Source organism: Vidua chalybeata, chromosome Z (genome assembly GCF_026979565.1).
Source record: "Vidua chalybeata isolate OUT-0048 chromosome Z, bVidCha1 merged haplotype, whole genome shotgun sequence".
NCBI classification, from domain to species: Eukaryota; Metazoa; Chordata; class Aves; order Passeriformes; family Viduidae; genus Vidua; species Vidua chalybeata.
This window is the reverse complement of record NC_071570.1, coordinates 9,467,912-9,612,090: the sequence shown is the minus strand read 5'-3', so window position 1 is coordinate 9,612,090 and position 144,179 is coordinate 9,467,912. Positions and strand designations below refer to the sequence as shown.

The 144,179-nt window shown below is 39.1% G+C and overlaps 2 protein-coding genes and 1 long non-coding RNA gene across 6 annotated transcripts; 1 reads left to right on the top strand and 2 right to left on the bottom strand.

The window, feature by feature from the left end:
- Positions 1-59,751: 59,751 nt before the first annotated feature.
- On the top strand, positions 59,752-69,467 carry S1PR3 (sphingosine-1-phosphate receptor 3). 3 transcript variants are annotated; one of them, XM_053932800.1, is made up of 2 exons: positions 59,752-59,842; positions 65,095-69,467. In XM_053932800.1, the coding sequence occupies exon 2, from the start codon at positions 65,278-65,280 to the stop codon at positions 66,421-66,423; it is 1,146 nt and encodes a 381-aa protein (XP_053788775.1). In that variant the 5' UTR covers positions 59,752-59,842; positions 65,095-65,277; the 3' UTR covers positions 66,424-69,467. The 3 variants fall into 3 exon arrangements, with proteins under 3 accessions (XP_053788775.1, XP_053788774.1, XP_053788776.1); XM_053932799.1 differs by lacking the exon at positions 59,752-59,842 and adding an exon at positions 60,005-60,065; XM_053932801.1 differs by lacking the exon at positions 59,752-59,842 and adding an exon at positions 64,935-65,018.
- Positions 69,468-78,846: 9,379 nt separating this feature from the next.
- On the bottom strand, positions 78,847-129,930 carry SHC3 (SHC adaptor protein 3). 2 transcript variants are annotated; one of them, XM_053932723.1, is made up of 13 exons: positions 129,391-129,930; positions 114,350-114,420; positions 101,995-102,058; positions 99,250-99,369; positions 96,042-96,095; positions 91,781-91,832; positions 87,699-87,825; positions 86,495-86,652; positions 85,862-85,876; positions 85,415-85,492; positions 84,351-84,545; positions 82,001-82,296; positions 78,847-79,074 (listed from the first exon to the last, which is right to left on the bottom strand). In XM_053932723.1, the coding sequence occupies exons 1-13, from the start codon at positions 129,928-129,930 to the stop codon at positions 78,946-78,948; spliced, it is 1,899 nt and encodes a 632-aa protein (XP_053788698.1). In that variant the 3' UTR covers positions 78,847-78,945. The 2 variants fall into 2 exon arrangements, with proteins under 2 accessions (XP_053788698.1, XP_053788697.1); XM_053932722.1 differs by lacking the exon at positions 85,862-85,876 and having other exon boundaries at positions 85,415-85,511; positions 86,499-86,652.
- Positions 107,098-111,115, bottom strand: LOC128782393 (uncharacterized). The gene is made up of 3 exons (XR_008428761.1): positions 110,245-111,115; positions 109,522-109,672; positions 107,098-107,613 (listed from the first exon to the last, which is right to left on the bottom strand). It is a non-coding gene; the product is annotated as an uncharacterized LOC128782393 (long non-coding RNA).
- Positions 129,931-144,179: the final 14,249 nt, after the last annotated feature.

Sequence of the window (144,179 nt, the reverse complement as noted above, 5' to 3'; positions counted from 1 at the left end):
AAAATGACTGTCCCTCGACTTTGGTGTCCATTGTAAGACAGATCATCTGTCTAACCACTCCTCAGCTTCATGTACTCATCTGTGTCTGCACTCCCAGCTCCTGTGGGAGAACACAGGGAAAGGATCTGCAATACCAGCTGTTCCCACCACTCCACCCACAAGGCCCTTGCAGATGAGAAAATAGCCACATGCTTTTGTAGTGAGGCTCTACCCCACAAGGTGTCTGCTTGCCCACAGACACCTCTGAGGGAATGTTTGATCACCTCATGGCAATCTGTACTTACCCACCATGTCAAGCCCTCACTCAAGTACACAACCTGAGCAAGCACTGGTGAATATCTACTGTGTACTTTGAGATTTCAGTAGTTTGGTATCCAGTTCTTTGTCAAAGACATGGATCTCCCATCTTCACTTTGAGTACTTCACTCTGCAAGTACATAAGTTTATCCACACGGAAGGTGGGAATGCAAGCATCGGAACTGTGCAAAAGAAAAAAAATATGTAAAAAAAAAAGATTGGTGACAGACATCACGGCTTCACTGAGGGAAAATCATGTCTGGCAAATTTGGTGGCCTTTCACAATAGGATTACAGCCCTGGTGGATGCGAGAAGGCCAACTGACATAATCTATCTGGATTTATGCAAATCATTTGGCACTGTCCCGCACAACATCCTGATCTTTCAACTTGGGTTTGATGGACATTTGGCGGATAAGAAATTGTCTCTATGAACGCATTCAAAGAGCTGAACTCAGCAGCTCGATGTTGAAGTGGAGACCAGTGGTGTTTCTTGGGGGCAGTCCTGGAACCAGTGCTCTTTAACATCTGTGTTGGTGATGGGAAACTTTTTACACAGGCATGGAGTGATAGGGGAAGGTGTAATGGCCTCAAAATGAAAGACAGTGGGTTAAATTACATAACAGGAAGAAGTTCTTTATTGTGCAGCTGGTGAGGCACTAGAGCAGTTTTCTTGGAGCAGTTGTGAATGCCTCATCCTTGGAAGTGTTAAAGGCCAGGTTGGATGGGGTTTTGAGCAACCTGATCTGGTGGAAGGTGTCCCCAACCAAGGTGGGAGGTGTGGATTATTTTTCTTCCAGCTTTAACCAGTCTGTGATATGATTCTATGATGAAAAGTACTGCATATTGATGGATAAATATCTTATGCCATCTAGAAATCCAATCTGGGTCACCTAGTTAGGCTCCATACTTAAAACTGTAAGTGTCCCAAGGACCTGAGATTACAAAATTAAGCCATTACTTTTGAAATATCATACCTCTAAGCACAGTGAGGCCAAGCTGAGAAAGATGTTGTTGGAATCAATTTCACATGGTAATCTCGTACCATATAATTGGACTAAAAGTCAAAATCAATTTTCAGAAGTGTGTACAGGGACATCTGTAGCTAGCCAAACATCTGGTTATCTACATTTTAAATTAAAAATCCTAGTTTATTATTTAGAAAACTACATAATTTCCATTTTTTGGTGTCATTATGAGCAATAACCTTATGGAATTATGTCAATCAAATAGCAGTTGATCATACTCAGATGAGTGATATACTAGCTGAAGGTGATCATGTTCATGCATTCCATCATCTCCAAACATTTTTTTTATCCAAAGCATATTTTTGATGCCATTTCTTGAGCCAAAGCACATGAAATTGCATGTGTTTTGCCCTGAATAACAGAATTATTGACAACTAAGGTGTCACTGATTGCTCTGATTTGCATGATGATAGATGTGTTATCCGAAGAAGCCAACATCATGCCAGAGTGGTGTGTGAGGGTGGCTGAAGAAGAGAGAGACATGTTCTTCTCTAAACCCAGCCACCTTCAGATAACCTTTCTTTGACAAGAGGTTATGCATTTTGTGTTGCTGCTACTCCTATCAGTTAAGTCCCCAAATAGATCTTGTCTAAACCTCTACATCCTTTGTTTAGTAAGATTATTTTCTGGTGCCGCTTTACACGCACACAAAAAAAAGTACTCTCTGAAAAGGCATAGCATCAGTATTTTCAAAGGAGAGTAAGAGAGAACCAAGACATATTCGGAGATTTAAAAATGTCTCTTTTTAATAAAAATCAAGTTCCCAAAGAAAGGAAACCCATTGCATTTATTTGGAAGATTGTGCAGTATAGTTATATTTCCAAACTAAATAGATTACATTTACAGCATGATAAAATACACTTAGGAAAAAAACATGTCAAGTACCACATAGCTCTCATCTCAGAGGGTTTCCCAGCAGGAGCTCTCAGCCACATTGAATTAATGCCAAATTGCTGCATTACTCTTCTGCTTCCATCCGACAGGGAGAGATCAGGCTTTTTGTCCTAGACCTCAGCTTCCTGCAGCCACCCTCTACCCCTCCCATCCCTGTCTTCTGTCAGCACTTTCATAGACAGCCCAACAAATCCCTGTAATGTTTCAGGACCAGCAATCAAAAAAGCACAAGTTCCAGTAGGCGATGGATGGCATTTAAGAGGAAGACCTTTTAGAAATACAATGGGAAAAAGTGGAGGAGCAGCAAAATGCCTTCTTTTTCCAATAAAATTGTAAACAGTTTCTTTGTTTGGAAAATTTTGGAGACTGGCTGATTGGTGCAACTCTCTTCTACAGCAAATTTGGAACGTCTTGTTCTCCAAATACACTCCAAGGGTCAAATCCACTATTGGTGGCTCTAGTCTAGTGGTTAGGATTCCCAGTTTTCACCCAGGCAGCCTGGCTAGCTTAGTTGGTAAAGCATGAGACTCAATCTCAGGGTTGTGGGTTTGAGCCCCACATTGGGCACCAACATATTGGTCTGGCTCCATTGTAGAGAGCAGGACGTGCCCTGGCTTGTCTGGCCCCTGCTGCTGGACCAAATGGTGGCAACTGTGGTGTTTCACCCCAGAGACACCTTTGGCTAGCTGGATGTCACAGCTGGGCGCATGGAGACAAGTCCAGGCAAGCCGGAGCTCAGGTGGCGGCGGGATGGAGCTTCCTCTCGCAGAGGGTCTGCTCCTCAGGTTTCCCTGTAAGGCTATGGTGAAGGAAAGGAGTCGGTTCTGATGGAGGGTTTAATCCAGAGTTTTACTCTGGCCTGCAGGCCTCTGAATGTAGCAACAGCTCCAAACAGAACTCCGAATTCAGTCACTGCTCCATCAGAACTGTCCAGACTGTGCGGTTCCCCTCTCTTTAATCTCGGGGAGGAGAGGGGGGAAGGGATAGGGACCCCATCAACCAGGTACAGGGGAGGAGGTCTCAAGAGACAAAGGACATCTGGATGGCCCAATGCCCTCCCGGGGGTGGAGGGCATGTTTTGAATCTGCCCAATCACTCCATGCACTTCTGGAATTCCAGGAGGGACAGACAGCGCTCAGCAGGGGTCAGGGTGGGGAAAGGAGGAGTGATTGACACACCTGGGAGGACACCTTCAGGGGAGAAAACCGGGCTTCTGGGGAAACCATGAATTCACACTGCAACAATCCACAGAAGGCAATTATAAAACACTCACTTGTTTCAACAGTAACCAACTATTTTACAGAACAAAATAGAAATTGTAAGAACAGCTTAAACTTTTAAAATGCGAAACAGAGGAGTTACTTTCCCACTGAGTGTGCACAGAGCTTCTCTTCTGGGCAGAGAGATGGGGCTGGAATCTTGTCTCTCTGTAAGTGTTGGGAAAAAAATCTGCCTGTTTCTTGACTCTTGCATCCAGAATTCTAAACAGTAATGCTTCAGTAGTACTGAAGGTAGATATTACAGAAAATGCTTTAGAGTTCTCATGTAGAGTCCAGAAGAACTGTAATAACTGTAACTGTATAACTGTAACAACTGTAATAACTGTAGAACTGTAATGACTGAGAATGATAACCTCAGTCATTTCACAGCCTCATATGCGCAGATGCAACTTTATTAAAAAAACCCAAAACAACTTCAAAAAGGCCCATGAAACAAGTTTTATGGGTTTTAAAAATTTTTGTCTGAAGGTGGCTAAAGAAGGCAGTGAAATGTATGTTTGAGAGAGTAAAACTTAGATTTATGTCCTACCTGAATTTGAAAGCATACACTTCTGATCTAATGGAGTAGCAGAATACTTCATTTTAAATACTTACAATTTGTTTCCGATATTACACAAATGAGGTTCTTATTTTTGCATTTTTTCTTCTAACATTTTGTACATTCATTATTTATTTTTCTCCCCCGTTCATCCCTTCCCATACTTTTTTTTCTCATAAATCATTTTTTCACCCCTCTCTTGCAGCTATAGCTTTCTCTCAACACTTTTCTCTATATTATGTAGTCATATGTAGTCAGAAGTCATACATTTTTTTCAGTTTTACTACTTTTATTATGGTTTTGCTTCTTGTTTTTCACCTTTGTTAGCCACAATTTCTTTTGTTTTTTTTTTCTTCCCTCTCCGTAGCCTCATTGTCTCCCCTCTTTATTTTCCTGTAATCAGAAGGTGAAAGATAAGCATTACAGGCTGCCATTTAGGACCATAGGTCATGGCACTTCAGATCAAACTTTTATTTTACATTCCTAAACTTCTACCACAGTCATTGCCAAAAGACTTGAGTTGTGAAAGATTGCTGTAATTAGTACAATAATTTTAATGGATGCAACCAGTTTAATTGGTGTTACAATATTTGCCAGAACTTTTTGAAAGTCTGAAATACTGGTCTGGAAGTTTTTTTTTTTTTTGTTGTTCCTTGTCTTGCCTCCACATTGGAGGAAGATGAGGAGAAATAATGCTGCTTTTTCTCACAGAGAATTTTGGAAAATGTTTGCTTTCAATGTCTGTCTTGGTCATAGATCAATATTATTGTCCTTGTATATGTGGGGCTATTGTGTCTGATCAGACACCTATTGTGTTTGATGGCAGGTTGCCTTGCTTCAGTCCTGTCCAGCTTCATTCCCTGCTTATCAAATAAATGCAGCTCATCTCTTCCTTGCTTTCTCCAAGTCCTCAGGCAGAGGCACACACATATGTGCCTGAGCTTAGAAGATGGACATCCTTCCTACCAGAGACCTAGGAGGCAGGCAGAAAAGTCAGATCAGAGGAAGGTGATCAGAGAGGGGTTTTGGTGTGCACACAGGACAGGTGCTTAAACATATGTGTCAATAGATATTTAGTAGACAGTAGATGGTGCTCCAGTATTAACTGCCACTGTTACTACATTTTTTAGTGGCAGCTTTTGCTGGACTACTACCTTTTCTTATCTCTCAGTCCAGGCCTTATACAAGTCTATGAAAAAATAAAAGGTGCAATCAAACCATCCCTTCAGAGGCCATGGGCTGGAAGAGGATGGAAGTTTAGGTTTGGCTTGGAGACATAGCCACAGATACCAGAGTCAAGATCGCTGGGAACCTTTTTCTCTGGTCATTGCCCTTGCACATGGGAGAGACAATAGATGCCCTGTACTCCTTTCCCCAGCAAAAGATTCTTAGGTTTCCTTAGTCCTAGATGCCTCAGTTCAGCAGATGATTATAAGGCTGGAGCTCAGGACATCTCTGTGTACTGTGAGAGTAATTAGTGTTTCTGTAATTTACTTTATTGTGATGTATTAGCGAGTTAGCAGATTCATTTTTTCCTGGTTGTGCTCTGTGTACTAATACCAGTATGGTGACATGTCAGGGAGGACGTTTCATCATGATGTAATTAGTGCACATACTAGCTCTTCAGACCAGCAGCCAGCTGTGGCTCATTAGGATCTTGGCTGAAGACTGCATTTCATTTATGACCAACCCTTCATATCTGATCAGCTCATCTTTGTGAAAATAAACCCCAGTGGCATGTTCAGGTAGGACATATGGGATTCCTGGGCCAGCCAGTAACAACAGCTAAATGTCCTGGTATGGGTGCACAGTCCCTGATATCTGTGATGTGAGTTATGCCCTGAAACAGAAGTTTTCCACCGATGCTCCTGTGAGGGTCACTGGGTTGTGTCTCCCACAGTTGTTTTCTTGTGAGGAGGAGAGCACTGACCCTTTTGTACTGATATTTTTTCTGTGCCAGTGCCTATTCTGGTGGAGCTGGAAAAACCTATGTCCCACACTTTGCTCTCTGCCGAGTCTGACCTCCATGTAGGCAGCTACAGAGAGAAAAAGTGAAGTTTACAATGATCCCCTGCAGCCATCAAGACCCCTGAGAAGGCCAAGGCAAGGGCAAACCTGGCTTTCTTAGTGCCTGCTTACTCTGTGAGAGGCTGTGTGACCTTAAACCCTGCCCTAAATTCTCTGATAATCAGCCACAGGCACAATCACTGGCAACCCTCAGAGCTGGGGCAATGGCATCCCTAGGCAAAGGTATGCAAAAAAGTTCATAATTCCAAAACCACTCCAACTGCTGGGTGCCAGGTGTTTTCAGTGGGATCTGCCTGCAAGGGGATTTCCTGCACAGTTGTGAGTCTGTAACTGCTCTCTTAGGGTTTAAAGAGGATTTGATTTTTTGCTGGAATTTCTCCAGCTGAGTTCAGTAATTGAGATATTCCTTTGACTGCAGTGGGGCGCACTATAGAGTATCATTAGGTTTATCCTTGAGTTGGAAATCTAGGAAATTGAGCTGTTTAGGCAAACAGCCAGTGTAAACAAATACCAGCATATGCAGCAGATAAAGCCAGACAATCTAATTACTACCTTCCAGGGAATAGAAGAAATATATAGGAAACTACTCCTATCCCTTTAATGGACTTCTAAAAATTATTCCCTCAAGCTGCATATGGACAACTTTGAATCCATTGTTAACCTCTTTAGAGTGTGTTTGGTTTCCTGGTACAGGAAGTAATAACCATAAAGCAAACAAATGCCTTAATTAAACCAGCGCATGAGAAGAGGCAAGGATGATGTCATAATATTGCATTCAATAGCACTAGAAATATTAATGAAGCAATAGTCACTAACAAGTAATTTTAAGATGTGGCAACAACGCACATGTAATCAGCCACTGTTTCTACTAAAAAAAACACATTAAAAGATAACACTGCAAAGTTCCCCAGGGTAAACTGGGTGCCAGATGTCAGTTGAATAGTGTTGTGGTAAAGGGACAAGGACATAAAAGGGACATGAAAGAAATTCCTGCTCTGCATGAGAAAGTGTAAAAGAAAAGGCATGAGGTATTTCCAGAGAAGTGAATTCCTGACTGCTGCACATAGCTGTGCTGTGCTACTCCCTGTCCATAGTAGCATGAACAGGGAGACCAGAGGATAACATATTTATTTGGGAATGTTATACTGTATGTCATACCTTAATGCATAATTCATGTATGGTTTGAGACATACAGATCCTCTGAACTTGGCCCAAGGTAAGTGAGAAATATGTCCTTGTGACTCAACAAATCCCCAGTTGTAGGCCACCCATCAGTTTATGGCCACAGCTAAGAAACTTTTTGGAAAAAAAATCAAGAAGAATTAGAAGAAAAACAGGGTTATGGAAGGAAGAGTCTGCCATGTCCCTGCCATGACATTTTCTCGGGCTATGACCTTTGGCAGAGCATCTGGGTCCTGTGCTGGTCATGTTTCACAGGCTGACTCTGCTATGGACCTGTTTCTATGAATGAATCAAACAACTTTAAACCACATTTCTTTTCCTGACACTGTGTAGAGATAAGGTATTTACTATGGTTTTTTCATAGCTAATTTTGAGGTGGTTAGGAAAATAGTGATTTGTTAGAACATAAGCTGGAAATACCTCAGCAGCATTCGATCTTGGCAAGAGGCATGTCCTGTGACTGGCATGTCCTCTCTCTCTCTTCATATGTGAGGGGACATGAAGCATCACTTCCATGGGCAGCGACAGCTGTGGCTCCCTTACAGCCACCCTTCACTTCCCCTACTGGGTCTCAAAGGTTTCAAATCTGGATTAGACTGAAAACATCACAGGTAAAACCTGAAGTTTTTATTGGCCATGGTGCTTGCTTCATTGTTCAAGTGCAGCAGAAGTGTTTCAGTGAATTCAAACTCTTCCTTTGTTATGAAGTAAAGTAGAAAGTAGTGTAAAAAAGAGTATCTTTTTAATGGTGTGATGAATCTCTCTGTGGTTTTTGAATCAATGAGAAGTGTAACAAAACTGTTGAAGGAAAAGCAAGAGCTCACTCTATTTCTACATCTTTTGGATACTGTTTTCTATGGCAACTAAGCTTCATATGTCAAAATGAAAGAATATTTATTCTTACAGGTTTTTCCTTTAGTGGAAACTGGGCCTGGAGAACCATGTCAGTAAATCAAAAGTGTATCACTCTATATTTATACATACACTCTGTGTTTCTCCTACTGTAATCTGAAAAGTTCACAATTTTTTTTTTTTTGTTGTTGTTGTCCATGCCTGTTGGAATATCAAAAAGATCTGATAAAATGCATATGCAATCAATTTATTTTCAATTCATACCACATGAGCCACTTGCAGACAGCAGATAACTATTTGGAAAATGTATGATTTGTAAGCAGCTTTAGAGACAACATATACCAGACTGGAGTATATGACTGGCCATTTTCTTCTTGCTAAATAATACAGTTCTCATCCTCTCCACCTAAACTGGGAATTACAGTGTGTACTTGAACTGTCTCACTGGCTGATATAGTGTTGGAGGAAAAAGACCAGATCATTTGAGTTACCCATTTAATTCTCTGTTTTCAAGAGAAGTTTGCTATAACTTTTTGTTGTGTTGGTTGATTTACTTAAAAATAGTTTAGTTTCTACATAATATATTCGTTCTAAAAAGATAGTTGCAAATACTGAAGGCAAAAAAAATCAGATTATACAGGAAATCTTATTTCAAAAGATGAAATAAAAGCTTCAGGATTTTTACACACTCAGATGGAAGTGTTGCTATCACAGAAGTATCATCATCAAGAAAATCACGATTCTGAGAAATCCCATGGCTGTTGCCACTTTCATTTTCTTCCTAATAAAAGATCAGTCAGTGTTTTGATAACATTACTTTTTTATCTTGAAAGAAAATTTAGGTCAAAATTTCAGAAGCAGCATAGAGATTTTCTAGCCCGCATGTAGGCCAGACGTACCATCACAGGAATTTACTCCCTGCATATGTGTGACCTTGTGCACATGTGAATTGCTGGGAGATGCGTTCTTTGGCTTATCTTTGGCTTCAGGGCTGTAATGCAAGGCTTTAATTTCTTTTGTGCTGAATAAATTGACTATCAAGCAGTGCTCCAAATGGACTAAATTGGCGCCAGTTACTGCTCCAAAGCAATGCTAGATCACTTCAAGCAGAGAAAACACTGCAGGGTATCTTTTGTGTTTCTGCATGCAGATGATACAGAAATGCAAAAAGAATAATAACTGTTAGAATATAATTTGGGGGGAAAAAAAGCTGGAAAACAAATATCATGTCACAAGTAAGTGCTAGGAGTTTTACTTTGTTCAGTAGCCCAAGAAATTCCCAGAGATGTCATATGACAGAAAAGAAAACTGAAAGGGGAAATTCCTGATCACATTTATACCAACTCAGACTTACTTTGACATCCATTAAAAAAAAAAAAAAAAAAAGTGTGTTTCTTTGTAGATATGCAAGGCAAAATATACCTGTTACAGCACTTGCTAGAGTGTAAGGATTTTTATGTCATTGTAGAGGAAGAAATCTAAGCTCTTAAATATGAAGGTGGCAGTGGCTACACATTCTCACCTCAAAATGTAATTAGAGATAATTTAAAGTAATTTTCAGAAAAGAAGAAGCTGCAAAATGGCTAAAGGTTACCATACTGTGATGTGACAAACCAGGTAACCACTTAGGACACTGGGTATTAAGGTTGTTCTTCAGCTTATTTCTCTGTGTGTCTACCCCACATGATGTAGAAACCTTTAGCTTGTGTGATATGTCTTTACAACACAGTACAAGGTCTCATAGGAATGCACACACAGCATCACAGGAAGTAAGAAAGATGTAGGTATCTGCTGATATGCCACAATCATTTGGACAGCTGGCATCAGAGGAATCAGAAAACAAACTCTTGTGAAGAGCACAGCAAAACTGAGACTGTTGGACTGACTGGTATAACGGATGAGGACCTGCTCTGCATCATTTCTGTCCCCAAACCAAGACTGTTAGTCTTCTTCCTGGGAATATTGTGTCACTACCCAGCCTTTATCTATGTGCTCAAACCCAAAACCTATGCCTAAAGATTTGCACTGAAATTTCTATACTACAAAGGTCTTGCAAAACCTTCTGTTCTGAGGGGAGGCATGAAATGTGTGCTTGGGGTGCAACATCAGGCATTGTCATTACTTCACAAGAAGCTTTGCTTTAATTTTTACTGACAGCAAGGTTTGCCATAGAACAAATGAGTTCCAGCACAGCAGTGCTGCATGTGTTGGCTGGTGGGAAGCGTTGAGGAGCAGGGCAAGTTGAGCTTTCTCACAGGGCTGGTGTGTGTCATCCCCCACAGCACCCCCTCCACCTCAGATCACCCTTTCAGGAAGGCTGTGTGAACTCCATGAACACAGGATGGGGCTGCCAATAAAAAAAAAAAAAAAGCCATGAACTTCTCACTTTGGGACAGTAACAGCATCTGTTGAGTATTTTCTTGATTCTGAACACTGCAAGGTCTGCAGTTTTTCAGCAACTGTTTTAGTAAAGGAGGGAAAATGTCTTCAAATCTTTTGGGAAATCTCCGGACAACAATTTTCATTAATATTTTTTGAGGAAGTCTTGAACTCCTCATTGACTAGGATAACATTCCCATAGTGTGTTCCAACTTCTGCAAAAGCTGTTAACATAGACTTCTTTGAGCAGTACAGCTCTATCTGCTAGAATAACACATTTGCCATGCAGAGTATCTAATTGGCTCCACATAAATTGAATGTGTCACAGAAGAGTTGGAAGGGCACAGAAGTCTTTTACCATATTTCACTTTACCTTTAAATATGAGATAAATGTGGGATTTGCTTAAGTATAAAATGCTGGGGTTTTATCTCACCTTTCAGCAAGTTCTTCAGATGTTGTCTTTGATGAAATGCTGTACAACTTTGAGCAAGCAAAACTAAAACTCAGGAGAATGTGTTGCATGTTCTGTATTCCCTACAGCAAAATAGCAAAAGGACAATAGGTAATTGAAGCTTTGTCACAGGGCAGTAGGTGAGATTTCAAGTATTGCAGCCAGGTATTCCAGAATGAGCTGTAATTTGGTGGTGAAGATTCTTAAAGTATCACAGATATCTATGAAAAATGATGTAGGCACTGAGGTATCAAAATGAAGGGATACTTTTGGAAAATCTGAATGTCTTTATTTTTTGTTATAAAAGTTTCTGAAGTGAAAAATTAAAGGGATGACAGAGACTCTCTGATCACCTTCACACTGTCACACATTAGTAAGACTGAAAAGACAGTAGAATTATATGAAAGGGAGCTTTGGCCAACTGCTGTCACTGATGAGGCCTGACAGAGGGAAGTAAATAAAAAATATACTTATCTCTATTAATAGACATGCTATGGATGTTTCATTTGTTAATAACTTTCCCTTCTGATGACAAACCACTGCCTTTGTAAATATTTTGTGTTACCTTCAGTAATATCAGTTATAAAATTTCAGAATAAATCAGTTTTTTCCTGAAATTTAGTACAGATTTATTGTATTCCTCAAAGCCTCTAACAAGAAGCAAGACTCATATCAACCCACCAAGGAGTATTACAAAACTCTGTGCTCTGAAGCTTGTTCATGGCAGTGTCCTTCACCTATGATTCACTGTAGAGAGCCTAGTGCTGCAATACACATTTTCAAGGTTCACAGTGGCAGTTCACCAAAAGACATCAATTAACTGACCCCACTAGAACCTACTCATTATCCCTTAGCTATTGAATCTGTTATAGAGAGGCAGCATATCCTTCAGTTTCCAGATGATGGAGATTGCTCACTACCTATTTATGGAGATACAGTACCTCATAAGTACTTTTTAGTGCTCTTAACACTGTTCTCACATGTGTTTTTAAACTCAGCAAACTGGTGCTGAATGTGCTGCAGTATGCATGCAGCCTACCTATGTTACTTCATTCCTTTTGCTTGTGTATGTTCTACTTAAATCAGTTTGATGAATCTCATTAAAAATAAATCAGTCTTCTAGCTTGCTTACTGTTATAATCCAGACATAATAAGAGACAAATTCAAGCTTTAAAAGAGGATTACAGGCAAGATTTAATACCAAAAGAAAATAAAAATATAAACAATAATGGCGTAAATAGCATTAATTTTACTTGTTTCTTAATTATAAGATCTGATCCAATATGGGTTTCACATGTTTAAATCCAGAGAAGTTTTATCGAAGTCAAAATACCAGAAGTTTTTTAAAGTTCTTTTCTCAAAAGTTACACTTTGGAGTTGAGCTGTTTTGTTTATGTACAAGGCAACTTTCACATTAGCAGTAAGCACTTTAGTAAAGGAATTAGGATAATGTCTAGAGGGTCTCTTGAAGGCCAAACTCCTCTCTTAGAGAAATTAGTTTGTTGATGTGAGTGTGTTGAAATCCATGAAACAATGAACTGTATATTCTATATTCTCTAGCAGCCTGCAAATAGATGCATTCCCACTAAGGTATTGTGTGTGGCAAGCAAAGCTTTCACAAGTTATACTTTCAGAAGAAGTAATTTTTAATTTCAGAGTAATGTAATATGGGATCAGCACAGTATTCTCTTCAGACAGCCTGGTTGTTTTCTATTGCCTGTCTCTGGTTAGTTTCAGGACAGGACTGCTGACAGAGTAATGACACATGCCCCCCTACGTTACCATTATGCTCGTGAAATCTCTTCTCTCTGGGGACAGGGAGGTGCAAGCAGCAAACCATGAAATCTTCCAACACTGTTTCATGGAACATTCCTTTGAAAGGTTGTAAATCCAGAAAACTGCCAGTCTCTGTGAATAATATGGGTCTGTTCAAGTACAGTCTGATTAGTCAGTCACAATTTTAATTAAATCCTTCTGTCTCTTCTTTGAACTGTTCCTTTCATAGGTGATTTTTAAACTTCTACAAATGAGCTTTGTTGATCTTGCCACACACACCAGTGGTAAAATAAGACCAGTGGGCACAAGTGAATGTAAGACCATCTGAGTGTATGACCAGCTGGCAAAGAAGGAAACAGGTAGGAGGTGAAACTGTGGCTCTGTTCCCCCAAGAATACAGTAAAGAACAGAGATTTGGTCTGTGAGCCACCAATAATGAGTTCTAAGGAACGTTTTGTGAACTGTTCACACTGCTGTTGTTCCTGCCCTTTCTTTCTTTTCCTATTTTAAGAAGGGCAAAATACAGGATTTCAACACCTAAGTCCCCATTGACTCTTGGACCGACCTCTCTCTACATTCTAGGCTCTGATATAAAGGAAGGCATAGGCAGGAAAAAATACCCATAATGTTTGCTGCAAAGATAATTTTGTTGCTGCACTTACACAGGAAACAAATTTAGAGTAAGAGATGAAAGAATATGGGATGATAGAGCTCTGGTTAGACTTACAGATCCACTGTCTAAAAGGCAAGATCAGATCTTTAAAAATAAATATGGACAACAACAGTTTAGATGAGTGCTCAGGGAGATACAATGACCCACATGTCCAGCAGTATGAATATTACCTTAATATCAAATCTCAGAATCCACGCAAGGAAGCAAAACCTCAGGAAAATATCAGTTTTATCCAAGCCATGTGAAATACAATCTGATATTTGTGCATCGTGTCAGACAGAGACACCAAATGCAGGAGGGCTATGGATATATCAAGGGCTATGAATTAAGGAAGAAGCAAGTACTTGGGAATCACTTGTGATTGATACTCACTGGTAAATTATAAAAGTGGTCCAACCAGTTCAAAGAAAGAAGGAAAGTTTTCACTTTCCATGGATGTTAATGGGGAAAATATAGAAGGGCAGCCTAGAACACAGAAGCAGGGATCCCTTATATAATTTACAGCAGAACTGAGAAGAACCAGAAGTTGTGTGCTTTGAGTGAAAACCGTGTTGAAAGTTCTCTCATCACACTAGTCAGATTATATTATAATTTCTACAAAAACCCCACAAATCTTCCTGCCTCATTTCTCTTATGCTTTTCCCCCCAAAATAATGCATGTTTTGTTTACTGTTACCCTTATAGTGTTTGGCAGAAGTAGATATTTTCAACATAATGGCTGTTAGCTGAAAACTCTCAGTATTTGTTTTTATCTATTTAAAAATTCTTTTCGATGGAGTGGGGGCAGACCTATCAATATGGATGAGTATTTTAAGTCCCAGGTCTTGCATACCAGTCTCATTAGCAGAGAAACACCAAACTGAATTATATTAGTGAATTTTAAAAATTGATCTGGTATGAGGAATATAAAACAATAAAACCCTATTGTCTTAGCTTCTTCTTAGTTTCTTGGTGTGAGGTTTTCAGAGATAAATGATACACTTATGTTGCTGGTGGGTCTCTGTCTGCTCCTAACATAGATCTGTGTCTCAAAGAGAATCATTCAAAGCCTGCGGAAATCAAGATGAGTCTTTTTGCTCAAATTCTGACCTTGTTTTCACTAATAGAAATGCAGCATCTGGAAAGCATATGTAAACAGTGGTAAATTGTCAAGATTTGCAAGCTAACTCAGAAATTATACTTTAGCCAGGGAATTTATACTTTACATTTAAATACCCTGTGCTGATTGGTAAACACAAATCAATCAAAGCTGCATACATGCCATTGCTTACCAGGGAAACAATTAAAAACAGGTTCTAGCATTTGCTGGACTCTGTTACCAAAGAGTTTTGCTTCAGTTCTCAGCATGTCCTGTGTTCATGGGAAGAAGTTATTCATAACAGGAAAGTATTCTTTCTCACTTAATTATGGTGACAGTGAACTGCATTTATTTAGTTTCCTTCTGAAAGTTGTTCTACATACTTTAATATCAGTGTTCTAAATATTGCCATTTCTTTCAGTCTTTCATAAGGTGTTAGTAAAGCATGCATTCCTAAATCACAAGTCATGTATATCAGCTGATACGTAAATCTTGACAAGTTAGTTTTCAGCTCAAGCAATACAAGAAACAGTATGTTCCAGTTCTCACCAAATCAGAAATAAGCTGTGTGGTTATTAGAGGACAAAAAGTCCTTTGCCTCTTAGGCAATTCTCTTCATCATAATGGTCAGCGCTCCAATGTGTTGCCTTCTGGGAAAATTGTTATTTCTCACACTATATATATATATCTTGTACTTACAGTGACATCTGACTAAAAATTAAATATTGCCTCAATGGATCTGCAGGACTTCAAACACTGTGCTTTTGTTATGTTCATCTTTGTTTCAGTGGTGATGCATTTCCCGTAGAAAATTAAGTCCTTTATTGGATCTTAATGGCCTTGGATGCACTCAGTCTCTGGAAAATCAAGGTAATGAGAAGTGAGCAGCCTTCATAATCTACATCATAACCTATATGCACAATACCAACCAGCGTTGGGTGGGTCCTAGTGGTTTGCACTGGATGTGTACTTTTATGCTGAAATACCCCTGCAATAGTTGGAAGACCTGCTGTCCTGAGAAGCTCTTACCAAGCAGTGTCATTGTAGAGGCTGTTGTCAGCCTTTCTTCACCTCAACTTAGCTGAAATATGTCTGAAACATCTGTGAATTGACTGGTCCTTACCCCAACTCTTCCTGGTCCTTAACCCAACTGTCCTCTGATATTCTCCAGACTTCCAGATGCTTTCTCTAAGTCTTCCTTAAGCCACCAGATCAACTTAGTCCTCATTCTTTTTCCTGGGCCTTTACACTGAAAACCTCTTCACATAGGCCTTCCCTGCCAAGCCCCTTCCTTCCTTTCATTATCTAAAGCACTTCAGAATGCCTTCAGGTTCTGGCACCTGTAAGGATAATTTGGCAGAAAACAGAATTCCCATTTCATTTTAAGTTCATTCCTCCAAAAGAATTAGTAAAGCAAAGTATAAAAATGAGTTAGATGTTGATTTTTTTTGACTAACAGACTCACAATGGTGAGATACTGAATGATCAGAGCTGTAAAAGTAAATTTGAATCTTAAATTGTAGGATATTAATAATTTCCAAAATATTTAGACAAGGTGCTTTCAGTCCTTTTGAGAGCTGGCAACTGATGACTAAAAAAAAAAGTAAATATTTTTATGGGAAAATTTGACACTGAGACTCTTTATCTCTAAATGTTATATAATTATATCTCACCTAAAATACAATTATATCTTATAATGAGCTTGTTTAAAACAAAATAACCACCATTTCATGAAATAGAAGACAGGAACCCAAGCCCATGGTTTTCCTTTTTCAGGGTCTTGTACTTACGCTGATTATCTGAGACCTGGGAGTTATCTGTTCAAATGTTTTGAATAAGGTGCACAGTTTACACACACGTTGCAGAAGATCAAGGCCAGTTGTCAGATTTCAATGCTCCCAATTAATAACTATGCTAGCTTTGTTCTAAACACTTAAAAATATGTTTCCAGTGATTGCAAAAATCTTTCAAGAATAAGGTCAATTTTTTTGACTTCTAGGATCAGTCAGAATTTATATTTAAGTTTATATAATGTAACACAAATGTGTATTTATGTAGGGGATCTGATAAATAATTAGCAACAGTTCTTGAATATTATACTACATTTATATGTTTGAGTCTCGTATATCTTCTTAACAGCTAGCATTACAGAATCCACTGTTCAAAATGCAATCTACTAATCACTAAATGTCAAATATCCTTTCTGACAGCTTACAGTGTCTTTCAAATTCTGCTTGACATCAGAGTTACTCATTAGCTTCAGCTTTAAATCTTGCAAAGATGCCCTAAAGAGTCTGATTCTGTCCTCAATGAAGGTAGCAAAAATGCCACAAACACAAAAATATCCAGAAGCAGCAGCTGGCCTTGTATTAAAAGACTGCTTACCTAGGAGGGATGCCATCTTGCATCAAAATGTTTGAGGCATAGCTATGTTATTTATTTAGAAAAAATTCAACTGGAAAAAATAGGGAGGTAAGTCCTATGACAGGGCAGATTGCCATCCCAATTCCTGTCAAGTTCAAAAATTATTTCGTAGTTGTCCATTCATCCACCTTTACTGTTTTTGAAAACACAAAATTATATTGCAAATTATTATTCATTGCATTTTCCTTAACTTTCAGAAAAATGTGAAAATCCTTCTAGCCATTCTAATTAATAGGTGATGTGTGGGGCTTGTGATACAAGTATGCTTTTCTACAAAGCCCCAAGGTGTGGTGTGAGCATGAGGCATAGGCAGTTACTTAGAATGATAAAAATCCTCCCTATACCCATAAATATGCCAGAAGGCTCTGGAGTCACTTCTCTGGCTGATAAGCTTTGGGGGAAAAACCTCTCCTGACACTGCACCTCAGTATTTGTGAATGGTGCCTTGCAATGCAGAGATATTCTGGCTGCCTTGGCTGTCTCTGGTCGCCCTGGCTCTGTGAAGGGAGTCTGGTGAACAGCAGTTTTGGCAGTGCTGAGGCTGCTCTCCTGTAGCCACCAGCCAGGGTAAATCACCTTAGTTAATAGTCACCCTGGTAAAGCTGCCAGCTTCTTGGGATAGGGAAACACTGCACCAAACTTCTCCCATCATCAGAAACCCCTACAGGAAGAAGGAAAATCAGCTCTTCTGTAAGAAAAACTAAACTGTTGCTCAAGTGCTCTGGATAGGCAATCTCTCCCTCAGGGGACTCAGTAGCCATGGTCTTGCAGTTCTTCTCACACATACACATGACCAGTTTTCTAAAGAATCAACAGCAATTGTGACAGTAAGTTCTCAGTGCTTCAGAATTCTTTGTGCCAGTGTTTCATCCCAAAATCTCTCATTGCGGGCTGCACTGCTTTTCTGCTTATACTTATGCTGTTTTCCTGGAGTTTTCTCTCCATCTTGGGAAACAGGAACTATTTTTACCAAATACCTCACACACAGTTTCCAGCTTCTGTCCTGATTTGAAAATCTGTAAATCTCTTCTTTCTCAGACCAAAAAAAAAAAAAAAAAAAAAAAAGAAAAAAAAGAAAAAAGAGAGAGAGAAAAGAGTAAGGGGTGGTTGCTGCAAACAAAAGCTGTTAATTTTCCAAAGCTATATTAAACACTGTGTTTGAAATTTCAATTATATATATTTTTGTTGTATATTATATACAAGCAAAGAAAAAAATGCAGTCAACTAGGCTTCTGGAAAGAACATTTTATTTTGGTTGATGCAATCAGATGTTTTTTAAAGTTAGGCTGTGATTAGAGGTTATGCATGGACAAGTAAAGAAAGAATCCCAGCTGCCCAGAGCAGCACAAGCTACTCAGATTGTGGATCTACATGAATGTAAGTAGTCAGGTCGAACCATTGGCTTCATTCCTGCTTCTTGCATAGATGCATAGAGAGCAAACAGGGAACAAGAGCTATCTTTTTCTAAAGCTTTACAGGTTTCAAGAAGAAAAAGTGGAAAATGTTCTTTTTAGACACTACTCCTGCAATTGAAGCATGCCTTCAGTGCACTCTCCAAGAGGTCTGCAAGTATGCATACAATGTGGAAAATGATACTCTGACGAAGAAAAAAAAAATATTTTCCCTATCTTTTCTGTAGTTTTTCTTAGAGAAGTCATGTTTCTTTAAGGTGAAAAAGAAATTTATTTCACCTTTTTCACAAGAGGAATATTTCCAGTTCTAAAGAGAAATCAGAGAGAAGATACAGAAACACATTTTAAAGATTGCAAAGACAGACTTTTAAAAAGAGAAGTTAAAATTGTGTCAGAATCAATTTTGTTGCATAATTTTTACAAACCTTATGGAGATGAATGTTTTTCTGAAGATTTTGTGACAGTCATCATAGTAAGTTATACAATTTAAGGACGACTACCAGCTGTCAAGAACAGCTGTTACAAAGATTGGCTAAATTCAGTGCTCATTTGCACATTTATCAACATGATGTTATGTATCTATAAATCCTTGTAAATTTTTGTTCTGAAATTATGGTCACATAGTGTACTTCACAATAGGTGCCTGAATCTGAGATCTTGTAATTCATTTGTGAGACACATTTGTGTTAGAGATACAAATTCAATAGCATGGAAATGATTGAATAGTTTCACCTTTACCAGGTGGGAAAAAAGCCTTAGGAAACTGGGCTCTTTTAGTAAATTTTAGTAGCTCATCTCACCACTGTCCTACCAGTCAGCAATCATTGGTTGCCGTTATGATGGTAACCATATGTCCCTTGCTTTAAACCAGCACTTAAGGAAAGCTTCAGGAATCTTTATTGAAGAAACTGTCTCTTTAGGCAGATGAATTTTTTTTTTTCTAAATGACATGATAAGACTGATAAAAACCTCACTGTAAGAAGTTGTAGAGCTTTTAAATAGCAGATGGTCCAACATGATTTGTTATTGACTAAGTGCACCCATGAATTCTAAAATACATATAAAAGCACATCGCCGTTTGGTAAAAGTACAAATACAACCCATGAACTTATCTCACTGCTCAAGCAGCATTTAATGTCTGCTAAACAACAGATGTTGAAACATATGGAGACATGGCTAAAGGCCATAAAAATATAAATAATCCTCAAACTTTTCTGTTATTCTTTAACTATATTGGTTCCATCTGACACCCTGAAAATGTCTGCTTGAGCATCATAGGGAAACTTGACTCTCTATTAAGTGTCAGCTGCGTGAAGAGATCACAGTACAAGTTGTCAACGCCAGGAAGAAGTAAAGCAAGGACTTAGGAAAGAAAAGAGAATATTAATCACTTACTTGGAAAGAAAAGACATGGTCTGGGTCTTGAGAGCAATGAATAAGAAACAGACTGAATGGAAAAAGTGATGTAAAAAGGATCAGTGAGAATATAGATTTAAAGACTGAGCACTGTCCTTTGAGCACCACTTGCAAGGAGAAATCTAGAGCAAAGCATCTGTTCTGTGTGTCTCTTCTTCCAGCTAAATTTGTTTATTTGCTGCTGTTGCTGGGAAGTGGAAAAGGGAATAGGGCTTTGCTACTGCAGGCATTTAAGTTTAACTTGGTTCAATTTCACTTATTTTTTAGTTTGGAGCCCTCTCTTTCTAGATGTCCTTTCTCTTTTGCCAGTGAGCAGGAGAGAGCTTGTTTCTTGAGTATCACACTTCTCCTCATTCCCTTTTGCTGGCTGTGCTCTATTCCTTACAAAGACAGAAACTATTATTTAGCCCAGGCCTGCCCATGTGAGTGACTACTCTGTAAATGCTGCACCATGACAGTTAGTGGTTGCCTTCAGGGAACTGGGTTCCTCAAAATATTTGGCTGCTTTTGATTCCCTGAAGGAAGACTAAGATGTGAGGTAGGATCCCACCACTATCTGCATATGTGAAATGACCTCATTTACATTAAATAGCAGGAGCTGAGACAAGCCCAGAAAGGTCTGGGCACCATTTGACTGCCGCTTTTGATGTTTCAGCCTTGCCCATACAAGTTCTTGCTGGTTAATGTTTCTCACAGCACGTGTATTCTTTAAGGGTCACAGACACAAAAATTAAAAGCTAACTTTTTTCTTGCATTGAATTTTGGTGCCATATGCTGCACTAGTCCACAGAGTGAGCTTATTCAGAGCAGTGACAGCTAAAAACAAGACTGTATTTGGACTGGTGAACAGCACTTAAGAAAAAACTCTAAAATTAGACCACCAAAAAATTACCCATGCTCAATTAAAAAAAAATAGGGCCTCATTTTAAAATAAAGTGAAGAACTACTCATAATTCAGGAAAGTTTTACAGAAACTAATAAATGCTTTTCTCCCCTTTGCAGCTGCACACAGAAAGGTGGGAAAGTGATGTGCAGCACATGGGTTGCCCTTCTGTCTGTCTGCGTATCTAAAGCATATTCAGAGCCTTGATCCATTAAAATCAACAGCATGGCTATGCAGAACACAAGACCAAAATAACATTAAAAAAAAATTGTTTTGAAAAAATCCACGGCTGGATTTTTTCCAGGGATTTTGTAGTTAGTATTTGTTCTTAGAAGGGTTTTTTTAGGAGGGATAATCCAACAGCGTCTATTTTTACAGATCTCCATAGTTTTCTGCTCCATCTGAGTACTATGAATACCCACATAAATTTTTCATTCACAGAAACAGTGTGAAACTGCTTCCCGCTTCTCATTATCCCATCCCTGTGTCTTCATTACCACTAGTCTTAAATGTGTGTAGTCTTAACTTAAAAGTTAATGTGTATTCATTAACTAAGAACTAGAAAAATCACAGATGCACAGGGAGTAGAAGTTTCTCACAGAAATCTAATGGTTGAAATGTAAATCTGTCTACTGCTGAGATGTAAATTCAAACCCAAATGCAGCTAGTTCCCTGGAAGGCATTTGGAGTCAAAGTCATGGCTGCTAATCTTATTTTTCCTCCCCTTTGCTGGGCTGGCAGTGTCAGCACTGCAACTCTGTCAAGCACTGGAAGGAATAACTGAGTTTTTCAGTATGTCTTCATGTTCAAAGTTTGGTACGAACATGGATTCAGGAGGAAAGACCATAGATATGTATATCTCAAATCTATTATGGGACTCAATATAGATAAAGACGCAATGTTTATGGTATGAGAGTAAAAGAAGATAACTGAATTAGAGGCTATGGTGTGAACAACAGGAGACACTATTTAGCTTGAGTTATTGAATCATTATAGAATGTATTAAATATTGAAGGCAAGCTGGAGAAAGTCCAGTCAAAACAGTGGAAGTAATAAGAAATGAAGAAAGATGTCCTCCACAGAAATGTTGAGGAGAAAAAACCATTTATTTCATGTAGAAGACACAGGGATAAGATAACAGTTTCTGGTACATAAAGGTTTGTTGTTGAGAATCTGGTGACCTACTGTTCTTTTATGATCATAGGGGAAGGCAAGAAGTAAGTTTGAATAGTTACAGCAGAGACTTATAATAGATGTTACATTTCTTTTTGGTGTCAAGAAAATGGAATGAGCTAACTGGTTCAGCAGAGAAACGCAGGGATATCTGGAGCATAATTCATGTAATATGGGTTTGGATAACTTCTTTAAAATAAGGCAAATCACACCCTTGGAAGTACCCATTTCTCCCAGTGGACTCTGCAGCAAGCCTGGGGTGACTAACTCTGATGTAGTCATCCTCATTCCATCAGATGAATCCCCACACCAGATGTCCAGCTTGGCTTGATAGTCCCAGAGCACAGGGGCCATCTTGGCACTGTGACAAAAAATAAGGATGTTATTTTTTTCCTGAAGTTTTGTCAGGATACCAGATTTTCCCTGTCTCTTCCTGTCAAGCTGCTACCCTGAGAACAAATTCATTCCCAGCACCATAGCAAAAGAGATGTCAGGACCTCTCCCGTCCTTGTTCTTGACCCTGTCACACAGGCCAGCACAGGATGGGGGTGTTCCCATCTACCTTACACCCCTTAAAAAAAAAAAACAAAACAAAAAAAAAAAACCAGCACTGAGTATTTTTCAGAGATTATCAGAGAAGCATTACTTGGTATGATTTATCCTACTTCTGTGCTGTGACTACAACTAAGCTCATCAACTAAGATCCCACTTTTTCTGCTGTCATAGTTAGTAAGATGAATTTAATGAAAAAGAGAACAGAATACTGAGTTCCAAAATCACAAAAAGGTTACCAATAGTAAGATCTGGTCAGACTGGAGTAGCAAATGATCCCATGGATCATGGATCAAATTATCCTATGGATAACATAAAATAATATCAATAAAATTAATTGAGATCATCATGGAACAAAAACTGTGAGTAATAATCTCAGGAGGACCTTGACAGCCTGGACCAGAAATAATCTTTCTGATGGCTAGCATCAAAAAGTTTTAGATTATATTGACATAAAATATATTTTCCTCACAGATCATTAAATGAAAAAACACCCCCTTTAAAACAATAGTTTTCAGCTGAGTAAAATTCCTGCTCATAAGACAGTGTTACTGTCTATTTGGTAGTTAATATGACAAATTCTCATTGTCTGACTTGCTGTAATGTTACAGAATGCTATGATCCACCTCAGATGGAGTCCCCAGAGGTACAAGCTTTTTACTTAAAGCAGTTTTCCTCAGCATTTTAAAAGCTGTTTTCCAAAACACACCTTTATTTCTGCTAATTTTTCAGAGCTCCAGGTAAAAACAGAAGTGCTTTTGTTCTACAGCCTTCCGGAATATGGCCAAGCACTTGAAGACTAAATAATTGCAAGTCAAGGTGGGCTCTGGTCATCTTCCTGGGTTTCCACTCTTCCTTCTGCCTCATTTGCTGCCCAATCTCCGGAGACTGTTGCTTACATGGAAATGCTTAGGTGCAGCTGCTTCCCAAACTAATTTTGATAAATGGTCCTTGTCAGCACAGGTGCTCTAGGAACAAACAGAGCCATGAGTGGTTACAGGGGCATTGAAGACGGCAGCTTTTTGATGCTGCTCAGGCAAATCCAGGACATCATTAATTCAGCATAAAAAAAAAGCATGTTTGTTAACCAAGCACGGAGGAGATGGGACTGAGCAGAAACATACGGAGTATGACAGTATCCTTTCCCTCCTTACGGCAGAGTCCTTGCTACACCTACCAAGAGCTTGCTCCTGAGCTTCCCACTCCATGTGGAGAAAGCTGCCCTCAGACCCATAGCAGTTTTGCTTGAATGAGTGTTTTGGAATGAGGTACACTACAGACAGTGATGCTTGTTGATAGGGTTTTTCTCTGAGGCAAAGCCCAGTGCAGCTGGCTCAAGGAGCAGTGATTGTCCTTTCTGGAAACCGTGGTTTTGAGTGTAGGGTGTATTTGGGACCATTTACACTGACACCAACAGCTTCCACTCAGAAATGAGCATTTAATTCCTCCCCATTCCTATCTGTTTGGGATGCTGGGCTGCCCTGGAACAGCTCCCTAAAATCCTGCTGGCTCCAGCAGGAGGTAGTGAGATAAGTTCTTCAGTACTGAATATTGAAGTAACAAGATGGAATATTACTTTTAATTGTTTTTCCAGAACTGGTCCTGTGTTCTTCTCTTGAGGGCTTCAGGACTGGTGGCTCCAATGAGCAAGCAATGCTCCCTTGTTATTCAGAAATCTCAGTGGAAAGATTCACGTCCCAAGATGAGCATGAGCTTAAGTGGTTTAGTGGATGAAAGCCAGGTTGCTCAGCAGCATCCCTGTTGGATAAGGTGCCTACAAAATAGACAGAGAAGGTAGATTAAAAATCCATCCATCACATACAGCACATTTTACCTATCCAGGATCCTGCTCAGATGCATTAAGGATATATTTTAATTTCTAAGATGCAAAGTCATTCTGCTCTTAGTAATTTCAAACTCACAGAGGAAGATATGCTTTCAGGGAAACTCTTAGTGAACATAAGATAACTATTGGTGCTCATAGAGGTATACATTAGGAAGAGATATAGATATATTAAGCACATTGGGCTTTGAGTCAGAACTCACAGAAGGGGTTATAAAGAGGCATAAAGCTTTGGTCCTGACTCACAGAAATGAATGCTAGATGAGAACTGCAATGTTTGTATTTGGAATAAAAACACTTCAATAAAGAGGCAGATAATGCAGTCATGACAAGAAGAAAAGGCCACAAAGGAAATAGTAGCAGCACTTTGTATTAAGATGGATATACTCCTACTCCTGGGTTAAACTTTGCATTTGTTTTCCTTTGTGTTGACCTTGGATTTTTAATCACTTTTCTGCAACCTTTCTTAGATGTCCTAATTACTGTTGTGTTCACATACGGGGTTTTTTGCAAAGAGGCATTCATTACCAGGATTTTCATAGCATTTCCATGCAAGAGGAAAAGCATAGGTCTTATTGAAAAAATATTTCATTGGATTTCTGCTTCCATAGTCTTATCTTTATTTCAGTAGTCACTTGAGTAACTTCATTAAAAATTCAACCTTTCAATATGTGATGCTTCTACCAAGTCTGTTATCCAGAGAATTTTGGAAATATTTCACAAATATTCATGAAGTAAGAGTCATGTAAGTTATGTGAAAGTTATGTAAGTTAGATAAACATAGCCATGGTGCTTTTGGAGCAGGTTTTTTGCAACAGGAGAAGTGGAAGTAAAAATGTGCGCAATACAGAAACAAAACATTTCGGGAGCAAATTAAATAACACCAATTGCATAACACCAAACTGAACCAAGGTGAATTTCTTTCATTTAAGAAAGACAACTGAACTGAAAACCTGGGAAACTGCATCCCATTCTTTAACCACTAAATAAAATCCTCAACATAATTTTTAACTGGGATATTTTTTTTAAAGCTAGTCTATAGAAACTATAGACCCCACATGGAAATGGGAATTGCTAGTCTCTGAAAATTTGTCAAAATGAGGGAAAAAACCTGAAAAAGTAGTAGCATCTAAAAAAAAAAAAAAAAAAAGCATCTAAAGCTGGGGGGGGGGGGACCAACAGAACAAGATGAAAATAATTAGATTTTTAATTTCAGCTTAATAGTGGGCAATAAAAAGATTAAGTGGACAGGGGACTAGTCAAGAGGCACTTTTTCCCATCTACATAGTAGTTGACCTGTGAAAAAGGCAGAGCAGGGGGCTGTGATCTCCCTAATACACAAGTCACACAGGAGAAATAATTTGATGAGACACTTGATATAAGAGCATGCAGAAACAGCAGTATATTATTCCCTTGTCCTCTTTCTCATGTATCACTTTGAGCAGGAGGAAGTACTGGGATGGATAAGTAACAGAAAGCAAAATGTCATAAAACAGAGTGTTTCCATGGATGGATAGGAATATCTGGGGATTTTCCCTTGCCTTAAAAGGGATATTAATTTTTGTGTTCTATTAACTTTCTTTTATAAATGAAGCAATCAATCCTGAACCCATGAAAACTGGATCCCAGACTTTTGCAGCATCTACATTTTAAAAAACAGCTGCACAATCAGAGACCAGACAAAAAGGACAGTGTAGTTATAACAGTTTACAGCCTCCTTACATCAGGTGATCATTCTTGATGTCAGCTACAGACTTAATCTTCTTAAGCAATCTGAACTGTAGCAATTCCAGATTTCTAGGAATCTCTTCCAAAATTTCCTAGGACTGCCAAATATGAACTGTGAACTTGCATCAGATCACCACCCCTTTAAGCTAGTCCCAGATCCTGTGGGACTGTTTTTCTGCTGTTTTTCTCTGAGAGAAGGGCTGGCCTTGGAATACCTATGCACATAGGGATTTTTGTCCCAACTTTGTAAAAATAGAACAGGAAACCATTTTCCTTACTTCTTCTGGAGAAGCATGAACAGTGATATTGGATGGTAAAGATTAAATACCAACCTTCACTATGTGAATATTTCACAGCCTATAAGTGGGCTCTTATCAAGAAATTAATGTTGCTATACATCTCCCTTTTCAGCCTTGTAGCAACAGTGACGCTCATGGGAAACATAATTTATAGAGACTACAAGCTTCAGTGTCTGCACTTTGAAGTGCTAACTTATACATGCTGTAAAAACAGTTACTGCTCTTTTACAGAATGATAAGATTCAGAACCCCCTGAGTCCAACAAAGAATAGTCTCATAAAGCTAAATGATGAAAGGAGAACAGAAGAAACCTAAGTTTTCTCATTAACAGCCAGAGATTTTTTTATCAGCTACAAGAAGACAAAAAATCCTTGCAAAAGCAGCTGTGACCAGTTACAGCCACTTGGGACGTAGAGTGGCTCTGGCCATGCAATGGCCAGTGAGGGAAGGGAATACCTCCTCCAGCTACATTTGCATCTGATGAGCTGCAAGCCTCAGCCCTCGGTTAGTCTTCACAAAGATGGAAGCCACATAGGAGCCATTTGGACCAGTCACATATTTTGCATTATGTCAAGATTTTAAAACATGGGACAGAAAATAGAGAGATGCTGGAATTGACGGGAGAGAAGAGTATTGGACTGAAGTACACCAGGTGATAAAGGTGTGGGATCAATGCTTCTTGGAAGGAAACAGTAGAACACAAGTATACAGAATGAAGAATATCATCCACATCTACCCATAAAGGAGCCCAAAGAATACCTCTCTGCAGGAGATCAGAGCAAAGCTTGTCTTGTTAGCAGCTAAAATCATTATGTATTTGTTGACTGAGACAAAGGCACTGTATTTTCAGCCACTGGAGAATTGCATCAAAGCATTGTGTCCACAGCTGTCTCCAAATTGACTAGATCAGGAGAAGCAAAGAACTGCATCCCCACTATTCAGAGTAAGAGTAACACAAAGAAAAAAAAATCAGAAGTGGAATTAACTTTCCTCATGTATTAAGGAAGAATGATAGAAATACTTTCATCATCTCAGTAGAGGTGTCAGTTACAAGTATGCCAGTCCCACAGAAGGAGATAGAGGCCTTCAAGTAGATAAATAAAGTCTTTGAAAAAAAGGAGAATAAGATGGTAAGAAAAAGGAGAATCTGCCAAAATTAATAGTAAGATTAAATTTAATGAGATATTGGGAGTCATCATCCCTCATTAGCCACAAAGACAGTGATGAATATTAAATTATACAGAACATTTCACACATCTCAAAATAATGCTCCCACTCTATGTATTTTCCAGCCTGTGGATGCTTGTGTCTCCATTACTGAACAAAATATTGAAGAATGCCCTTTTCCTTTTAATTTTGAAAAGTCTGTTTGTGTTTATCACCTGACCAAGTAATTTTGTGAAGAATTTACTTATGGGTTTTATAGAAATTTTCTGAGCATTAGCTGGTTAAAAAAATTACAATAACTAGTTTAGATCAAGTACTTACCTGTAGTGTTTGCTTCTTTAAATGGCATTGATGATTCCAAAGGTTTTATTTGCATCTGAACTTTCAAGTCTTGGATAAAATTGACTTTTAAATGGGTAAAATTACCATTTTATATTGGAAGTTCATTTCATATAACTTTTTCAGTGTTAAAAATATGAGCTTTTCTCACATTCAGCAAGTAAATGAAATTAAACTCAGCTTCATCACAGAGTACTTTTTTTTGCTTCAGATCCCCATGCATATAAACCAGAGGAAAAGTATAAAGTCCAGAAAACATGATTGTGAAGATTGTCTCTGCCTCCTGGACTGAGGAAATATATTCATTTATCCTTCAGAGGTTTTCACTTTCTGGTAATACACTGGGATGCAAAAATGCCTTTAGATATTCATGTTGCAACAAAGATCAGAGTGGGTTTTAATCTCTGTCAGACTGGGAGACTTTGACAGCTTCACATGACCATGTCTCAGTTTGAGACTCTATTACTGCTCTACAACCTGAATTAGCCTAGCCATGAAATCAGCCAAGAAACTGCAGCTTGTATGCAATACAAAAACCTGGTAGATTTTTTTTTTTAAATGGCATTCATCAATCTATTGTGGGCTAGCTCTCTTATAAGAGCAACAGAACAGTTGCAGATATGGCTTGATGTTTATCTGAAGAGCAGAATCCATTCTGGATGCTTTGGGAATCCCCAAAGGTGAATAACAACTTGGATCTGATATTACTTGCAGATTTAATGCAATAGAGATCCTTTAACTGTGATGTTAAAATATTGATTTACATTATGGACTGCAGCTGCTTCAGAAACATACTCCCTGAGGACAATTAGACCAACTGATCCAAACATCAGCAATAAACCAGACCTTTATTGTTTGGCAAAGTATTACCCAGTTTTCTTTTTCTTGTTCCTCTGTCAGCTTTCAGAAAGTGGTCTTATACTTAGCACTACAGCTTTCTGGGTTTTCCAGAGCAACCTGCTAATAGGATGAAATTTCCTGCAAGGAGACACTCAGTCCCTGGTTCAAGAGCAATCATTTTCCTAAACCCTGCAAAAATTTCTTAGGCCACAGTAATTTGTCAGAGAGAAGATAGAGCTAGCAGAAGTTTTTCTTAAAATTCCACTAAATGCTCATCATCAAAGAGCTGCAATGTGACAGGAACACAGACAGACAAAGTCTGTGATATGGTGGCTGCAGCTCCTCATCTCACAGCATATCCAAGGCATCAATCTTGGGGAAATCCTGGGACAGCCATACTCTGCCCTTCTTCATATAGGATTTATTAAGAAAGTCTGAGAAACAAAATTCTGTAGCCCAGCAGATAGGGTGCTTTCTTTGAAAAGAGAGGTCCCGGCTTTTTGTTAATTAATACAATTACTGACTATAAAATTATTTGGTTTTAAAACTCGCTCAGGTCTTCTGCCTCTTATACACAAAAGAAACATTACTTGCTAAGAGTGACAATAGGCAGGTATTCTAGCAGCTCCCTGAAGCACAAGCTCTCATCTTAGGGGAGAGAAATGAAGAGATAGGTGTGTCAAAGAAAAAACCAGGAGGTTTCTAAGGCTCTTGGCCACTCCTCTTCCACTGTTGTGATGCTGCTTATCATATGTGGCACAGCTGAGAAGCCTTGTGACTAAGGCTGATTTAATCTTGCAACTACTTGGTGTAGTTAGCAGCAACCATATTACAAGTGGATGCTATCAGAAGTATGTGTGCAATAGCAGCAGTGCCCATGTGTGTGTTACATAGACATGTGAAACAAATAGTGGAAAAAACCAACCAACCCAACCAACAATAATTTCTGTTTACATTCCTCTCTTCACATGAACAGTAGACAACAGCATTTTCCTCAACTGTTTAGCAGTGGTTTTCCACTTGAAGAGTCACGCATAGGGCTGTTCTCAGGTGTCAGGGAACCTACAACAGCCATAGCAGAGAATCCGGTGTTTAATTGCTCTGTTTCTGACACAGAGCATATTGCAATATTGCCACCTCCCTTCTGCCTTGAGACAAGGCAGGGGCACAGTTAGCACCTACATGGTGGCAAAAGGCATGACAAAAGCTGCCTTCTAATAAGTCAAGCCCAGTAAAAGCCAGATTCAAGTACCTAGGAGAGGCACAAATTTATACCTTGGAGTATGTTTTATGAAGCTCTGGCCTACTGAATTTAGTCTTACTTAGAAGCAGCATCTTATTTATATGACAGGAATCCAGTTCAAGACTTTTTTTTTTTTGTTTACTATTATCACTACAAGGCTAAGTGTTTACTATTAGTCAATCATTTTTATCTGGCTGGCTCGCTCCTGAGCAGGGAAATAAGCACCCCAAAAACTCTAAACCAGATCATCAGAGCAAAGCAGGTGCTCAACATTTGGGAATCTAATGCAAAACTCTGTTTTATGGGGTATTGATGTAAACCTCTTTGATCCCTTACTTCCACAGCACGTGAGCTGCAATGGACTAAGCAGACAGCAGATGTACTTGCTAATTACTACTAATTGCTGCTGTCTAGACACCATGTGAAGACTAAACTACCAGCCTTGTTTACAAACCAGCAAATACCTGCATACTCCTCTCTTATTATTCTGGATCACTGCATGCTAAGTCCAACAGTGCTGAGCTTGCATACATCAATGCCAGTAAGAACAACGGTACATCATTTTTACATCAGTCTGGACAATTGCATAAAGTGAAGGGAAGAGGACAGTCGAGCCCTCTGCTGCTAACATTCATTTTCCTTTGTAAAATCCTTACTGTGTTTTTATTAGTGTGTAGGAGGAAGCAATTTTCTGCATTAAACTCTCAGTCAAAGATACAAGAATGAGAAATTTTCACAAAGGCTTCCAGCAGGCAAAAACCTCTCACAGATCTTGTGGCACAAAACATTCAACATCTTTAAAAAGTGGATCAAGTACTTTTGTTTGGTTTCTTTTAAACCAATACCAGTTTAAGTAGTAAATATCAGTACCTTCATCATCATCATCATCCTGTTGCAAAAACACCTCCTTCTGAAGGCTTTCACAAAAAATACAATGTAGTGCAGACTCCCACAAGCTGGCATTTTTTGCTATGCCTTTCTGTAAATGCCTTGTAATTGTTTTAAAGTCATGAGACTGTATTTATTCCATCTTTCCTCATCCTTCCTACAGAGACCTATACATAGGCTCAAGCACTAAGGATCAGCAATATCAAACACTTTATCTTTGCCATGAGTTAGTGCATTTACCATTGTTTTTTCCCTTCTTAGCTGTCATGAAAACTAAATGCAGCATTTCATGTCTCAGATGGACAACATTTTAAAATACACATTAATGGAACCTGCACAATAATCTTCTACCTGCATCACACCAGTCTTGCACAAGAAAACCTCCCAAATGAGACTGCAGAGAGAGTTAAAGTGAGTAAAGGAAACAGCAAATGAAATAGAATAACATGGAACTATGTGGATATGAAGGAAGTAGAATAGACTTTTAGGGCAAAAAATGTATCCAGAGGAGCCAAGTTAATGCATTTCTCTTTACGTGGAACTAGAGACTTAGAAAATTTCATTTGCCTAAATAAGAGAAGAGCTGCCATCAAGAAATGGTAGCAGATGCTAAAGTGAATCTGATTTTAAAATGGAATTATTAAAACCAAGGTCTTACTTAAAGTGTTAGGCTGTTGAGGCCAACAGGGATATATTAAGGTCTGGAAAAAGGTATGTAACATTACTGTCTGAACATGGTTATGAACTGATTTCCCTGACTCAAGGCTGGAATCATCCAAGTCAGCAATGATTGAAGCAAACCATTGCCAGCAGCCAGCCAGGCACGCACGGATAAACCCTGCCTTGGGAAACGGTGCAATTTGAGCAGTAAGGTAAGCAAGGAAATTTGGTTTTCAAATTTCCCAGGAGAACAGGGAGAAGTAGCAAACTGGTGTAACCAGTGACTACGTTCTCTGTCAGTACCCCTCAGCCAAAATATCTTCATTGCACAGCATGTCAGTCTTAAACTTGCTTTGTCACAGCAAAACTGGCAGCCTGGGCTCAGGCCATGTTTGGAGGCAGGATCTGCACCCCACATTGGCACAGGGCATCTGCATCCAAATATGCAGAGAGGGAGAGGAGGTGTCCAAGGCATCACTTACCTACACATGGTTTTTCCCCCTACTGTTATACATTCAATAACACTTGGGGTTTTTCCCCTCTTACCTGCAGTATGAAAACTGTGAAACATCAATGTTACTTTTCTTGACTTTCCTGACTTGCTCAGCATTTGGGAGTTTGGCCCTTATTTGAATTAAAAAGAATAATTGGTGAAAGGACTCAGGATTTTTCAGGCACTAAAAAATCCCTCTATTTACATGAATAAAAAGAGTCATGTTTTCCAGGACACCCAGGGGACCCAACATCCAGGAACAGCTTTCCAGTGGATGGCTTTCTGCCTCCTTCGGGGAAATAGGACCCAAAAGTCCTTTGTTATTTAATGCCAAACTTGTGTTTTTCCAGAAGCCTTAAAAAATTTTCCCTGTCTTTGAAACTTTGTACATTTTTCACTCCTTCTCTCTTCTTCAAAATGTTTTGTCCAATCCTTTCTGCATAGACCGTCTGAATTTGTGAACAGCTTTGTATTCAACTTTTGTTTTGCTTGAAATTGCATATTTTGTTCTTTCTTATAGTTCCCTGAAATACAGTAAACAAAAAGAAACATAGCACTTCATCATATATTCAACCTATTCAGTTGTTCTCAAGATCCTTCTACTTCAGAATAAAGGGCAAATTTTGTTGTATTTTGAAGCCTCAGCCCACATTTCCTCAAAACCAACTGCAGAAAAAAAAAATAAAATAAGAACGTGGGTTGATGTTCAAGTTCACACAGTCTCTCTGTCCGCAACTGGCCTCTCTCCAGCTCTCACAAGTCCCTAGACACATATTTTATTCCTGATGTTTCCACTGATGCCAGGTGGCTGATCTTCTGTGTGTCTTCTTGGGACAACTGGGCTCTGCAATACACAATTATGTGCCTCTAAAGCAAAAACTTTCTTTATCAGGAGTCATAAGGAACATTAGAGGAAAAAAAAACCCCACCAAGTAATAATCTGTACGCAGGGTCAGAAATTAAAGAGTAATTCTTTATGAAGGACAGAAAAATGAATGCTGAGGGACTTGTAGAAGGTAAATGAAACACACTTTGTTAATACCTGTGTTAGACAATAATCTCCTTGGAGCAGAAAATACTGGGTGCTGAAGACAATGGGGCTCTGCCACCAACTGTTTTGTTACCCCACCCAGGGGCTGCTCTTGTAGGCATGAGGGAACCCCCTCTCTCCTCACTCACCCTAGATCCAAAGAGTAAAAGCTCTTCATATCTCTTCTTGATCTCAATACATACTGTAGGTCTTCAGAGCTCTCTGCCTCTTTCCATTGCCTGTCTCGTGAAATTACACTTTTATTTCAGGAACCCACACCAAAGTAACCCCAAAGCACATGACTATCTGTTAAGGTACTCAATCGTCAAGAGAAACTGTTTTCTTTCATAATTAGCTAGAGCTGAACCTAGCCTTTCAATACTTTATTGACACACCTACATTGTAGCTTGACTCCCTCTGAAAAAACATAGTTTGCAGTCCTAAGCTATTTTCTTCTCCAGTCCCAGAAAACCAGACATTTTGCCTTGCTGTGGCTCTATACATGAGTCTGATGTCATCCAAAGATCCAGAAGATACTTCTGCTTTTATCATTTTTACACAGCCCCAGGCCATGCCCACTGCATGTGTTCACAGCCAGCATGAGCAGCAGAGGCAGGCACAGAGGCAGGCACAGAGGCAGGCACAGAGGCTCTGTGAAATATGGCACAGAGCATGCTGCTTTATTTTTGCCTCGCTTCCTCTTGGAACATCAGGCATTTCAATGGAAGACCCCATCTTCAGCGCAGTGTGGAACAGCATGGTGTGCTCCTCACACCCAGCTGCTGGGGGACACTTATCCATCTGCTCTTGGGCCTGTGGGCAGTATTTGCTCTTAGGATGGACCTGACTCCTGGGATCAGCAGATGCTAGTATTTATAAAGGAACTTCTTCTGTTTTCCAGAAACAAGCTTCCAGGAGACTATAGATATTGTTTAAATAGTGACATTTTACCCAGGGAAAACTGAAGTACTTTGCAGTCTACATAAGAGAAGAATAGACTAGCACCACAACAATGCACAGGCAGGATGAAGTTAGTGCCTGATTCCCATCTTCCACTGCCTTCCTGGTGCAGCTGCCCTTGAAAGGGCGACTGCATTTTTACAGACATGCTGGCTACCAAATGTCAGCCAAGTTTACCTACCACATGAACTACTGTGGCAGGGAGGAGAAAGCTACCAGAGAGACAGAGCCCTTACCCCAGGGAAGATACTGAGCCTGGGTCAGCACAGAGCAGGGGAGAATATTGACAGGCAAGGAAATGAGTGTCTCCCTGATGCCATGGAGATTTTGAAAAAATGGCTTCTGGGCTGCACAAGTGCAACCAGGTACACACAAATCCATTCTATCCCAGATGCTCACAGCAAGACAATGCATTAATGGGAAATATCATAGTTCTTATTTTTATTTGGGCCCTTGTGAGGTTCTCTGGATGTCCATGCAAAATGCTGAGCTCATAAAGTCTAGGGAGCACACTGAGGAGCACAGCACAGACCAACAAAATTATATAGTCGTGGGTGCTCTTCCCACCATGATGTTAGCCAGATGGCCCAGATGTATCCCAGTGTAGATACACAGATTAGAGAAAGCAGTAAATAAAGATGAGCTATAGCTAACCAGACATACAGTAATCATGAGTCATGCCCAGAATAACTGTGGGGTTTGAAAAGCATTTGAAAAACATTTGTGATGTTGTACTGCTTTTATTTTCCTGCCATTTGTTAACATTTCACATGGACTTTGATTGAATTCTAAGTAACCATATGAGTTAAAACTGTGACTTTTGAAAAAAAAGTTAGATCTGTAAAAGCCCTATAATAACGTTAGTGATTGGGTTAAGACTTTAACTGAAACAAAGCAGTATTAGCAGGGGAAATTTCAGGCTGGTAGCATTAAAATGCCCCCAAGCTCACATTTAATGGAGACAACAACAGTAACAGCCTCACTGACTTGAAGTCAGAGTAAATACCCATGGAGAAGTCACTATGTTACTGTTATCTCCCTGCAGCACAGCATCATCTAACATGTCAACAACTTGAAAAGAACCTTTCTCCTCCAGGCAGCCTTTACCCCTTTATCTTAAAATAGGGCTGGATGTTCCTGTGTTCCTGGCTTTTTAAGAAACACCAGCCTAGACTTTTTAACCTCCCTCTCCCAGTACTCTTGATAGTTTCAGTGACATAAATAAATCACATGCTTTTAACGCATGACTTCACTGCTTGGGTCTGTGGGGTTTTTTTGTGTGTCAGTTCTATAGCTAAGCTATTCCTAAGAAAGTTGAAACTTAAGTAAATATCTATATAGTCACTATATTCCCCATTGCCGCTCCATTGATGAAATCTGAATACAAGGAAAAGTTGGATAGCCCTTGAACTGTTGTGGCACCACTACACTTAGCATAGATACAGCGAAATTAGATACAGCAACTGATTTGCCTCAGGCAGCCATAAAATAACTGGCATCCCAGCCATTTGTAGTCTGGCATAATGGGGCTTCAGGTTTAGCTACTCCAACAAAAGAAATCTCTTTTTTAAAATTCACAGGTTTTTAAACAAAGTCCAACTCTCCCAGGCTCTGTTAAAAGTAGCAATCCCAGAGGTCTTCATTTTCTGTTTTCTTTTAAAAGTTGGGACATATCCCTGTATTTCCACCCTACCACCTCTGCTTTCCTTGCACTTACTTTGCAGTGCTGCCTTGTCAGTTGGTCCCAGGGAAACTTCCTCTGCTAATGCTCCCGGGAACAAGAGAGATTTGTAGCCAAACTGGTAGTAAGGCTGCGGTTGCATGCATGTTTGCAAAGTTTGTTTTGTAAAGATTTAATCTGAGCCAAAGCAACTGGATGGAAGTTTCTGCTACTCTGGGCTGTGCACAGATGCTTTGTCTGAAGTCTCCTTATCTGTGCCTGAAAATCCCGGCTCATATGACTTTGCATTCTGAACTAACATGATGTACATATGTTGCATAATCAAAAGAAGAGGAAATGTTCAAAAATTTGCACTTTTAAAATATTTCAGACTCTGTAAATCTCTGCAAATATGCAGCCAAAAAAAGACCTATGTGGGGCTAAAAGAGAAAAGAGCTCATTCTCTCATGCCCTCCTCCTCTCCCCACCAGCTCGCACTGTAGAAGAGGACCTTTGTCCACATCTGGCAGAAAGACAGCTGAAAGGAACCAAAAGCCAGACCCAAAGCTTGTTTATTTTTCAGAAGTTGCTGAGCTGGATCAGGATGCACTTCTAAGAAAGGAAAAGCATGGAGGTACATCAGGAGCAGTGGGAAGCTTACAGCAGCCACGGTTAGAAACCTGGTCCACCAGCGGATGTGCTCGTGTCCCGCATTATTGGTTCCCTGCCTGGGGAAAAGCTCCTTGCCTTGAGGCCTGAAAAGAAAAAGAAAACCAACCAAATAAAAATAAAATACATTTATAAGTCTTCAGAGGACTTAATAGAGAAAGGGATTTGGTGCTATAGGGAGTTTTCAGAAAGAAATTCTATAGTTGGAGAAAAAAGACACTGCTAAAGTAACTGAATGGGGCCTTTGCAAATGGGGAAGATTAATTACCTATGCAGCAAGTAGTTTAGCTTAACTTTCTTAAACTTCTGGATGAGAGTTTGAGTTAATCTTTTATTAGTGTTACCTCAAATTTGATCCTTACATTTTCAAATCTGGCATCTGAGTTACAACACAGGATTATTATACCTGTGAAGGTGCAGCTAGTGTGCATGAACTTCAAATAGAGTTTCCAGCTGAGCACTGCTTTGTTCCTTAGCATGTTGTTCTCTCTTTTTATACATTTTGATAGGTAATGATGCAACACTCCAATCTTTCAATAAACATTGGATTAGCTTTTTTTTTTAAACACTCAAATCTCTTCCTTGCCTATTTAAGTAAGTCTTCTACTGTCAGCTTGTAATATCTATTAAAGGGAGTCCTGCATCTTTCCAATATGCTGCAAGACAAAGGAAGCTATCAACTTCATGTTTAGGTCAGGGTCTGCTCAGAAAACCACTTCCTCTCATCTTTGATGCATTATAATGGTGCTTTCCACTGCTGCAACTGCAAAGCTGTTTTAACCTCTCATGCAGCAGCACTGGTTATGTGAAAAAATCCATTTGTATGCTTCTCCAGATCTGAGATGGCATGGCATATCATCAGTTAAAGAGAGACTAAGATCATGGTGAATTTCAGACACATAGCTCATCTTTCTCTTTCTCATTTCCATAGCACTCCATTTCCAGATATTTCTTCCTTGCCTGTGAACCACATCCTGCTGTTTTGCAACAGCATAATTACTTTGACCTCAGCCTTATTGTAAAATAGAGTCCAATTTCATATTTCATAGTTTTCATGGAAAAGAGCCTAAACAATAACATGTATTTAAATATCTCTCTTGTTTTATCTCTCCTCCTATGTATGTGCTCATTACATATTTATTACAATGTCTGCACGTCTATATTGGCAGTGGATCTTTAGGAAGTTCTAGTTATACTTGTGTTCTGGCCTTCCTTGACTGTCCCACAGCTGAGGCACAATGCACCTTTGTCTAGAAATAATCCGCCCTGCTGCATTTGTCACCTGAACTCCCCAAACCTCTTTTTTATAAGATGGAAAAAAGCAAACAAAAACTGGCTCACCAATCTTTCAGGCCAAAGGTTGGGTCCTTGTTTTTTCCTATTGCAGTGCCATCCTCAGTTTGCATGGAGGATATTACTGCAACATAAACATTAAGTGATGATAAGGACACAACGAGAGAATAGACAACCAATCACACATACTAGGTTTGTCCCTCCACAACAAATATTCTTGAAACACCGTGAGAAAGACATTTACCCACTGAAAGATTCCACAGGAAATAAGAAAAATCATCAGCAGTTTGATGTGATGGTCTAACTGAACTCTTTTCTTTTTGTCTGGGAGTTCAATGAGTATTTAAACAATTTGGTTTGTTAGTCTGCAATAGATGACACCAAGGACCTTTGTGACCAGCCCTCAGAGCAAATACTTGCAAATATTAAGGCAGCACAAATGGTGTTACTTAAAGAAAGGCACTCTAAATAATCTCTTAAACCACTCAACTTTCCAAACCCACAGTCTACGGATTACCTTGAATTCATTACACATGTTTTTCTTTTCTTCTTTGTAGATTTCTGTGAATATTAAGGCGTCTCACATCCATTCCCACTAACTCCACACTCTGATTGGCCCAGTGTGCCTTGGCAATCAGACAATATTGCAGATTTGCTCAGTCCATGAAAGTTCAGGAGAGCAAACAGAGAAAGTAGGATTTTATTTGCAGAACTGTGGAACCCTTAGGCTTTGGCCACACTGCCCAGTGTCCTGTTGTAGTCATGATACTTCCAGATAACAGTAGTTACCCTAAAATGCTTGCAGCACAGGCATCTGTCCATTGACAGCTTCTGCGCAGCTAACGAAGGAATGCTGTAGTTGGTTTTAGGGGCAAATAAAAAAAAATATAGGAGCACTGGAAAGCAGACAGGTAGCCCTGTCACTTAGAAACCAGCATTACAATAGATGAAGTGAAAAATACACACTCAAAATATAGACAACAGTTACAAAAGTGTTAAAGAGTGGTAAGAAGCAATAAAAGCATAATTATATGTATCTATAATTCATATCAGCTTCAGGAGACTTCAACTCTCTGCCTATGAAGCACTTACCTGAATTTAGAAAATTTTTTTGCACACTCTTATTCTCTGTGCCTTAAAGACACTAATCAGATACAGGGGACATTTAACTGTTACAGAAAGTGGTGCTGGATTACTTAAATCTGTCCTTCCTATAAGTGAGTGATCCATATTTCAGTAAAGGTATTAATTTTAACCTTTTTAACTCAAGGCAAGATGTTGATAGAAATAGCTTTAGTTAAAGGTAGAGGATGTCTTTAGCAAAGTTATTTATCATTATTTATCATTTATTGCTTTGTCAATAAGATTTTATTAACATAACAAACCTTCAGCAATGACTGAAGACAAAAGCCAGCTCATATCCAAGCACCACAGCCAAATATGCCACCAGCAGTACAGTTACAAGCTCCTACATATGTATCATAATTTATGGCTATGTACAAAATACTTAGCAAGAAAAGTGTTATATTGAAAGCAAAGAGATGGATAGGTGTAAGGAAAGATGATAGTGTGGAGCAAGCAGTTAGGTAGGCTGTTCCCTGATCCTTCGTATGCAGCAGAATACTCACACTTACACAAAAATGGTATAAGTAGCATTGGCTTGGCTTGGATGTACACAGATTTTTGTGGCTGACTTAATTCACTGTCACTCAGTTACAACTTCAGTAAAGCATTAAAGACAATGAACTGTATTTTGAAAATAAGCATAAACAGTGTCACAAACTAAAACCTCAGAAAACATTGCCAGAAAGGATGTGGTAAACATCTGTCAGCCTGCATCCTTTTAAAAAAATACCCAGGGGAAGTACATTTCATTTCTGACTATGCATAATTACCGCAAGCTTAACCTTTTCATTGAATAATTGAGTATTCTTCATATTCTGAACCAGATGAATGGTTTGTGAGTGCTGTTAAGGAGATTAGACTGCTTGTAAATAATCCTGACATCCATCTATTCTGTTCTCCTCTCTAGAAAAAAGAACTCCATCAACGAAGGAAGATCACTCCAGAGGGACCAGTTTCAGAGCAGTGTTTATGTAGTCACAGTTGTTCTGGGGATGTTGAATCACTCAAGAAAAAAAATTGTTGCTAATGACTGAGAGTTATGCCTTATATTTATTCCAGAATATTTTGGAGCAACCTTGCCTTTTCTCTCTTCCACTATATGACTCATTGCACTTAAAAAAAAAAAAAGCCATTAAAATCAGTAACTAAGCATTATTTTATGGACAATATTAAGTATGCATACAAGAAAGGATTAAAGTTGTTTGGATTTCTATTAAACTTTATATAAGCTGAAAACTTCCTGTCCATACAAAGCATTATTATTTGAACTGCAACATTCCCATAATATACTTTACCTGAAATTACACACATATATTCTCTCCATCTTGAAAAAAATTTAACTTTGTCTTTGAAAACTGAATGAGGCTATATGCCAAGAGGACAGAGGTACATATATGTTTGCAAATCTCAGAAGGGTAGCTGTGTCCTGGCAACCCGTATTTGCTTTGCAACTGTTCCTAAAAATCTCCTGCTCTACTGCCAGATAAAGGGGTCTTCAGTGAGAAGCAGGAGATGAAGTCATTGCCCAGCATCTCAACTAGAGTTTGTATTTTGTGTAATTTAGGTTAGGATTTTCAATACCTCAGACAAATACATTTCACAGTTTTTAGACCAAGGGAAAAAAGAAGTGGTATTATGACCCAGCTAATGTTTTACAGTTCACTGAGGTACCTAAGGGAGATGCATCTTCAGCTGAGACTGTCCTGCCATGATTGATAGAGAGAGAAGCCCTACAGGGAGGCTTGTTGACCAGGTCTTGGGACAGGAGTGTGTGCATACATGTGTCTGTGTGCATGTGTCCCTCCAAAACGCTGCCCTCCCAGAACACCTCAGCTAAGTGCCTACTGTGGCGGGGCACAAACTCAGCAGTGAGTTATTAGGGTCCTTTCTGATACAACAGGGCTAAGAATTATGTGAAGAGAAGTACTGGATTTATATTTATGTACTTGGCAGTTCCTAAGAATCTGCAGAAGGATGCAGACATAGTTTACAGATCTATATTTATTCCTCTACAAGATGAAAATGCTGGGATTTCTTTTCATAACAGATGACCCTTCACAGCCCTGACATATGGTTGCAAATTGCATGAGCTTGAAGAGTCTTGAGACAAAAATTTGCCCAAACAACTGGATGTGTATTGCAGGCAGCCAAAATCTTTTACTTCAGCCTTGCTCTTAGAAAGAGCAGCGAGCATGTCAAAAGATGAGCCTTGAGCCTTCTCTAGTCAGATATTCTGGCGTAACCTATTTGGAATGTCTGTGAAATCATGGCCAGAAGTACAAGATTTGATTCTTCACAAAATCAGCAATCAAAATCTAATCATTAGTTTGCATCTGTCTGTGCTATTCCCCATTTGACTAACATATGATTGCTCAAGGAGAATTAGAAGTTGCTGGATGCTGTGCCAAATCAGTTAGACAAAATACTACAACTAGAAGTAGGAACTAGATTAGATATGGTAAAAAACTCCTATGGTTTTGTTTTTGCAAGATACTGCTAGAATGTGCTAGATAACTCCACTTTATCAAGTGATATACTACCTCCATGTCAAGTGACCATGAATAGTTATGCAACAGGAAAATTGCTGTTTTATTACCTATTCATTACATTTTCATAAAACCTCCTTGTACTTTCTACAAAATAAGTAGGAGGATAACAGATGTCCCCCATAACCATTTAATTATGGTGTTTGGGGGTTTTGTTTGATTGTTTGGTTTGGTTTGGTTTGGTTTGGTTTCTGTTCTGCAAGACCAATATGCCTCAATCTTTCTAAGTCTCATAAGCTTCCCTTCTTTTTGGAAAACTGTCCACTGGAGACCAGAGCAGAAAGTTTCCTGGTTAAAAACCCATCTGTTTTTCCCTGCACCTGTGCACCTAGGATCAAGGAAGGTTGTCCATCCCACTTCCTCATATCCTCCCTGTGGTCCCAAAGGTAAAGACACAGGGTACCTTGTCGTGTTCCTTCTGTAGTCTCTCCCTTGCACAAAAAGACACCTGCTGTCAGTTGTTGAAATATCGTCCTGTACAGGTGGGGAGCAGGACGTATTCTCTCTGAATTGCTGGAATTCATGAGTCAGTTTATCTATCAGTTTCCTCACAGCCATAATGATGGAGAAAGAAATACTCTCTTCATATTCCCAGAATTGCCAGATCACGTCACTGACTGGTGGTGGTGCATCACCTTTCCAAAAAATTGTTGCCAAGGGGTCAGCATGTACTGTTGGGGATTTGTCTGCACGAATTTCCTCCACAAAGTTCATTGTCATCTGGACCTGTGAGGAGCTGCACATTTTCTAGGTCAAAATTTCATTTCTTTCTCATATTTCATTTCCCTCAGTTATTGAATACATTTCTTTATTGTAATCCATTTGCCTGAGTTACATGAAACATCATCTATATAGGAATACCTGTCCCTCACACTTATGAGAGTTTCCTTCAGCAACTAAGGGCTTGTGTCTTTTTTCCCTTTTTTTTTTTTGTCAATGCCTGTTTCCTCAGCAAGTGATCCCAGCTGCGTGGCTTCCTTACCCTCTAACTCAACACTATTGTCTCCATTGTCCCAGCAGTGGAGTAGCCAGGCAGTAAAATGATCATATGGATGACGGCTGAAATCTTTTCTTGAATCCTGTAGCTCACTCAGAGATAGGGATTGAGATGTGGTTGTCTCTTCTGTCTTCTCTTCCAGTTCCAGTGATAGCCTTGTTGATGGCCCTGAAAATCACCTTGTGATGGTTCTGCTTCTTCCTCCTCTTTGCTCTCCCTGTCCTCCTTGACTGTTTTTGCTAAAGCTTTTTTACCAGGTGACTTTCATGTATTTTTTTGTTTCTCTGCAGGGCCTGCTGCCAGCGGCACCTGTTGATTTTGTTTCTGTGGTTTCGGTGGCAGTGCCCGTCGCTGGCGTTGGAGCAGCTGCAGTGTCTGTCACAGTGGTGGGAGCAGCTGCAGGCCCTGCTGTCATCTCACTGTCAGGTTCAGAGACCCTCCTGAGGCCACCAAGCAGTGTTGAACATGGTTCAATAAGAACCATGGCCAGACCCCAACACTTTGCGGTGATTTGGATCCTCTCTGGAGTGCCAGCACTCTTTTTAAAGAAACACTTTACTAGTTTTTCTGGATTCTGAATTTGTTCAAGGGTAAGGTACAAACACATTGGAAGTGTCCACTGCCCCAAGTATTTGCTTAAACAATCCCACCCTCCTTGCCACTTCAAACTATCCAACCTTTGTGCAGATCTCTGGGTAATATTCTGAATTACTAACTTTAAACAAGACCTGAACCATATGCAATAACATGCTGGCTCCTAACAAAAGGACCAGGTTGGTTTCAAGGGTAATCAAAGGATATTCAAAATCTTTCAAATTCTCAACTACTGTAATCAGCCTGGAGAACATGGAAAGAAAAAAAAAAAAAAAAAAGAGGGGAAAAAAATAGGAAGGTATCTATGTATCGGTTTGTTCCTCTGAGAAGAAAAAAACAAAGATGTGATTATTAATCACCCCCAGCAGATGACTCCCAAAATATAGAGCTGTCTGCAGTACTGAATACAGACACCAGACTGGTGTCATGAGGAGAGATATTGTCACAGAATAAGCCCATCCTGTGAAATACCACAGAGAACACAAACTGCAAGTAAGGTATTGCCAGTATAAGAGATGCTAAACAAATATGAGAGAAAATATGTCTGCATTGTAACTAACAACTGCTAAACCAATACAATGAATGTTTGTAACAATTTTCTTTTTACATGCTCTGGTCAGATATGTTATTACCTCAACCCTTTGTGTTCAATATTGGGCATCCAAAAGGATGGTTGTGATTTAATCCCAAATGGAAAAGAAAGTGCCATGCAGTCACTCACTCAAACCCCCTCTCTACTCACCCCCTGATGTGGTGGAAGGGAAGGAGAATCAAAGTAAAACTTATAGGTTAAGATAAGAACAGTTTAATGATGAAAAATAAAGTAAAATACAATACCAATGGTAAATGATGATATTAGTTAAAATAAAAAGGAAACAAGTGATGCAAAATGCAATTGATCACCACCAGCTGACCAATGCCAATCCCTTCCCCACCCTGAACTCAGACAGACCCTCCCCTTCCCCATAAGTCTCCCCAGTTTATATATTGGCATGACGTTCTGTGATGTGGAACATCCTTTTAGTCAGTTCAGGTCACCTGTCCCAGCTGTGCTCTCTCAAAGGCTTTTTACATCCCACCTCACTGGCAGAGCATGAGAGAAGAAAAAAGTCCTTGACTCAGGATAAACACAACTTGGCAAAACCCAAAACATCAGAGTGTTATCAACACTGTTCCTGTTCTGAATACAAAACACAGCAGTGTAACAGCTGCTGAGCAGAAATTGGCTCTATCCTAGCTGAAAACAGGACAATGAGATAGGAGTGGCTTTGGAATGGCATGGCCTCGTGCTAGTGCAAACATATCCTAGAGATGTGCCCAGACATCACAGCTCCATTGCACTCCCAGGGCTGAAAGGCTTCAGTTGCAGGTGTAGATGCTTTAGATCACATTAATTGCAATTTTTCCCAGTGGAAATCCCAAAACAGAAGAAAGGAAGCCTCCTGGGGGCTTCATTTATGTGTGAGCCAGGCCAGCTTACAAGAATATGAAAGGAAGTTCTTCTTGCCATGACTCCATGAACAGAACTATTGGAGTTTTCTGTTAAATATTTACTTGCTAGCCATGAAGCACACTCCATACAGTATTTATGGAACATTAGGAATTTGTACTCCTTCTCAATACTCCTTCCACTATCTCCTGTGACTTGAAGACCTTTTGAGAGCTACTCCAAGCTATCTGTATCAGGAGTTGACTACAGGACAATGGGTGAGCCTGTAACAACTGTGGCTCATGCTGAAATCAAATTCCTTAAATACTCATTTCAGGCAGCTTACCAGGAATAAAGAGACTCAGTTTTAATTGTGTTATGCCTGAAATTTATTATCAGCTGGGACCTCAGATTGTCTTTTTAAAGTCTTACTCCAAAGTAATCATACTCTGCACACCCACTGCAAAAGCAAAATTTATTTCTCAAAAATATAACAAAGGTATTTCACAATCTGAAAATTTGCATGTTAAAGAAACTGACAAAATATGTTGCACTTTCTATCAGAGCCTCATGACTGCTGATTTTTATCTCCTTTTATGTTTTAAGCTATTTAAAATTGGCAATCAAACAGCTCCCAATAAAGAAAAATGAGCATAAATTCTTTTTCAGACAAGACTTCTTCCTGTGCCGAGGATCCCAGCAATGAGCAACATGGTACTATTTCATGTCCACACAGGCTTCTCTCGCAGGCTGCCTCTGTGCCAGATGTAGGCAGAATTAAAGAGATATAAGTACAAAGCATGGAACCTGAAAAGTGAGCGTTAACACAGATTTGCTTGGCTGATTGCTTTTTGCCTATCACACCCTTTACATGGGGTTATGCTGTCAGATTTGATACGTGTTGGACTGTGTCTGAAGATGCCTCTGGCTCTCCCAGCACAATGAGGCATGGAGGGCTGGGCTGGCAGCCCCTTCAGAGCCAGTCCTGACTATATGCTCTCAAGGTGGCCAAGAAAGGTGCCCCAGTAACATTGCTGCTATTCCACCCCAAAAATCTCAGGGTTACCCTTTAGCACTTCCTCTCCACAATCCCAACAGGATGCAATGAAACCAAGAAGCAAAAATCTTCCCTCTCCCACAGCAGTGTGCAGTGCTCCCTGCAAGGGCACTGTGCCAGGCCACCAATTGTGCTGCTCTTAATCCTAGTTATTTTTACAGCATTTCTTGTAATTGTCAAAGATGCATTAGATGTTTAACCTTGATTGTGGTAGTTTGATGTTGTTTGTTCAAAAGCTGCACTATGAGAGCTGAGGTAAATCAATTTTTTGTATCACGTTGTAATGAAAACTTCTGCCATACCACCTCAGCCACCTTGCATACTAACACACTGACAATTTTTTAAGTAAAACTGAAAAGGCTCAGTGGAACTGCCTGTGCTTTTATTTTCGACACAATAGGAAACTAACCTTCATGTAGGAAATCACAAAGAGAAAATAAAATATGTCACAAATACAAACATCTTGGCACCTTTCTACTGTTCAACACAATTTACAAAATACTTTGAGCGAATAAAGCATTAGTTTGTAAAACATCAGCTAATTTTGTTCTCAGATTAACAATTAAACAGGAACCACCTCTGATTCACAGTAGACAAGCAGCAATTTAAACAAACTTTATAGTCAAGGTTTATTTAGACTTTGTTGCCTGGTCAGTCTGAGGTGCTCTGCATAAAAATGTGTTTTGCAAATAATGGCAAGCAGCAGACTCAGTAGGCAGGTATTTCTGAACAGCACAGAGACAAGCAGGGACACCTGTCCATCTTCCAAAATCTCATTTATTTCTGCATTACTCAGGTGGGAATTACTAGCTCCTTTCCCTCACCTGAGTGCTCAGTAAAATGACTTATAATCTGCAGAAATAAAATACAAGTCCACTGCCCTAGAAGGAATGAAAGAATTTCAATGCCATAGATGCTTCTGAGCATAAGTCTTCCACTTGCAACTAAAAAAGCAGCTCACCCTTTCAAAGTTCCTGGTGTCATAGACCATTTAGGATGTCCTAACACTAGGACATAAACATAACATGACCATAACCATAACATACATATTAGGGCATTTTTCAAAGCAATCAAACAAACACTCTTGTAAATAGGAAGAGGTAATAATCTTTTTGGTATATAAAGAAATGTTTCCCAGCAAAGAGTACCCATATGTTTTGTATCAATATGCTGGGATACACTACTCAGTAATTCCCACTGTAAAAATCTCTTAAGGCTCTGGACTGAAAGAATAGAACCCTTACACAGAAAAGGAGAAATACATACCCCGAGCTGCACAGAACCATGGTGCTGACTACTCACACCGAACCAGTTCATAACTAATTTTAAGCAGAGATGGTGCATTTCCAAACAATGACTGCACTTTACTTCACAGGCAGCTGGGCTCCAGTGAAGGTGTCTGTTGTGGCAACGCTGAAAGAAGTCTTGCATATCACCAGTAACATGGCCTTTGATGCCCAGAAATCGACCTGTTCCTGCTCACTGTGACAGGTCTTTCTGCCTCTTTCTCCTTCATTCTGCCACAGATGCTATTTCTTTTCAATCAAACACAGAAGTATTTCTTCAGAATGTGCAACGACTCTGGGAAAAGCCTGGGAGAACTTTCTCTTTGGTTTCAAGCTCCTGTATTAGGCCACTCAGACTATACTGAAGGAGCCTAAAGAATCCATTTGCCTTTGACCTGGTACTTTCTTAATGAAAGACAGAAAATATTAATTAGTGACTGTGATAAAGAAGATACTCCACAGATAGTGGAAAAGGTAAGCAACACAAAAGTCAAGAAAAAGCAGAACACAAGAAATAAGAATATATGCTATAGAAAGGGAGCAAAACCCCCAACACCCTTCAAGAGACATTTTCTACCAATAAGTCCTTCTGAGCTTATCTCTGAAACAATATGCTCATGAAAACTCCTGTTGCTTTGTCACACACACATCCCTCTCCTGCAATTCTCCACAGTTCATCCATTAAAATAGCCACTCTCACTCAAGTCATCCACCCCTGTATATTTATAGCACTTCTGCTATTAATTCACTCCTTTTGTGGGTGATCTCTTGAGATATGCTTCCCCTTGCATCCTGTGATTATTCATGACAGCTAAAAATAGTCAGCTGAGTGGGTCGGCACATCCTTTCTCCCTCTGTGAAGCAGATCTAATCTACACAAATACTCTGGTCCTCATTTGCTGAGTGGGGACGTCTTCACTGCTGTAAGAAGACACTTGAAGAGGATATTGCTGAGACTACAGTATTTGATGAAATAAAATTAGTGAGGTACTTCTCTAGCTCTCCTGGGGAAGAGAAAGAGAAGGAATAGAGTCTTGTATAAAGTACAGGCAAATGTTTTACCTTTGCAGCCTCATGTGACCCAGAGCATAGCATTTGTGAGAAAAGCTTCTCAACTCTCTTATCTCTAACTAGAGGCCACATAGCTATACCTGGAATCATGTCATATTCCACAACAACTATTAAGACACTGTGCCATTCTTTTCTTTCTGTGCTAGGGAATCATGCCCAATTCTCCAATCTTGTAACAGGAAGAATTCATATCAAACAAACTATTTTAAGCCACACTATTTTAAGCTGGCCATATATTAGAGAGCCTTAACTGATAGGACAATAACCAAGGTTCAATAGAAAACTCACCAAACAAGCCTGGAAAAATATCAGCCACTGTCAGCATGACCATTAGTTATTGCAGGACAGCAAATTCTCCAAAATTAAATCATGGGTGTCTTCAGAGCTTATAGTGGTAGGTAGCTGTCTCACCTCATGCACCTCTGGTACCTGTTATTACAGTCTACATTCTTATCTTATGCATATCTCTTGAGGACTGCAAAAATATGTTCAAAATCTTCTTAAAGCAAGAGACACAAGGTTCATCAGATTCAATTCAAAAACAAGCAACATATTTTTTCATTTCTTCTGTTTAAACAGCTGAGGAAAAACATATCAGAAAAAAACCCTGACATATATAATGAACAAATTTATACAAAGATCTAGTTCTGTTCAGAACCCTAAAAGAAGATTTAAAAATTGCTCACATAGAAAACTTCTGCTTATGGAGACCTTATGAAACTACTCTAAGGGGAAACATGAACTACTTTCTAGTGACACAACAGCTGGTCACTGTTGGCAATCCACTGACTAAACACAGTGGAAGGAAACCAAGAGAGGAATGCAAAAGGTATGAGATATACACACAGAAATTCACTAACATAGCTATTTTCACTGAGGCTACAAAATCAACACTTGTAAGCACATAAATATAAAGCAGATTTTGAAATCACCAAACAGTCCTCAAAATAATCCAAATTTTGTTTCCAAACCTCATCTGTATATTGCTGTATACATACATTATGGATGAGATTTCTTAGGACAAAATGCCCTTTCAATGGTATTTCTACTTGCACAGAGTTCTTGGAAATCTGGTATGCGTCGAAGGAAGGTATCACAAAAGTGTCAGGCCTTTTTCAGTCTTTCCTACATCTTATGCTGCACCTCAAAATCCTGATTCATAGGACATCCAGGTAATGCCACTAACAAAATATAATTTCTGCATAAGTAGGTTTCAAAGTGTTAGGTGCTGAAGCCAGATAGTGTGGGCCCCAGTGAACAGGAAAATGTCTATCAGTTTCAGTGTCTTCCAGCTGAAATTTTGACCAGCAGTTAAGAGCTGGAATGCATCCTTTCTGGACCATAATCAAATTAATAGTTGAGAATCAGAACATTTCATTTGCTGTTTCATAAAGTGACTGTGGAAATTAAGTGAAAATTGTACATTAATTTAAAAGTGCAAATCGCCCAGAATTAATTATTATACAAATCTCCAAAGTCTGAAAATAAACAGGAATGCTGCAAATTATTTTGCTCCACAGCCATTATCCTGTGTTACTTCTTTTTCTTCCAGCACAAAGACAGCTCTGTCTGGAGGCAGCATGAGACAACGACCTATAAGAAACTAAATGGATAAAAATCAGCATTTACAAATAAAAGGCGATTGATACGGACACAAGGATTAGCCACAGAGCCACTGTCCACCAGGTGCAATGCAAGTGAGCATGGGCACCTATAGTTTCCATCAGTGATTAATAGTGGTATGGTGCTTTAAATGAGAACACAATACACTCATTCATTTACTGATCTCTCTCTTTGTGTTTGTGACACAGAGTCTGTGTTTGTGTAGACCAAAAACCATGTTGCCATTAGATAAAATATCATGTTGTAGATCTCCTGATAAATGATAACTCTGTGTGTTGACATCCACACCTAGACACACTGGTCTTTGACTACAAATTTGTGCTGGTCCTTGTCCCACAGACCTTGGGAGTACTGTAACATCAAACCCCTCAATTTTTTTTGTAATGACAGCTTATTCACTAGGTATTGAAAATGAATACTTAAATATAAAGATACACATAAATTTGATATAGTAGTAGTAATTTATGCAGAAACTGATTTTTGTCAATTAAATAGTAAAATAAGAAATTCTTACAAGTGTATATCTGTACTTAAAAAAATAAATATCACAAACATAAAAAATAAATACCACAAACATCAAACAGTGCTCAGAATGAGATATAAACAGCTTCTTACATCTTTATCTCATTATGTAAAATTTTTCCTATATACAACTTACTCAATTTTCTTTAGAAGACTATTCTTTGTATGAAGTGAAAGCATCATAAGATTTACAGGCCTTTACACAATTCCAAGAAAAACAGAAAGAGCATTGAAGAAAATACAGAGAAATATGACAGATTTTGAATTTAATTTCATGTTGAACTATGGATTCTGCTTTCTGGTCTTCCCTGCCTAACTTGAGCTCCTGAGGCTTTCAGCTGCTTGGGGCTGAGGTAAAAACGTGCAAGCAGTCCTCTACCTTGGGTTCATTCTGTTTCCTGTGCTGTTCTGCTTCCTATGGTGCCTATCCCAGCAGCGTGGACAGAGAAGGTGTCTAAACAAGGCAGAGGTCTGAAATTGCATGCAGCCAAAAGCCATGGATGCTGAGACATATACTTGCCTCTTTTGCACTTGAAACGTATTACAGCAACTTACAGCAATGATGGTCCTGCTGCAGGGAGGGTATTTAGCTGCCCTTTTCATTGCCCTCCCCAGTGCATGCACAGTTACCCAGTAACAGCTGGAAGGATGCCACTGGTAACTATTCTGTGTCCATACATGCTACATGACCATCAGTACAGATGCAAATGAAGGATTTGTGTTCCAGAACCAGAAAGCTCTGTATTTAAGCTAAATAAGGCTTTGATTATGCCTTTTCTTCCCAGGCTTGCCAATGGGTGGGGCATAAATAACACTATTCCAAAAACATCCCAGAAAATAACACACCCTGGAGACACACATTCCTATTCTTCTCTGGAGGTGGGAAAAATTATTATCAGCAATGTTCCTCCTCAGGCGAAAGATCCACCACCTCAGATATCAGGTGCCCCATGAACTGCATCTAATTCCATGTCTATTTACTTTCAGCTCTGCCCAAAGACTCCTGAGACAAGGTTTGATAGACACCCTTACACTTAAGAAAGTTGTTCTTGCTTCAGCAGACACTGAGGAGCATATGAGCTGTAGCACTAAACCAACAAGAAGCTAATTTTTGGTACCACTGATGTTTTAAATATTGCTGTCCCTTAGAAGACTTTTTATAAAAGAGTAGCAATAAACAGAAAAGACATATGAAAAAAAGCAGGCAGAAGGCATGGAGAGTTTGAATACTGGCAAAATATTTAAAGCTTTGAAGTCTAAGAGAAGAAATTAGAGTTATAGAAATATGTAGAAATATAAAAAAACTTAGTATGGGAAATTAAATAGTAAAAAAAGATTCAGTAGCTGAAAAACCTGACATTCTGAAAAAGGTAAAGCATATAAAAAGGTAAAGTGTAAGACAGAACATAAATGAGAAGATAAAGATGAGAAGAAAAAGAGGAGCCTTAAGAAATAGGAGGACCTTTAATATCAGTGGGGATCTTTGCATTGTGTTGACATAAAAAGAAGGTAATAAAATAAGTAACTTAAGTGTATAGCATGCAGTAAGGACATGAGCCTTAGTTACAGCCCTGAGAACCCCACAGACAGTACTAAGTAGTTGGTATGGTACTAGTACTAAGTTCTACAGAGGTAGTAGGGTGTCACCAAGAATGTCACCAAGAATGTCACCAAGAATATGCATTACTTGGCAGAGCCAGTGACAGAGCAGTGTCCCATGCCAGAGAAGCAATAAGGCTGCCAGTGTCTGGGTGACAGTGTGGGTGGGTGCTACCACACAGCACTGCCTCACATCACAGACGCTCTCAAGAGGAACAGTGAAAAACACATTCCGATCTTTAAAACAACTTGCCACTATTTTATGTACAGGTATGGATGGCATCATGTGAATATGTGTGAAAGCATCTGGCAGGCTCACTCATTTCAGGTCTTCTTCTACCAGCAATCCTCCTGTTCCATTCAGCAGCACAATCCTCAGTCTCGCCTGCAGGTCATATTGCCATCTGGGCGTTATTTACACAGACCCTTACTGTGACACTTCAGACATCATGTTTCATGAAACAGCAACAAACACTCCATCCATTAGCTCCTAAAAAGCTCTTAAAGACTGATTGACAGCAGTGGCACGCAGTACTTCTGGGGAACTTCTTGTTTCAGCAAGTAATAACACTTCTTAAGGAATGCTAAGTGGTATGGGAGGAATTTATCTCCTGTGTAAAGGGAAACAGATGTCGAAGAGAGCAGGACATAAGAACATTAAGGGGCTGCTGTGACTGGTCTAGGGTTCTTTTCTGAACAGTGCTTGTTTTCTACTTTTCTACTAATGTTGTGTCATTATTGTAAAGTCAATACATATACCAGATTTTTAACATTTCTGAGCACTCTCAGCCTCTCTTAGCTCTGGTAATTTCTCAGAATTTCTCAATGGCTTTCAAAATTAAGTCTATTATCTCTTTTAAAATGTTAATTATTTTCCTACCCACCTCCACTTTCTTTCCAGCATATACATTCGTCATGGCAGAGACAGCTAGAATTCCAGTGCCTAGAATGAAATGCCTTTACAGTCAGAGTAGATACAGATTTTAGCCTAGTATGCTACTAATACAAATAGTGTCTTCTGCTTGTAGTGCTTTCCCTCTGTGGCTGTGTCACATGGCCACTGCGGAACAGATAAAATGGCTTATGAGGGAACATATGTTTCCTAGGAGTTTCTGATCTTCCCAAGTAAGTTTTGGGGGTGGTATAAGTAGCCTTAACCCAGGCTGTCTGCAGACAGATATGCTACAATGCTCGGCAGACACAGAGACACTTAAAGGCCTTTTTCTTTCCATCACTCTTCTACCTGGATAACTTAGGTCTAGTTTAGGTATCTATTTATTTCTGCTGCTAAGGGAATACGTGTGAGGTTTCCACAGCTTACTTCTATATGTCCCACTATGAATCTCCTCCTTGGCTCCTGTTGTGTCTTGTCAGCAGTGACTTGTCCAAGCTGGTGGTAGTCAAGATGTAATTGGCCATACAGTCGCTGCACACCACTAGTGAGCCTCAAACGCAACTTGAATTGCATTTTCCAGAATAGGCTTTGAGGGAATTTGGAGACATTGAAAGGGAAGGTAACTCATTAACTGAATAAACTTGATATGGGCACAGCCACACAATTTTAAAGCACGGCATACCTCAGAATTCTAATTTACAATCCCTCATAGGTTCAGGAGAGATTATTCATTGTCAGGGGGCATAATATGCCCCCTGACAATGAATGGGGGCAGTACTCATTGGAGAGAAATATCTCCAGCTCCATCTCCTGCTGTTTCCCTGTCTGTACCAAGGGGGCCATGACCCCATAACCAGCCCCTGCATTGCCCCTTTCTCACACCCAGAGGTGAGGACTGGGCCATGTGAGGTAGCCCCTCTCCAGAGTTCCAGACACAAAAGATCTTATAATCACAGCCTACCATACCTGTCTGAGGTATGGCATGGCATGCCTTTTAATGGAAACAGCTAGGCTGATGTTAAACCCACTTGAACCCACAGCACTTTGCAGACCAGAGTACAACACGGTGGCCTGTGGTTTAAAGAAACAAGACCGAGCTATAGACTGTCTCTCTTACAGACAGCAATAAGTTTCAACTTATCTCAGCAGGGCAAGAAAATCATGCCTCACTATTACAAAAGTTAAATACAGCACATCAAGCATCACAGTGAAACGAAGTACAATCTTCCAGCATTACAAAAGCATTGTGTCAGTACAAACTCAGGGGAAAACCTTCCTGCTTTTGCTTTTTTGCTGTCTCAAAAGAGGTCCATTTTCAGCAAGATGACCCAAGAATGCAGCTGTTTTCTATTATTTTTTTCCTGTCTTTATTTTTTTTTGCCTGTCCCAGGCCTTTAAGACTCCAAAACAGTTGCATCCTTCCAAGAAGGACTTAAGTGTATAGGTGAAAAAAGAAGCTCAATATTCCTCAGCACTGCATGCCTGCAGCCCAGAAAGCCAGTTGTATCCTGGGCTGCATCCAAAGCAGTGTGGGCAGCAGAGCAAGGGAGGGGATTCTGCCCCTCTGCTCTGCTCTGGTGAGAGCCCACCTGGAACCCTGCATCCAGCTCTGGGGTCCCAGCACAGGAAGGATGTGGAGCTGTTGGAAAGAATCCAGAGGAGGACCACGAAGATGATCTGAGGCCTGGATCAGGCCCTCTCCTACAAGGACAGGCTGCAGGACTTCGGATTTTTCAGCCTGGAGAAGAGAATACTTCAGGGTGACCTAATTGCAGCCTTCCATTACGTGATTACATTACATCAACAAGAAAGCTGGAGAGGGACTTTTTACAAGGGCATGAATAGATAGGACAAGGGGAAATGACTTTAAACTGAAAGAATGTAGATTTACAGTGCATATTAGAAAGAAATTCTTTACTTGGAGATGAGGGACTGGCAAAAGTTGCCCAGAGAACTTGTGGATGCCCCATCTCCAGAAGTGTTCAAGGCCAGGCTGGATGCAGCTTTGAGTAACCTGTCTCCTGGAAGATGTGCCTACCTATGGCAGTGGAGGTGGAACTAGGTGGTGTTTAAGGTCCCTTCCAACCCAAACTATCACATGATTCTATCTGCATCTTCCTTTAATAACATATGTTTAGCTGCTGCTTGCTTAACATTTCTATTAACTAAAATTTGGTTCTTTGCTGTAAATTCTATTCAAAACCCTCAAATTTATTTTGATTTTTAGTCATACTGTAGTCCTTGGCTAGTTTAGAATTAGTTCAGTGAGATGATCTACAGTTCATTAATTTTCTCTTCACGTTTTTTGCCACTTTTGCTGAGAGTTGAGTTTTTCTATTCTTTCAGTCCATCCTTTTGGTTTCACTAAAAGATGAAAAAAAAAAAGGGGTAAGTGTGCTCCAAAGGATATGCACACATTCCCACCATGTGATGCTGTGTTAGGGAGGTGTAGCACTCCTCCAGGGACAGCTGGAGTGTACAGCTGCGCCCATGGATTTGGCAGTGGGCACCACGCCTCAGCCACGCACTGCTTACCCTTCACACGGGGGCAGGAATGCCCATAACCAGGACTGGATCTCACGGAGGCAGCCTAGGCAGCCGGAGCTCTGCAGGATCTGTGTGTGATGAGTGATGCTGCAGCAGTGGCATTCACATGAGCTGGCCCAGGTCGCCCTGGACGTCTCCCTCTGGTACCCTGAGGCTCACTGTACAGGAGGAGACAACAACAACAGGGGAAGGATGGGAATAATGTGCAGAAAAGGAAGGAGGGACAAGCCTTCAGATAGTGATGTAGGCATCTTCATGTCTTCATGTCTGGAGTGTTGAGCTGTAGAATGCAGATGGGGAAACCCAAGGAGCTGCTTAACTGAACTAATTTCTCCTTTTTTTTCTGTATTTCACTTTTTACATCATGTCTGGCTGGAAGTGCTATGATAACAGCTATCTTTCCTTTAACATGTGCTGTCTGCACAGTGATGTATGTTGAGCTGAGTCAGTTTAACATTGACAATACCAATAAATATCTGGCCATGCTCTGAGCATCTGCCCCACTATCCCTAGACGAAGGCGTCAGTTGCAGAGGCAGACAGAGTTCATCTTAGCTAAGCACATGATCCCTGTAGTTAATATAAACCTTGCAACTGAAATATGTCCTGTAAGCATATATTTACTTATGTATATGCCATGTTAGTGCAGGAGGAGGTGAGAAAGGTCATAGTTTTTGAAGTTTCCAAAATATCCTCTACTTATATTTTATAATTATTGACAGATTTCTTCTTTGATGTAGTGTCCAAATATATTTCAATCACTGCAGATTATGCTTTAAAAGCACTCCAAATAAATGTTCTCCCATTTTGGTTTTATTTTTTATATTGAATTGAAATATTAATTAATCGTACTTGTCTTTCAATGATTTCTAATTTAAACAGTCCTACATTTAACAGTGGCTTAACACTGAATTAGAGTCATAGAAATAAGAAGAAAAATGTTGTTACAAAAAAAATATGTTGCACTATTTCATCTTCTAGTTGGAATAATGCACAATACATCTGTTAATACAAAGATGATAGTTTAGCAGCAATAGAAAAGTAGAGAGCTAAAATATGCTATCGCAGAATCAGATGAATATCATACTGCTTTGATTTGTAATTTTAAAATTGCCTTGCTGCTGTTTAGCTTTCATACCAAAACATTCAAAATAAGTTATTGATTTTCCAAATGATGAAGCATTACTTCAAGGACTCCAGGCAAGTAAATCAATGACAGACCTGTAAAGCATTGGATGAAAGTCAGTATGAAGAAATTATAGCTAACATATTAATAAAACTCTGCATGATCTTGACAGACAGATATTACAAAGATTTTATCATGCCCAAAACAGTTAACAGAAAAAAGAGATTCTTCAAGGACTTAATTGTAACTACTACGTGAGAAGGTCAATATTAATCTTGATACTTTATCTGTTTTGTCTCTAGAGAAACCACAATATCTTTAATCTGAGAGTAACTTCAGATTTTATTGCATGTTTATGTATTTTATCTATCTGTAAGTAGAAGTGACTTTAACCGCTTTTCTGACTTTAAAGCATGTATTGAAAAGCCATCCATATCAATGGCACTCATCATGCACTACATTAATTGGACCAAATAATGCATTTGGGAAAAAGTACCTTTTCTTTAATCAGTTATTCTCCATGTAAAACCCAAGACAGAAAAGCAAATCCACTGGCTGTCACAGGGTGCTGAGAGGCCCAGAACCACTCAGATAACTTCACTAGGACATTACTGAGCCCATGGTACTCGTTGAGTCTTCTCTCTCTGAGTGCCTCTGCTGACTTTCTCTGCTGTGCTACAGAAACAACTCCTTTACTTAATACCCACTGAAGTGGGCAACAGACATACTTTTAAATGTGCAGTGGCTTGCCCCTTAGTCAAGACCACACTTAATTGCAACACAGAAGAAAAAAGCACAGACAGGATTTGGCCCATGGCAATTTTGGACCTAGAATTGTTCAGGGCAAATACTGTCCCTGCTTGTGACTCCCAGCCATTGTGTCCTGCATTGCCTTCTCATTGTACTTAACAACTATTGGCAGCCCTTTACTCCAAGTGGTCTTATCAGTTTGTTTAATCACTTTTTCTCTCATGTTCATTGGTTTCCACGACTCAACAGTACGTTGTTAGAAATTTGTGTCCTTGTGTTTTAAAGTATCCCAACTTGTGTTTTTCCATATTTTTTTTGGACCATTGATTAGCCAGAGCCAACCTGAATTTTCCCTGCACAGGTAGCTTTTCTAAATATTCCATTGCCTTTTTTGCCTTTTTGTGTTTTATAAAACAGGAGATGAAGTAACCATAGACACTCATGGTACTCAAGGTGTCAAGCTCACAGAAGAGCTCAGCCATGTTTTCCAATTAGTTCTTCTTTCCTTACTCATTCCTAAAATTCAGTTTCCCTTTGACAGTTAATGAATGTCAGTTGCTTTTTAAGCACCATCCATAAAGACTTCTCTTTTGAACATAAACACTCCACATAAATTTGTACATCTATTACTAGAGTTGGTTTTCTATGTTTCACTTAGCATCATGGAAATGAATACTGCATTTTATCAGCAGGTCACTCAGGACCTACAAGTCTTGGAAATATCTTGTTCTCAGTTTTAGTTTCACTGTCAAATACTCCCAATAACATCAGTAAATAGTACTTCTTCATTATTCATCCTGTTTGCCCAATCACTCAGGAATTTCCAGGGCAGAAAGGACTCTTCATCCTCAGAAAACTTAGCTGTTAACCTTCTGTTGCTGTGAAAATTCATCACTGCTCCTGGCCTTCTCTTTCTATGTCTTAGTCATTAATCTCTCTACTGCACAAAAAAGTAATTTCTTTTAAGGTTGAGATCGTTGTGGAAAGCTCTCCATGGGTGCCTCACTGGCTGTTGCATGACATTTGGAATTGAACCAGGGAGTTATATCAGCTATTGCCAAAGAGGCTGAGCTCTCAGAAGGTTTTTGCCAACATTTACTTTGGCCTGAGATGCCACACCAGGCAAATCCCCTGCAACCTCTGAACAGGGACTCTCTACTGCCCTTCGTTCCTGGGTGGCTTCTCCAGCCTGCCCTTCAGAATCCTGCCACCTACCTCCTTCAATGACATCAGCAGCCACTGCAACCACAGGGGCCAAGAGGCATCTGCGAGAAACCACGGCCTGCTGATGAACCAGATGCCCCTTCACACACAGCTGTGTGTGAAGTCAGTTTCCCATGATGGATAAGAAAGCTGGGGCATGAGATTGCTGTGCTTACTTGGTGGGACTGTGTTGCTCATAGTGCTTTGCTGCCAAGGTGGCTTCAGACACCACCACGTCAGACATCATAAGAAGTCTCAGTCAGAAATAACATCTGATCCTCATCATACACCACTTCCCTTGTACTGTAGTAGAGCCTTGTTGCTAGCTGCTTCTGTGGGTTGCTGGTGGTGGTAAGCCCAACTGAAGACAATTTAAAAACATTACGGGCAGCAGAACACAGTTTGCCACCTCCTGGAACTATTGACAAAAAATCTTTGTGGTGGCAGTATCTTGTCCCCTCATCCACAACAGTTTTGTAAGAGTGACTACATCTGGCTCCCCTCTCTAAGTAACCAAAAGGTGGTAAAGGAAAAACAAAGAGAGAGAGGAAAATAACAAGGAATAACAGCAGAACAGAGAGCCAGGATAGGGGCTACTTACATCCACTATACATGAACAGGGTCTTGCTGCTGAGTAGCAAGTGGCTGCCAAGAGGACTACAAAGCTTCCTGGGGTGGTGTCTAGGGAATCTGTAGAACAAGGCTTTTCTGAGCAATGGAGAGTAGTAGTTCACAGGTCTGAGCTCCCCTTTGACAAAAAGTGGTGTGTACCTTTTATGGGACGTGGAAGGAATTTTCCACTCCTGTTCTGCAGAAGAGAACAGCTTTCAAACAGCACACAAAGCAGGAGGAGAGGAGGTAAGGCTAGGACCACTACAGATTGCAGTACAGTCCTATCCATAGCTAAGTGGGGCCTTAACCATTGGGTCCATCAGCTTGGAAGCAATTTTACCACCATTTCACTCAGTGACGTCCTTATTTTCTACCAAAGTCCTAAACCAGAAAAATTCTATTACTCCTTTTCAGGAGACAAAAAGCAGTCACAGAAACAACAATTTGCTCTGCTATATCAGTTTAAACTTCTGGCTATAAAAAGCCTAGTTTTGCTTTCCTCCAGGATTTTTCTCCCTGCAGAACAGCAGTGCAGGCAACCTGACAGCTGGGCCCATGCCATGACTCCAAGGGTGATGATGCTCAGGTCCAGACAGGAGACTCCCAAGAAAAACACTGATTGCTGTGAGATGATAGGCAACCCTACATGTCTGCCTCTGCTTAGCAAGGTTGCTGTAGTGCTTCTGTTTGCCAACTTATCATACGCACTCTCACAGAAAGATTCGCTGTACCCACAAGCACATTACAAGTACATTTAAATAAGACACTTGTGGGATCCAGGTTCCAACTTCTTTTTCAAAGTGCTGCTCCCGTCACTGGCACAATCCACGTGCCTATCCCTGTCCTTGGGTTGCTATTATTCACTCCATAACTCTTTCAAGAGGTACCTTTCCAGGAGTGCACTGTAATCGACAGTTCTGGGTCCAGAAGAAGTACTTCTACGGAGAATTTCTGAATGTTTTACCCTGTACCTCTCGACTCAAGCTCTCTGAAGGTCGCCTTACTGGACACAGTGAAACAGAGGAGCAGAGACAGAATACGTATAACCTCACTTGAGCATTCTAGTCGCCCGACCCGAGTAACCCTCCACCTCGCATTCTTCTGGACGTTGTAAATACTCGGCGGTGGGCTCTGCCGCCTCACATCTTCGCGCCGGCTGCCCAAAACGCCGGCATTAAGCTTTAAATGCGCCGTGCCGTGCCCTGCCGGCAGCATCCAGCCTTGGGGCGCTGCTCCCCCGGGCACGGGGCACGGTGAGCGGCCAAGGGGCGGAGTGAGGCGTGGTGGGACGGGACGGGGGCAGGCGGGGGCCGCCGGAGCGGGGAGCGGAGCCTGTCCGGCGGCGACGGCGGCGCGGGAGCAGCGTGCCGGAGGCAGGAGCCGAGGGCAAGCGGACGCAGGGACCGAGAAGAGACCGGAGGGGCGCTCGGGAGGTCGGTCGGGGGTATCCGGGCGAGGAGGCTGCGGGCAGCGGCGGGGAGCGCGGAATCGCGGGGATTGGCGGCGGCGATGGGGCAGGGCCGGGGCGATCCCAGCCCCGCCCGGCCCGACCCGCTCCTGCCCAGCGCAGCCCCGGGGCCCGAGCGGCGCCGCGCAGGCGGCCAGGTCGGATGCGGCGGCCCCGGAGCGCCGTGGGACGCGGCGCGGACGCAGCAGGTACCTGCGCTCCCGCGCCCCGCCTGCCCGTGCCCCTCTGCCCTGCCCGGGATGCGCCCGCCGCTGCCAGCCCGGCCGTCGGCGCGGCCGAGGTGCGGTGCCCGTCCGGCTGTCGGAGCGGGAAGCCACCACTCGGGGTGTGGTGCAAGGGAGCGGTGGCTGGCACGGAGCGGCATCGAGCCGTGTGGGAACCCCGGGTCTAGGGGTCCTTACACCCCATGGGTAGAACGATGTCCTCTGTGTGGGATCATCACGCGGCGGACACGTCGGGTAAACTTAAACAAGACGTTTGTCCCCGCGGAAGGCTCAGGCCGCAGCGCTAGTGGAAATTTGAGAGCAGTTACTGAAGTTTGGAATGGGGGGGGATAGGTCAGGAGCGCTGGGAGACGGAGGGAGAAGTCAAAATGACTTACTTCCCTTTAACGACCACGAATTAAGCCATCCGGGAGCTCCCCGGTGAGGTGTACATGTGTGCTACTCGGTATTACAAAATTCAAACTGTTGTCTAAAAGCCAGAAGCCAAGAAAAGTAACTATTTGTTTTCCTAAGGCTGTAAACTGCCAGCACATTCAGTCAAGGAAAAATCTTTAACAAGTTTATTTGAGTTCTCTAAGACATTTTTCTGTAGCAGAAGTTTATTCTCTATGCTTCATTTGCATCTAGCACGGCTTAATTTCAGTAGAAATGTACATTGAAATGTACTGCTCTTCTCAAAAGTCCTTTCTGTTAATGAGACTACCATGGTGTGCCTGATAAATTACATGTGTTTACTTTTCATTTGGAAAGGCTTTACAGATACATAAAATAGAAAAGGGTTTGGCTTCAGATTTGCATTCTTGTCTTTCCCTTTGCTGGTTTTAAAATTCTCTCTTTTGGCCAAAATGTGTTGTACATGGAAGCAAGAGGGAGAACTACAGTGTGGGTGGTGGCAGTGGTAAAGGGGCATCAGGTTTCTTTGGTCAAGTCTGCTTGTGGCTGTTTGGAAAACAGAAAAATATTGTTCCAAATTACAAGTCTACTGAATGCATGGTTTCATGTATTCTTCTGCAGGCAGAAGTATGTAGTGGAAGGTCATGTTCTGTGTTCACTTTATTCTCACTTGTTGCTTCGACTTCAGGAAAATTGAGAACAGTTTGGCTTGCCTTTTGAATACAGAAATTTCTTATTTCTTTTAGATATAAAGTGCCCAGTGACCTGTGAGAGGGTAAAAGCCCTCAGCTTCCTGAAGGACCAGAGAGTACACTGGAAAGAGAGAGCTGAGATGTATGGGAGGGAGATGGTTACTGAAGGATTTTGGCATACCCATTATCACAGGTTCCCTGTTACCTTCTGGCACTGAGAATTGCATGTTCCCAGAGAAAAGTTGCAGGCCAGGGGAGCCAGTGAGAGCTATGACCCTGAGTTTCTACCTGCACCACTTTGTGGTTCAATTGGAGAAGACAGAGGAGCTCTGTCTTGCCATAGGGCAAATCAAGGGCTTGTGGCCTTCCACGCAGCATTGCTTCTTTCATGGTGTGTTGGGCAGAGGGACCATACAGACACTGGTGGACCCTATCTACCAGTGATGTGATCCATGGTAAAGAGCCCCTGCTCTAATTTGAAAGGGTGCTTCACCCTGCCAGGATCCTTGACCTCTGCAGGAGTCCATATTAACCTCTCTCTAGTGGTTAAACTCCGAAGCATGCTGGTGGGTGAGGAGATTGCACAGAAAGGGGGATATCTTGGTGCTCACAGCTTGGACCCCAGATGCTCTCTCCATCCTTGCAGCTGGGACAACAAAGGTCAACCAAATAGTTGGAGAAGGCATCTGAATTTTCCCGTGCATGATTGTGGTTCTTGACATTGTATCACTGCCTTAAATTGGTAATTTAGTGATTACCGTTTTAGCCAGCACATCCATGAGGAAGTACAGCCAGATTGCCCCTGCACTGCAAAGAGGTTTAACCTTCTAGTGGTACCTTGTGGTTTGGAAATAGGTATTTTCTGCTTTGCTTTAGAGGAAATAAAACTAATTTCGAGTGGTTTCAAGAGTATGGGATGCTGAGGTACCTAACCACGGCAGTGCTGGGCAAGCAACACGCCACAGACAGGTTCTTCAGGTTGTTTTTTAAATATTTTGAACTGAGGTTCATACTTTGTAGCTAGTATGTGACTGGGGCAAACTTGTTTTGAGGAGTAAATTGTTGAGCCATCACAAAGCAGTGACACATGTTGTCCTGAACCTGCCTTGTCACTTTCTTGTTATTGTAATGCATATCCAACATTAATTTTTCTAATTGTTAAAGAAAGAATGTGATTTCTGAATTACTGGCTACAAAGCAGGAGGTGAACAAAAGAAGACTATGGCTGAATGATATTACTTGGAAATAAATTCTAATTTTTACATTATTTATATTAACTTTCAAACATCTTGTGTGTGATACTCTGTCAGTGAGAGTCCTGGTAAATAATAATGTTACAACTTTCCTTGTCTTCTTACTAGCTTGTCAGAGGCAAAGATTTTCTTTTGTGATACTAAGTTTGCTATAACAATTTTAAGACAAGTAATTACTAACAGAGGCTGTATGATTTCTGCTGAGTGAGTGCATCATCCTTGCTTTCAGCCAGGGAAACTGGTATAGTGCCATTACCTTTAGTAGAGTCATGACACTTCTGCTGAGTTGTGCCTGATAAACTCCTATGTCTAGCATATAATTTTCTTCACAGAAAGAAATGTACTTGCACTTTGATAGATGAGTGTGATAACACACTTGAAAATGTCTTAAAGAAATATTTATTTTGTTGCATGTGGTGCTCTTAAATGATAGGAATATTATTCTCTCAGGCAGTCATCAGCTAGTCTGGTGAGTATTGCTGGTTGAACTATTATTAACAAATACTTTTCTAGTCAAATGTAATTGTTTATTTTACAGTGGAAAGCACTTGCAATTCATGTGGACACAGTGGGATTTTGTTATAAGCCCATACAATGAAAGGCTGTGACAGTTAATGTGATAACAGTGCGCAGATTGTAACTGAATTGCAATTGCACTTGTAATGGAATTGCAATTACACTGAACCTTAGCTGAGGTGAAGTTTTTCTGTTGAGAGCTTCACTCTTACCATGCTTCAGAAAAGAATTTAACAGCTCAAGGCCCAGTTCAGCTCCTGGGAAAGGAATGAGGTGGTTGCTGACATCTTCAGAGTAAAAAAGGACCAAGACACCCAGCAGCAACTGTGTTTCTTGCATGTCTTTCCCAGTGGGCCTCTTCAACTGTAGTAATTTGGACCTATGAACTAAAATGGGGAAATAACAGTGGGAAAATACCAAATTATTTTCTCAGAAAGTAATTTTGGAACATCCTGAATGTACTAAAGAATTCAAGTCAGTTCACTATAGGCTTTTATCAGATAACTTTTTTTCTGAAGGAGGGAATAAAGGAAAAGGAAGGGTGGGAAAATAGGGTGTGGGTCACCATTTAAATACCTTTACTTTCATCTGGGATGTGGTTTACTCCTCCCCTCATCCTCAGAAGGCACTTGAAAATGCATCTCACACTTCTCAAGTGCCCAAAACACTCTGTTGGGTCAGCAGTGGCTCACACTGTTTCTGATCTTAAGAAACCTGTATACAGAATGATTAAATCAGAAAATGGATTGGGTTGGAAGAGACCTTAAAGATCATCTTTTTCCATCCCTCCTTACCTTGATACCTGTCCTTTGAAAGTGTCTTTAATATGCTTGGGAAATGTTCATGACCTTTCATATGGTCAAATAAATGCTATGGTAAAGAGCTCCAGCTCTTAAAAAGTTCCCTCAATTAAGTTATTTAATTTTGGGCCCATGAGAAGCATCCTCCCATCCAGTACAATTATTTCCTTAACTTTCCCAAAAAAAGAAATTACAAATTTGATTCACATGCAACAAGTTCTGTCCTTTCTGTCCTCATCTCCATCCTTGTTTTCTTAGAAAAGTGAAAAATTGGCCATTTGCTCATCCTCAGTGCATGCATTTGGGGCATGAGCACTGATTGTCATTGGAGTATGCAGCTAAACTGCAACATTTTTGGAATTTGACATCTTCTGATATTTTTACTGTGCACATCTCTTCTGATGTTTTGAAAAAAAAGGGCATATTGGAACATCTGGTGTGAAAATGGAATCTCAAAGTACATGGGAAGATATTGCATTAAATCTAAGCCGTAACTTAAAGAAAATCAGAATTTCTGAGAAAGACAAATTTGTTGTAACTATTTTTTACTCTTTAAAAACCCCAAGAACGTTAAATACATGTCCTGCATATCTACACAAAGGGAAAAAAACAGTAAAGTTAACTATAAAGAAAACAATATTTATAAAAATATGACTTGCCATGTTTATTTTTAAAAAAGTAGCGAAAATCCAGCTACTGGATTTTCTAAATTTGAGTGGGAGGTAGGATTGGCTTTAGGACGACTGGCTTTCAGTGCATCTTCTCAATTGTAAATAGCAGAAATTTATACCATTAACTGGGGGAAGTTATTTTAAGCACTGGCGAACATGCATATGGGCATCAAGACTTGACACCAACTTTCTCAGGATCTTTCCTACCTTGGGTCTACATGGCAAACAAGAGCAAGCTTTAAAAGCATAGAGTTTGCCCTGCTGATGTGGAGGCAGTGATGGTTGGGTGGTCTTTTGGTAGTGCAGCATACACTTAAGTCTTTTTGAGAGGAAGTGAGCAGCTTACTGTGCGCACTATGACTTGCTGGGTCTCTTTGCCAATCCTTCTCATGGCTCTTCTCTGTGTTTTTCAGCATGGAAATTTTGTAGCGGGAAAACACCTTTGAGCTGTTGAGACATTGTAGTGACTTTGTCCTTGTACTTCTGCATCCAGGCTGTGTCTGAGCTTACCTAGAGCTACCTTGAGAGGCATGCAGCAGTGCTCGACCTTAGTGCTCCGTCAGTCACAGACCCTCGCCCCTGGCTCCTGGATGTATGTTGCAGCTTAAGCACTGGGTGACATGGGAAGACATTGATATTTATGTTGCATTTTTTGGTTTTATTTTCAGAGCCTAGTTTGAGAGTCTCTCTCCCGAGTTAATATGCGAGGCGTGCTGGAGGTGAGGATACACAACGCCTACCCAGAGGAGCATTGGGAGGAGCGTGGCTTGATCTCCCTCTTGTGGAAAATTATTGGAACTATATTCTTGTGATACTGAAGGAAAAAAAGTCCAGCATCCATCAGGAAACAAATGATGGCAGCAGTCACCATGACACCTGATGCTCTTGTCAGCCCTCAAGGAAATGAAGAAGTAGACTCTCTTATTGTACTGCATTATAATTATACAGGAAAGCTTATTTTAAGGGAAAAAGCAACTGATAAAATAGACCTGCCCACTATTTCATTTCTGATCCTATGTAGTTTCATAGTCCTGGAAAACTTGATGGTGTTGATTGCCATATGGAAAAACAATAAATTTCACAACCGCATGTACTTTTTTATTGGCAATCTAGCTCTCTGTGATCTTTTAGCTGGGATTGTTTACAAAGTAAACATTCTTATGTCTGGGAAGAAAACTCTGAGCTTGTCCTCTACAATCTGGTTCATTAGGGAAGGCAGCATGTTCGTTGCCCTGGGAGCTTCCACTTTCAGCTTGCTAGCGATAGCTATTGAGCGGCACTTGACCATGATTAAAATGAGGCCTTACGACGCAAATAAAAAATACAGAGTGTTCCTTCTCATTGGTACATGCTGGCTTATTTCAATTTCCTTGGGTGCCCTCCCCATCCTCGGCTGGAACTGTATAAACAACTTACCAGATTGCTCAACAATTTTGCCTCTGTACTCCAAAAATTATGTTGTGTTCTGCATTAGTATCTTCATAGCCATTTTGGTCGCCATTGTCATCCTTTATGCCCGTATCTACATACTGGTTAAGTCCAGCAGTCGTAATGTCACCAACCACAATAACTCGGAGCGGTCCATGGCACTCCTTAGGACTGTTGTGATCGTTGTTAGTGTCTTCATTGCATGCTGGTCTCCACTGTTTATCCTGTTCCTCATTGATGTGGCCTGCAGAGTCAAGGAGTGCTCCATCTTGTACAAAGCCCACTGGTTTATTGCTCTGGCGGTCATCAATTCTGCAATGAACCCCATCATCTACACCCTGGCCAGTAAGGAAATGCGTCGGGCTTTCTTTCGCCTTGTTTGTGGCTGCCTGGTGAAATCCAAGGTGGCCAGATCTTTGCCTATTCAACCCACTCCAGATCACAGTCGAAGTAAATCCAGCAGCAGCAATACCCAGAAGCCAAAAGAAGATTTCCCACCAATAAATGTTCCCTCGTGTATTGCTGAGAAAAATGAATCTTCATTTCACAATGGAAACTTCTGTAAGTAAGGGACTCTTCAAGACAAGTACTTTTCTGTGGTTTTTAGGTTTAAGCTACAGGTGTAGTTTAAATATTCATGCACTTGATTCACAGGAGAAAACACTAACCATTTATTTAACTTTGAGAACTTATTTATCAACAATCATTTGCTTTGGGTGTTGGTTCAGTAGCACACCTGATTCGGAAAAAGCCTTTCATGCTGCCCAGTGGCCAGGACAGAGTCCATGCACAGCTAAAGGACATCATGTGCCCCAATGGCATTGCAAGCTAAGGCTTCATTTGGCACCTTGTGTTCTTGCAAGACATCATTAAAACCTGTTAGAAACTTCAGCATTCACTAAAGACTGCTGACGATTGTAAGATGAGCCCAATTATTGCCAGCTGGGAGAAGAATTCATTGCATAAGTTGGTGATTATAGTTCTCTATATGTATCTTGCTGTTGTGTTAATGGCCTTATAAGTATGTGGTATAAATAGCTGTATATTTGTACAATTTCTCATTAAAAAAGTCATTGGTAAAAGTTTACAACATGCTAAACATTGTATTGCAGTATACAGTGTGACTAATTGTACAAATAGATGCGTTTCCATGGGGATATTTAAAATGAAGTAGTAGCTTTTAACTGTCTGAAACTTTAACAAGTTGTATCAATGCAGTATTTTTATTTTTCCATTGTTATTCAAACTTTTCATGTTTAGTGAAAGACAACATGACAGTTGTCACTGTGGCATTTCACAACATATTTTAAGTAAGCAGTAGTAAACCATTGAGAGAGGATATATATTTGCTATTTAAAGTAGTTAAAATGTGACCCCTCAATACATGTGTAACAAGTGTATGTGCTGTTTCAATGCATATATTTTTGCTTACTGTTTTCAATATATTTAAAAATGTATGTCCAACCTATATAAACCTGTGTACATTGTGAATGCACTACCTAAGCTGAGATCCTTAAGTTCTGAAACAGAGATGTATCATTTCAGAAAGCAGTGAACCACAGTGGGCTCCTGTGGAGTTCCTTCTTTCCTTTCTAGGCCCTACCACAGTGTGGGATTGTGTTAGAAATTCTCCCTGGGAAGTTCTGCGAGTGGGACAATGTCCCATTTTATGTCAGTGGGATCCTATGCTTCTACCATTTCTGGACACTTCTGCAGATACAAGAGGGAAGATGCGGTACAACAGGGTCATGCTGAAGGGCGTATCTCCATTTATACCCAACCCTGCCTTGGATCTGGAAGGAAGGTTTATTTAGTTTGGAAGACCTGGAGCCCCAGCCCCAACCTTTTGAGAGCCCATTCCAGAGAAACCTGACAATAGCTTTATAGTTCATCACGGCCTTACCAGCCTGAGTACAGGTTGATGTTGAGTGTCAAAGTGGTTTCCTGAGTCCTGGAGTGGTAAAGACTTCACAGACATCTGGTTTCAGGTTCCCATGAAAGTGGCCTGTGGAACTTCCATCAATTGTACTTTATGGCTGGAGGCTTCAGTGGAGTTTGATGGGAAATTCTGAGACAAGTTCCCATTGTGTCAGTAAGAATGTATACATCTAACTTCATTGGGCTCTTTCAATGATTTGTGCTTAATGTCTCAAAATACACTTTGCCTTATGCACAATCAGAAGGAGTTGAGGCTTTTTTAATACACAGACTGAAGAAGTTCATCCTTAGCTTTACTCTGGTCTTAATCATTTAAAGCAGCAACATTACTCTTCTCAAATATGTATAGTGTATAAGTTGTGTATTGTATGTAGCAAAAACCTTTAAAGTGTAGAGGTTTGCATTGTGATTATCTTTTACAAATTAATAGTCTGTAAATGTAGAAAAGTGTATAAGAACAAAGAATTGTATCTGAATGAAATAACTGTGAAAGAAAGTAGTAAATATGAAATAATTTCTACCAAAAATGTTGAAAAGCAGTGCACTTAGAGAAGAAGAAAAAGCTAAACCAAGGTAAGCATGATATAACTATATGGACTGTAGATACGAGGCTGCAGGCTCTGTGGCTTTGTGAGAAATAGAACTGGTGATATTGCATTGCCATGGCTTGATTAGGTTTTTGGATTTTACATTGTTATTGGGCTGTACTGTGGAAGTTCTCCCCTGAAGCTGAGGCTTTTAAAACTGCAAACTTAAATATTTGTATACTTGTGTTAGTTGCCAAAGTGGTGGCATGTGGCAGCTTCCTTGCTATTGTAGAGCAGATAGGCCTTAGGAACACAATGGTTTGAGAAAACATGGTTACTGAACCCACACCAACCCTCATGTCAAGAATGTTACATGATTCTTGATATATAGGTGAAAAATAAAAATTTTTGATGGCCAAAGTCCAAGATGATGTACATAAAAGTGAGTTTTAACATCTGCGTTCTAGCCTTAGCTATTGTCAGTACTGGTGCAAGGTACAAGCAATGCAAAGAACTCCACTGTTAAAGGCCATGTGATTGCTTGTTAGTACAAAACCCTTTCATTCTACTTTGATTTTCTTCCCTTATTTTGGAGCTGTGGGGATATTTTGTTAGTTCACTACCCTGCTGTACTTGAAGCAGGTCTATAAGATTCATGGCTTCACATGTAACACTGCTAATACGATTTACAAAGTACTTACGACTGGAGAAAAAAAATATTGTCAATACAATCTTCATGAGTCCATCCCATTGGGAAGTACCAGATAATGCATATATTGTGGAAGATTTCAGAGCAGAATTTAAATTAGGACAAGTCAAGAGTTTAACAGCAGTAGACCTTAAACAGCCAGGAAGATGACATACCCCTGAAGCTGGAAAAAGATAGAGAATATCTTCTTTCCCCCTAAAATATTAGAAAATTCCTTCAAACACATCCCAGAATCTAACCTTTTATCATCCAGGCTGATTTGAGCATACAGGAAACCAAATTTGGTTTTCCTTTCCAATTGGTTTTACATGGACCAAAGGCTACAAAGCCTTTCATTCATATTGTTTAATGAATTGGAATATTTGTTTTGACTATGGATTATTAAATAAATGCAAATCCAGTCACCTATGGAGAAAATAAAGGTTTTCACAATCTGCTTTCCAAGACTCTTTTATTGCCAACAGTCTTAGAGAATGTTTTCAAATCATTAGGTACCAGAAACATTTTGAAAACTTCTAATGAAAAAAAAAATCTCAGACCTGTAAACTAAAGGTGTCAAGTAGCAGTCATTTTTCAAAGAATTTTGGAACGGTTTTGGCCTTCTATGGAAAACATTCATTTAAACTCTGGGTGTTGTGCCTGAAGGCAGTATTCCAGAGGAGGAAAGCTGGCTTGGTTGAACAGGGATCTTCTCTTGGAAATGAAACTAAAATGGAAGGTGTGTGCCCAGTGGAAGCAAGGTCAGGTGACATGGGAAGCATACTGAGATACTGTTTGCCAGTGCAGGGAGAAAATTTATGTTGTTAAATCTCAATAGGAGATGAAGCTGCCAGAAATGTAGGGAACAATAAAAAGAGTTACTTCAATATCAGTGACAAAAGGCATCTTAGAAATAAAATCAGCCCATTATGGTTGAGGATAGTCACCTCACAAATGGGGGCATGGACAAGGCAGAGGTGTTTAATACATTCTTTGCCTGTCTTCAGCACGGATAATAGACCAAGGGAGGCTCTGAGCTCTGAGCTTCCAGGACCATGACTGCAAGAATGATCAACTCCCAGTTGATCCTGAAATTGTGTGGGACCTGGTGCTTCAGGTGGATCCCTACAAATCTATGGGGCCTGACTGGGATTTATTCAAGAATCCTCAAAGACCTATTGTTGTCATTGCAAAGTATTTCTCAATGATATTCATGGGGTTCTGGGAATCCAGAGAGAGGTCTCAGCTGACTGAAAGCTGGAGGATGTTGTCTCAAATGGTAGGAAGGAGGACTCTGGAAACTACAGGCCTGGCAGTTTTGTTTCAGTACCCAGTAAAATCATGGTCAAGATTATTCTGGGAGGTACTGAAAAACTGGAAGACAATGCATTCATCAGTCACAGCCTGCACAGCTTCATGAAAGGGAAGAGTCCTGCTTGTCAAACATGATTTCATTCTATGACAAGGTAGCCCACTTGGTTGATCAAGGGAAGCCAGCTGATGTAATCTTTTGGGGTTTCAGCAAAGCTTTTCATAATATCTCTTTCAGAATCCTTCTGGAGAAAATGTCCAGCCCACGGCTGGATAATCACGTCATGTGATGGGTGAACAGCTGGCTCATGGGTCAGGCACAAAGGGTTACAAGTGAATGGGGCGACATCAGACCTGTCAATAGTAGGGTTCCTCAGGGTCTTGTCCTCAGCCTTGCACTCTTCAACATCTCCAGAAATGACTTGGATGAAGTACTTGATGGAATATGAAGCAAGTTAGCTGATGATACTACACTGAGGCAAGCTGCCATCTCCCTCAAGGGCAGAGAGGCTCTGCAGAGAGGCTTCAATACATTTGTGGACTGGGCAATCACCAACTGCATGAAGTTTAATAAGGGCAAGTGCTGGATTCTGCACTTGTGATGGTTGAGCCCTGGTTGTGTGTGTAGACTGGGGAATGAAAGGCTGGAGAATAAGACCCTGGAGAGCAGCAGTGTGGAGACGGACTTCAGGATCCTGCTAGATGACAAGTGGAACACGAGTCAGCAGTGCCCTGGCAGCCAGGAGAGCCAGCCCTGTCCTGGGGTGCATCAGGCACAGCATTGCCAGGTGGGCAAGGGAGGGGATTGTCCTGCTCTGCTCTGCACTGGGGCAACCTCACTTTATGTGCAGGGGGCTGGTTTAGGTGCTACAATATAAAAAAGATATTAAGCTATTGAAGAGCGTCCAATAGAAGGTCATGAAGATGGTGAAGTGTTTGGAGGGGAAGTTGTGTGAGGAGCAGTTGAGTCTTGTCTTCTCAGCTTGGAGGAGACAGAGGGAAGACCTCATGGTGGTCTACGGCATCCTCATGACGGGAGGGGACCTCTTCACTGTCATGACCAGTGACAGACCTTGAGGAAACAGCATGAAGCTGAATCAGGGGAAGTTTTGGTTGGATATTAGGGAAAGGCCTTTCACCCAGAGAGTGGTTGGGCACTGGAACAGGCTCCCCATGGAAGGGGTCACAGCACCAAGCCTGACAGAATTGAAGAAACATTTGAACTCTCAGGCACACGATGTGATTCTTGGGGTGTATTGTGCAGCGCCAGGAGTTGGACGTGATGATCCTGATGGATCCCTTCCAGCTCAGGATATTACATGATTCTGTGAATGCTATGGAACTGAGGGTGGCAGGCTCTGCATCTGCCATCCCCAGAGCTGGAGGAAGGCTTTGTCCCTGCTTTATGGGAGTAGGATGAGTCCATTGGCCTACCTGCTTGGAGGGCTGTCTGCTCCAGTTATACCAGGCATGGCTGCTCCCTGGAAAGAGACATTTTTCACAAACCAACTGTAGTGTAGCTTTGTGCTGCCTTCAAGGCTTGTTTCCAACTGCTCTAGTAAAGAAATGGAAAACACACCCATGCAAAAGTGCCAGGCACCAAAATTCTCGGGTCCTATAAGTAGGCAGGCAGCTCCTGAGCAGAGACATGCTGGTGTTCACCTGCAGGTGCCATTTCACCTGCCAACACAAGTAAGGACATTCCCAGCAAGACTTGGAAATGTAGGCCATGCCAGGCCTGGAGAAACTCTCTTCTCATGGCCAGACTCATGGGGGCCAGGTACAGCAGCAATGATTGGGAGTTTTGCTGTTGTCCTGTGGCCCCCAGGACCTGAAGAAGGCTGGAGGCACTTATGCAGAGGCATGCAGAGTTTAGAGATGCCCCTGATGCATTCAGAGTTGCATTTCTTCTCCCCAGGAGCAGTATAACTTCCTAGGGCATACTTAGGCTCAGCTTTTGTCCAAATGATTAAAAAGGAAGGAAGGGCCTTTGCAAGAAGATATGTTCCATGGAGGAAGAGGACTAGGGTTAGAGCTCAGCAGAGCTAAGCTTCCTGCTGGCATGGAGACATTGTCCTCCCCACAGTACACAAAGTGGCTGCTCTTGTCCTTGCAGTCATTCTCCATGGAAGCATCATGGAGTGGATTACACTTTTCTATTCTCACCTATTCAGTGTGCCAAACAGGAAAGCTACCTTTCCAGGACAGGGCATCATCTGGCTCAGAAGGAGGTTCTGTATTAACACTTCCATGCTTTCATGAAAATAGTATTCGTTGAAACAAACACGTGTGTTGTCTCTGCAAAGAACATGGAGCTCCTGTGATGGTATAAGGTCAGTGTAGCTGAGGTCCAGGTCCTCATGTGCCATTTGGTCCTCCGACATATTTCATCTCTGATTCTACTGGGTTAAGCAATTGATTGACTTAACTAATATTCAGTATCCAGGTGAACCTTTTGGAATGGTGCACATTCCAAATGTGCCATTTGTGCATATAAAATGTGCCTCCCTTCAGGTTGCAGGGGCACAAGACACAGATTGGGCTCCCATGCCCAATCCCAAACCCAGCAAATAAACTTCATTAAGGAACCTGAGCATAAGAGAGTAGACTCAAGCCCACTTTACATGCATTTCAATCTAGTAATAGTGCTCACTGTTTTATTACTTTGGTTAAACATATACAAACTGAATAATCAGAAAACAGTTGCATGACACTTATATTCCAAACTACATTGCTCAAGGACTTCCTCAGAGACAAAAGTTGTCTCTATAGCTACAATATCACAGTCAGCAGAGAGGCAAAGACTTGAGATTCACAAAGGTGGTTAGGAATATAAATTATCACAATATTTCCACATACATTACTTTTTCTGCAATTCTCAGTTAAAAATGTTTCTAAAAGTAATAAATATTATTAAATAACAATTGTACAATAAAACTTCTTTTTACAGCAAAATAGTCACTTTTTAGTTTTGTTGTTGCTGCCCACACAATGCAAAGAAAAACATTTACCTCAAAAGAAGAAACCTAGCTTCTTTCAAGTTTTAACTCTGCAGGACTTTACTAAGAAGCAGTTATCACAGCAATCCAGACAAAAAGGACACAAATATATACTACTAATAATCTTCACATTCTTCACTTTATAGAAAATTTCAGTTAATCTTGAATTAATGTATGCCTGGGTGTGTTTGGTGTCTGGTTCCTCATGGAAGAAAAAGGAGGACTGCTGGAAAAAGCTTTCATTGACCTGGACTTTATTTGATCTTCATGATAGCTACATAAAGTGTAAATCTACATCTTAATCTCAAATTCTGAGGCTACCTTTGTTTTCTGAGTCATCTGCACTGTCTCTTACACAGTGGGGTAGCAGAATGAGTCACCTAGTTCTAGCTTCTTTCTTCCTTTGGTTTCCATGACCTGTTGTGTTGTCAAACAAGGTTGAAACATGGTGCTTTGTATGGTGCTTTTGCTAGAAATGTGTAGCTCCAAAATCTTATCCCCATTACTGAGACCAAAAAAAAAAAAAAAAAAAGAAAAACAAAAAAAAAAACAACAAACCCTGTATTTTCTCCCTGGAAGCCTTAGGAGATGTTTACGTTGGAGTGTGCAAAGGAACAGATCAGGGCTTGAGAATATAAACGTCTCAATAAGAGATGAGCAGTAGGCTTTGTATCCCCAGAGGTTCTGCTTTAACTCTATCAACCAATTAGCATGTTTATAATTTGGCAACAATTCTCTATTCTCATTAGTGGCTTCAATGCCTACTGGCTCATGTTTCCAGGCTCCACATTTCTTATCGCTGAAGTTTTCTCTCCTAAGACAACTTTTCACTCTCTATCCAAGCCTCTGGTTAACTGCAGGCAAATTGTATGTCCATGTTATCTTTTCCACGGGCCTGCCCTCACTCCAGCTGCATCCAATGCAGATATGAGCAAGATTCACAGACACTGTATGTGAGTGAGTAGAGTAAGTCCAGCTGATTGCGGAGAATTAAGTGGAAATTAATCCACTGTTTTGACAGCTTTGAACACACATGAATGTGTAAAGAGTGCAAACCTCACCTTGAGCAAAGAAGACCATATAAGTCACAGCAGTTTTGACAGTACACTAAAGTAGTCTGAATTTAGACTTCATGCAGACATATTTTGAAACTGTCAGGCAGATAAAAAGGGAAGTATGTCTCTTACTGCAGCTTAGACTTCATTTATGCAAATATGGATTATGGTTTACTTAATATAAATTCTCGGTTTTACCACTACCTTTGGATAGACATTGGAAGCTAAAACAAAGTTTTGAAAGCAGGATTTGTAATTTTTTTTTCAGAGTATTCACAAGTCCCAAATATCCCTCTGACAACTACAAATTTCCTAGAAGGTGCAAAACTTTGCTGGTTATCAAATCTACTGACTAATGTCTAAATGTGCATCAATTCTATTATTAATACTTTATATCTGGTATCTGGTATTGACGTGCCAGCAGCAATCAAACTACAGTATAATTTTTTAAATTCTCCTCATCTTATTGCATATGATGTCTGGGGACCATGGTGATAAGAAATGTGAGTATATTATTCCACAGTGTGGAAAAAGTATGAATATAGGCTATAGAAAACTTAGTGCTGGCAGGTGACGTTTACCAGACTGTTAAACATTTTGTTCCATTTGCACATTTTGCACTGAAGTCTTGGTCCCAGGACTTTGTCCTTTGTTCAAGCTTTTATTGAATGTCTGGCAGACAGGTTTTGGCAGAACCAGTGTTACCTCCCATTGTGAACCCTGTAGGAAATGAAGTGGAGTGAAACAACTGTATAACTGGGCAAAAAGGCAGGCATTAAGCCATGTAAATTGCATCCTCTCATATGGTGACCAGCCAGGTATGGTTAGTTTGAACATTCTCTTCTTGCATTAAGGAAAGGGAAGCTGCAACTTCTCACTCTGGGCTAACTTCCATTTGTCAGAAGGTAATTCAGTTTTCAAACCATATTTTCAGGTTTCATTGCTTCTGAAGCATCTGAAATAATGAAAAGTTTGGGAACGCGATTGTACCTAGATTTGCAACCTATCACTGCCAGCAACACTGGATTAATTTTATTAACTTAATAATTAGTCTAGATCTGCAAAAAAAACCCCAAAAAAGTAATCAAAATCATCTGGTTCAAATATAAATGTTCTTTGTTCAAAGGCATTGAATGTGTTTTCATTGTCATTCATTCCTATAGTTGCAACATGACTCAAATCAAAACTGTTAATCAGATAGGACTAAAAACCAATGTAGACAGTCTGGCAGGATATTTAGAGTTCCAGTTCTGACTTCTCAGCTATTCGCTGAAAAAAAATGAAAAGATACTATAATATCACCTAATCTCAGTGATTTCTGTCGAGTCTAAAAATGTTTTTCATTCACAAAAATCCCACTTCATGAAGTCATGGTACTGAATTACCACAAGTAAATGTCTAGTCCTTGAGATTGCATAAAAAATTAATAAAAAAGATGAGGTACTCCAAACCAAAGGTGAACATCAAAAGACTCACATTATTATACTGCCAGCTGTCAGGTTTTCAGCTGACTTCTCAGCATTTAAATTTATCTCATTATTTCTACTTCTCTTAAATTGGTGGCAGTGTTGGCTCCTCACAGAAGTGAGCCCAGCCACTCTAGCAGGTTCAGTTAGTTCTTGTCGAAATCAGTTTAAAATTGGTCTAATGACAACTGGTTTGGAGCTGCTATCCAAATAACTTTACAATTTATTTGTCCTTTTCATAAAGGAGAAAACCAAATCTACCAGAGTGACAGAGACAAAAACATGGCTGGATCCAAAAGTGGAGTACTGAGTGGCACACATGCTCTTCCTTTCTGGACAGTTGTGAGACTTGTGTGGCTCCCTGTGGCAGCACACTTCTCTTTGTGCACCTCTATGAAAAATCCTGAGAGAGAGAGAAATGTGCTGCCACAGCTCCCAGTGATGTAGAAAAGCCTCTGTATCCTCATGTGTGGCCAGGCAGGATCTGCTGGCCCACCGTGTCAGCAGGGCACTGTCGCAGTGCAATGGCGCTACTGCTGTCTTGGACCACACTGCATCTAGACAAGATGTATGTAACCTTTACATCATCAGTGGATATGCTGAGCTGGGCAAATTGGCTATGCTGACAGAGCAGCTCAAAATAGCCACATTCCCCTGGAGGCACAGTTTGTGAAATACAGTCTGGGAAATTCAGTATTTCTGTGAAGCAGTTTCATTTTGTGTCTCCTTGGCATCAGCTTTAATTTCCAAAACATGCAGCTAAGCGGCCGCTAAGTTATTAAAGCTACAGATAGGATAGTGGTAAAAAAATTAATATATCTATTTCAGTGTATGTTTGGTGCCTTAAATTCATACATCCAAATCTTGTCACATTTTTCCAGGATATTTAAGAATCCAAAATGGACTTAGCAAGCTAGTGGGCTTCTTGAAGACATGCAAGAGGGTTACGCAGCAGACTTTTACTGAAATGATATGCAATATTCAAAGATAAAAAGACACCTTGTCTTATAGGTCACAATATCACAGTGAAAACTTTCCAGGACATGGCTACAGGGAGGTTAGAACATAGAATAACAAGCATTATATATGAAAAAAGAAGTGGCAGCTGAGATAATTTAAACTGGAATATGGTGAGACATGGGTAAGTAATTTTGTGAGACTCTCAAACAAAGTAATTTTGGTGGATACTACTTTGGTATAAGATCTGTTCCTATTTCCTTGCCACTCCCAGTCTAGTAAAACAAAATTTTAAGAATTCCATTAAACTCAGTGCCATACTGATCTGGGTTGAACTTAGCATTTAATTGCTCTCCTTAGCTCTCAGCTCCCATTCAGACCTAGAAATATCAAATAATAACTATCTTTAGTAAAACTAATCACAAGCATTTAGTTCACCAATGTCTTTGTTTGGCTTCTGGATGTCCTAATTACAGAATCAAGTGTATTTTTACATAGATGCATGATTAGTCTTAGGTGTCTCAATAATTTTTAGTTTTCAGATTACTCAAAATCAAACTTTCAAGTTGCAACTTCACCGTATTTAAAAGCAGAAGGTACAAGAAAGTTATTTCAGTATTTTAACATGATAGTCCTGCTGAATATATTCTAAGTGAATTCTTCAGTTAGTTTGATTATGGTTTGACAAATTTTTAAACTTAGCAAATTCTTAGAACCAAATGTAACTTTAAGTATACTGCGGGGTAGGCAGGTACTTAACCTAGACTTACCCTGCTGAGTTTTTATGAATCAAGTCTGAAGATTTGATTTGAGAGACTGCTCCCAGAGAAGACCTTGGATTGCTGAAGGCTAAATCTTGACTCTGGCACAAGCATTGCATTTACAGGAACTGTGTCTATTGAATTTGACTCATAATAAGATTCATAGAATGAGAAAATAACTTTATATAATGTTTAAATGTGAACAGTACAAACATCCCTTAAAGCATTTCCCAGTACCAAAAGTCAAGGGCATTGCTGCCAGAAATGTGTCTTTATTGTATGTGTATTTTTTAAACTTGATATTTAGAGAAAAACAGTATATTTCCAATACTTATCACTTGCTGAAGGCCAAAATGAAGTTATGCTTTGGCAAGTAAATGCAAGTGACATCATTTGCAAAACTGACCACTGAGTTCAGATAGTTTTCACTGCTTACAAAGAGAAAAGATTTTTCAGATATGTCTTTGAACAGTCATGTTCATCTTGCATTAAGCCTATTAAACACAAGTTATTTGAACTTGTCTAATCAGTATGCAACATCTCGTTTGAGACTGTTAGTTCAAGGACACCAAGATCTTCACCATAAGCAGAGAACTACTTATAAGTAACCTTAGCACTGAAATTAAAAAATTGAAGTTACAGTATACTGTTACAATATCATTAGAAAAATCAAAGTACACACCTCGTACACATAGAGATCACACCAAATCATTGCTAAAAATACAAATATTTTGAATAGCATCATATAAGAATTCAAACTTGACATCAGAAAGATAAAATCCTTTTGATATCAGTGACAGTGAATAATGCTTTTAAAAAACATTTTATGCTAAATTCTGAGTTGTAATACTAGTTACTGATTTCAGATTCCTTCCATGGTTAACTGGCATAATCCACCTGTAATCCCCATAGTTGTGCTTCTTAGGTAAAATCAGAAATAAGATTTGTAATATTAAATTTCTCAAGAAATTGAGACTGCTGAGTTCTATTTTTTTATCTGAACAATCACACTTGTTTTTTTTTTTTTTTTTGTAAAAACACATGGCACAGAAGATAGTTTTATACTGTCAACAGACTGACTTGAAAAATATAAATATATACTGTATTTATATATATGTGTATATACACTATCAACATTCACATTAGAGAATCTGAACAATTTTGTTGAAATTACTGTTAAGAAAGTCTTTTGGTGTGATTTCATGTCACATAAAGCATTGAAAGTGTTCGAGTGGACCATATGAAATGGGGCTTCTTAAACTTAAATAAAACATACTTGTGAAATGTATGTGAATATATGGGCATTTTTAATGTACATTTTCTTTTCAGATCTACAATTTCTACCAGTTATAGCTTTCAAATTGCAATAACTAAAAGAGTTATCTGGAGTCAGTGTTTTCTTTCAGCAGGCTGTTGCAGGCAGAGTTCACTCACTGAAGAAACTATAGGCAAATTATTCTCAAGGTGATAGTTGATGAGATGACTTATGCTGTCAAAGACACGATCTTTTGTACGAACCTTCAAAAAAAGGATGCAAGAAGATAGATTAAAGAGTAAGCTACTTTCCCCCTTAACATTAAAATTGTCTAAGAATAAAATGACAAAATCATATTTTAGAAACTGGTCCCTCTTCCATCAAAATTGGTGGAAATTTGGTGCTTATCCAGTGTGGCTTCTGTTTTCTCCCTCCCTCTACTTTCACTGAATAGATATTTTGCATGCAATTCCATGGACCAGCCTACTCTTATTACTCTTTCTGAATAGGTCTGCTTGAAAGAATCTGTTCATGATTCTGTTTCACTGTAAGTCAGATTTTTCTTCTTCAAAGGATCACCTACTTCTTTGAGGTGTTTGCACCTTTTTAACTGAAAGACCTATCATGCCAGATATGTCAGAAAACAGCTTTGTACACCTCAGCATTTTTGTGTTTTTCTTCTTCCACTACTCAAAAATTACCTTCCTAGAAAGTGATCCATCCACCATATGTGCTTAGCTTGGGTTTGTCCCATGCTGCACAATATGTGTGCAGCATATATATGCTGTGCCTTTGGAAGTGAAACACTTCAGGGCAGGAAAAATAATTTTTCTAGTCCACATGCCAGCCCTCTGTAGCAGCATCCTACTGGTATACAATATTCCACCCATGATAGGAGGAAACAGTCAAAATTATGAGAATCCAAAAACTAATCTATATTACAAAGCAATCTTTAATTATTTAGCCACATGTTCACAAAACATTTCCTTCCTATGTTTCGAATGAGTTAGACATACAACTGCTACAGGCAGAGTACAGATCAACCTCAGGCAAGCATGTTGCACTAAAATTTTGTATAGGGCTGGCTCAACACTGCCTCAAGCAAACCCCTGTGAACACTCCTCTGAGTAAGAAATGTTGTCTATTTTCCTTGATCTAGTCTCAGGAAGAGAGAACAACTTGTGTTAAAACTTTCCAAAGTCATCTTATGCTGTGGTGGACACTTCTCCTGAAATAATTCACTTTCAACATTAAGTTCTGTAAAAATTGCTAGAAGCTTAACACAGTATTTCACAGGAAAAAAAAAAGGAAACAACTTGGATGCTTTCTGGTCAGTCTGCATGTAGTTATATCACTGAAGGAAACTAAAAGACTCTTCCAATTTCTGAAGCATTCTGCTTTGTCACTGCTCTAAAATTAAATTATATTTTCAAAATGAAAAGATAACTTTACCTATCTGTATTCTGAGATATTCTTACCAAATGTTAGACACTCTACCATCACCAGAGATCTAATTCTAAATGTAGAAAAATCCTGCAGTCCTCCATTTTAAGTATCCATTATCTGAACGAAGGATCTCTTTTTCCTTTTTTTACTTTTTTGTTAGCTGGATGACAGCAGAAGCAACTGGACAGTTAACTCTGCTCTGAGAATACACCCTTAAGACCTGTTACATGTCACTGGGTACTGTGTGTGAAATTAAATTTCAGGCAACATTTGTGTGAATCAGTCTTCAAGAACAATCCTGCTGAGACCATGCAGATGAAATGCAAGTGTGCACTGGCACACTCCGGCAGCTGGCCACAGTCTGGCATTTTATTGATGATTCTCCACTTTGACAAGTTGCAAATAGGGCTGCTCAGAAGCTGTGTCAAGATCCTACAAATCATACAGACAGCACAGCTGTCTGTAACTAACCACAGTTGCATAAAATCATTGTTCTGGAACAGTGCCTCCTGAGCCAGGCATCTCAAAGCCATTTGGGCCATGATGACACAAGCAGGCTGAGGGAAGGATAGGTGCAGATTACAAGCAGGTTCCTAACTAAGGAGGCCAGCAAATTAGAGATGCACTAGAGGCAGAGCAGCAAAGATGAGGGAGCCCCTCCAACCTGTACAGGAAAAAAATGCCCTGGAAATCATCACAGGACCTGAGTATTCCATGCCAGTCAGCACTACAGCAGAGCTTCCGGTGGGACACAGCTTTCCTGCACTTGACAGGTCGCACAGCAGTGTTTCCCATGCAGTAGCCTGTAACAGTTATTTGTGGGTTCATGAGGAAAAGAGAATTAGGCTACCTTGTTGCAGGAGTCACAAAACTATTGGCAAATTTTAGCAAAGGAGGCTGCCCCACAAGAGGCATAAAGCCACTCCCCTGGGCTGGTGTACCCATCAAACCCAGGACTAGGCAGCTGGGACCTCAAAAGTGCAAAATCATTCTTTGACTGGCCTCATGTGGCAAATGTAACTAATTGCAACAAGTACCATGGACACTCCTCACCCCTGCAATATGCACTGTGCAGGACTGACGCAATTCTGCCACAGCTTTCTCAGCTCAGATGCCAACAGGCCAACTCCTTCTCACTTACCTTGGGACTGGTTATCTAAAGTTGTCCTTTATAGAGGAAAAGGAGTTGCCTACTTGCAGCTACCAGGAACTAAGAATAAAACTCATGAAAATTATTTCAGTCTCTCTGAAGAGCTTACGCCTCCACAGAAGCAGGACAGGACAGCTACAGAAAACTAGAACTTCCTTGTCTCCTTTACCCTGCTGTGAGGAAGGTCCCTTCATCAGCTGAGGGAGTCTTTGTGCAGCAAAGAAATGGAACAGGCTTATCCCAATTCTCTCCTGGGCACATGCAGGAAGACACTGAGGGCCTGGTCCATACCTCCTTCCTATAGCAAGAATGCTGAAGTGGCTTAGCTGCACTTTTGACCAAGACTGCACAGCAGTGGTCAAAGTGTGAACTTGCTGGGGAATCAGGTCCCTAAGGCTCCCTGCAATGTGCAGAAATCATGTGCTAGGTCTTCTGCTAGGCATCAGGGAAAGAATTAGAGATGTGATGGCACATCAGAGATATGAGGTGGTGCTTATGATAAGACGTGAATAAGCTGTAAAGAAGATTAAAGGCATCTAGAGAAAATGAGTAGAGTCAGAAACCTCATCTATTAGTGAGGAGTCAGTGCTTACAGTTCCTTCTGGGTCCACCAAAAGAAGATGCTTGGCTTGTCCTTTGTGCATGCCTGTCAGCACATAGGAACCAGGATTCGTGGTACTCTTCCTCACAAGGAAATCTCCACATTTCTTTAATAGCTGTTCTGCTTCTCTCCTGCTCATCTCTCCTTGATACCATGGCTCTGTACTCAGGTCTTCAGCTTTAGTCCGCACAGCTACTCTGGATAAAGGAGGACTGGTGCACTCCATGGAGGTGGATTTCTTCAACACAGCTTCAGATGTTTGATTCTTGAGAGCATCTTCAAAAGGTTCTTGTTATGGAAATAGAAACAAGAGCAGGATCATTCAGAGGTAAATCATGTAGCCAAATGGTGATTTTCTGGTCATTTTAAACTAGATTTATTTTTCATTACAACTACTTCTCTTTATGAAAAAAAATAAGGGAAGATACACTAATAGACTTACTGATTTATATAATATATTAGGACTGAGGAGTGTAATGTGTTTAAAATGTATGTTATGCACAGAATGATACTGATTAAAATCAGACTGAACCTTGGCAGGATCTTTTGAAAGGTACTGGTTTATTTCAGTAGTGGCTATTGTCAACGGCTGTATTTATATGATCTGGTACCCGGCAAATCTTTCCTTCAGTCTTTCTAGGTATGTCAGACAGTTTAATTTCAAATAAATTGCATAATAGGGGTACCTAATGTCATTATACTCATATCTGGTCTTTGTTCAAAGAACTTATTCATTTAAAAATTATCCATTACTGAGTCTCCAGCCCAAGGCTATGTCTAGTAGGGAACATTCACCCTCACCACTCAACCTACTCCTTACCCTCCATCTAGGAAGGGAACTTCACAAAACAGACACAGGTTTACACATTTAACACCATTTACCTAGTTAAAATCAGCCTTAGAGAAGCATATTTTAAACCTCAGCTAAGTCCTGAACTCAGTGCAATTGTAGATCTGAGTGGAAAGAAGCATCATTATGGATCCCAACAGTCTTACAGAAATAGCAAAGAGGGTGCATAGGGTGCTTCGTTACATGTCGTACTGACCTCTTGGAAGCTATTTGCTCTAGCAACTCCTTCATCTGGCCCACCAGTACATATCAAAAAGAAATGTTGTTCTGTGCCCCTAGGCTTACAAAAGGACATCTGGAGAGCAGCACAGTGAAGTGATACACCAGCTCTAAACAGATTTTTCTGATGCAAGGAGTACAAAGCCCTGTTTGCATGGGGCCAGAGAGGCTAGTTTGGGTCATATGTCTTCACTATACCACAGTCTGCACAAAGTCCAACATATGTTTATCTCAACAAACCACTATCTTAGGGCTAATTGGCACATTTTCTAATACTACTTTTCTCTGATGTTCTAATGGCTGATAACAGTTAATGTCCCTGGTTTCAAACAGCAGATTTTTCTCCTTTCAGATCTATATTCACAGATAGATACTCTCTCAACTTTCTTCCCTCCTCCTTTCTTTCAATTGAACATCTCACTAAGCTGTGGAAATAGAGCCATATCTCAGCAAAATCATGCCAGGAAAATGGTTTTTTCCTATACTAAGATAACAGTAATGTAGATACTTTATTTTACAAATAATTTTTTAGGCACCTACTGCTTTGTCTCACTGCCTTTTAATTATGTGAATTGGATTAAATAAAGCATGGATAAGCAATTTATTGAGGTAAGAAGAGTAAAAAAACCCAAGAACATTTTCTGTGCATCAAATGCTTTCACTATTTCTTCACCTTATGTATCTTCTCAAGGCTGAAAACAATGTGTATTAGTAGCACCAATACCAAACTATGGTTGATGCTTAAGCTATGGTTTTGCAGCTATGGTGATGATTCTGATCTAGGAGAAGCTGCCTTCGAAGTTGGAAGAGATAGGACAATAGGCCTACCCAGAGTAAGAGGTAAGTCAGTACTTTAATTTCCATGCTAGAAATTCAATATTCATTGACTTCCTCATTACATACTCACAGGACAGACTGAAGACAATTCTCCATACATCCATATCTTCACCCTCTTTTACCTTCCTGTATGGCAAGCTTCCTGATTAATTTTTCTTCTGACATAATTGCCTGTGATGTTAGGGATAACATGGACTGCAACTAACCTTAACACAGATGTTATAGAGACTAGCTCCAAGTCTTCAGCCACTCTTATTTTAGTTCAGTCCAATATGAAACCACACTGGATATTAAAATTCACCATAATTACACCAGGAACACTAAATTTTGAAAACTGAAAAAATATTTGTTTTTGTTTTTTTTTTTTAATACAGAACTAATGCACAAACATATTTGGTCACTTATTAGAAAGAAAGTGAATAGGAAGGGAACTCACTCATGTCAAACAGATCCTTTCCTGGGCTGCTTGCTTCAGCATCCTCTGCTGCTCCACTGAAGGTACTTTCAGCATCTGCCTGAAGTACCAATAGATCTTCCCTATTTATATGCTGGGTGTTTACATATACTGGCAGCTCTCCTGTTGGTGCTATTTCTGATTTATCTTCTGACATACTACAAATATCCAGAGATCCTAGAAAAGTCAAGACTTTTTTGGTGTAATCGACAGAACAGTGTTGACCAATTATCATCACACCACATCACAATAAGTTTAAAATTTCCTGGACTGGGAGATGTAAAGTAAATAGTTGTTGGATCTAATAGAAAAAGTGTTAATTAATGGATACAAAACTGTGTTTCAATGAGGGTATGGTGGGTCTATTTCCCAGGAGGAAAGGAAATCTTTGTAAATAAAGATTGTAAATTTCAAAAATTATATTCTGTTGGGGAGTCATGAGAGGAGCAGAAGGTTTAAAATCCTCAAATGTGTACAGATTAACAATAGAAAATATATTCTGGCATTTGAATAAAAGTGTCCCTAGAAACACAGTAAAGTTATCACATAAAGCTGGATGGGGTGAAATTTTTATATGTGTTTTGAAATTACTTGAAATTCAAAGACAACAAAAGGAACATTATACACTATTTGCTATTTGTTGAGTAGAGAACATTGCTTCACATTTTGAATGAAACTTCTCACTTTAAGCTTTTCATTTGAAAATTCTATTTTGCATACCCTAGTGGGTCACATTTTCAGAACAGATCATGCAGCAATCCCTTAAATATCATGGGGTTTTAAGAAATAGAAAGTTAGAAAGCTGAAAGTCTGGGTAACTATTTATTAGCTGATCTGCAGAAGAAAATATTTCATGGAGGTGTGCATTTAATAATTTATCTAGAGGTAATTATCAAATGCTTTTCACTGGTATCAACACTAAAACTCAAAGGGAACCTATCAACCAAGTTCCATTCACTGCCTTAAGACTTTGAGGTACCAGACTTTCACATGCTTTGCCCTTCAAGATCACCTGCAATATTACAGCTAAAAGTAGCAAAACTCACCTTGTTTAACATGCTCGTGATGCCATTCTTCACTGAATTTTTCTCCTAAGTGATGGCTCTGATAATAAATTTGCTCTCCTCCCATTCTTGATGCAGACTAGAATGGACACATGTGCAAGGAATTTTTAAATTGCCTTTAAAATGCTCAGACACATTACAAGTGGCTCTGCCAATTTCCTTGGCTGTATTTTGTGTACTCTCACTCTTTCTTTCCAATTCATCATAATTTCAGAATATATATATCCCAAATGCATTTGTTTAAGAGTAAGATATTACCAGTGACCTTCAGGCATTCTTCCCTGGTTTCTTTCTGCTTTTAGTGACCCCCATGATACCAAATGATGCATCATTTCTTTAGTTTGTACTCACATAGCAAGTCTTGACAACCTGTTACTGGGAAAAGTGTTCCACAGAAACACACATGGGATCAGAAGACAGCCCCAGCACTCTTCACACCATAAGCTGAAAGATTTCACTTTGGTACCAGGGGATGCACTTGGGCACTGAGGGAAGGATGTTGGCTACAGACAGGACCCCTCTGGATTCAAGCAAAATTATGCTGGATCTGAAAACACCTCTTAGGAAGCTACACTGATACTGCAGTCAAATTTTCGACAGGAGTGCTGGTAGAAATATTCGAGCTGACCTTAGTTCAACATGAGGTGGAAAACCTACCTAGGAACCTGGCTGAATACTGATCACTCCCAAGTCATTAACATAATGAACTGTTAGTTATGGCTGCACTAGATTGTTTGAATGATTCTGCATTAAATAATTCCCAGTTAATGTGTTCTATCTGATACTCTCTGAAGCAGACATGGTTTCTGCAAATGTAGAAATCCCCAGTGGATTTCTGTTCCTTGAGCCCAGTTAATCTTTTAATACCATGAGGATTTGGGCTTCTTTAATTTGTTCTGAACCTGCCTAACCTACCTCCGCAATCTGCAATAGCCATTTAGATGGAAACTGGCCACACAGGAAGGGCTGTGAATTATAGACAGTCCCAAGGTATCCACCATAAAACACATGTCTTTTAAAAATTTTGGATAAATTAGCAGGAGAGTAGAAATTAAATTATACTGACCTGAGCTGTGTCTGCAGCAGTGGGAAGCCTTGTTTTGAGCCTGGCATCAAGGAATCCGCCAGGGGGAGGTATTTTATTTGGGATGTTGTTGTAATAGGGATGCTCTGTTGCCTCGTTATCTTCCCCTGCCCATGGGTCTTCAAAACTCTGCATCCTATAAGGAAGAGAGTGCTTTCTTTTGCCTCTTGCTTGTAATGCACTTACAGACACCTTCAGCAGATTAAGACTGCCTGTCAGGGGATCACTACTGCATATTGTATGGACACTTCAGCTACCACTGTAAGTTAGGAAGCAATGATGGATCATGTGGCAAATCTTCTCTGTTTAGACAAACTGACATAAACCTCCTTTGTGATGGACCAAATTCTTTATACTGAGAAGAGTATGCTTGAACTTGGCTTTAAAGACCATTATAAACTGCATTAACAAACAACTTTATCTAACCTTAAAATAGCACTTTTAGTGTTATGACTTGATTGATTGACTAGTCTCTGTCTTTAGTTATGACTGCTCTATCACCAATGTAATTCTGCAAGAACCTCACAAAGTCAAGAGATGTGAATATAGCATGCTTCCAGATTAGGATAGTAGCATTGTATATTCCCTATATACCAGTTTTTGCTCTTATATAAGAGATTACAGAGGGTAAAAGTTCACTAGGGTTTCTAGTAATGCTACTAAGCACACAGAAATCCATGTCTCTAAAGAAAACAGAATGCTATGTCCCAGCCTTTTGAATATATACAAGGAGAGTTTGTATCCTCCAGATATCAGTGCAGTCAAACCTCCCTGCAATACATCACATTCCTAGAAACATCACCCTAATATAAGAAATACTGAAATATCATTAGTCATTTTGGAATCCCAGCAGTCTGACCTACTCCATATAAACTGATACAGCTGCTGTGACAGTAATGAGGAAATGCCACAAATAACAACCATTCTTGGCCATCCATCTCTGCCTACTAACTACGGCACAAAACGCACAAACATTTTAACATCATTGTAAAATTCATATTTAGCCTATCTCAAACTGACTACTTCTTTCATGTTCATTAGGTAAACACTGTTTCGCTGATACAGCAGAAATCCTTTTTAAGTATTCAAGTCCTGTCTGTGCCCAGCAACATTGTCCACATTTTATCAAGTAAGTTGAAAGCTAAAGAAGGTCCTTTAGCTGCCTTCTGCAATTGCACTTACCTATCAGATAAAGTAGGTGTCTTAGAGGGGCATTGCAAGTACTGCTTAAATCGAAGCTCGAACGCTTGCCCTATGGTGCTGATGACATCCTGGGCCAGGCCATCACAGCATTCCAGTATATGACAAGCTAAATGAAAAAGATTGACACATGCAAATCACTGTTTATGTCATGGTGGGATGCAATGACCTATGACAAAACACCTACACGTCAAGCTTAGTTTTTCTATTACTGATGTGCTCATTTCAGTAAAACCCAATTCTCATACAGTGAATTTCAGGCAACCACAACTTTTTAAAGGTTACATAAAATTGGACTGATGTGCAACTGCAATAGACAAGGTCACAAATCTGTTCCACTATTTTAATGAGTCCATGAACAGAAAAAAACCTCATAAAATTTCACTTATTATTACCTGAATGCAATAGATTATGTAGGAATTCTAAGCTTTAAATTGAAATAACAAAAATATTAATAGATGCTAATAACAGCAAAAGCTTTGTTTGTTTTTCTCAGTTTAATTACTTCACTTTTATGTCTAATCACCCCAAGCTGCTCTCTTTTCCCACATTACAGTCTGAGGGAGGAGCAGTGTCCACAAGATACTTCCTAGATAATGAGCCCTGATCTTATTCCAGGAATATGGAGGTTGTTACCTTCTCCTGCTTGTTTGCATGGAGAGACTCCCAGCAAACTGTGGGGCTGCTGAGGAGTGCAGAGCCAGCAACCTGATTAGCTCCAGCACTTCCCCATGTGCAACTTCTCTACACCCACTGTGGCAGTAAAGGGGCAGGACAGCAACACAAGCTGTCTTCTTATAAAGACTGAGAAGCCTTTATCAGCTGTCTAAGCAGAAACTTTTGTCCTGGTTTTAAATCAGAGAATGGCTTGGAGGTCTCATCATATGTGAAAACACAAAGAGGTGAACTTGTGAAGAGCTTACTCAACATTGCAGCAGCACAGATGGGTGCTAAGAGGTGGAAGCTAAAGATCTCAGTGAACAACATCACAGTGATATACAGAGAAGCCCAGGTGAATTAATCTTTCATACTCAGAGCTGGACAAACATATTGTCTACTGGCTATAGTCTGGATTTCAAACTGGTTCTTTTCCAAGTCCTGCCACAGAAAAGTGTGTTCGTGCTTAAAGTTACTGATTTGTTCACCTCTGACTGCTTTAATAACCTGAATATAAACTCTTCAGCTGAAAAACTGCATTTTAGTACATGCCCAGTGTCCAACTCACTGGAACCAAGTGTATTGGATGCCAGTGTCCTATAAATGAGGGTTGATTGTGACAATTAGTTAAAGTAATACAAGGGGACTATGTAGATTTATTTTATGGTTTATGACTTTAGTTTATGGTTTATGACTTTTTCAGAGGCTGAAATATTGGATAGACTTCTGAAGAGGCCAAATAAAGGGCCAAGAAACCTGAACTTGTGCTAGTATGGAATGTCTGCTGTCTCTTCTACAGCAGCAGCAGCAGCACATCATTCAGCATGAGAGGGCACCAGTCACAGTGCCAAACAGATACAGTGGTGTTCTCTTCTCACCTTAGAGCATCTGCTGTGCCAACCAGCAAGCTGAAATGCCTTGTCCAGGGAAAATGTCCCTAGCTACATGTTGAAAGTGGATTCAACAGACAAAAACAGGACCTCTATTTGTCCAAAGACAGAGGCAAACATCCCTGACTAGCAGTGAGGTGTTTGTTTTTTTATGCCCACTGCAACACTGCTACTGGCATTGAACAATCAGCCCCCATGGAAGGTGCACATTTATCTCTGAAAACATGGATCAAAAGTAGTTAGGCCAAACAAAGCTAAAATGTTTGCACTCTATAACTAGAGTGCGAATTTAAGGAGGCGATATCTCTCACTGCTAAATCTTTCTGGAGCTGAAATGAAACATGAGTCATTAAGTAGTTTCAGTAGGTGACATAATGAGTAACCTGTTTCCTTGGATACGTGAATGGACTTTCAGCAGGTAGGAGATATGCTCCTTATAAAAGGATGAGAAGGTTTGGCTCACACAGAGATGATTTCTTGTGAATGTTACAGCAGAAAATAGACAGCCTTGAGCTTGCTAGATCCAGAATGCAAAGCATGAAGACAGCTTTTCCATCCTTGTGAAGAAATGAGTCTAATATGCAAGCTACACTACAGCATTGGTGGTAGGGTAGCATCAGTAACAGCAGCAGTGACATTTTTGCTAGATACAGATGTAAAGACAAATTCCCTTTTAAAGTAATTTGCAGACAACACAAAGAATGACAGAACAGCAAGTGATGGTGAAAGATGGCAATTCAGGTCCCTTGGTAGATTAGACCCTTTTAAAGAATGTGTTTTAATACAGGTGACATACAAAGACACTGATCTGCAAACCACTGAGGTATACAGATGAGTGGGGAAAGCACCCATGGGAAAGCCATAATGCTGAAGGCTTAAAGATCACAGCGTGAAAGAATTTCACATGAGGTAACAGTGCTCCACTGCAGGAAAAAGGACTTAGAAGGAACCAGCTGACGAAGAGGACAAAATGAAGGAAAAATAGGAAGGTGCCTTCTCTGCTATAGTGGCAGTCCCTGTTATGCAGGTATCATATACCTTTTTAAAAGGAAAATGAAGGAAGGAGGTACAGAAATTATCTGAAGAATGGAGGATTTGCACTGCAGCTGGAATGCTACAATCAGTCAATCTTTTTATAAAGAAAACTAAGAAATTACTTGACCTGAACAGACCAAAGGAAGACAACAGTATCAGGCACTCAGATGACTTCTCAGTCTAGGATAGCCTAGCTCAACAAGGAACAGTCACAGGAAGCCAAGGATGTAAGATAGAAGGAACATAGTACAGGAAGAACATAGTGCAGAAGGAACATGACAGAAGACAGAGCACAGGGCTCCTCTAAACCCTACACAGCAAATATCTGGTCTACAGTGCTAGTCCCTACACTGACCTAGATCACTCAGAACAACTAAATCTTGGATTTAGCAGAAGTGTACTGCTAAAGCAGGTGGGCTGGAAAGCAGCTCTGCACCATGCATTCCATAATCTGACACTGGAGCCTCTCCAACAGGGGACACATGATGTAATAATGAAAAAGCATTGCAAAGAATGGGACTATTCCATACCTCCCATTCCCTTTAGGTTTTCTAGGCATTTCACTTTCATTCAGCATATTAATATGCTTAGTGCAGGTGTTATTTATGAGCTAATACCCTCAAGTCTGGACATCTCTGCACATGGACACAGCAGATTCTTTGGGTATCATTAAAGATTACTGCATATGGAAGCTACTGGGTCTATTGTGCCAATGGTAAGATGGGCAGCTGAGGGTTTAGAGGATTGGCATTTTGGAGTTAAAGTGTCTGAATTCTCCAGAAATCCTGTTGGAAGTACTTAATGTCATTTTGGCGGGGAGGGGGGACAGGACAGTCTGTTCTTCTCTCTCTATGATCTATGAATAGTAAATAGATTCTCAGGTACATTACAAAATACTTTGTATGTTGCATTAAGACTTAGTGAACACAACTGACAAGCAGGTCCCTGTCCCTGACTGATTGCTACTAAAGCAATGCAGCCTTGAATAAAACTTTACTGAGAAAGAGAATTACAGCAAGCTGGCTGTAAAGCTAATTATTTGATAAAGAATCTGATTCTGCCAGGAAGACTTAGGCATGTACTGGGAAGACCTAACAGATACAGCTGCCTCATCAGATGACTTAATCAGAAGACTGTCTAGCTCTTGCACAGTGATTGGGTGTAGGTAACACTTGGCTGTTGCCTAGAAGCTCACACAGCCAAGTAAGGCAAGTTTGATTTAAGAGATTAAGAGAATCAAAGTGATATTTGGGTATGAACTAGTGGCAAGACCTATTTATTCCAAGAGAAACAAACTGCTGCTTCTTATTGCTACACAATCTTTCCATGGCTCTGTCAAAGGCCATCCTTTGATTGGGTTACAGTCTACATTTATGTTTTTCAGGAGGGATGTAGGGCATGGGGGTGGAATCTGACCTAAACCAGGAATAACTAGTGTTTCTCAAAGGAAAAATAGAAATAAGATAGATATTTATAACTTACCTCTACGATTAACAGGATCCTTAGCTACATATGCAATATAGTCTGAAGTATCCTGTCAAAAAATAAAGATACCAACAGTGAATGAAAAATATATTTGCACTGATTACAGCAAAATATCACAGTCCAGAATATGTACAGTCCTGTGGGCAGAGCCCCAAATGACATATTTTGCTCTACAGATGCATACTACTTAAACCCCATATAAAAGTTTATGGCTTTTGGTACTCATGACAGCACTTTCCTTTTTCCAGAATGTGATCTAATCTTCTATCAATTAAACAAACTCAGTAGGATTTGGCCCAGGCCTCATATAGGAGGGAACAGAATTACAAGTCCTTATCTTCAAACTACCCAGAGATTTTGGTTTATAACATGAATAATCATCTGGTTCTGTGGCAGAAAGAGTGGGAGTAACAGTGCTGCTCTTCAGAAATACTGAGCAATGGCATTTATTCATGTATGACAAGCAGGTGTTTACTGACTGCAGTGCCATATGGCACAGAGGTGCTCAGCCACTGCTTGGCTCTGACAAGCAGTATCCCTGCACACCCTCCCCCAGCCCTTAGGCTGCTCCCTGCCACACCTGTTGCCACGTGCCTGGTGAATTTTCTGGCAAGAGCACACAGATATCTCCTTGTGGGTTTTTTTCCCTTCCTCTCCTGCCACCCCTATGCTCCTGCGCACAAATGGTGCAGACTTCTATTATTATGTAGATGAAACAGAAACACCTGTGTTTCTGGGAAACACTTAGGCTTGCTGATAAATCTGAAAAATGCCATATTGCCTTGATGTAATCAGGAAGTCCTGGTTAGATCTGGTATTTCCTGACATGCCTGGCTAGTCAGGTATGCTAAACCCAAGGGGTATACAGGATACATTACAGCTGGCTGTGTAAATCTACCCAAAGCCTTTTCAGGTGACTGATCCAAGATCATTGTCAATTATGCCAAGATCTAATGTCATAATAAACATCAATCTTCAGTTAAAATATAGACTTCTTTATCATGGCTTTTTGTAGTGCAAGCACACACCACCAAATACAAATCACTGTACAAATCACTGTACTGAATGTCTACACAATTTCCTTCCTAAGGAGAGAGCAAGGTAAATGATGAACCACAGTCATGGGTTCTGGTGAAAGATGTGTAACCACATCACATAATGCATCATCAAAAGGCACTCAGACATAGTAGCAGTGAGGTTGGTCTGTTAAAAAAGCATAGCCTTACCATTTTGTCTCATAATTTCTTACACATCCTGTGGCACAGTGTCTGAACAGTGACTACAGTGGAAATAAGGAAGCATATCAACAAGTAAGGGGAAAACAAAGGTAACTATGTCTATAGTAGCAAATAATACAGAGCTCTTGTCTCACTGTACTAGTTTCTCACAGCATGCCCTGAAACTCTCTGAGGGACCAGCACATGCTTGGCATCGATCCCAAGAGACCACTACAAGGGAAGAGAGTGAATGCGTGGGTGCAAATTGCACTGTGCTATTTATTTCAGGGCCAGAAAGACTAGAAAATGGGCCACAGATCAATTTATTTATTACTTCAGGCATAGCTAATGGATACATTTATGCCTGAGTAAATCATAGATCTATCTCATAGCGAGCATAGGTGTGACAATCTGAAAACACCTACCCCTTATTTCATTTAAAGCTCTGAGATTCAAGCTGACTAAGACAAACCATTAAAGACCTAAGGTGAGCACATTTCAGTTGTGGCTAAGTTAGAAGACCCTCATCCAAAAGCTATACAGGACTTGGCTGATGCAGCAAAGTGATCCTTGACATCCAAGGACTGAAAACAAGTATGAGTGAGCTATAATTTTAAGCCTAAAGACATTGCATTGTGGTGTTAAAACTTGGAGAAACTGCTGAAACTGAAAGATTACTGCCTTCAGGGACCTCTGAGACACCTGCCTTATTAGACTTTATGACATCCTCCACTCCAAAATTTCAGCAGGTATCTCCAAAAACAGATGTCTTCTCTGGCAGCCTGGAAACAGCCACCTGAAATTACTGTGGAGCAAAATTTTTTAGAGTATCATAGGAGGGGCTGAAGAGAGCTAAAGTGGATTGAGAACACAGCCTTGGAAGGGAAATAAAAATGGTTCTGAAATGGCATGTAAAAGGATTTGGTATAGCGATTTTTAAGCTCCCATATTCTGACACAGCCAGAAACTGACTCATTGCAAAGGGGAATATTGCAAAAGTATATATTCAAGCCTTTCTCCAGGACTGTGGAACACTTCTTCAGGAGTTATAATTTGAATAATATAATTAATGATAAGGGAGTGGGAAGAAGGTTGTAAACCTAACTGCTATGACAAATGGGAGGCAGATATCCAGAGCAGAAATGTTGACAGGATAAAGAAGTGAGAATAATCTCACCTCCTAATAAACCAAACCCCAAAATAACTTCAAAATAAGGAAATCACTTCCTGAAGAAACATGGGCACATATCTAGCTTCCTAGGTCACTGTGGCCTTTCTCCAACCTGTTTAAAAGTCATATAAGGAGATAAATTTATGGTCTGGAAGCCAGAGATGCAGAGATGGTTGGGAGATGCAGTTTGGTAGTGGCAGTCCACTCCCAAGTAGATATCATTAAGGGCTGATGAAAGTTACATCTAGATGGCTCTCTGATGAGTAAATAAAGCTGTGAGCTGTGAGCTAAATCACATCCTTGCATTTTGTCATCTTCTACATGAACCCAGGACAAAGGAACTAGCTGCTTTTTGAACAAGCTTTCGAGTTAAAATTGTTTTTTACTAGACCAGAGATAAGCTTGTAGATAAACATTAGATACTCATACCTACTTTCCTCCTCCCAACACCAGAATTAATTCATGCAGTAGTCTTATTGAGAACACAAATTCATAGTTTCACTGTACCTTGTAGGCTCCCTTGCACCATGCAATTTTATTTCTTAGGCAGCTCACTGACTCAGTAGCGAGATTTTTATCTCTCTAAAACATTTGGATGAGCTTGTTTACTCTAAATCCAGAACTCTACTGCTGTTCCTCTCCTCTTTCCTGGTAAATCATTTCATCAGTGGGCAGTGTGAAATGGTGTTTCCAGGACCCAGCATTTGGGATGGCAGATGGGCAGCAAAGAATCTTCTTACGGAGGCAGGGAACTGTGCTAATCACTCCTCTGCCCACTTCAGGAATTGTTCATTTGCAGCATCCATTGCAATCTGTTGTGTTTCCAAGCTGCTGTTGATCCATTTTTTGTTCCCCAAATTATTGTGATATTGTGTCTTTTTCCTTTCTGCAATTGTACTGAGCTCAGCAAAGCTGTACTAAGACTAGAATTTGTCTTTATGTTTTCTGACAAAAACATAATGAACAGAGAAAGCACCAAGCATCTTCACCTTAACAGAGTTGAACTGAGAGAATTATCTCACAAAGCAGGCTAGAAATTGCCTTACTTGTAGTACCTGACTGATATATGACACATAATCACATGGTGGAGAAAAAGGTGTTTATTCAATTAATCTAAGTTTAAAAGCTTTCAAACCTCAAAGAGGTGAACACTGTCACTAGTTTATATATTTCCCCTTGCTTCCTGAGTGACAAATACTTTTGAAGCCCATTTATTAATATACCTTTGGATAAACAGGTTATAAAAATAAGGAAAAGCACATTAAGCAGGAATCTGCCCTTTGATCTAAATGAAAAAAAAAATTGCAGGTGTATTGAAAAGCTTTGCAAAATAGGAGAGAAAGATCTGTGCTTTTCCTGAAAGCCTCTCTTCAAGGTGCATGACTGTAGCAAATATACCTGCAGGCAGAATTTAGCACAGTCTTCTCAATTCACACTTATAGTTGAGAAGAAAAAAAAAATAGAAAAGTATACATAACTTTAAACACAATAAACGCTATAAATATAGCTGCAAGATATTCTATTACTGTAAAAAGTGCAAGATAAATAACAGGATAAAAATCCATACAATGCCCATATAACTATTCTACGTTACTCTGAAAAACAAAGCCCTGCTTATCAGTTACTATACGAATGCTTACAGCCCCTTGATACTTTTTGTTACTGTCATTCAAAGGGGAGGATCCATGAACACTTGTCAGCCATTCCCCTCAAAGAGAGCTTGATGGCAACAGTCAAGAAAAATTTATGAAAGAAGAAACAGGAGCTGTGGTGGTTGTATTTTTCTTTCAGTAAGATATGCTTTAAATTTTGTCACACGGCCCTCGTAAAGCAGTATCTATGTGGGAGAAGGCTTTACAGAAATGCTTACCGGATCACCTCCAGACGCAAAGGAGATAGATTGCATATGGTGATTTGCTATGATCTGTATGGATCAGAAAGAATAAGTGTGAGTCAGATGGGTTTCTTCTTACAGTTTGCAATTCTGATTTCTGGTTTTTGCTTGTATGTTGGTGAAAATCCAAAATCAAGATCAAAATTACCTACAAGGACTTCAAAGAGTAGCATGATAATATAAACAAACTTAAGGATAAATGATTCTCTTCTGGTGTTCTTTAAAATGTATCAGGACACTGCAAGCTTGCTAAATGTACTCAGATCTCTACTAAATCATACATACCTGTCGGAGAGTGTCTTTGGAGAAATTTTAATCTGCTAAAACTCACTTTCTTTATTACAGATAATGATGAATGAAACAAAAGGTCCTATTCATCAAACCATTTTTCTGCTGATGCCACTCTGGTGAAATCAATGAAACCATGCCAACCTCTACACTAGCTAAGATTCCTAACACTGCATCCAACACCTACTGTGTCATTGTATGTTTCAAAAATCAACACGTTTACAATATGCAAACAGAATTTTGAATCTAGCTGCAGTGTAGCATTGTGGACAAATTCACAGGCACACTCCAGGGCATTTGAAATTCAAATTGCTTATGTACGATTTGAACTAATATGATATTTCTCTGGGAAAAGACAATTTGTCCTGAACCTCTAATAAAAGCAGAACATGTCTACTATTCTGAGAATCAACTTACAAAATCTTTTAATAACGAAATCATGTAACAACCAAGAAAGAAAAGGTCATTTAAAGGAAATTTTCACTTGATATTTGAGTCACAGAAGCCATGCCAATGAATTCTTCTGGCATGGGACAGGCCACTGTTAAGTGCCTCAGCGCATCTGACAATAAGAATTAGGATCTTGATTCTTCACTTTGGAGAGGGAACCACATACGAAAAACCATTTTGGGAAAAATAAAATAGTCTAGAAAAGTATTGTCTGTGCTGTTTCCCCTAACCTGCTTCTAAAAGACCTGAACTATCAACTACCTTCCTTGGAAAGAAAAAAGTCTGACAGAAATTTTTCTGGATCTTGCTGCTTCACTAAGTCAGCAAGAGGTGACTACTATTTGTAGTGTTTCTTTTATGTAAAGAGCACTTCATTTTCAATAGCCCTGCTTGTCCCACAGCAGCCTCCAAATATGTGGTTAGTTTTTAAGTGTGCACTTGTGAATTAGTGTTCTGCTACTCAGCAGTGGGGATTTCCTTTTATTTTTCCCCTTAAAGAAGTAACAATAGAATATGTAGTACATCTATACATTCTATATATACATATAGAATGTAGATTATCCTAACAATAGAACTGAATAGTGAAGTTCTGTTACACAATTTCATATTATCACTATCTTGACTTGTGCAAATAACCGAATCTTTTATTTCAGCATGCAAAGGAAAAATTATTTTGTATTGTCACTAAAGTAATTTTCCCCAAATTTTAAGGAAGCTGAAAAGTGCTTGAAACAATTAGTTCAAGTCTGGCATCTTTTTTTAATTCCACAGCTGATTTAGTTTCAAGTAGGGGTATTCCCAACCTCACATCTACCAATATCAAAATACTGAAAAAAGATACAGCAAAGTATTAATGCCTTGCATTGCTTAAAATAAAACAATTCACTAATGTCGGCATACAGTTCAGAAACCCTTTAATCTACACCAACCTTCATTTTAAAGAAATAAGCAAAACAAAATCCTGTGCCACTCATCCCTGCTTAATATGTTCACAGAGCAGTTGTGCAGGGGTACATGCAGTTGCTTTCCTTCTACCACAAGAGCCAACAACCCTGGCTTGTCTTTTTTTTCCTTCTAGATCTGCTGGGAAAAAGACGCTATTACAGAAGTTTGCAGCCAGCCTCCTGTGAGGGGCCTCAAAGGGCAAAGCTGCTAGGCCATGCTTATCTGCAAATCAAATCCTTGGCATGAACAAGAAACAGGGAGGCTGCAGCCAGACTAGGGATCTCTGAGAAACCAGACATTTCCCAGGCCTGCAGCACCCAGAAGTGTCTACTTCAAAAAGAATGATATAAGAGGAAGATGAACAGTTTTGTCAATTCAGAGAAAAGGCAAAACATGTAGAGGATGACTCTTTGAAATAAATGAGTTTAACTACATTTCTATCCTACTATTGGCTGATGACAAGCTGACTTTCAGGGTTTGGCACTTCCTTAATAGAGCTAATAAACATCAAGTTCTTATGCTTCTGACGGGGAGAAACTGTCCTTATGAAAAGCACTGCTGTGTATATTCTGTAGTAAGGCTGCAGACTACTGCAGCCAGTCATAGTCCTGCTCCCCCAGTCTCAGTGCTCACTGAAGAGGATTGTGATGCTTTCTAAATAAACATAAAAATGAAGATATACGAATGAAAACATAGTAACAAAAAGCAAGCTTTTTAAGAAACGGTATATATATTATTTCTTATTTTTTAACCCTGAGGACCCAAAGGAGAGTAGGAATTTTACTTTTTTTCTCTCTGTCTGTATCTGGGCAGAAAGTTGCATGCCCTAATGCAATATGTGTTTCACAGCAAATAGCACAGCAGTGACTACACATCTGTCCGCTTCCCTTTTATATATACCCTGAGCAAGGATTTTTCTCATTTCACACATCATTCACAAACCACTGTAGTGATTCCCCAAAGTCTGTCTGTACCTTCAGCACAGCAAAGAAGAAGAAATGAGCTACTTTAAAAAGGCTGCCTTGTCTCTCTAAAAGACTGGCCTTTCACTGCACTGCAAAATCCCCGAGGCTGTATTTTTGGCAGTGCCTTAGGAAAAGTTTGCCCTTTAAGAATCTAAATGGGAAGAAAACAACAAAATTGGGGATGCATATTCAGTATTTTAGTTGTTGCTCCAAGCACACCCCTTTTATGACTCTGAAAGTTTGTAATTTTATTCAATAAGAACTCCCACAACCAGATAACGGTATTTCACATCACGGGTCTTTTAAGAGCCAAACCAATCTACCCAAAACATGACAAGAAGAAAATAATTTATTAAAGTTGTGTTGAATAGTGAAATAAGCTGACTTCTACTATGATTATATTTTGGATTCATTCATTTTATGACATTATTGAGGAATAATAACTTTGAACAACTGAGTATTTGGCAGACAGCAAATAATTGTTTAGCAGGCTGTTCATCAAAAGCCTCATAAGTTAATACAGAAGTTACACTCACCTGTTTTGTATCTGGATTCATTAGATTTAAGCTGCTGGTGGAGATATTCAACATTATGCTCATTCCTGCAAACTGAAGATTGCTCTTTCCCAAGATGCTAGAAAGGACTTTGCTTGGTGGCTGTGAGGAGGGGGGGAAAAAGCAGATTTTTGTTCTCTGATTTTTTTTTTTTTTTTTTGAATGACCTTCATTGTATGCAGGGTTAGTGGTGATCTTAGAGGCTTCTAAGAAGTTTATGACTTTTCAAAGATCATTTAATTGCAATAGCTGTTTTCCTCTGGAAATTATTGCTCATTTATACTATTACTACTACAACAACTACTACTACTACTACTATTAATAATAATAGTAATAATAATAGCCAAGCAATTCTTCATCTACTTTTGACCCCCCCCCCAAAAAAAAAAAAAAATAGGGGTTTTGTGAGACAGCACAAATGTCATCGTCACCAAGGGACCAAGTAAGGTAACTAAGGTGAATGCCTTCAGTCAGTATCTTAAAATGACAATGTGCTTGTTCTATAAAAATAGCTTCAACTCTTCGCTGTACATCTACTGACTGTTCTACCCCTTGCTACATGGAAAGTGGGACTCCAGTGATACTGATGGAATGGTCACAAAATGGGATACAGGGTATTATGGACTAGACGACCTCTAAAGGTCCCTTCCAACACCAACCATTCTATGACTTTGCTTGTAGACTTCGGAGTAGGTAAAAGCCAGATATAGACAAATAAAACCTCTTTATGCTGGGGTAAAATATGCATCTAAAGATCATCAGATCATAAGTCTAAAAATGTAATACAGGGGATGTAACAGTATTGATAACTTTTATAGGTATTTCAACAGCTCTCAGGAGGTATTTCAGCAATAGAAGTTATGCTGTCAAAGCAAAATTCATAAACTTTTCACCTTTGACCTTACGGGGAGCCACATAGCTGCATGAGAGCAGATGCATTCAAGTAACCACAGCCTGTAAAAAATAAGGCTGCCCAGCAGTAACAGACCAAGCCCTTTAACTTGCTCTGCTTGCACTGGTGAATATTCATGCTAGTGATTAGGATATAAACACAAAATGACTAGAGACAGTGTTCTTCTGCCGTTATGTTTGCACTTGTCCTAAGCTGCCTGCAAGCTTGGATGGTTTTGTTCCTAGTAGGATGGACACACTTGAGCTTCTGTAGTCCTGAAAGTTTACACAGATTCAATTTTATCTTATTTCCCTTCTGTTTAACTGATTAAAAATACACTACTTACATACTGCTCCTATGTAACGTGCTGCACAATTTCAACCCTTTCAGAGCTAGTACTTCATTTACCTCTCTTTTGAACAAACTCTTTTGAATATTCTTGTATCTCCTCTTTCCTTAATCCTTCATGATTCCCGAGTCATGCCTAAGGATCACCTACCCACAGTGCAGGTAAAGTGTGAAAATTTGGCTTCAGGAAGCTACATGTCACCTTATCCAAATTGATCTGCCACTAGTGACAGAAACATTATGAATGTACAGAGCAGCAAAAGACACATCTTTGACATTTTTCTGAAATTCTGTTGCTCTTTTCAATAACTTATAAGTAACATTACTTTTAAAACCTGTAATACAGCAAAGTGTCTCACTAGGTGCTTGGAACTCTGTTTAACTTTCTCAACTACATTTTGTGTAATTTTGCTTTACAGGAAGAAAGATATTTTCGTCTTTACTTTCAAACTTAAAATGAAAAGCCAGAGAACCAAGAAATGCCAATGAGATAAATTTGGTGGAGGTAAAACCATAGCCTTAATTTCCGAGACAATTTCCAATTACACTGTGACACGTTGTCACATATGACTGATTTTACCAGGATATGATTCTCCATTGCAAGCAAGTGGCATTTCATTGTGTTCCTTTCTGCTGAGATTCTGCCTAGATGGTGGAGCAGCTGGGGAAGCAGGCAGACCTTTTCCTTCACCTGTGGATTCTCCCCCTGTGCCCAAGAACACACACAAGAACTATAATTAACTACTTTCTATGCTTCTTCCCTTAGAGATAGCATCACATCCCAACTTTGCTAGCAGGCCTCTGAAAGAGACTGTTGAGAGCCATCAGTGCAGAAGCTGAGCCAAGGCTTCCTCCTCTCCCTGTGTGAAGACTCTAATTCCCAGCACACAAATAAAAAATAAAAGCATGGTAGTAATGATGTCAGGTACACACTGGACTCACCATCAGCACTGGACACTGAAGCGTTTATGGAAAAAGCAGAGGGACAAAAGATCACCTCATATGCTCTTTCCATTTCCAGAAATCACTGATTACCAAATTCTTTAAATGTCATCAGTATATCTATCTTTCAAGAATAAATCTAATCACTTTCAAAACTACATATGTTTTGGGCTTCTGCTGTATCTCCCAGCACCTATTTTCATAATTTACTCATGAATTTTATGAAAAGGCATCCCATTTGTTGGTTTTAACTTTTTCACTTGCAACCTGCAAAAAAAGAAAGTAAAGGAGGAGGTTTCTATGGAAGGAACATAAAGGCACAATCTTCATCCTAGATGTACTTATATTTCCAGATAAGCACAAAAGCAGATCCTGACCAAAAGGGCAAGTGACAACATACAGTGAGTAAAAACAGCCAATACTTTAAATGATCAATCATCTGCAATTCTCAAAGCTGCCTTAAAGTCACCTGCTTGCTGTGCCTGGTCTCCACTGTGTTGTACAGAGAAAATACAGTCAACTGCACTACAAGAAAAAAAAAATACCTTTCGTTTCTTGAAGGCTCTTTTGGCACCAGGCATGGCTTCACAAACACGACTGATTGCTTCCCTGAAGAGACAGAAAAAGCTTTATGGCAAAAGAATGTGTGGGTTTCTTCATTACGCTTGAAATGCACTAGAGAGAACAGTTTCAACTATATTTCTGTGCATAAGTGAGGATAGTTAGTAGGTCAGTTAGCTTTCCTCTAAAAAGGAAAATGTTTCCTCACACTATTAAAAAGACCTTTTCTCACTGTAAATTAGAATATTGCTCATAATACCATCTTTCCAGTCTCACTTTTGTACGTTGCTTAACACCTTCTTTTAAAAAAAAGTGTTTCTTTTAATGTGAGAGTTAGAAAGCATAATTTTTTTTACTACTATACTATGCACTTTTCCAGTCAGAGCAAATCCACCAGGATTTAGATAGTATCAGAACCCTAAAATACTTTTGGTAATATGTACATTCTATACAGTACATGGGATGTACAACATTTTAATTTATACTATTTCAATACAGTCTGAGTAGTTTATTAGTGGCCTTACATTTATATTAGAGGGAAAATCATTGCCTGAAACAATTTTTTTTCAGATTTTAACATTGCTTCATTCTTCCCATCACACTCAGGTTGACTGAAAGAAATGTATGTCCAAAACTGATTTGAATCTTTACCCTTTCACAGAAGAGACATTCTACATCACAAAAACTCTTGAAATCATACTTCTCCAAACAAATCTTACAGTTCCTTTCAGTAATTTAGCAACTTATTATCTGAATGGTCGTCCTGGTCAGTGTTTAGAATTTGCTCCTGTACACACAGATACCTTCCCTCTGACCACTAAGTACAAGGCTTTATTAAGCTTGTCCCACTGCAAGACAGAATGATTTCACAGGAATGAGCAAAGGTGACTCCCAACCTTGTTTAACTTTTTTTTATATGTATTGAAATTAACAGCACATTATATTTAGAGCCAAAACTATGCAAATAACACATATTTTATGCAGAAACCCCCAAAACTCAAAACCAAACCAAGTGACCAACCAAACAATCAACCAAAAAAACCAAACCAGAAAACAAAAGAATGAGAAAAAATTAACTACAAGATAAAGAACAGACAAAATAATCAAAGCCTTGAAACATCATCTAGATAAAGACATAAATGATATTAACTTTATGCCATATGCTATATATTTCAATTACACACAGGATCAACAAGTGAGTCAGGAGAACAATGCCATACACGTATATCAGCATTCAACTTATAATGGCTCAGCAAATGTGATTGATTATATCAGGTGGGAATCGGTAACTGATATATAGTCATGCCTTGTGTGCTCTTAGCTAGGACCCAATTCAAAGTTGGAATCACCTAGAAGAATCACATTTTATTGGTCTGGGGAGATGGGTGGTTGGGGGAATGGAACACACCTTGAAACAGGTTTACAGTCCTGCCATTTTGAAGAAGTGTGAGATTTATAGCGAGAGATGGTTAAAAAATCTTTCAAGCACACTGTCTTTTCTTCAGGTCTAGAGGAGAGGTAGTTTGCCCCATAACTTGTCCTATGCTTTTTTTTTTCCCCCATCTACATCTGTTTAATAAAATTGCGTCTCACTACAAACCCTGCCTTGCATATGCACTCAGACCATTATAGCTACAACAATACCCCATATCACAGTTCAGCACCTGTATTTAGTTCCCACCTTCACAACATTTTTTCTACTCCAAACAAGTGTTTTAGTTAAAGAAATTACTAGATTTTCTTACAGAGCAAGTAAAAAGCAGTTCATTTAAAAGAACATGTCTGATGCATCTTAGAAATAAAGCACAGCAAGCATTACACAGTGATCACCATAATACTGAGACAAGGGTTACTCCTGAAAATGTAACCAGGGAAAAGTAAATAGTACACCTCTCAAAAGAAAAATTCACCAAAAATGCTTTTCTTTGACTCAAGAAAAACAGGCAGACATCATCTTTTACAGAGTCATCCTCTCTGGCTACTGAGCTAAAACTTGTTGTTTCCCATCTATTTCTTCTGCTGAAGCAAATCCTTTGGAGGTAATAGAATGGGAAGTTCAGGCCAGTGGCAATCTCCAGCCCACTTCAGTCTTTCAGACCCATGCCTCTTGCTTCACTAGGTGTATCTTAGCTTCCCAGGCATTTTGACTGCAAGTTGCTCTCACAGAGACATTATGAACACTTGTCATCTCTTTGCCTCTTCCAGTGATTCAACAGGTACATTGAGATACCTTGTAGGTTTTGCCTCTCACAGAAAGGACTTGGATTTCTAAGATATGTGCTTGAGGGATAAATTAGTCTGTAATTTCCTTTCTCTTCCTATTTGCCCCTGTCATATTCTCTCTCTAGCGACAGCATGGAACTTACAGAAAGACAAGGGGATTTTCAGGCCACTGCACTCAACAAAAAATGTGTGCAATCTTGTTATTTTTCTAGGGCAGGGTTGGATCTTGTAGCAGTTTTGCTGCTACCTCTCCTATCTGCCAGCAACCTGATAACTAGACATTGTGTGTTACTCAATAGATTCATCTGATTCAAGGACCTAGGATCAACCTCAAGGTGATCAAAACTGATACTTGAGATAGGAGAGGAAATAACTAGGTGAAAAGGCTGAAGCCCAGGGCAAGGTTTCACAAGGCAGCCTTGACTACTTGCATGCCCCATCTTGGCAGAGCACAGAAGACTTAAAAAAAAAAAAAACTAACAAAAAAAACAAAAAAAAAAAAAACCAAAAAAAAAAAAAAACCACAAAAAACCAAAAAAACCAACAAAAAAACCCCAACAAACAACCAAAAAAAAAGAAAAAACCCAAAACAACCAACAAAACCCCCCACCACCACCACAAAAAAACAAAAACAAAAACAAAAACAAAAAAACCCACAACCAGGCTACACATCCTCTCACTCCGTAAAAAAGCACTATACGATTTCCAGCTGTCTTCCCTTTGGTAAAATATCTTGGTTTTACAGAACTCAGTGTTTCCAAAGGCTGTGGGAAGACTGAGAGTCTTTTGGTTTTGAACCTCTGTGAATACTAAATGTATTCAAGCAACTGCAGGGTTCACATTAACAATGCTTTTAGTGAAAATGCTGGGAACTTCAGAAAACATATTCATAGAGCAATTCTGTGTAATCAAGGTCAGAGTGTCCTGGCAGCAACTCTTTACATGCCCTCAACAGAAGGTACAGAACTTTTCCTGCGTGGGAGTTAAGGAGTCTAAAAGCAGTATTTGAAGAAAATAAGGAGAATAAGGACGACTGAACATCTGTCACTGCATTGAATATGCATTTTATCCAAGGGCCACCAAGATGCTTAGAGGGATGGAGCACCTTTCCTATGAGGAGAGGCTGAGAGAATTGGGATTGTTCAGCCTTAAGAAGTGAAGACTATAGAGTGAATTAACATGGCCTTCCAGCAGCTGAAGGGAGCCTACAAGAAAGGTAAAAAGAGACTTTTTACAAGAGCATTTAGCGATAAGATGGGGGGACTGGCTTCAAACTGAAATGGTAGGTTTAGTCAAGATATTAGGAAGAAATTCTCCACTGTGAGGGAGTCAAGGCACTGGAATAAGTTTTTGACAGAAACTGTGGGTGTCCCAGGCCTGGAAGTGTTCAGGGCCAGGTTGCATGGGGCTGTGAGCTACCTGGTCCAGTGACAGGTATCCCTGCCCCTGGCAGGGGATTGGAACTGAATGGTCTTTACAGTCCCTTCCAACCCAAACCATTCTATGATTCTGTAACAGTTCCCGGATCAGATAGCCAGATAGCCTAGTGATGTGGAAAGTACGGCCTAAAGATTTCTTTTCAGCTTGCACTGCTAGGTAGGACAGGGTAGATGTAACCATTTTTTTTTTTTTTTTTAGCAAATCAAATTTGAAAATGCTTCAGCAGCACAAACACCTTATCTATAAATCAAGCCCAGGACCAGGTATTGCCACTAGGCTGAGCATGCCATCACCTGACTTGTTAATGGAAACACTTGCCTAAGGAAGGCAAAAACAAAAGTTCTCTAAATATCTGCATGGCTAAATATTGCACAATTTGGGAAAGTTGGATGTGATTACATTTGCTTCCTTTCTAATAACAAAAATATTTGACATAGACACACATTACACCTTTCTAAGCCACATCCTGCTCCATTAGCCAGGCTCAGATGAAAATCAGTGCAGAGTTCTGCTGATCTCTTGTAAAATTAGTTACTGTGCTGTCTGCAGTAAGGACCGCATGCTGAGTTCCAAATCTGCCCAAGAGTATTTTCTGCTTTGCAGATGATCATACTGTGGAGTAATTTTCTTGGCACAAAACATGTTGTGTATTTTGAATATAATATCAGCATTCAACTGCATTCAGTAAAAAATCGGATTTTTCTGAGGTTGACCTATACTGCTTTAAAGTGGCTTGACATCTGAGAAAGAAAAAAGGACATTTTAATTGCCATTTAGTTTCATTAAAAAGGCTAATGCCCTGGTATCATTCATAGCTTTAGTGATATTTTATTCTGTTATACAATGTAGTCCACTCAGGAAGTTCAAATGTGTTCCTCTATGAAACATCATCACATGAAAATATTCTCCAATTTTTGATTGTGCTGTCCCTGTTCTTAATTAATATGATTTAATTTATTAAACCCCAGAATTCTGAAACTCATATTTCAGGGAAATTACATACACGTAGAAAAAGCACAGATTTTCTCAGCATATTTGGAAAAAGTAAAACCATCTCAAATAATGAGATGAGAAAATGTGACTACATTTTAGTCTGAAATGTTTTGTATCAAAATATTTAAAACCTACTAACACTCACTTGTTAAGATATTCTAGTGTCCTGTAGTTCCCGAGTTTACTTTTCCCCACCTCAAAAGCTTAGGACTTCACAGGTTGAAAAATAGACAGCAAAAGACTGACTTTCTAAATGGAAGAACTTTCAGAAGGTTCACAGTTATTTCTTAACAGTACTAAGTTCCTGTCAATTTTAATCATTATCAAGTATTGTAGCAGTATTTGCTGAGAAGAAACAAAGTCTGTACTAAATTTAAAAATAACTTGCTTCAGAGAAAATAATTTAAATAAAAAGAAACAGAGACCAAAAATACATTTTTAGAAGTCTGTTTAATAATTTATATATTTTTTGTTCATTTGCAAAACAGACAAAATGAGCATGCGCTGTCTGAAGTAGCACAGGGGACATTCACAACCTCTGAAGACTAAACCAGTATTTGACAGCAGATTGACCATGTCTGGAGGATGCAAGGCCAAAGAAGTAGCAAAGGAGAATGAATCAAGGTTATGGAAAGAAAGGGAAGGCTAACTGTGGTGAAGATGCATCTACTGCCACGAATCCAGAGTACCATGCAGCAGCACCCCTGAAGGGAAACCCCCACAGAAACTGGTGCAGAGACCAAGTCATGCCATTTGTTACCATCCTGACCGAAGGGAAGCCTGTCTTCATGGGAAACCTGGAAGAAAACTTTTGTGGAACAAGGTGACATCAAGCAGATGTGTCAAGCAAGCTGATGTCACTTGTAGAGCAAGGAGACGACAACTCTTCTTTTTCATCAGCTCCCCTTTCCGTTTCTTCAAATGGAGTTTTCTCACATGTAAAAAATCTAAAAGCAGAAAACGAAAGGAAGCTGGCCAACTTAATTTTTGGTTTACTGAATAAACTTTACACACTTAAGTGGTTGGCTTTGAATACCACATCATTAAATATGCAGTATGCAATCCATCTAATAATAGTTATTCTTATGCTCCTGCATCTTTAGTGATTAATCACCTAATAGAAACCAATGCACTTTGAAGGACTCTTTGGTTTCATTGGCAAAGAAACTCTTTATCCATTGGCATGCTCAGTGTTCTGTTCTCAGTATTTACAGACGATCTAACTTTTTAAGGAATATTTTATACAATTTCTGTACAATTTATACCTTCTTCCATAACATGCAAGTAAGTTTCAGAAAACCCAGTTTCATTCATCAATAACATAGAAATCTACCTGATCTTGATGATTTCTTCCAATACAAAAGTTCTGAACAATGGTCTTATTTTAAGAAATGTAGAGTGAAACTTGGTTATCCTACTGGCACACCTTAACTATATCTCTTAACTCTGCATGCATACACAGCTTTGTTGAACATAAAGTAAGGGTATATGAAACCTTGGTTTTGAATGTAAAGCTACAAAACCTTCCTTATAGACAACCTTCTAACTGTCAAGAATATAGTCAATGACACCAAAAATACCTTAAAAAAGTACTTTAAGGTTTACATCTGCTAAGTAGCTCAATCCCTTAATGTCTTTTATGACCTTCAGGCTTTTTTCCACTCAGCCTGCTCTCTAGCTACTGTCCTGGTCAGAGAAATGAAGAGAGAAATTAAAACTGTCTTCTGTTGCAAAATCAGGTTCATAGTAATCTCCAAACTGGTCCCAGCCTCAGGTCATTTACTAAAGTATTTTCTCTCAAAGAGTAGATATTAGCAGATATATCAAAGGCAGACAGAGGAAACTTTACAGAAGTAGAGTGAAAATATTTAATCTAACACATATTTTTCTCTAATGCCTAACTGGCTTCATGTTTAAAGGACGACTTTGGAGAGATATATTACAAGAGCTCTGTGTAAGACAGATGACACTTTGTAAATATCTGGGCTGTGTTTGCCAAAAAGGACTGTTCAGCGTTGATGAAGTGTCTTGTGTGACTGGACATGTCATGAGAACAACACACACAAATTCCTTGTGCCATCAATTATTTGTGTAATCAAGCTGCCAGGTGCTGTTAGCAGAACTTGAGAGTGTTTTGGTTTCCAGATTTCTGTCAATTGTTAACTTCATACTGCAATTTGCATTTAAAACATCTTAAGACCACTCTGCTTCAGATCCTGCATCTGCAGACCCATGAGGAGTCACCATCTTTCTGAAAATCCAGGATACAGTGATATCTGTCACTGCTTCCCTGACTATTTGGCTTCCAACTTTCCACCTTCCCCATCCTCCAAGAGGTTCTTTGTTTTCTTACAAAGGCACATAGACTGGGGGAGCTCAATTAATTGCTCTCATTCTGGCTTGGCATTACCACATATTAGTAAAATTATTCCAAATATTAGGTAACAATTTCCAACGAATACTGCATTGAAAAGGAAAGATTCCAGTCTTAGGCATACAAAAACCTACCCCATTCTATTCTACCCTATTCTATCCCATTTCTGTGCTAATAATAGCTTAACTAGCAAATATAAATTACTCTCGAACTACCAGGCACTCTAGCCGTTATTGTCTCGCTCAGAGGTATGCTGTACAAATTATAAGGATGTCTCCATCCACTTTTGAGACTTTTGCTTCCTGGTGAACCAAGTAGCAGCTAGCACCTCATGCTTCCCACAGCTTTGACTCTGAAGTAACTGTGCCCACCTCTTCCTGCAGCTGCAAATGGTCTATATGTTCTGCCATCTCCTAACACCACCCCACACTCAGAGTTCACATGGAAGAAGGCAGAGATAAAACACCTTAACTTAACTCACCTTTAAGCATGACAGCATGTTAAGGAGGACACTGAACACAGAATTCACTGCAGATAACAGATTACCTATCTGCCTTCAAGAATCACAAGAGGCACATTCTTGCTTTTCAATGTCTTCCACCCTTTTCTTCAGTGATGCTTGCTGACAATTTCTGCAAACAACACAGATAGGGGTGAAACACTGCATCAACTAAACTGCTTCATATTGTTTAGCATTGGACTCAAATACAACTCTAACATTTGGATTTCCACCATCTCTCCTCCAGGGATATTGCCATAAATGTATTTGGTTTAATAATTTTATTAATAAAGTTCAGGCCTCAAATTTGGAGAGGAATATTTTCCAAGTGGTTGACCCCAACAGAGGTATGTATTAATGCAGAGTACTGGGATCAGAGTTTGGATTTGGGTCCACTGCTCATATGAGGTATTTCCAACCTCTGACCTATTGCTATTAAAACAACATGCAACGTCATATTTTACTTGGCACGGGAAGGTGTGACTTTATGATGCTGCATGCAGTAAACTGATGGCATTCAATTAAATGTCAATGAACATGCATCCTTGTAGTTCAGACTCAGATGTTCAACAAACAGTGCGTGCAACATCTAATTGAAACCAGTGCATGTCACTCATGCATACAACACAAATATAGCTTTAACAATAAGCATACAAACATATTACATGAACTGCAAACACTGCACGTGTTGCAAAAGAATTTTACCTGATTTTTAACATTTGTTTTTACAAAAAGCCTGAAGTTTGGCCAAATCCTGGCCAAAGAAGCTTAAGAGTGGCCCCTTTCTATGACGATGATGGTAGGTTTCGGTTGAACTTTAACCACTTTCCACCCGTGGTTAGCTCAGTAGTCTTGTCTGCTACTCCTCCTGTTCCTCCACTATGTTGAAAATTAAATGCTTTTGTTTGTTTTACTGCCCAAGAAAGTCATCTTGGCTTCACATGTGTTACAAGAATTATCACTGGATAATTAAAGATGCAACACGTAGATTCAGCTGGCTTTCATTTTTCATTATGTGTAACAGCTGACCGTTGTCTGGCGCATCCTCTTATTTGCTCAAGGATTCACATGATATTACATTCATTAAAGGAAAGAATAAATACAATACAACTGATTAATACTACTCTAGTTCTTCTATTTCCTGTAGTGAGAGAATCTTGAGACTTCATATGTGTAATGATAAAGGCAAAAACCAATTAGAAATTTTACATAACTGTTCATTTTTCCTTCAACTCAAAATGAGGGCAGTAATACCACTGCAAGGAACCACCAAGGTTATTAAGATCTGATGAAGAATATGCCAAGTGAATGTGTTTGCTCACTGCTGTCACATAAAGATAAATATATTGCTGCAAGTTTTAACATTATATTGTACAAAAAATGAAAAGGCGAAACAAATACAAGTTACAGGATAGGATAGGTAAGACAGCATTAGATGCACAAGTTGATATTTCACAGGACTGCAATAAGGAAGGAAAGGTTGCTGACCAAAGTATTTACTCTGGGGCTTTGATGCAGTTCCTGAAATTGAAGCCTTCATTTCTCAGATATGCCTGTGCATGCACACTATATATATACTTTCCTAATGCATTATAACAGCTGTGATTTCAAAGCCATTCAAATTATCTACACAACCTTTTCCCATGAATTTCTTATCTCTAATTCACCAGATAAGTGGAAATCTCAGTCCAATTTTTAAGTAATTTCTAAGTGCTCACTCAACAATTTAAGTGCCATTTACAAGCACTAATTCATTTAATCATAGAGTTGTCTGTGACTGGGACTAACAGTTTGTCTAAAATAACACCAGGAGTTTTCAAGCAGAGCAGAAGGTTACATCTTACCCTGCCATTACTGAGCCCCACAAGTTTTTTTCTTCTAGGAACTGATGCTGCTTATTTTATTTTTGGGGATTTGTTCATCCTCAAAGCTGACAGAGACATAAAGTGACATATGGAATAACTTGAAGGCAGAAAACAGGCAAATTTAGGATTTCTAATAACTGACTGCTTATGTTTAAGCTCTGCAACATGGAGAAAAAGTAAGGTTAAGAAAGGAAGCAGGGACAGGCATGTGATACAGTGCTAGAAAGGGAGTAAGTTCTTTGTATGTGTCAGACATGATGCCTACTTATTAGGAAGAAATGCATCAAGCTTTCACAATAAGTCAAGTAACTTGACTCATTTTTTCTTTTTTCTTAATCATACTTAGTAAATACTCCATAATGCCAGAAGTCATATCAGTCCAAGACAGATCACTTTCTTCTATGACTGGTTTTGAAAGGTCTTGAAAAAATAACAGATCCAACAGGTGTGATGCATGCAGTAGGATAATTTTATGAAGTTGTGGGTCAGAAAGGGATCGCAGCTGCTGTGACATCTATTTCTCTGGTTAGAGGAAACAGCACAGAGAGGTTTACACAGAGAAGCTTTTACTTCAGCTATGGACCTTAGCTCCTTGGCTGCTGCAGTCACAGCTAACACTACAGACCTAAGCCTTGGCCACACCACATCAGGAGCCATCAGGCTACCAGGACAGTTTTTTTTTTTTACTGGTGGAAAGCTGCAGAGAAATCAGCAATGGATATGCCTAAAAATACATGTATGATGTAGTAGACATAAATGTAACTTTCAGGTGCTTTTATTTTATTTGTAATCAAAGGGCTGCACAGATGATTTGGTACCAGATGCCTTCTTAAGAGGAAATTGGTGCCTGTAATATCAGAACATCAGCCTTATTAATTTAGTACATACTTTGAGGCCTACGTTATGTTTCTTAAAATACACCAGTAAATTAACTAGCATGTGTGAATTCCAGCAATTCCTTAATGTTTTCTTAATAAACAACACGCCTGTATGTGAAAAGCTACATAACAAAGCATGTGAGTACTGAAAACCTAGGACATAACTAGGGGATTCCTAGAGCCAGATGAATTAACGAAATGCAGATTAAGATTCTAGGTCCCAATTCAAAAGCTACCTAAAAACCTAAAAATTTTAGATCAGAAACTACATTACAAAAATTATGAGATTTCATTGTTTTATGATAAATAGAAAACCGTAAAAGCAAAATAAAAAGCAAACCAGGAAGATACGGCTTCCTGCTTGAAAAAAAAAATATTCTGTGCTCTAGATATAATTAGAGGAAGGTGGAATAACAAAATTATTTCATGTAGTGATATATGCTATAACTTCAACAGAAAAAAAATACAATTCTAAGTTTGTTTCACGGTAGAAGCCAATAAACTTTTAGGTTTTTTACTGGAGGAACTACAAGGCAAAGACATTTTGTTTACATAGACCATATTGCTTCAGATCACCAAATATGCTTATGTATTCATGTCAGAGTAGTGCCTTTAAGCTAGAAAGTAAGAAAAGTACAACAATATTACAATGAAGGCATACAGTGAAGGAAACTGTGCAGAAAAATTAAGATGAATTGACTTCCACATATAGAAAACAAATCAAATAATTATCACAACTGTTTCATAAGCCAGTATCACTGAATTTCCAAGTGGTAAACATAAACGTACCACCTACACTGGAACTACAAGTCTGCTTAGATATGAAATAATTTTCAAAGGTCATTGCTGAAATACATCAGAAATGTACATGATACGTTTCTAAAAGTACAGTAGGTGAATTATCAAATGCCTCCATAGTCAACATTGTTTGAAAAATGGGATTCTGTCATTTATCTGTCCTTTGGCTTCTATGCCTCTCATCAGTGCAGCATCTTGATAAATCAATGGTTAACTTTTTGTGAGGACTTACATGACCCAATTCAAAACTGCTGTATGCAGGTGTAACTCAAAGTCAATGCATATAGAGCATATGATTAGCATCCAAGCCTAAAAACAAGTGATTTTTCTCATTCAATAAAAGAAATGTTTAGCTGTTTATGGTATGATATATGGCTTACGACAGATTTATTTATTATCAACTGTAAGATGCCTCAAAGGGTTGAAATTCAAGCACTGTATCCAGTCATATCACTTTATATGTGTTTCTTTGAAAAGGATTTCTTTATCATTTCAATTCCAGAGTTTGAAAAAGTAGTCTCCAGTTGCTAGAAGACATCATTGCTACATTCCTCTGAAATCAATGACTCAGATTTTCAAGTGAAAATGCCTGCAAAACACCATTCCTGTAGCTCTCAGAAAATATTTTTCATAGAAAAAAATTAATTCATGGACATTTCTACTTCTTTAGTCTTGTACTTATATACTGCTCTTACAAAAATGCAATTATACATTTAAAGGAACTGCCATAAGAACCTCATACAAGCTTATTGTTTCTTACACACAGTCTGAAAAAGAAATAATTCTTTTTTTTTTTTTTTTTTTTGTCTCTGGTATCATTGTGGTGATATATTTTCCTTTATATTCTTTGTGCATATAGTTATATAGTTTATTAGCTGAAAACTTTTCTTAAGAAATTACTATAAAACCCATAAGCATGGGCTCCAAACCAGCTGCCTAGATTAATTTTGATATCATAGATTTTAAGTATATTCTAATTCTCACTGGTTTAAAAGCCATTAAATTGGTACCCAGATAAGTTCTTTACTTGGCATAACGAACAGACAAAAATTTTCTAAAGTAGCTCTTGGCATATCAAAAATCCACAGAGAAAATAGCTTTTTAAGTCCCGCTGAAACTGTATTAATAATAATCACATGAGGGATTTACATGTAAAAGCAAAATTTAAAAGTGGACTTTACCATGCATTTTGCCATCTTTCTGGCCATTTCACTCTGGGGACAGAATTCAGAAGTTACTTTAAAAAAGCATAGTTGTACAAAATCTTACCTTGCCACCTGCATTCTAGTACTGAAGTCAAGAGATCTCATTGACCGTAAGACTTCTATACAGCCCAAGTACTGTAAGGAAAAAAAAAAGAGTTGGAAAATGTATTATAATTAGGCTTGAGTTCTGGGAGAAGTGCAACTAACCATTAAAAGGCAATGTGTAATTCTTATTTTTCTATTTGATTTGTCCTATGTCTAAAGTAGGTTGTTATGATTATGCTGTTCTATGTCACAGATTTGTTCCATAAACATTTGTTTTATTTAAGTGTCACATTTCATTCAACATATAGTTTTATGTTTAGCCTGGTCACTGTAATACACTCAATTTATAATGCGTTGATGTGCCTTTTTTCATTTCCTTCTATCTTAATTGGTCCACTTTAGATACATTCAAAGTAAAAAATAATGTTAATGAGAAAGGAAGTGTGGTAAAGGGAATTTATCTGCTACTGGTTAATAGGACAAAGTTATTTAAAAGGGAGAGAACTAAATCCCAGTAAAACAAAAAATGCAGCTTATAACAGGGAAAGGTGAAAAAAACACCAGCAACCAAATTTCTTAATAACCAGTTCAGGGATAGATATGATTTAGTATTTTCATTTATTATAGTAGTAAAAAGGTGGAAAATGCTAAGACAATATACTAATAACCCATGAGAAATGGCTTTAACAGGGTCATTCAAGAAAGGAATTACATGAAGGTTAGCTAATATTAAGACAAGATCAGACTTTTTGACTAAGATTTCTACCCTGCATGTCTGTGGAAAAAAGGAAGTACCATTATGAAAGATGCTGAAATTCAACAGTATCCATCACTGGGAGTGAGAAAAAACTGGGGTGAATCTTCTAGATTTGCTTCCAAAAGTGGGCATAACTTGCATATGCTAAACTCTGCTGGAGCTAAAGCTCTTGTCAGATATTTGGATGCTGTCTTTGCACAAACTGCCTGATGACTGGCATAACCCATGGCAGTATCTTTGCATGTAGGTTAAGTATTTAACCATACATTTGACTTTTGAAAGTCTGGGGAATTGTGGAGGAGTCTTCACATCATGAGCCTGATAATGATGATCATTATGCTATTGTAGCACTGTGTTTTTCTATCAGCTCTTATATCAGTTTTATATCAGTTTTTCTATCTTCACAGCATAATACAATCTATTTGGGATGAAACCAGTGCAAAAATCAAGTGAGGCCACAATTTTTCCTGTTTGGGAATTTTATTTTTGTTGAAAAAATAATCTTTTAAATAGAGAATGACTGCATCAGTAATTGTAATATGTAGAATTTCAGCAAAGATTTTCCATAGAAACATGTATGTCATAAAATGCTTACAGGCTGAGGGAATATCTAGTTTGTTTTCACACATCAACTATTACTTAATTTATTTCCATCAAATGCTATGAAGTCATCACAACACTGAATAAAATTAGCTAGAACATCAACTGACTCTTATACATTAAATTGTTTGAACTTGCATTATTATAGCATACAGTTTTTGAAAAGGGTTATCTCAAGATCCATTTCCTAGAATATTTTAGAAATCTGCAAGTCTATGCTTTTTGAAAAAGTGTCTTGTCTAAAGAGATCCTGGAACATGGAGCTTTCAACCTAAAGATAATACTCTCAAACTGTCATCTATCAGTGCAAAATTAGACAATCCTTGTACCTTACTACAAATAAATTCCTTTTTTTACATATACTTCTGCCTGAGTACTTAAAACATATACAACTGCATTTTTATGCTCTGATGAAGGAAGTTAAGCCATTAAATTTATTTTTAATTATCTCAGAGGGTGATTTCATTTTCTTGGAGATTAAATTCTTTAGCATCACTTGAGATAATCAGCTGAAATCATTTAACTTATGCCAATAAACAGCAATGATCAATATTTTCCTGTTTTCTTTCTATGACATTTTCTTTTAATCCAGGATGCTTTCATAGATTAATTTTGCCCATTATTTATTTCACGTGAGATATTTTTGTAATTAAATATGCTGCAAATGGTATGACTATTCAAAGGTATCCCTGTGATTTCTTTGTTAAAGAAATTTCATTATTTCATCAACCTGTTAGCTTAGACCTCTCAGTACTAAAACACTCTTGGATTCCACTTGTTCCTTCACTTACCTATATTTGCCACAAGTCTTTTACAGCAAAGTAATTGCACGAGTTTGAGAACCAGGTCCAGCATTTTGGAAGCAAACTCTGGAAGGTATTTTGACAAGTACATGCAGGCGTGCAAATAAATACACAAAAACATGTGCACACAAGCCACTGTCAAAATAAACAGACGAATAAGTAGACAAAAACCCATAAACATACTTAGAAGACGTGCATTCAGACCCCTTTGAGTCACACTACCTGATCTGCATTAACAAAAATAGAGACAAGATCAGACTGAAGGAAGGTCAGATGGAAAAATTACCCTGTACTTGTTTTATGTATATCACAAAGACAGCTGAACACAACATAGTAAGGCTTGCAGTATTCCTGACTGATCAATGTAAAGATGGCAACTGATTTGCTGGGATAAAAGATGTGAACACTTAATCACCACGGCATGTTTTCAAGTAACAAAATTACTATAAAAACTGACATTCAAAAGGTCCAAAGGCCAACTACAGGGACATATAACTCACCTACTGCTATGCTTCAATTATTCCCCAAGACCAACACTGCTGTCTAAAAATATCCATTTGAAGTACAACCTGACAAGGATCCACAGAAAGAAGACATACAACCAAGATAGCAAGGAAATAAATTATTCATTTATTTTGACAAATAAATACCCTGATTAAAAATAAATGCTATCTTTTGCTTTAGGCATTCCATGAAACACTTAAAATATAGTTATAAAACAGTCTACTTCTAAAAAAAGCTTCTCTTCACCCAGCACTTAATGTATATTCTAACCAATCAGCAGCTGTGCACTGTGAAATTTATGAGCTCCTGCTATCATCCTCCCTCTCATTGCTCAGGAACCAAATATATCAAGATGTAGCCCACCTTGAAGTAGGAGGATTTGGGACTACCAGTTCCAAGCTTTCTCAGATAACATTCTGCCTTCTGTTGACTTTCTAATATTTGAATGAGTTTCCAGCTTGTGTACACTGAAAGGTACTATGTTCCAAGCAAAAAAATCTTTCATATGAATGAATACCTTCCCATTCAGAGGATTTAGATTCATAACTTGTACTTTGCATGCTAAACAGTACCTTGCAGGTAGCAGAGTGCCACATTCTGCTTGAACCATGCAGCTCTCATTCCATGTGGTTCCATCCTCATTAGTTATGATTTTGACAGGTTAGTGTAAGAGAAGGGTATATGTCTCAGATTTCTGGTTCGTCCCATATGCAAAGATTTGTTCCGTACACCCTAAAGTACCTGTCTTCTTTATGACTCAGAAAATTCCTGTACAGCAACTAAGACTTTTAACTGAAGCCTGTATAAAAGAGGATATTGAGATCTCTCAACACTCCTCAGGAACCGACACGAATGCTGGCTGAGTGCATTTGCGTACTTGGAGCCAAGATTAAAAGAAAAAAAAAGAAAAGAAGAGAAAAAAAGAAAGAAAAGAGAGTAATCACTGTCAGAGTAGCCCTTTGCTCCAGAAATATGAACAACCTTGTTTGGTGCTTTCTAACAAGTTCTTCAAAATACCAAGAAATTATCCGTTGTTGGACTGAGAAGATGACACTAACAACAGCAAGAAATAGTTTTATAAAAATGTAGCAAGACTTACTCTATTATTCCATCAGGGTGTAGCTCCGTACAACACTGAAGCAGTCCAACCTACATACACGTCTAGCAGATCAGTGTCTGCCTTGTGCATACCTACCCATCATCTACTCTCAAATAAAATAAGAGCTCCTAACCTCTTAATCCAAACTACCTGAGTGTCATTAGCTCATCAAAACTGCATGGGTATTCTTAGTAAATTGAGATTTACTGGTTTTAATCTGTGTAACCTGATGACCATCATCAGATCTGAGTGGTTCACTACTTTGCAGCTTGTACCTGCATTGTACAAGCCACGTGAGAGATAACAGGGTTACATCAGCAAACAGACATAATAATTTTATTACTAGACAAAAATTAGCCTGCGCCTTCAAATACTGATGTATCCAAAGTATGCTCTAACATTGCACAGCTGCAGATAAAAGCCTGGGGGCTCAAAAATTAGATTCTGATTCCTGGGGTTCTGGGTGTTGTATGGAGATCTAAGTCTCAAACAGAAATAAAATAAGCTGGGCAATTCACTGCAATTTTCTCACCCACATGCTTAGGCTGTGCTTTTACTTGGCATGTGCAGAAAGGAAAAAGTGAGTATCTTTTTACTTGCCACATCTGGTTCTCATGTATATCTCAAGTCATACGCCTACATTTTCTTTCTTTTCATTTCTTAAGGGATGGGGGGAATCGTTTGCTTGGTTTTGAAGGTTTTATTGTTTTACATTTTATTCTCATTCACCAAAGAGCTAGTCCAGAATTACATTATGCCATGGAAGTAAATGAGTAGTCAGTATGAATTGACTAGTGCTAGTTAACTATGGTTGAGGACTCCCTTATTTAAAAATAAGAGCTTTTATTTCAGATTCTATTCCTACTAGTGCAATATGCATTTATTTATGCACCAAAATGACAGTTTCCTCTGATTTCAGGTATTACCATTAACAGCTAAAGGAGCTTGTGTAATGTGCACTGGTAGTTTCCCAATGTACCACAATATTGAAAAATTACTTTCAGGTTTGCTATCTATCCTAAATCATATTAAGATTCAAATCCAGATGCCCACTAACAAGCAGGCCATAGTACAAAAATAGTAATAGCCCAAGACTTGATTTCAAGATAGTAAGTTTGTCCACATGTAATGGTGGATACAGGCAGGATTTTTAGTAACAATATTGATGTGTGAAAAGGAGAAGAGGAAAAAAAAAAAGAAAAGAAAAAAATCAACACAAAAGCAGCCCAGGCCATAGCCAAAGACTGCAAGATTGATAAGTATTAAAATGAATTTTTCTCTTCACCAATTAATATGTAAGTCAATCCTTCAATACTTTGATATCATATTAGATGAAATTTCCAGCTTAACTGAATTTACAATACCCACTTTCTAAACCACTGAAGTAGAGAAAGAAAGTCCACAAATTTTTTTTTTTTAATTTCTTAAAAAATTTTAAAAAACACAAGTCTAAGAAGGAGCTGTAATCAGAAAGTGTTCCCTTTAATAAAACAAACTAAGTTAAATAGTAAGTGCCACAATGCTTCCAAGTTTTTTAACTGTGCTTTACAAGAACATTTATTCCCCTGAATACCTTACTAGTTTGACTGAGACATGCACGACAAAATTATTTAACTCTGCTAATCAGCAAGACATGGGCACAAAAAGGGAAGATAGCTTATCAAAACATACATTTCCTTCTTTACTTCATATGGAAACCATAGTGTAGTTGCATGTATATTATTCATATAATTTAATTGAATTAACACTTGAAATCTTTTAAATATAGAGGTACTGCATTCGTACTGAAAAAACATATATGTAAAGGCCCCTTATAACATCATACTCATTAACCCACGGATGTGGCTTAGCTAATCAACTGGGACATAGATTTGGGAATCTGGAAAATCTTTCTGGACTCAATGATTAGCAAGACCTGAACTCCAATGTGCAAAAACCTTTTTTCTTTGTTTTTGTGGGCTTTTTTGTTTGTTTCTTGTTTTGTGGGGCTTTGCTTTTTTGTTTTGTGGGGGTTTGTTTCTTTGTTCATTTTCTTTTTTACTTTAAGAACTGCCCATTGTTAAGAGGGTGTTGTCGAACGTCAGGGAAACCCTTTGTCCTGCCATGATCACAGCAAACAATTCCCCCAAACTCTGGCATCACAGAAGTCTTTAGGACACCCTCTCGCTTCAGGTGCTGTTGAAAATACAAAGCATTTGACGAGCAGAAGAGTCAGCCTTTGAAAATGCTGGCTACCATCAGCTGAACAGATAGCAGTGTGGTTTAAAGGAGGTCCTGCATGCACAAAACCATTCACATTTATGCTTGTTTACCTAGGCACTTTCAGTAGAAGAATGGAATGGAAATTTTTTTCTGTGACATTTCTAATGTAGAGTAAGTTATAATATTAGAAAAAGCTGTGGGCAGAACCAAGGCTAGATATTCAGAGAGAAGTTTTCATAAGCAGTAGTCACAGAGTTTTAAGTAAGGTGCTAGAGATTTCAGTTCCTCTGAAAAGTCTGAATACTTTGGAATATAAATATATTTGCCTTTAAATCATCTGCTTAACACATAACACAATATTAAAATCTTATCTAACATGGGTGCTTAGCTAACATGGTCTCCCAGCCATGCCATAGCCCCCTGTCGTTCCCTCCCCTTGGGGCAAGACATACCTTCAGACATAGATGCAGGTCTCTGGGGGCACCTGGTGACAGTGCTCTAACAGTATATGCCAAAGCCCCCAGTCTGTACCTCTGCCCTGTGCTTTCCTGCTATATGAAAAACAGCAAACCTGGAAGCAGCAATCCTGTGTGAAAGAAGCACTGGCAGCCTTGTTCTGAATGAGGAAAAGGCCCTATATTTAGACACTATCAGAATCCGGCACCAAAAATGTGTCATAAACATATGCTGCCATGAAAAAAACAGAAAGGCTCTCTTCCGTGCTTTCGTACTTTTGCAATTGGTAATTTTTACACCAGTAAGTAATCATGTACAGAACTTCACAGTGAATCAATACTTCCCCCAAAGGTTTTTTCCTCATTAAAGAATGCACGTTCCAATACAGATGGAAAATTCTAAGGATTGATTGAGTGGAAACGGACAAGAAAATCTTCTTTGGGGTTCAACTGCAGATAAGCCTCAACCACTCAGTTTAAATTAATCATAATCCTCCATGAGACAAGTAAACCAACAGAGCTTTCATACTAGTAGAGATGATGATGGATATGACTGTCAATTGCATTCCTCTTGAAAACATGTGGTCTGCTTCTACAGCAATGGATGAGAACACAGTTCTCCCAAGAATACCTCCAACTCTGGTCAACACCTTCCTATTTCCTCTTGTACACTGACTTGTTTCTGTAGCAAAAAATAGATTATATGTCTCAATATATTCAGACTAACAATTCTTAAGTGGCAAATTATAGCCAACCCTTCCTATGAATTGTCTTACCCTGTGAAAGCATTCTGGCAGAATCTCACAATCAACTCAACAGTAAGGACTCAGAATCTCTTAAAAAAGGCAAAATATTCAGTTAGGAAAAGAAGATACCTTATCTCGAAAAGCAATTTCTTAAGCCAACTCTGAGGTCTCAATTCTTGCTAGAGAGGGGAAAGATATAACTGAGAAACAAATTTTGGTTCTGACTATTTTCTAATCTCCATCTCAAATAAGGTTGAAAACAAAACATCTTCAAATAAAATACTTTTTTGTTATTTCTTACTTGCAGGTGGCTGAAACAAGATTGCAAACATCATGCCCCAAAATACTTATGTAGTAAAGATGCTAATTGAACAGAGCCTTCACAAGATTTCAGAAAAAATACCATATCTGTAGTTTTGCATGAACAATATTTCTTATGTTCGTATCTTACAGATAAATGTTTTTGCATGCAAAATGTCAGGAATGTTAGAATCAGAAGCTCACACTGGACATTTATTTATTCTATTATTTTAAATGTAAACACATTCTACATTAAGCCTCAATTTTTTGTATGGGACAAACATTTCCCTTAAAAAAGCTACATTTGAGGAAAAAACACCACAAGGTTGAGTTCTAAGCTTTTTAGGTTTAATTTTTAAAATACATAATAATAGTGAATGCAATTATTGCAGTGTGAACCACTTAGAGTATGCACTGCAGTAGCACAGATGAATTGCTTCATTTTCACAGCTGCATACTTTAATTCAGTGACTGTTTGCTGCTACCTTGAATATCCACTAAGCTATTCTTCCCTTTAAAGCACCATGCAGATTAGTTCCACAGCTTATGTTCTACATCAGAATTCCTTTAACAAAAACACACAAAAGCTTCTGCAGCCAAAACAATATGCTTCAATAGCTGGAAATCATAATTAGACATTTGAAACTGTAAATAAGGACACTGTAAATATATCTAGTTATTAAAGAACTTGTTCTTCCTCAGTCATTAGAGAGTAAGAGAGTCACTAGCAAGTAGAACTTCTTGGTGAGGAGTATCATTAAAGCACAGACTCAGAAGACGAAAGACCTAACAGGTGCTTTTTCACCTGTATGCCAAACAAAAACCCATGTTAAGCATCTGAAATGCATATACTGTTCTGCTTTCTAAACTGTGCATTTGGAGGTGTGATGTAGGAAGGACCTGTCACTGTTAAAATTGAAAATCCAAAACATGCATGGAGGGAGAGGGAGTACTTTTTTATATGAACGCTATATGTACCTCTGGTCTTCATCGAAAGAGTTCAGCAATTTAACCAGATCTTTTTTCTGAGTCTTCATCAATATTTAACTCTCCTATGCCGAAGCTATCATTTCTTGTCTTCTCAGTTAGATTGCCCAAAAGATAACCCCCACTGTGCAGAAAAAAGGGATATGGGGAGAAATTTTCAGGCTGGATTTAAATAATGAAAAATCTCTGAAAGTTTCCTTGCAGCATAAGAGGCAGAGCAGCTCTGGGAGGCTGGAGGTATCACCAGGTCCTCAATGGCCCCAAGCAGGCTCACTTGAGACCCCATTTTACCAGCACTCCTAAAACTTCCAAGGTCAGGGTCAGCTCAGAATTGGCACCTGCAGCTTCCAGTTGGTGCCCAATACCAAGCAGCCCTGCCTTTCCTGTTTTCCATCTTTTGTTTTCTTGGCCGAAATAAATATATTGTAAGAGAGTTCACACAATGTTTCCAGTTACTTAGTGCTTGCTGCTTAGCTTTCCTACACAATTTACCAAAAAAGTTAGTAGAAGTGTAGCACCTACATTCAACATGTGGACACAAAACATGGCCCCTACATTTGGTGACAAAGGCAGTGTTTCTGAAACATTTCAATTCTTTGGGAAGTTACAGGTGCTTCTAAAATGTCCTGTGGTTCATGAAAGCAGCTTGTCTATAAAAAAGCGACAATTCTGTTTCTTATTATGTTTCTTAATTAGTTTGTCACAGGTAAGCAGTGTCAAATGTCAGTCAGGAAAGATGTTTTTGTCCCATGAGACATTCCCTCCCTTGTATAATTCCTAAATTAGTAAGAGCCAAAAATGGAAATAAAGGTATCTTAGTGCAACAATATATGCAAAGGATGGAAATGGTGCTGAGCAAGCTTAGACAACATCTTAAGATAAAATCTCTCTCTCTTTTGGTCATGTCCTTGTTATTTAAGGTATCTGTTCAACTTACGTCTCTAATTTCAGGAATTATTCTGAGGTAAAAAGAAAAAAAGATAAAAATACCTGTATCAGTAAATCCAATGTGATGGTGATGTAGGGAAAAAAAAAAAAAAGCCTAGACAGCTTTTTCTGTCTACCTCACATTTCTTTCTTTGTGTCACCCTGTACCCTGTCTATTTTTATTTTTCATGGCTTTGGTTGCCATTTCTGTCTAATTTCAGACATGGTTTTTTCAGTCTTTGAACTTTTAGCTGTGACTTGTATTGTCTGGTTCAGCCTTTTGAGACTGAAATCTCACCTGGCCCTATGAAAACTTATTTGAAAAACCAAGTGGAATATCTAACTTATTGAATAAACATTCTAGATTATCCTTACTGAATTGTGCCTGATCCCTCCAGAAAACAAGGGATGACTGGAAATGTGCTTGTACCAAGTCCCATCATTATTCCCATCACAACTCAAATGGACAGGCTCTGCCTCAGACCAGCCTGCAGCTGACAAAGATAGAGCTATATTACATTTTGTCATCAATATATAGGATCAAATGAAATTAATATTGCATGACTATGCAGAATTGCAGAGAAGCAATACCGAACCCCTCTTCCTCTATGAAATTTGTTTCCTTGCATGGGGGAGTAAATCACCTTGAAAGAGCATTAGTAGCTGGGAAGGCTGGTTGTCTCTGACACTACACCAAAGCAGATCCAAGCTTTTTCTCATTGTAAACAAGAAAATTTAATATTGATACTTTGTGCATTCACTTGAACTTTCAGCTATAAAATTAAGCCAGGCTGCAGCACAAGTATAGCTGTTGGGTTAGTGGAGACAAGATTTCTCTTTGGCTAGGGGAGAAAAGCAGCCTGTCACTGGGACAAGGGAGTCCAGCAGCACAGAAGGGCATGAGTTTTCACTGAAGATCTTGATTCATCTGTGTGTTTTCTTTGTGTTTATTGTGGCAGGTATTTACATTGGGCACATGATATTCTTACTGTAAACATTGTTGGAAGACAAATAAAAAAACCAACAATCCAATTTCCAAGGAAAAACAGAGAAGGAATTCTGCCTGAATGCAATTTTACCTCCTACACTGACCAGCTAAATTCATCTAGGGATTTTAAAACTGTAGGGCATACATAACTAGCAGGATAAATAACTAGCAAGAGTATAATTTTTGTTTTAAACAAAAATACTCCATGCAAACACTCCAAATGTACTGGAGAACAGACATTCATGTTGACAGCTGAATCCTTCAACTCTGAAATCAATATACGCTTTGCTTTCTACAGAAAGAAAAAAAGTGTGCAAATGTACAGTAATAGTATTGATTCATGTTATTATAATAATATTATAATTAAAGACTCTATGGTATGATTTCTGCTCGTAGAATCTGATCTAATTTCTCTGAGAAATGCTCTTTTCCTATTATTGGGCTGTACAGCAGACCCTCAGTAGTTCAGGTCCATGAAGATCGAAAGAAAGGTTTGAAAGAGCAACAGGCATCAATATCATTCTTTCATAGTTCAAATAACAATGAAGGAAAATGGAAAGGACACTAACTGATCTCTCAGGAATATGGTACAATAGGAGGGATTAATTACTTAAACCAATGCTGTCTTTGTCACTTTGTCCCCTATTTACATGGATGCAGCTTTAAAACCCACAGTGGTAAGCCAGTTTCATTAGTCTTTGTTAACACTGTTTGTGTACCCGAGTTGAGGGTAGCAGACTTTGAACTAAAAAGACAGTATTCTATCTTATTATTACCATATGGTTGAAACACACAACACACTTCTTAGACATGTAAACCTCATTACAAACAGGATGCTCTGGGATTGTGGTTTGGGTTTTTTTAATTAGATGCACAAAATCCTACTGAGTATGTCTTTAGTCAGGCCATGCCAAATGATCAGTGATTAACCAACACTACTACCTCAATCTGACTGACAAAGGTTGACATTAAATCTGATTAAATTTTTTTTTTTTTTTTTTTTTTTTTTTTTTTTTTTTTTTTTTTTTTTTTTTTAGTGAGAGTAAATTAATTCTGGCTAAAACAGAAAAACAGAAAGGGGAAAAAAAAAAGAGAAACATTTCTCCAAAGAGCCCTGAAGTCTTCTAGGGGAAGGTGACATATGATGCAGTTTCCACTTTCTTAGCTCTATTTAAGGCTGTGCTTTGCAGTCTGGGTTAGCCACTAAAGAGACACAGCAATTCAGTTCATCCCTAAGCACACACTTAACTTCCAGTGTAAAAAGGTAGCCTCAATTATTTCAATGAGAATGCTCCTGTAAACAGTGTCATGCAGGAATGTTTGCAGAACTATAGCCTTTACTTGGTAATGTGTTTGAACAGCTTCACATTGATGTCTGTTTTCCACATTAGATATAAACTGCTGTTATTCCCTCACAAGGAATGAAAGTGTTAGAATGTTAAAGAAATAATTGCAGTTAGGATTATAGTCTTTAAATACTTTGCTATAATAATAATAATTTATTTTCCTTTTTATTGAAATATTATTTGCCTGACTTGCAGTGATTCTTTTGGATGAAATAGTTCTTCCTTCCTCTTTTTCAGATACTATATTTCTGTCTGGTTTTTAACACTATATTTACTCAGGTCTGTTCTATACTACTGTGTTGGCTTTAAATCTTACTGACTTTTTCAAATGTACTTCATATAGGTATATAAAATTATACACTACTTTTGGTTTATTTGGTTTTGAACTGCTAAACAACAGCATGTCAAACGCATTGACACTTGTTACAAAATCCAGCCACAAGTTACTTAAAGACAAAAATGCATTTGCTTCTTGACTGTTGTGCTCTTATTTAAATAAACTCCAAAATGTCTATAATATTACCCAGTTTTTTCATTATTTGTTAAACAGCCCATCAGTAGTAGTAAATAAGGTATCAGTACCTGACTACTTTATGTCCCCATATGGTTATGGTCATTGTCTAATTTGCTGCTAAAATGTTTTATGGGGTTGTTTTTGCGAAAATTTTTATATTATAATATATAAAAATGCAACAGGAAATCCATGGGGAGTAAAAGATTTAGAAAGTGCCAGCAGTTTTATGGTCGAAAACAATTCCATTGCAGCAGACCATGGAGATCAGAATACAGCTACAGTTTACCATAAACCTGCATCCTTTTTAAGCATTAGAATTACACTGCCTATTTTAAAAAGGAGTAATATGTAAAAATGTGGGAACAGCTGTGAAGTTTCAGATTTTTCATACATTGCACATAGGAATTTTGAAATTTTACTTCAGAAGATTCCAATATGAGCTATCAAACTGCCCAGTAGTTACAACTAACCCTATCCCATGACAAATTTTCTCTTTTGAATGTGGATTAATGAGAAAATTGTAATCCGGGGCACATTTGCCCCCCCCCCCCCCCCCCAAAAAAAAAAGAAAAACAGTCTTTGCTGCTTAACAACAAATCTAATTTTTGTCTCATTTAACAAATGGCATATGAATTTTTCTGAAAGGCATATGGTACTAATTAAACATGGTATTAGTCCCCCAGACAGTCAGTATAGCCATGAGGTATACAAGGAATGTTTCCCCTCAGTTTACATTATCTGTGTATTGATTTGATGGACTGATTGAATAAAAGCCTTGGTAGCAAACAATGTTTAAGGATTTGGGAACTGCACTTCTATTCTTATCCATATGAATGCTGCAGTTGCCAAGGAAAACTGAGATAGTTAATAAGCAAGAAAATTAGGAACTAATCAGGATCAGTTTATTTTCATTCATTCATTAACCACTTATTTTGGTGCCTATTTTCAATCGTTGTTTTTACATTTAGATCACTGTGCTGTGATTCTTTATGCCAGAAACCACAAAGTTAAAGTAATCATCCTATTTTTTCACAAAAATAATAAACTAGATTTCATACATTTTAATGACTAACAAACTACTAACAAACACCTAAAAGTTGTTTGATTGACTTTGAAAATTCTGATATATACAATGTGTATAAGACACTTTCATATACCCAACATCAATTGCACTAATTAAATATTTGTTCTACTATCTCAGATATGGGTAAATTACTAACTGTAAATGTTAGTCCACCTCTATATATATAAACTTTAATTCTCCTTTCAATTCAAAGATATCAACTTTCTCTAGCATATAGTAGGTAAACTACTTAAAGGATTAAGAAATTGAATGCTGTATTTGTTCTGATTCATAATGATCACTTCAGGTAAAATTAACAGTAGCAGTGTATTCCCACAGCTGTCATTGGGCTTATACTCTCCTAAGCAAAATAAAAAGTAAAATGGTTGAGTTGCTTGAGCTAATGTGAAAATGGTAAATGACCTTCTGTTAACCAGAGTATTTCTGTGCAAAAGAACATCAGAGTCTCAAGACCACTATGTCTAGCATCAGTTGGTTATTTTTATTGAGACACTACTTGAAGAGTAACAGAGCAGCAGTTTGTGGCTTGAAAGGTAGCACTGACTCCTTTGTAGTCCTAGTAAATTTCAGAGTAGTAAAAAAGGCAGTGCAATTTCAATAGTGCTCAGAATTGGCCAACTTACTCAATCTACCACCACCTGCTAAATCTATTATCACCACTAACACAAAGAAATGAAAACTGCTTCCTAGTCCCCCAACAGCTAAATGTGCACTCTGCTTTTGATAATAAGACTTGAGAAAAAGCAGTGAGAGTTAAGTAACAAGGGTGTCACTCAGTTTTCAAGCATCCCGAAATAAAGCCACCTGTGACTCTTACACCTAAAATAAGATGACACGAAAAATAGACCTGTAATATTAATAGCCTGCTGCAAAACAGTTTAACTCTTAAGATACAAAAGCCTCTTGGCAAATGAAATATGGCAACTGAAGAATGAATTCTGGACAATAATGTCATTTTTGCACTTTCTGCACACTATGCTGAAAGGTGTAACCAGACTCTTACCTAACTACAAAAAACATTACACATACATTTATCTTGAAGTCTCTACTTTAACAGGTGGTTTCAAAATATTTTCAAAGCATATGGAAACATTAAATTTACCCTGTAAATTTAAGGTCCTCTGCTCTTGATATGCTGTATCAATGAACTGAAAAGAGCAATAACATTTAAAGTGGCTGAATGCTCATTATGTAAAACAAGCTGCATTTTCCTGCTCTACCCACAACATTATTTCTAATTGTGAAACAGAATAAGAATTGTGCTTTCTGCCTTACTGATCTAAGATTTCAAATATCATTTCACTTTAAAAAAACATTTGCCTTTAGAGGATTTTAAAACTGAAAAATTCATGCATGATTAACAGCTCTCCTCACATCAAGGAGTCTTTCTTTCCTCCTGTATATTACACCAGACATATTGAAAGCTACGTATCCAAGATATATATAGTATGCTTGATAACACTGAAAACCTAAATTCAATTAGAAGATGGCTAAAAATCCAGATCAAATCAGCTTTTAGTTTAGGAACAAGGTTTTTATACAGCTGTAGAATATTATTTGCAGGTTTGCTTTAATGTAACAAATTAACTCAGCTTCCCAACCCTTCCTTCCTGCATTTACATTTAATGTATTATGCAACAACAAAAAAAAATACAAATAGAGATCCTTTCAGCCTGACTATCCTGTCAGCAAAACAAGCAGAGAATTTTTCATTGATAAAAACAGAGAATGGAAGAAAACAGACCAACCTTCACAACGTACGTCACACCAGGTCCCAGGATCTTCTCACTCGAGTGCAGCCATCCTCGAGAGGATTTATTGACAAAACTGCTAGTTTGATTCCAGTCTTCACTTCCCAGGTGCATTTCCTCTGACCGTGCTTTTTTCCCCATACTCATCTTGCTCATGTCCTGCTGAGAACACGAAGTGGCAGAGACAAGGTTACATGTGTTGTCTGAAGCCCCTGCTGCTGAACTAGAAGCACTCGAGCTTCCCTGCAATTTGGAGACAGCAAGCTCCTTTACTGCAGAGGAGAGGTTTTTGATACCCAAAAGGCTGCCCGTGCTAGAGAGTTTCAAGTGGGACACTTTATGGATGAGGGTACACAGGGTGGTGGGTCCATCTTCTTGGTCCTTACGGAGAACCTCTGGTGAGACCAGGTACGAAGGTGATGCTGAAGTTGTAGCAACTGCTGAGACTTTGCTGTTCATGGGCAAATTGTGAATAAGATCATCAACAGATGTCACAGAATCATTCCTGAAGCGGTTATACTTGGTACGTTGAAGCATGCCCTTCTATCTGCTTTCCTGCATATGTTCTGGCAAATCTGATGCCAGTGCAGGAGATGCCTGTACTAACATAGCAAGCAATTCATAACGGCACGGAGGGTTAACAAGAGTTTAGGGTAAAAAAGAAAAGAGTATAAGGAAAAATGAAAAAAAAAATATTTTTAAGAAATTTCTTTTGGTTCCTTGTTAAGGTTGGGTGAAGTAACAGTTTTCTGTGACTGAGATCCCAGTCCTGCTTAGAGCTGCCAACTCGCTCACAGCAAAAGCATGACTCACACAAATGAGAAGGACCCTTTTCAACAAAAGGCTGTGAACACTGCAAATCACTTCCTGTAGCCAAAAAAAAAGGAGAGAGAAGGAAAAAAAAACCCACATCCACCCACTTACAGCACACTAGCACCAATCAATTCTCAAATTCCCTTTTCCTATCTCCTCAAACAGATACTTCCTCCCAACCTTTAATTCCTATCCCCTCCCACCACCCTTTTAGTACCAAAGGCAATTACCTTTAAAACTGAATTAATAGCCTTTATGAAACACCACACTTTATTCATCTGTTAAAATGTTCTTCCACCTCACATATTTGTGAATCTATAAAGAAATCACAATTAGATAGCAAATATCTGGATACTATTTGCATACATATAATCCTCCTCTCCTGCCCCTGCAGCAGAACACAGACACCTTACAGGTTTTCAGAACAGATGAACAGAACAAAATAATATATACATTTTTTTCCACAAAAGCAGCCTAAAGTGCCTTTTTATCAATGCTGTCCCTCACAAAAATTGTTATATTCAAATTTTGACAGAGAAAGAAATCCTTCTTCCCTGTTATTTCACAACAACATTCTATTTTAATGCAGGAATTACATAAGTACCTATGTGTGAAGAAAAGTATTTTTCTGATGTCCAAAAACAGGCTTAATAGACGTTTTTTCTTTCACAACTGATATTCACTCCGAAGAAAGAATGAAGAGGGTCTTCAATTCACTGGAATGTTTGGTTCAATTCTGAAAAACTGAAAGAACCCTGAGAGAATATTAAAAAGTCCAAGTTGCAGCAAACTGACACCCTGCAGTGAAGAAAAAAAAAAAAAAAAAGGCAAAAAGCCTTTATTAAGAATAAATGTCAGTCACAAACACTTGATCTGGAGAAGTAGCAAAACATGCAGAAAACAGGTATTTCATTTCTCCTGCAATTTCTTTAGAAGTCCAAATGTGTACAGCATTGTGATACACAATGCCCATCACAAGCCATATGGCTTTTTCCTATAAATCAATCTGCTTTGCAAAATATTTTTTGGATGTAGGACAACACACTGCATTATAAACAAATTCAGATCAGAGAAGTTGCATAGTACAAAATTTTAAAATAAATTACTAACTGCAGCACAAGTTAAAGGAAAAAAGCCTATAGAATTCCTTCCTTCTCTGAAGACTAAAGGCTGCAGTATACAAACTGCAAACACAGTGGAACAGCCGGTCTAAATACAGGTATTTAATTAGTATATTCATGACATACTGAATTAAGTCAGCACCTCTTATCCCAGCAGTGATGAATAATGGCAATGTCCTAGTCAATGTAAAGCAGTTTTCTACTGATCTGCAGAAGAGCCTTTCATCACCACGCTGCAAACCTGCTACAGCATCCTCACAGCATTCATTCCTCTCGTCATCCTCCTAGCACAGCAACAGCAAATATACACACCATAGCCTATTTTTACGTGTCTCTACTGCCCAGAAAACCCTACAGCTCCCGAACGGCTCTCTTCATTAGAAGCGGCCAGCAGGACTGCAAAATGTGAATGAGATGCTGCGCAAGTGAATGAAAGGGCTGGCTAGCATCCCCACATTTCTGTGAATGAAGCGAGGCCTCGCAGCCTCTGCCAGGCAATCCCTTGGGTGCTCACCAGCCCAGCCAATACCAGCCGGCTTTGATGACTCATTCAGCAAAGCCTTGCTAAATAGTGGAAGATCCCATTTCCAGCACAGGCGGCACCTTTTTTGCTGCAATACCAGAAAATGAAGCCGGAGTGTCAGCAGACGGGAGTGAGTCGTGAAGCCCCTGCGGAAGACAGGGTGTTGCCAGAGAAATGCCTGGGGTGTCCACAGGAGTAGCAGGTGAGTAAAACAGTGGAGTCAGATCTCTGTTTCTCCCCGACTGTGTTCATTCAGCCAATTCATTTACATCCAGGATAGGAACATGAATGTGCACATTTTGTTCGATATTCGACTGCTCTCTGTGCACCCGCAGATTCACAGATTTTACAGGTTTGTCTTCAGAGACCTCTGACAAAAACAAACCAAAACAAACCAACAAAAACCCCACAACAAACAAACAAACAAAACCCAAGCAAAAACCCCACCCAATCAACAAACTCCCTCACATAAAAACAACCACAAAAACAAACCCAAAGCTCTCCTTGAAAAAAAATTGCATATACTTATTTCTCTTTTATTTACCCTGTTAGCACAGTAGATATTTAAAGGCAGTATGATCGTCACCCCAGAGAATGGTAGACAAAGGGAAAGCTAGAGGATGAAAGCTTCCCAGAGCACCAGCAAAAGGTCTAATTTTGAAGCTTTTGCTGGACAGAGAAATGCTTGCAAGGCATCCATTGGATGCAGAGCTCTACCTCAAATCTGGCATTAGACACTGCAGAGGAGTAGAAGCCACTGAGCTACCCAGTGCTTGAAATCCAGTGCCTATTTTTGTGCCTGATCAGGAAACTGTCTCCCTTACAAATCCAGTCCTTGGGTAGGAGAACTGAATATTTCAAAACCTCGCCTTTTATAGTTCCAGGGACTAGAAACAGTACATAATTTTGCCCTGCGGGCAGCAAGTTCAATTCCAACTCCAGGAAATAATGAATGAAATTAGGAGACTGTGTAATAGGCATAAACTGCAATTTAAATTAGGATCTAGCTCATTCTAGCTATTGCCAGAGCATTTATGTCTTCTGCATTTCCAGCACTGTGTCTGGAGTTTGCATGCTGACTTTACCATGCCTGCCTTAAACAAGCTTGCTGCTGCTATTATCTTGTAAGACAGCAAGACATTCAGAGCACTATTTTTTTCTTACTTCTATTTAGCAACCTATGCTAAGTCAGCATGTTGAATTTCAACCAAGTTGAAAATGAGCCTTTTTCTTTTCTTCTTTTTGCTTTTTGCAGGCCTGTGATCCAGACACTACAAGACGTTTAATAAATGGCCATGGAACAATTACTCCTTTGTTGACATAGTAATAAAATGGCAGGTGGATATTCAATGTCAGTAAGTGAAAAATAATATGTAATCATAGAAATACATACACAGTGAGGGGGTGTACACTGCCTCTGACACAATACAGCATTTCTTACAAACTACGGGTAATTTTGGCATCTTAGACCATTCTTTCTTTTTTGACTTTTTTTCTGTTGTTTTTTTTCAGCTTTGTTTTCTTACGGATACTCTTCTTACCCTAATTCAGTTCTTGTTTCATGTCCTTTTCTTCCCCTTCTTAGGGGCTTATTCTTAGCTGCCACCTTTTTCCTTCTGTATCTAAACTACCTCTGCAGCCTGTATTTCAGAAGCTACTAATTTTTATTAACCACAAAGAGTAAGAAAAGAAATTATGCTGGGGGTATCATTAGAGGGAGAAAGTACATTTTGCTGAGGTTTAAATGGTTTTAAATTGCTGCAAATGTAGGAGACATTGCCAATACGCAAGCCAAACCAGGTAGGATGATGTGACCACCATAAAGAGGAAATACAGGTAATACAACTGCGGCGTTGCGTTCTTCTCCCCGGTCTCGGGCGGCTCGGGAGCCCGGCTAGGCTCTGCCCTTTCGGTGGGACCGGGGCTGCCGTGTGTCCGGGCGCTCTAGCGCTGAGCGCTCTGGCGTGGGTTTGCTGCGTTCTGTAGCCGACGCTGAGAGGAGACAAAGGGATGAGAGAAGGCACACCTTGTCCTGTGTGGCTGGAGAAGGTTTATTCCCGCGTGGCCGCCGCGGTGGAGGGCGACTGTCTCCAGGCGCGCGCGTGGTCAAGATGGCGACGAAACAAAGGAGGCTTGGGTTAAATAGGGGGCGGGCTGATGGGGGCAGAATCCCCCTCGCCCAATGGGGACAGGCAACAGGGGAGTGACGTGGACCACAGCAGCCTACGGGAACATAACAGAGGTGGGTACAGGGTTTCGGGATGAATAGGAATACAGGGATGGGGTAACTGACACAGAACTCTCAGGAATGGACAGGGGAGTGGCCACAAGACTGACATGGGGATGTTGCTATGGCAGGCAACTTGGAGTGAACCACTGTGAGGGGAAAACGGGGGTACATAGAACCAGCTAACTAACATTTATCAGAACCCCTAACTGAACCAACCCGGGATGCAACATACAACCACTACATTCCTCAACCTATAGTAAAAACCTCTCCAGAATGCAAAAATGTGACTTTCAGTGATCATATTCAGAGAAATATTAATATATAATCAGAGTCGGCAAAAATACCTCATTCCAGTAACACACTGTGGTCAAGTACGTACTCTATACAACAAATAAGTGCTAGAAAATGTTGAAATTCTGCTGAAATATTTACATTTTCAGAGTTGTTGCCTGGTAGCAGTAAAATTGCTTGCAGACTAAACTGAATTTAAGACAAATGAGAAAGACCTTAACTTTGGACCAAAAAAACCCTCTAAATGGAATTTCGGTTAGCTAAGTTATAAGAAACACTGAATATGTCAGACAAACATAAATATAGATGTTGCTAAGAGTTTTAATACTTCACAAATTGTAGCCATAGGGCATCAAAATTAACATTCCTCCTTATGACAAGTCCTAAACAATTACTGTTGGTGTGATGTTACATTAAGCCATCAGCAAATAGGATGCTATTCCTTACATTGTAATATGATAGACACAAGTGTTAATGATCTACTTTAGTAAATATACTTGGTGAATCTTCAATATTAACAAATGGCCAATTCTTCAAATAAAAAGATAGCATTTCTGTAATACAAAGATTTCTAATATCCTGTGGAGACATTTCTTCTTTTGATAATTAAGGAAAAATATCAGCATTTTTTGCACAACACAAGATAGATATATATCAGAAATCTCTTACCCATGTATTTATTAATCAGCCTAATCCAGCTTTCTTTATGTGAGACAACCTCAGATGATGTAGTTAACAGAAAAGCAAGATAACATCAGGGTAAGCTAAAAGGCATTATGATCTGACTTCTTAAGAAGTATGTAGCTATTTTAATTTAAAAAAATAAATTTCTAAACAATTCTATATGTTCTGTTTGTACATACTTAACATGTCATACTCTGTATTCCTCTGTTTCTCTGATCTACCTGCACACAGAGCTCAGTTACATCTTACTGTGATTTCACGGGGGGCTCATCCCCTAGCTGCAAGAATTATTGAAAGGCACTGTACTTCCTGTCAGTGCCAGGACAATATACTTCTACTTCAAAACATTTTTCAGGAATCAAAGCATAGACTGGGCTCACATCACTTAGGGTGTTTTTTCCCTAATGGGTGTTTGAGTTCAACCTCAGCTTACTGTCCTGTGCAAAACACCCTGAAGGCATGTAGGTAAAGGGTGCCATTTTCCAGTAGTAGAAAAACCAATCAACCAACCCAAAATCAAGGAACGTCCCCTTTCCCCAAAAGAACCAACTTGAAACCAAAACTATTCTAACAAAGTCTAGTTAATTTATTTTAAAAAGACCCCAAACTATAAATTGCCCCCATCTCCCTTTCATCCTTGTCCCTTTTCTTTCACTGTATCAGAGTTTTGCTGTTTCCATGGCAACATTATTGCTAAGGGTGGGCTGCACCAGGAAATGGGAGCATTATCCCTGGTTTTGCAAATTATCTCTCTGGAAAACCATACTGTTGAAAGCATTACTACTCAAGATCAGTGATTATTAATCATTAATGATCAACTGATGCAACTTAAATTGCATCAGTGAAGTATAAAATCAAGGTCTCAAATCTGCCTACAAATCTTTGAGCAGATGCTTATATTTTGAACCAGAAGCAACCCTAAACAATGTTCAGGAGGCTGTTTTTTCTGTAAGTTGGAAATACTGAAACAATTTTTTCTTAAGACATGTTCACCCATTGAAATATGACATGAAATATTTGGAAGAAAATGAAACTTGTAATTCCTTCTGCTCCATTAGTAGTGCCTAAGCCTACTGCTAAAAGTCAACACATTACAAATGTTCACAGAAAAGACAGATCTGAGATAATACCCAAATCTGAACATGACACTGAGCTTTTGTGAGGAAGTATCAGACAGTGAAGTGCACTTAAATCTACACACTAACACTACATCAACTCTTACAAACCCCCCAATTTTAATTATTTCTTTCTTTCAGCCAGACACTGAAACTAGATCATTAGCAGCAGCGTAACAGAACTGTATATCCTAAAAAAAACAGACTTAAAGATTTAACAGATTTAAAGCTCTGCCATGTCTGTTTGGCTGCCTGCACCCACCTCAAAACTTTCTATATAACAGGTCTTTTCCAACCTAAATGATCCTGTGTTTCTATGGTTTCTCCTCTTTCTCCCTGTCCCAAGCTTCCACTCTCTGCATCAGGAGTCTCACTCTAGCTGGAGCCTCACCCTAGAGAGGGAGTCTGCCTTAAGAAATATATCCCAGTCACATTTTCTTTTGTGTCCACAAACCGTGGCATGGTGTACAAAATGTACTACATTGAGAATAATGTAATGAGAGGCCCACAGCATGGTTCCATGATTCATTCATACTGATGGAAATTATGCTTCTTGTGGGCATACAGGCATTAATGTCCATGTGTCTCCAAGTGTTTCTATTTTAAACAATCAGAAAAACCTGTGATTTGGAGGAGAAAGCAAATAGCAACCTAGTTCACTGACAAAATTTGCAATAAAACTTTTTGCTGTCTTCTTCATATTGAAAGCCAGCCATTTACTTATTTGTTTACCTAGCACCTTTTCAGTTTTCATTCATCAAATTTATTTAATAATTCAATTGTTTTCTTTTCTACATTGTAATAATGTGTCTGGTTTTTAGTTTTGATAGATTTTTTGAGTATTTTCTTTTAATTTTGTTCATATATTTTTTTCCTAGGAGTGGTTTGCAAAGTTGATTTTAAAAACCCATGGATATGAAATCTGACTTCACAAATTTCCTATTGATTTCAAGAGGAGTCAAATTTCATTCTCCATTTCCAAATCCAAATGGAAGTCTGGTAATTTTAATTGTGTCTGACTTTTTGTACAATATTTCTTAGGTTGTTTGCCACTCATAAAGTATGTTTACTTTTATGAAAATGCAAATGGCTTTATTTATATTTTGCTTTTGAAAACCATGAAAAAAATATTTATTACTTACACAGTATAGATATAAATATATTCCTTACCACCATAAGAAAAGTTATGCTCTAGTATCCACTAATTTGTCCGTATAGCTAAATGCTGGCAAGAAGAGCAGCAATGAAAAGGATATATGAAAAAATGCATAGTGCACTTTGTTGTAACTCTTGGCATCAGGAAGGGCTAACTATATACCTTGTCTCAGCAGACAGCACTCTATTAAAAAAATGTAGACTTGCCCAAACACATTAGTTTCCCCTCCCCTAATTAAATGGTTATCATCAAAACTGTAAGAACCAAACACCAAGAGAGAGTATAAATTACCATCTTTGTCTTAGGTCACACATCAGACCAAAATTCTGGCAGCATGTGTAGAGTTCTAGGGACAGCAGAGCTGTTCAGACTGCATCACCTTTGCCACACTGTCACAAAGTGCATGCTGTATGTGGCACTTGGCTGAAGAATAACACAGAAAAAACTGTTGGGGGGTCTTGGGGGTTACTTTCAGCTAGATCAGTTCTAGATTCCAAATCACTTCAGTCATGAACAGTGAAGAGGGAAGGAAATGAATTGCACAGGCCAGGAGAAGTGTCTAATACCCACTCGCATCCACTTCACCCTGAAACAGAACCCATTAACTTGTGTCACCAAACGACACAGATGCTCTTGGCAAACATGGTGCTATATGCAGAGCCATTATTGATCAGCTTCAGTACTAAAAAATTCTGGCAGTTCTGCAGTAGTGGATAACAGCACCAGTGGAGGGTTATTCACAGCAGCACTCACAGCACTCATTCACACTGAATTAAAAATAAAGGACTACTTCTGCATATCATAGATGATATGAACCACCATACCTGTTTATGCTAATGCTACTTGTTATGTGACCTGAAGTAATGATTCACTTCTTTCTTGGCACAGTCAAATGAAAGAGGCATCTGCATACAAGTGTATATGTGCAAGTATGCCCACATGCCTGCATGTATTAAGGATGCATTCTTTTCTTAGCTGGCTTGCTTTTCTTCCTTGCATTTGAGAGGCCTACCTTAGATACAACAATACATATGGAAAGCAGGATGGCAAATCTGTGAAAGACATGATAATGAGGCAGGGCTGGATGGAGGGATTTAAACATCTGTTTAAATGTTCACTTAACTGGATTGAAGTTTACAAATTACATTGCTAGTAATGTAAGGAAAGGCACTAAGTGAAATGGCTGCAGATGTGAAGACTGAGAAATTCTGTTTTAAGCTCCATGAACTGAAGCAGAGCAGTAGGGAGGCAAGCACCCTGAACTCTAAAAGAGACTCCAAGATTAAAAAATGTTTAGAATGGCAGAGAAATGGAGATAAACATGTGTTTAGCACCCTACTGTCATACACAGTAGCCTGTAAATTTCTTTGTTGGAGCAAAAGTATATAGTAACTTTCTCTAGGTACCCTCAGAAAATGTGTTTTGTTTGCTCAAGCAGGGCAAGCCCCTGAGAAGCTTCAGTACAATTAATGCTGAGTTAGCATGAAAACTGTTGGTATTCTGAGGGTCAGCAGTTCTCCAAAGGACTTTGGGCATATGCACTAATACCAGATTTCAGTATCAGCAAAGACATGTAGCAAGGACGTACAGTAGAAACGCTGGAGCAAAAACATGGTAAGTGCTTGTACAGACAAGCAGAAACCAAAACCCACTGGCCAAGCAAAGGCAATTGATGGGTATCCACATCAGAGGAGATATCAGAATGGGCAGAAATAGTTAGCTATGAGGATCTGTGGAGAAATCTTACATCAACAGCCCAACCTCAGAACTGCCCAGTGCTTACTTTGAATTTGATTTCAATTAAACCCTGGCGCCAGGATGAAGAGGTAGAGGAGAAATGCCCCTGGCAAAGGCACAAAGACAGCTCACAGCTCCAGAACAGAGAGAGGAAAAAGGGATGCTGAAGCCACTAGAGAGCCTGAGGTCTGCTATAGCAATAAGTAAAGCAGAAGGAAAAATCCTACCAAGTGCATTGAAAACAATCAGCCTTACTACCCAGTGGCAACAGTAGTGCTGTTGTCTCCAGTTAGTTCAAGTGACAGCACATCTGAGACTGACTGCACACTATCATTACAGTCAACACGTTAGCACTGCATAGATGTTGATTGTCTGCTGTTATTATTCACTTTGACTAGGATATGAAAGAGTAAGGATCCATACTGTTATGAAATTATCATGTGCCACTGAAGCAACCTGTTACGTGTCTATTCTAACAGTTATTACTGACCACCAACATGAACTGCAATTATCCTTAAACTAAGACTTTATTTTGAAAACTAGCAGCACTTTATCTGTCTAGAACTATCAAGACAGTGTCATAGCAATGCTTTGTCCTACTAAAGCTGCTCCTCTAACCAAGTGCAAGAAACTTTACCAGTAAGAACACAACTTTGCACCCAACAGTGTGCAAATACTAAGCCTGCTTTTGAACAGCAGCTTACCAACATATGCTTGATTGGAATATCTAAACCAGAAGAAATCTGTTGTTTAGCTACAAGCATGAGGACTGCATGAACCAAAAAAATCCTTAAGTGCAATTAAATTGAAAACTCAACAATTAAGGCAAAATTAAGTCAACTACATAAAATTATGTATCAGAATACATATACATGTCTGTAATGGAGTACATATACAGACCACCATGATGAGAGTCAAATGAGAGGACAGGAGGATATTGGAAGGTTTCAGTATAGTGATGCATAGATGGTAATGTTCCTGGACTGAAACTCTTTCTTATCTTGCCAATACCATTGTAATTTTGTGTTGACATTTTTTTGGCCAAAACAATAGTTGGGGTTTTTTAAGAAAAAGCAAAAGAATGTTCTGCTAAAAAAACCTCTTCCTACATACAGAAAAAGCATAATCTATATTTAATTGCTCTATACTACATCTTCCTAACCCTTTCTAGTATGCAGATGGAAATGTGTACACACAACCATTCCACACGAGCTTTCAGTCACACAAAACTAACACCTGCCCTCTGCTGTCCAAGATGTAAACAAAGCTGGAAGGAGCTCTTCCTTTCTACAGAGCACATTAATTCTCTCTAGAACATTAGCATCTGCAGGTATCTACACAACCTCCCAGCAAATCACACTCACAAATGGAATAAGGAAAAGTTCCTGCAAGGCCACACATGCTGGTTTTGGCTGGAGTAGAGTTAATTTTCACCACAATGCCTAGTATGGGGCTGTGTTTTGGATTTGTGCTGAACACAGGGTTGATAATATTGAGATGTTTTTGTTATTGCTGAGAAGGGCTTACACAGAGCCAAGGCCTTTTCTGCTTTTCCTATGGCCATGCTGCTGAGGAGACTGGGGGTGCATGTGAGGCTGGGAGGAGACACAGCCACAACAGGTGACCAACCCCAAGTGACCAAAGGGATATTCCAGACCATATGACTTCATGCTCAGGATAAAGTGGGAGAGAAGGGAAAAGGGGGGGATGCTTGGAGTGATGGTGTCTGTCTTCCCAAGTAACCATTAAATGTAATGGGGCCCTACTCTGCTGGAGATGTCTGAACACCTGCCTGCCCATGGGAAGCACTGAATTAATTGCTTGTTTTGCTCTGCTTGTGTGCACAGTTTTGCTTTGCTTGTGTGCACAGTTTTGCCTTCCCTATTTAACAGTCTGTATCCCAATCCAGGTTTCCTACCTTTTTTCCTACCTTCCTACCTTTTGCCTTTCCAATTTTCCCTGATCTTACTGCTGGGGGAGTGAGCAAGCAGCTGTGTAGTACTTGGTAGCTGGCTGGGGTTAAACCACACCACCATGTTACAGCAGCGAGTGTGGTATCTCATCAAAAAGTAAGACCACAGTTTAAGAAGACAGAAATGTCCTGCCTGTCTCATCTGTTCAGAAGCACAGAGAAATGACCAGCAACCCAATTTCTATTCCTGCTTCAGCTTTTTGTGCTCATGAAAGAAAGCAGTCTATAAAATATCATCAGTAGGTAAACCATCTTGGCTCACCCTTGGGGTGGTCCTTTGCAGCAGAAATTATCTCTCCATCACTTAAGGAAAAGAAGGGATATATGCTGCCAGGAAAGGTGATGCACATGACATATCAGCAGTGTAGGGAGGATCATATGGCTGGTCTTTCTGTAATTATGCCTAAAAAAACATCTTGTAGTTACGAAGCTGCAAATAGATCAAAAGGATGACTGAAACCCCCCCCCAGGTAAATTCCTGTAACATAGATAATCAAAAATAAAGAGGCTGTTTCAGGTTTTCCCTTTTATCACTAAATTTTTACTTCAAGATTTAAAAAAATTGAAACTTTTAGTACCGCAGATGCCCATAATCCTATTAATAAATAAGTACTGGGTTAAACCAGCAGAATATTCATTTGGCATCACTAGAGATGTAACTAAACTTCACCAAATGAAAATACATTTTAATAGCTGTTAAGTGCTTTTTTTTTGGGAAAGATATTGATTTTCTGAACTATCATTAATTTGTTCATTTTGAATAGAACTTTGGCCAAAGAAAATTAAAATTTGTTCCCACCATAAAAAGCATCTACCATAAAAACCTCCTTTACATATACACTGTGACTATGAGATTCATGACCCTTTAGCCTGTTTTCCATTCCTTGGTTACCTCTGCAGCTGCTCAGTACCCTCTATCTGCATATCATTGTTAGATTGACAGCTAATGAAACCACTGAAAAAATTCAGCCAAAAACTACAAAGAACGGGAGGTTTGGAAGATATTAAGTAACAATGCACTCATGGAACAAGCAGGAAGAGGAAAGGTAAAATTAAACTGATGTCTCCAGAGAGGGAGGCATCATAGTATTAGCCTGTATTTCTTAAAGTCTGTTTTTAATAAACATGCTTTACATATTATCTGAGGCATTACCAGTATCACAAAACTTAACAGATAAATGTCAAGACACTGGCAGTATAACCCACATGGTTAGCAGGAGTTGTTTTGCTGTCATTTAATTGGAGCAAAAAGATTTTGTATATGCCACAGAGCAGTGTTTACATCTGCGATTAAGAATCATAAACTCATTAATGATTTTCTAATAAAAGTTTGAAATTTTACACATTTTCCTTTCTCTGAAATCCTAAGACTGTTCATAATGCCCTTAATTTATCTCACAATGTATGTGAACCTGCCTGTCAGCCATATCTTCATGCAGACTGGGATAAACCTATTACAAATTCTTAAAAAAGACACTTGAGAGTACCTCGGCATATCACCATACTTCAGCACACTTGCTTTTATTATGGTTATCTCATCTAGTAACTCTCAAGCTAACACTCAAAAATTTTAGATCTGAGTTTGCCAAGTTCCACATACAAAAGCAATTAGGACCAGTCCAGTTAATCCTTCATACATTCATCTCACCATGGCCATGATTATTGTCCCTAGACAGAATATACATCACATGATTTCTCACTAGTTAGGCAAACTTCAACCACTGCTCCACATGTTCAGCTGCACATTCATTTCAATAGAACTAAATATGATATTGTGCAATTTGCAGTTTACCAACTGGCTTGAAGTTGTGCTTAACTTAATAGTTAACAATTCCTAGAACAAAAGGTAAAAAAAAGCTGCTGTTAGTATCTCCTCTATTCTTTTGTTTAACACAAGGAACATGTCTTCTGTGAGTGAATTCTTCATTAGACTAGTCAGTTACTTTCAAGGAAAATAGCTGGTGTTTATTAAAACTTCAGAGAGGCTGTCACAACTCCGGGCAAATTGCTGTTGTGATCAGTCACCCAATTTCTTACTGTTTGTAAGCAAAAGCACCAAACAAAACCACTGCATATTACACTTTTGAGTCTGTTCCTACCATGGGGAGATAAGGTCAGCATGGGGTATAGTTTTTCTGGGTAATTCTTAAGGCTTAAATCAATCATTAGTAGCTACCAGTGCTGGGCATACTCCTACATTATGCAGTCTGATGATGCAGACAGATTTGCTCCCACCTGCTGTGATTCACGCAGTCCAGTGAGATAATACAGTAGCATTATTCAACAAGCTGCACCAAGGTGGTCTAATATTGGCCCTTCTGGAATTGCCTTCTAAAATACAGCCACATAATATTTTTAATATAAAAAAAAAGTCACATGAAAATTATCTTACTGTTTCTTTGATGATCTTCTTGCACTCAGAGCAAGGAGACAAAATATGTTTATAAATTTAATTATATTTATACACAGGCACACATATGCTTTTCTCCCTTTCTCTATCTCTAGCTAGTATAAAGAAGTTACAGTTTATTTCCAAGGCTATTTCTCCTCTTAGTGTAATAGCTGTACTGACTCCTACTATGCCTGTAGTTTTGCTTTAATTTGAACATATTTTGTAAAGATCAAGTAGCAAATGCTGCAGGTATCTTATGTAATTCATTTTTTCCCTCATCACTATGCAATACTGCATGATGGGAAACCATGCGCATATTTTGGCTTATAAATTAATGTTGCTTCCCCCAGTTCTCTCCTGAAAATATATTTCCATTGCAGAATGCCTCTGTCAGAATTTAGAGCATATCACACACTTCAGACTACCTCTTGAAATTAGCAAGAATATAAAACCAACTTTAATCTAATTAAAGAAATGTTAGATTAAAAAATATGCAGCAGTTAGGGATGCCATTTTTCCCCTCTTAATTTAGAGTCATATCACTTCAAAATCAACATTTGATTCCATGTGACATTCGAGTGTACTTGACATGGAGATTGGTTCTGGTGTTTGTATGGTTAATCTGCTGAGTCGTGACTACTTGTAACTGTCAAATTCTCTCCAAGGATAAATAATTAAAGCTTCTGAAAGAATAAGCACACAGGAAGCAGTGGAGATTGGATGTACGTAGGTGTTGAGGGCATTAATTTTTA

Coding starts and splice junctions, on each gene's coding strand:
- S1PR3 (XM_053932800.1), top strand. CDS start 65,278: ATGATGGCAGCAGTCACCATGACACCTGATGCTCTTGTCAGCCCTCAA.
- SHC3 (XM_053932723.1), bottom strand. CDS start 129,930: ATGCTTCAACGTACCAAGTATAACCGCTTCAGGAATGATTCTGTGACA. Junction 102,059..114,349: donor ACTAGAATGCAGGTGGCAAG/GTAAGATTTTGT, acceptor CTGTCTCTTCAG/GGAAGCAATCAGTCGTGTTT. Junction 84,546..85,414: donor TCACGAGCATGTTAAACAAG/GTGAGTTTTGCT, acceptor TGACTTTTCTAG/GATCTCTGGATATTTGTAGT.